Here is a 144,179-nt window from a genome sequence, read left to right as displayed (position 1 = left end):
TACATCGAACTTGGAGACTTCATTCAACTTTCAATAGTCGTTGCAGAATCTCCATTCACCATCGGGCTTTTGGACCAAGACAGTCGGGCTCGACCAACCGCTCTTGGATTCTTCAATGACACCAAGTTTCAGCATACGAGCCACTTCTTTGGAGATCACCTCTCGTCGGGCCTCAGGTATGCAATAGGGCTTCACGTTCACCTGCACATGTGTTCTATGACCCTTGAAATCCCTGTTCTTGTGCATTAACTCCCGACACTGCTGCTTTTGGACCTTCGTGAGCGTTTTCCTCTATTGCGACTCCTCCAACATCACCTTCTGGCTTGCTCAGCAAGCACGGAGCTTCCACAGCCTCTCTGTCTTGCCACAGCTTGATGAGGTTGACATGGTAGATCTGGTACGGCTTACGTCGTCCCGGTTGTTGAATCTTGTAGTACATCTCACCAACTTTTTCCACCACCTCATACGGCCCTTGCCATTTTGCCAAGAACTTACTCTCCACCCTAGGTATTAGTATGAGCACTCGGTCTCCTGGATTGAATTGCCTCACCCTGGCTGACTGGTTGTAAACCCTGGCCTGAGCTTCTTGTGCCTGGAGGAGATATTCCTTTATGATGGGAATAACCTTCGCAATCCTCTCCTGTATCAGAGCGACGTGCTCGATGACGCTCTTGTGGGGCGTGACCTCGGCTTCCCAGATTTCCTTGGATATATCCAGGAGACCTCGCAGATGTCGGTCATAGAGCAGTTCGAATGGTGAGAACCCCATAGATGACTGTGGAACCTCTCGGATGGAGAACAACAGATACGGTAGGAGACAGTCCCAGTCTCTACCATCCTGTTCTATGGCCTTCCTCAGCATACTCTTCAATGTTTTATTAAATCCCTCCACCAGGCCATCTGTCTGAGGATGGTACACTGAAGTTCTCAGTTGGGAGATTTGCAGGACCTTGCATAACTCCCTCATCACCTTACTCATAAAAGGTGTTCCCTGGTCGGTCATGTCTCCTTTGGTAAACCTGTCCGGGAGAAAACATGGATCAATTTGCGGGCTATGCGGATGAGTTTCTCAGGGGAATTGCTTCTGGATAACGTGTGGCATAGTCCAGGATGACCAAGATATATTGATGCTTACGAGCAGATTTAACCAGGGAAATGACCAAATCCATGGCAATTCTCTCGAACGGCACTTCCATAATGGGCAATGGCACGAGGGGACTTCGAAAGTGAGAGGTGGGGGCGGTTAGCTGACATGTAGGGCAGGACCTGCACTACTTTAGTATTTCCCGGTGACACCCAGGCCAGTAGAACCTTTGCATAATCCGTTCCTGCGATTTTTTTTTTTTTTCCACCCCTAGTTGTCCCCCCCAAGATATGCGACTGGGCCATGTCCAACACCTTCCGTCTATAGGGGGCCTGGCACTATTAACTGCTCAACACGCTCCTCCCCCACTTTCATGACGCGGTACAATAACTCCCCACTCATCATAAAATGGGGAAACCTTGTGTCAGCCCCCGGCTCCTGAGCAACCCCATTTATGACAGTGACATTATTAACAGTTAGGTCCCTATGTTGTGCAGAAACAAAATTTTCGCTGGTCACCCCTAACTCTGGAATGTCAGGCTCAGGGGACACTACCTCATCATCCCCCACAAGAACACAAAAAGGAAACCCGTCTGACTCTGGGTGTGGTGTTACCTATTCAGGGTTGCTTGGCTTCTCAATTGCGCCAGGAAACCCTGAACCCTTCCCCCACAGATCCCAAAAATAAACAAAAGTCTCGGCCTATAATGATAGGTTGCAACAAGTCCTGAATGACACCGACCTCGTGGGGCTCGGTTCCATGTACTGTTTGAATATCCACTCTAGCCATCGGATAGTCCTTTGCATCGCCATGAATGCACCGTACGCCGACTTTTTACCCCGGGATCAGTTGGAGGGGAAGAGTGGCCCTCACAACGGTCACCAGACTCCCGGAGTCTAGCAGTGCTGTTACCTGCTGCCTGTTCACTTTTGCAGGACAAGCTTGTGGGCCCTCGCTGGGTGGACAGTTCACACTGCAGGCTGGATATGCATAATAAGAACAACGGCGTCCTATGCTGTAGTCCATCAGCTCAGGGGTCAGGGGAGAACAGGCAGCTATATGGCCTGATCCATGGCACCTCCAACAAACAACATCACCCGTAGGGACCTTGGGCACCACCTCCCCCGCCCCTTTGGACCTTGGACGCCACACCCCCTTTTGGGCCTCTACCCCCTGCTGGGACCCACAGTATGGAGTGGGCTGCCTTCCCAAAGAACCTTCGAAGAACCCCCTGGTATCTCTCGACCAGTCCGACCAGTTCATTCACATTCCGGGGATCACCCTGGCAACCCAAGTCTGTATGGGCCTCGGTAGAGTGCACAAACCAGTCCATCACCACCCGCTCTACCATCTGCGCAGGTGTGGAGGACTCTGGCTGCAGATACTTCTGGACCAGGTGCAACACGTCAAACATTTGGGAGCGAGGTGGTTTGTCCCAGTGATACGCCCAGTTGTGAACCCGCTGCGCCCTGATAGTCATTGTCACCCCCAGACTCAACTTTAGCTAGCCATACTCTTTGGCGTCCTGCAAAGTTAAGTCATAGTACACCTTCTGGGGCTCTCCCGTCAAGTATGACGTCAGTACCTCTGCCCACTGGTCTGGTGGAAGTTCCTCCCTCTCGGTGACCCTTTCAAACACGGTCAGGAAGGCCTCAACATCATCCCCCGGGGTCATTTTCTGCAGAGCCCGTCTTACCACCTTCCGGACATGGGCGTCATCAGTCGGACTTGGGGTTGGGGTGCTCGTCCTGCCATGGATGGCGGTTGTTAGAAGCTGCATCTGCTGCCGTTGTTCCTGCTGGTGCTGCTGGATTTGCTGTAACAGCCTGTTGGTCTCCTGCTGCTGCTGCGATTAGACCAAGTGTTTCAGCAGGTTCTCCATTTTGTCTCGCGATGCTTGCTGGCTTGCGACAGACTTGACCCAGTACATGCAGTCCTTCCTGTAGCAGTCACACGTCTCTGCTGGGAACGCTGCCCGCACGTCTAACACCAATTGTAGGGATCGTACTCACTTGGGTGCGATGGGAGGAAAACAGGAGGAATGTGTCCATAGCAGTTTATTAGCTTCATAAACCGATTAAAAGCAAAAATACAAACAAACAGCCTTTAGTGCAGGCAAGAACAAAGATAACAGTCCGTATAGCAAAACTCTGGTTAATCGGACCTCTGGTCACACACAGGTTGGTACGTATCCAGCACACAGCTCAGTCTGGAGACGACATACAGGAGGCCTTCTCCCTCTCGAAACACAGACCATGTGCCAAACAAACAGCCTCCATTTTATAGGCTGTTAACCACACCCAGAGGTGAGGTATGTGGGTTGCTGGACCCTCCCATCTCTCCTAGAAACCCGTACCCCGGCTCCCAGGTGCACCAATTAATCCTCTTAGAGCATGTGTGCACTAGAGAAAATGCACCGGGTTACATCCCTGAGACCAGCCATCTCTGGGATACATACCTCCCATCGATTACAAGACCATTAGCCACCTTACAATACTCAATGTCAGGATTCTGCTCTGTTTCACTCAAGTAGCGGTCGTCATATAACTTCTCATATGTGATTTAGAGACTTGCGGTCGCATGTTGAAAACTTTCCCTTATGCTTCTCTAAATGCTCCTTTTGAGAGAAGCAGAAGAGAAAGCACATGTTAACATGGCAACGGGTATATGCGACTCATGGGAGCCAAGAATACCCACAACTTAGTAAACTCCCCCCCGCCCCCTTTTATTTATTAAATAAACACGCCACACCAGTATGTTGGATTAAGTTGGCCACTGCAGCCTTTTATTAACAGATAAAATACAAACATTATAACTTCCTCCTCGAGGGGTGGTCCTTGAAGCCCCAGAATTTAACCAAAGCAGCAATTTGTGTTTTTTTGCCTGAGCCTAGATTGCATACTACCTCCAGCCACTAAGCACCAGCTCGGAGGCACCAATTCAAGCAACCTGGCCAATGAACTAAGCCCCCAAACCATGGGCCCTCCAATCCCTTTCCTTGGGATCAACTACTCATGGCCATTGAATACCACGTAGGGGGGTCCAGAACTTCCTGAGGTTCCCCCTCCCCTACCAATCCACCATTAACCACCTCCACCAACTTCGAGGACCCACCCCATGCCATAAGCACAAATATTCTGCCATCTCAAATATTTGTGTCCCTCCACACATTTAAGCCCTTCTCAATGCCTTCTTGGATTGCCAGGCACCACATGTCGGTACCAACCGCATTTAGGTGAACCCCATCTTTCCGCCAAAATTCACCTTCACCCGACTCTAACTCGATGTGGTGTATAGCCATCGCCCCATTTCTTACCATAAACCAAGTTATCGCCCTGTTTACCTTCACCCTGGCTCTACTTGTTCCTTCATTTGACCGAGCCCTCTGCCAGAATTGACAGGGAACTATATCTGACCAGATAGTCAATACTCTGGGAAACATTGCCCATAGACTTAACATATCAAATTTGATGTCTTTTATGAGTTTCCTACATGGTCTCTTACCTAGATTGTTACCCCTCAAATTCAGAACCAGCATGTCGGGGGTCCAATCAAGCCTTACAAAATGATGAAATTCGGCAAAGAACTGATGCAACACCATTCCCCGTTTCCCAAGCCACCTCAGGGTAGCTTTGTCACTCGAGAATCCTAACTGGCGCCAAGCTGGCCAAACTGCTGCCCGTTTTGCAGCCCAGAAGACAAAAGAATGGCCCATGATCCACACGAGCTGCCGGGTCTCATCTGTAAAATAAAACACAATACCAACTAAGACCTGATAACAACCAACCAAACTTAACATCCCGACTACAACCCTGCCGGGCATATATAAGATCTAAACCTTATGGATTCCCACCTGCCGATTCTCTTGACCAGCTCGTCACCCAGCCCCCTCCTAGCTGCCTCCGTGGAGGCACCAATCCTAAAGGAATGGCCGCTATAATTTTTTGATGAAGTGCCGCTAGCTTCCAGACACTGTTTAAAAACAGCTAGGAACTGATAGTGGGATAAAAAGGAGCCATCCTCATGCCTCAACAAAGGTGAGTTGTGCCTGCCTAATCCCGTCCCGAAATCACTCATGCAATGCACCGGACACAAAACCGAACCGACCACTGAGAACAGCACTATTTTACATCCCTTTTTAAATTGATCTGTTTTTGAAAACCGAACGAACACTTCGATCCTATCTGCGTATAAGTCTACATCCTCTTTCAAAATACCCCCGACTACCCGTCTGGATGGGCTGACCAACTCACCCAAACGCAAAGCCCCAAAAAGGCCAAGGAAAAGGCTAGCCTGAATAATTTAATCTCCCAAGGGGACTTACATATTAACAAAAGGAACTGTCCCAGTGTTAACAATAGCTCGTATGATACGGGGTGTCTCCAATCCTTTACCTTCCAACCTTTATGCCACTGTTTTAACGCCTGCCGAACCAAGAATGTTTTTATGTCCGGGAGACCCCTTACTTTAAAGCCGAAGGCTAAACCGGCTGTGAAATTGTTCTTCTTTGAAACTGACCATCCTTCCTTTCAACAATGTCCCAACAATAATAGTAACAAATTGTTGCTCTCTAAAGGATGACTCCATGCCAGTTTCCAATCTTCCCATAACTGCCAAGCAATCTCATATGATGACCATGTTTTCGCGGTTAAAGATTGTGAAATAAAATTCCTTACAGATCGAATGGAAGCTTCCATAACTCTGGGGGACAAACCAAACCTGTCGCTACCGCCTGAGGTGCCCACTCCCGAAATCGATCCCACTGCGAATGAGAAATAGCATTGACGATAGGATTTGTAACATCCATTTTGAACTCACCCACAATCCACATATTAAACGATAAACTGATTAGCACTAGTCTTTGCAGGACCTTAACCACAACCGGTGATGAGGCTGACTATGAATTGATAGCCGACACCACACTTTAATTTCTGCAAGGAAAACACATTTTTTTGTTCTGAAAGTGCTCCCCCCAAACCCCCAATGAAACCACAACAGGGAAAAGATTAATCAGGGTGAGATTTTCTACCCAGTTTTGCTCCTGCCACGTCGATGGCCACTTATCCTCCAACCAATTACCTCGGAAGAAGACTGAAAAACCTTGCTGCCTAGTTACATCAATGAACAGTTCCAGCTCGTTGGTGTGAACCATGGGTGCAATCCAGACAGACCTCCCATTATACGTTTCCAAAAATTGGGCCCACACTCCCAAATCATTCCGAAATTCTTTCCGCAACCTGATAAAATGGTGTGGAGATCTCACACCCGCTGTTGCTAGAGATAAACGCCTACAAAGAGCCCTACAAAATGTCTTGCCCATTGGCATAATGCGGCACACAAAATTCAACTTGCCGAGTAAAGATTGTAATTCACGCAATGTTATTTTGCTAGTTCCGGACCTGGTCACCTCTCCCAAAAGATCCACGACTTTTTTCGGTAGGAAGTCTGCATTGCATATCCATTGTATCAGTCTGAATCCCTAGAAAGCTCAGTGATGTTACCGGACCAACTGTGTTTTCAGCTGCCAACGGCACTCCAAACTTTTTGGCTATACTCTCCATCGTGTGCAATAACACAGAGCAAACAGATGAATCCGCCGGGCCTACATATAAAAAATCATCTGGATAATGAATACAAGAATTGAGTCTGGAAACATCCTTGACCACCCACTCGAGAAAGGTGCTAAATGTTTCAAAATACGCACAAGACAGCGAGCAGCCCATTGGAAGATAGCGGTCAACAAAAAACCCGCCGTTCCAAAAACAACCCAATAGGTGCATGCTGTCTGGGTGCACTGGTAACAGTCTGAATGCCGCTTCGATATCTGTTTTCGCTAATAGTGCCTCTTTACCGAAAAACTGAACCCAATTAACAGCCGCATCAAATGAGGTATAACTCCCAGAACAGAAATCCGGGTCGATACCAGCATTCACCGAAGTCCACTTGGGAAAGGATAGATGGTGAATCAACCTAAACTTGTTGGGCTCTTATTTTGGAACTATGCAGATATTTTATAGGTGCTGAGACAAAAGGCCCTGCCATCATTCCCAAGTCCACTTCTTTTGCCAATTTTTCAGAGGCCACATCCGGAAACTGTAATGTCAACTTAACGTTTTTTGTATTCAACCGAACTTCCTTAACAACAAACGGTATCATAAAACCGTCTCTAAAACCTTCCTTCAACAACAGCGCAGCAGCCCTGTCTGGGTATCTACTTAGGAAGGGCTCCATCTCTGCCAACCGCACCGGTGTCACCCCTCTTTTCACCTCCCTCACCACATTAACCCTGTCATGTTGGCCTCCCTCTTAAGCTGTGGGCCCAGTACGGCCTTTCTTGTTAAGGGGAAAAAGAGGTGGGCATGTTGTTTTCGCAGGAAACAAGCCACCAGAAGTTCCTTGCAGCAAATTACTCTCCTCTTCGACCTTAAGAACACGTTCATGCTCCTCTGAGATTAGCGTGCATTAGTAGTCATAAGAAATATCTGTTGAGCCTAGAGTAAATTCCGGTAAAGTTTAAGACCGTGTAGTGACATGGGAATGGTAAAGCCATTTCTAGGAGGAATAACATAGGAATGGCAGATGCTCCTGAACTGTTATTTCGTAAAGTAGGCAAAAATTTCATATAACGGGTATGTCAGGAGAAAAGACCAGTCTTTTTTTTAAAGATGGAAATCCCAGTCAAAGGTTGCGATTCAGATAATAGACTTTTATACAGGAACTAGCCGATGCATTTGTGTTTCGCAATTCTGTCCCATGATCTAATGTTTTGTAATTCATAAGTAGAGAATAAATTAACCTGTTGGAAGACAAATATAGATTATGATCAAATCTTGGAAATTTGGAAATATATTGTGGTATTCCCTGTCTATGTTTAATGGGGATTTCCAGGTTTACTATATTAAAGCCTTATCCAAAGAAAGATCATCAATATCAGATCTGCAGAGGTTCAACACCCGACACTCCCACCGATCAGCACAGATCCATTCACCATACAGTGGCCTTTCTTGGTTACTGCAGCTAAGTTCTTACTGAAGTGAATAGGAGTTAAGCTTTTTTACCTGTGAATGGCCACTACACAGTGTACAAAGCCATGCTGAACAGCTCTGTTGTTTACATCCGATCACCGCTGAATTTAAAAACTATTGATTAGTAGGGATGCCGGGTGTTGGATCACCACTGATCTCATATTGATAGGTCATCAATACCTTAATGGGGTTATACAATTAAAACAAGTTATTATCTATCATAGTATAATAATCAGTAAGTTATCACCTATCCTAAGTTATCACGTATCGTGTAGATACAACGCCTTGAAAAAGTATTCATACCCCATGGATTTTACCACACTTTTTCACGTTGCACCCACAAATGTAAATTTATTTTATTGGGATTTTATGTGATATACCAACACAAAGTAGCAAGTATTTGTGAAGTGCAAAGGAAATGATGCATGGTTTTCTAAATATTTAAAAATATAAATCTGAAAATTGTGAAGTGCATATGTATTCTCCCCCCCCCCCCCCAAGTCAATACTTTGCAGGACCACCTTTTGCTGTAATTACTGCTGCAAGTTTTATGGGGGACGTCTCCTCCAGCTTTGCACGTCTAGAGGCTGAAATTTTTGCCCCTTCTTCTTTGTAAACTAGCCCTAGTGTCAGGGCCATTCACACATATGAATATGCTTTGCTCTAAACCATCCATTGTAGCTCTGGTAGTATGTTTAGGGTTGTTGTCCTGCTGATAGGTGAACCTATGACCCAGTCTCAAGTCTTTTGCAACCTCTTACACCCTTCCTTTCAGGATTGCCCTGTATTTAGCTCCATTCATCTTTCCATCAACTCTGACCACTTTATCTGTCCATGCTAAAAAAAAAAAAAAAAAAAAAAAAAAAGCTTTCCCACACCATGATTATGCCACCACCATGTTTGACTATGGGGATGTTGTTTTCAGAGTGATGTGCAGTGTTCGTTTTCTACCACACATAGCCTTTTGCATTTTGCCCAAAAAGTTCGTATTTGATCTCAACTGACCAGGGCACCTTCTTCTACATACTCGCTGTGTCTCCTACATGACTTTTGCAAACTGCAAACAGGACATCTTATGGCTTACTTTCAAAAATGACTTTATTCTTGTCACTCTTCCATAACGACCAGATTTGTAGAGCATAAAACCAATAGTTGTCCTGTGGTCAGATTCTCCTACCTGAGCTGTGGATCTCTGCAGCTCCTCCAGTGTGACCATGTGCCTGTTAGCTGCTTCTCTAATTAGTGCTCTCCTTGCTTGGGATGTCAGTTTAGGTGGATGGCCATGTTTTGGAAGGTTTCCAGTTGTGTCATACTCCTTCAACTTTTGCACGATGGATTTAACAGTGCTCTGTGAGATGTTCAGACTTTGAGCTATTTTTTAATACCCTAACTCTGCTTTACTATAATCCACAACTTCATACCTGACCTGTTGTCATGCTCCTGGGATTGGACCCTTGAGCTTGTGTCTTTTGGCCGGCTTCTCTTTGCGCCGAGTAACTGCAGACCCAACAGTTTCTCCAGGTGTTTAGGTTCTGCTATTCTGCCTGCAGTCTGTTTAGCATAACACAGGTGTTTTCATTCATCTGCCCTATCACCTTTCGGGTGCAGCTTTATATTTTTTATCCCTGTAGGCATTCGCTGCTGGTGATAGTCTAATTTGGATGTTCAGACATTCTGTTGTTTGTTTAAAGCCAGTCAGTGAAATTTCCGCCAAGGGTTTATCTCTTTTCTGTTTCTGTTCTTTTCTCTGCACCTATCTTCTGTTTATTTTTTGGAAGTAGGTGGCATATTCTCTAACAGTACGTACTTTATACTTTATTTGTATTTTGTGGTTTATTCTACTCACTGGGAGCTTTTCTTATTTCAGCTTCACTCTGCTATGCCCTCCGATTCTTTGGGAGGAACGTGGAGAGCGCGACAGCCTGTCAGGTAGCATTGGTCCGAGTTGCCATCTTCTAGTCTGCGGTTAGAGATATCTCTGCTAATGAAGTTACCACTAGGGACTGCGGGGTCAGGATCTCTAGTATGTACAGGAACTGGAAGGGTCAGGTGCAGTTTTTAATGTGTTTACCTATTTCCCCCAGTGAGAAATACACTGCCATAACACCTATCTGGTGTGTTCCTTGATTTTCATGATACTGTTTGATGCCTAATGTTCTCAAACAAACCTCTGAGGCCTTCAGAGAACAGCTGTAGTTATACTGCGAATAAATTATACACAGGTGGACTCAATTTACTAATTATGTGACATCTGGATACAATTGGTCACTCTGGAGACAATTGATCACTCAGGATTTTATTTAGGGGCATCAGACTACAGGGGGCTCAATATAAATGCATGTCACAATTTCCAAATTTATATTTTTAAAATAATTAGAAAATCACATATGATTTCCTTTACACTTAACAAATACTTGCTACAACACACAAAATCCCAATAAAATGCATTTACAATTGTGGGTGTAATGTGGAAAAGTTCATGTGACGCGCCCCCTGGGCCATATTCTTTAGGGGGAATATCCGGAGCCGGATCAGATGGGAGTTGTAGTCTTCCGAGTGGCTGTGACCCGGTCCGTGCCCAGGGTGTCAAACTGAGTTGTATGTGGCAGTCCTACAGATGTTGCTAAGTTCTTAATGTCGACTACGCCACCCGTTGTGTTGCGGTCACTGTGGCCGCCGCTGCAGCAGGGTCCGCTGAGGCTGATGGTGTAGGTGCAGCTTTGATGATATAACCCCCAACGGGTGGGGTATAGCCTCAGGGGGATCAGGTGCAGAGGATGGGGGTTGTGGTGATGCAGTGTAGACGGCAATCAGAGACAGTCGGGTTATGCAGTTTAGGATGTTTACTCACTGCTGATGTTCTGGTCACTCCAGCTACGAGTGACCTCCCGAGCCGTGCTGCGTCCACCAGGTTCTGGATCCAGCCAACCCCCAAATAAGTCCGGAGCGTGACCCTGAGCTCTCCTTCTGTCCGTTCTCTGGCCGTCCCCACTATTGATCCACCCAGGTCCAGCTCCCTCGGGCCTTCTGTTGGGAGACCCTTGGCCTCGGGTTCCCTGACCCTCCACGTGGTATGCCTTCGTGGTGGATGTGGTGGGTGACCGTGACAAACGCTGCCCACGGTCTCCGGTCTCTGGCTGGGGTGTGTTTTTGCCCCCACCAGCTTGGGTTCCGGTACCCTGATGCCGACTCTTCACCCGTGGATTTAATTTGGGGTCTTAGAGTCCTTTTCTTCTGTTTCCCCCTCTGGGTCTCTCTCTCTCCTCTCTCACTCTGGGTCTCTCTTCTCCTCTGCTCGCTGACTTCCTCTCTGCAACTGACCCTGTTCTTAGTTGGTGCCCACCTTATATACACCCTCTATGTGTGAGCTCAGGTGACCAGCACCCAATGAGCTCCTATCTTTACCCAGGCTGCTCCCCCTATCTGCCCCTACACTACTTGGGATGTACCACCCCCCTCCCACTCCAGCCAGGAACAGACTCGGTCGTACCTGCACATTTCTAAGTGGGAGTACCGTCGGTCTGCTCCTCGGAAATGGGATGTATGTAGTGCATGCAGCCTACCGAGCTCAGTTCCACACTCCTTCCCTACTCGGGAGTGGAATATCACACCTCTGGGTTGAGGTGCAATACCCCTGTAGCAGCCGAATCCTCAGGGTGCTACATTCCCCCCTGGTAAATCACAGCACGTCCTCGGGCTGTAAGACATAACACCAAAAACATACAAAATTTTTCATAAACATATAAAATATATAAAACATTATATATATAAAACTTTCTCGTCGCCTCTGGCTCCTCCTCCGGTCACTGTGCAACGTGTGACCGGGTACAGTGCGACAGTCTTTCTAGAAAACATGGTTTTCCTATAAAACCGGTAGGGGGCGCTTTAGGAAGCGCAACTATGTACAAGGGTATGGCCGCTCTCAGTCCTCGGCCAGTTAAGGAGGGAAAGGGAATGGCTGCTCACAGTCCTCAGCCTGTGGAATTAAGGGTAAACGGGTAAACAGTTCACTCAGCTGGTCCCAACGGGGACTATATTTGCAGTAACAGTTCCTTTATACCCCGATCGGGTAACTATTTACAGCACCTGCTCCGCTGTACCCAACAACGTCTTCCTCCTGCTCCTTCTTTGGGGATCTCAGCTTCAGACCCGTCCGGATCCTCTTGCTCTTCCTCCTCACATCGCAGCTCCTCCTCTGTCAGGCGATGCACATGGAGGGCGTAAGGTCCTTTGGCACACTTGTGCCGGGTAAAGGTGACCTCGTCCCCGATGTAAAGGTCACGACCTCTGTGCCCCTCCGGCCGATGGGACTCCACGTCTCTGCGCGTGACAAAGACGTCGCCGGGGGTGTTGTTGTCTCTGATGAAGCCCCACCCATGCTGCAGGTTAAACTTTATTACAGTCCCGGTGGTACGGGGACTGTGCGCTGCACGGGGGTCCCTCCTGGTTCGGCTCTTCTGCTCGGCGCTCCTTATTTGGGCCTGTTGTTCCCGGACCCGCCTCTCTCTCCGCTCCCTCGCAAACTCCTCGAGCTGCTGTCGGCAACACTCAGCACGCTCCGCTGCAGCTGCCCTGGTTTCCTGAGTGAACCCCATTAGGTCTTCTCCGGTGGGGTCCCACTCAAATTGGGCCTCTTCAAGCGGGGGCGAGATCCTTATCACGGGCTTCGGAGCCGGAATCAGGGGTGCACACATGGCCCCAACTCTCCTCTGGTGCTCCAGTTCATAATACCTCTGGGGCCAGATGAAAGGCTGCCCGTCTGGCCACGTGTGCTGGGCAAACAAGTCCTCTCCCAGACGCGGCACCCTTGGTTTTACGGGTGCGGGCGCGGTGGTGGTGGCGCCCGGGTTGCCCAGGCCTTGCGGCCAGGCCTGGGGCACCTGGAAGGTGAAGGGCACCGTTAGGACGGCGGCGCCCTGGGCTACCTGGCCTTGCGGCCAGGCCGGAGGCTCCGCGGAGGTAGGGGGCGCTGTTGGTGATGCGACGCCCGGGAATTCTAGGCCCTGCGACCAGGCTGGTGTTACTTCCTGTTTTGCCACGCTCGGGGTCGGTGCGCATGACGTCACAGGGGTCGCGGCGGCGGCTTCCGGTTGGGGCCTAGTCTGCGTCGGTGACATGGCGTTTTCGGGCACAGCAGGGGGACTTTCGGGCTCTGCGACGGGGAGCTGGGGCAGGCAAGCGGTGTCCTGATTTGGGGTATAGACGTCCCCTTTACCTGCCTCCATGCGTTCGGCTCCCTTCTCGGCGCCGTCTCCGGCCTTGGGTCCTCCCGCGCCGTCCTCCGAGGCGGTTTGTCTCCTCATCTTGGCTGGCGTGCTCCGGGTCTTGGTTTGCTGGGCCATCTCTCGGCTCCACTCCGCCAATGTCTCTCGCTGTACCCGGGCCATCCTCCGTGCGAGGCCCTCCAGGGCAGTCTGTGCACACTCCCGGTCTCGGGGGAGCTGTGCAAGGACCTCCACTAGGCCTAGTGGGGTCGTGGTTTCTAGCAGGCTCCTGACCAACGGGTCGGTGCTGCTCTGCTCTTCTTCCAGCAGGCTCCTGGCCAGCGGGCCGGTGCTGCTCTGCTCTCTCGCCATCTCCGGGTGAGCTCCTCTGCTACTCCTTTCCAGGCTTCCTGCCTCCGGGTGCGCTCGCTCCAGACTGCTCCAGGCGGCACCCATCTTCGTTCTTTTCTTTCGTCTCCTCCCACTTCGAGGGCGGTCCCGGGGCCACTGGGTGACTGTCAGCTCCAGGGGCGGTTCTTTCACGCTGACAGACACCTCTAGCATCACAGTCTCTGTTGGTGGGGGCGGTTTCCACTTTTGGCGCCATTTTCGGTCCTGGCCCACGATGGGAGGTGGCCTCTCGCCACCCTCTGGCACGCCCATAATGGCGTCCGCTCTTCCAAGGCGGGAAACCTTTGGAAATGGCGGGAATCGCTTCCCAGTGGCGGGAAACTCTGCAGATGGCGGGAAAAAGTTGTTAATGGCGGACACCCGGCGGGAATCGACTGGTGAAGGGGTCCGATGGCGGGGACCCTCCGGAACCGGCAGGAGACTTCTTTTTGAGGTAAACTCGTTCTTTCTTTCAGGCACGCAGTACCCGGTTGTTGTGGGCACGTAATCCTGCCGACTACGCCAAAGTTGACGCGCCCCCTGGGCCATATTCTTTAGGGGGAATATCCGGAGCCGGATCAGATGGGAGTTGTAGTCTTCCGAGTGGCTGTGACCCGGTCCGTGCCCAGGGTGTCAAACTGAGTTGTATGTGGCAGTCCTACAGATGTTGCTAAGTTCTTAATGTCGACTACGCCACCCGTTGTGTTGCGGTCACTGTGGCCGCCGCTGCAGCAGGGTCCGCTGAGGCTGATGGTGTAGGTGCAGCTTTGATGATATAACCCCCAACGGGTGGGGTATAGCCTCAGGGGGATCAGGTGCAGAGGATGGGGGTTGTGGTGATGCAGTGTAGACGGCAATCAGAGACAGAGTCGGGTTATGCAGTTTAGGATGTTTACTCACTGCTGATGTTCTGGTCACTCCAGCTACGAGTGACCTCCCGAGCCGTGCTGCGTCCACCAGGTTCTGGATCCAGCCAACCCCCAAATAAGTCCGGAGCGTGACCCTGAGCTCTCCTTCTGTCCGTTCTCTGGCCGTCCCCACTATTGATCCACCCAGGTCCAGCTCCCTCGGGCCTTCTGTTGGGAGACCCTTGGCCTCGGGTTCCCTGACCCTCCACGTGGTATGCCTTCGTGGTGGATGTGGTGGGTGACCGTGACAAACGCTGCCCACGGTCTCCGGTCTCTGGCTGGGGTGTGTTTTTGCCCCCACCAGCTTGGGTTCCGGTACCCTGATGCCGACTCTTCACCCGTGGATTTAATTTGGGGTCTTAGAGTCCTTTTCTTCTGTTTCCCCCTCTGGGTCTCTCTCTCTCCTCTCTCACTCTGGGTCTCTCTTCTCCTCTGCTCGCTGACTTCCTCTCTGCAACTGACCCTGTTCTTAGTTGGTGCCCACCTTATATACACCCTCTATGTGTGAGCTCAGGTGACCAGCACCCAATGAGCTCCTATCTTTACCCAGGCTGCTCCCCCTATTTGCCCCTACACTACTTGGGATGTACCACCCCCCTCCCACTCCAGCCAGGAACAGACTCGGTCGTACCTGCACATTTCTAAGTGGGAGTACCGTCGGTCTGCTCCTCGGAAATGGGATGTATGTAGTGCATGCAGCCTACCGAGCTCAGTTCCACACTCCTTCCCTACTCGGGAGTGGAATATCACACCTCTGGGTTGAGGTGCAATACCCCTGTAGCAGCCGAATCCTCAGGGTGCTACACATGGGGTATGAATACTTTTTCAAGGCATTGTAGGTGATAACTTGTTTTCACTGGACAATCCATTTAGCCTGGAAAACCCCTTTAACACCCTGCCATTTTTTTTATTATTGCCTTCCTGGATTCCCAGTTCCATAGATTGAGGTGGTGCGGCTCAACAGCCCAAAAGAGTTTTAGTTTTCTTATACAACACCTACACTATGTGCACAATTATTAGGCCATTTGTATTTTTGATGATTCATTTTATTATTTTACATCTCCAGTGCTGTCAGTCAATCTAAAAGATAATAATCCTGAAACCCTCAATATTTAAGAAAGGGTTTTATCATTCATAGGAGAATATCTTTGTGTGCAAAATTATTGGGCGACTAAATGAAAAACAGTCCTTAAAAATCATGTTCATTTTATGTTAGGCCAAACTGGTGAACAAGGGATTACAGGTTATACAGTTGAAATCAGAAGTTTCCATACACTATATAAATAGACACATCTGCATGTTTTTCTCAATATCTGACATGAAATCAGAATAAACCTTTCCCGTTTTAGGTCAATTAGGATTACCATCATATTTAATTTTTACCAAATGCCAGAATAATGAGAGAGAGAGAATGTTTTAAGGCATTACTTACTGCAAAGTCAAAAGTTTACATACATTTCATTAGCATTTGGTACCATTGCCCTTAAACTGAATGACTTGGGTCAAACATTTGGAATATCCTTCCACAAGCTTCTCACAATAGTTGGTTGGAATTTGGGCCCATTCCTCCTGACACAACTGGTGTAACTGATCCAGGTTTGTAGGTCATCTTGCTCGCACCTGCCTTTTCAGCTTTGCCCATAAATTTTCAATAGGATTGAGATCTGCGCTTTGTGAGGGCCACTCCAAAACATTGACTTTGTTATCCTTAAGCCACTTTGTTACTATTTTGGCAGTATGCTTCGGGTCATTGTCCATTTGGAAGACCCAGTTCCACCCATGCTTTAACTTCCTGGCTGATGTCTTGAGATGTTGCTTCAGTATTGCCACATAATCTTCTTTTCTCATGATGCCATCTGTTTTGTGAAGTGCACCAGTACAACCTGCAGCAAAACAACCCCACAACATGATATATGTACCCCCAATCCAGGTGTATACATGGGGCCCCCTCATCCCCATCCAGGTGTATACATGGGCCCCCTCATCCTCATCCAGGTGTATACATGGGCCCCCTCATCCCCATCCAGGTGTATACATGGGCCCCCTCATCCCCATCCAGGTGTATACATGGGCCCCCTCATCCCCATCCAGGTGTATACATGGGCCCCCTCATCCCCATCCAGGTGTATACATGGGCCCCCTCATCCCCATCCAGGTGTATACATGGGCCCCCTCATCCCCATCCAGGTGTATACATGGGCCCCCTCATCCCCATCCAGGTGTATACATGGGCCCCCTCATCCCCATCCAGGTGTATACATGGGCCCCCTCATCCCCATCCAGGTGTATACATGGGCCCACTCATCCCCATCCAGGTGTATACATGGGCCCCCTCATCCCCATCCAGGTGTATATATGGGCCCCCTCATTCCCATCATCCCCATCCAGGTGTATACATGGGCCCCCTCATTCCCATCCAGGTGTATACATGGGCCCCCTCATTCCCATCCAGGTGTATACATGAGCCCCCTCATTCCCCTCCCGGTGTATACATGGGTCATCTCATCCTCCTCCAGGTGTATACATGGGTCCTCTGATCCTCCTCCAGGTGTATACATGGGTCCCCCTCATCCCCCTCCAGGTGTATACATGGGTCCCCTCACCCCCCTCCAGGTGTATACATGGGTCCCCTCACCCCCCTCCAGGTGTATGCATGGGTCCCCTCACCCCCCTCCAGGTGTATACATGGGTCCCCTCACCCCCTCTCCAGGTGTATACATGGGTCCCCCTCACCCCCCTCCAGGTGTATACATGGGTCCCCCTCACCCCCCTCCAGGTGTATACATGGGTCCCCTCATCCCCTCTCCAGGTGTATACATGGGTCCCCTCATCCCCTCTCCAGGTGTATACATGGGTCCCCTCATCCCCTCTCCAGGTGTATACATGGGTCCCCTCATCCCCCTCCAGGTGTATACATGGGTCCCCTCATCCCCCTCCAGGTGTATACATGGGTCCCCTCATCCCCCTCCAGGTGTATACATGGGTCCCCCTCATCCCCTCTCCAGGTGTATACATGGGCCTCCTCATCCCCCTCCAGGTGTATACATGGGTCCCCTCATCCCCCTCCAGGTGTATACATGGGTCCCCTCATCCCCCTCCAGGTGTATACATGGGCCCCCTCATCCCCATCCAGGTGTATACATGGGCCCCCTCATTCCCATCATCCCCATCCAGGTGTATACATGGGCCCCCTCATTCCCATCCAGGTGTATACATGGGCCCCCTCATTCCCATCCAGGTGTATACATGAGCCCCCTCATTCCCCTCATCCCCCTCCAGATGTATACATGGGCCCCCTCATCCCCCTCCAAGTGTATACATGGGTCCTCTCATCCTCCTCCAGGTGTATACATGGGTCCCCTCATCCCCCTCCAGGTGTATACATGGGTCCCCTCACCCCCGTCCAGGTGTATACATGGGTCCCCTCACCCCCCTCCAGGTGTATACATGGGTCCCCCTCACCCCCCTCCAGGTGTATACATGGGTCCCCCTCACCCCCCTCCAGGTGTATACAGTCATGGCCAAAAGTATTGAGAATAAGACAAATTGTAATTTTTCCAAAGTTTACTGCTTCATTTTTTGTAATGGCAATTTGCATATACTCCTGAATGTCAAAGAGTGATCAGCTTAACAGCAATTACTGTACTTGCAAAGTCAATATTTGCCCAGAAAATGAACTTTAACCCCAAAACACATTTCAACATCATTGCAGTCCTGCCTTAAAAGGAGCAGCTAACATCGTTTTAGTGATTGATCCATTAACACAGGTGTGGGTGTTGATAAGGACAGGGCTGGCGATCAATCAGTCATGATTAAGTAAGAATGACATCACTGGACACTTTAAAAGGAGGCTGGTTCTTGGTATCATTGTTTCTCTTCAGTTAACCATGGTTATCTCTAAAGAAACACGTGCAGCCATCATTGCACTGCACAAAAATGGCCTAACAGGGAAGAGTATCGCAGCTACAAAGATTGCACCTCAGTCAACAATCTATCGCATCATCAAGAACTTCAAGGAGAGAGCTTCCATTGTTGTCAAAAAGGCTCCAGGGCGCCCAAGAAAGACCAGCAAGCGCCAGGACCGTATCTTAAAACTGTTTCAGCTGCGGGATCGGACTACCAGCAGTGCCGAGCTAGCTCAGGAATGGCAGCAGGCTGGTGTGAGTGCTTCTGCACGCACTGTGAGGCGGAGACTCTTTGAGCAAGGGCTGGTTTCAAGGAGGGCAGCAAAGAAGCCACTTCTCTCCAGAAAAAACATCAGGGACCGACTGATATTCTGCAAAAGGTACAGGGAGTGGACTGCTGAGGACTGGGGCAAAGTCATTTTCTCTGATGAATCCCCTTTTCGATTGTTTGGGACATCTGGAAAACAGCTTATTCGGAGAAGAAGAGGTGAGCGCTACCACCAGTCTTGTCTCATGACAACTGTAAAGCATCCTGAAACCATTCATGTGTGGGGTTGCTTCTCAGCCAAGGGAATCGGCTCACTCACAGTCTTGCCTAAAAACACAGCCATGAATAAAGAATGGTACCAGAATGTCCTCCAAGAGCAACTTCTCCCAACCGTCCAAGAGCAGTTTGGCGCCCAACAATGCCTTTTCCAGCATGATGGAGAACCTTGCCATAAAGCAAAGGTGATAACTAAATGGCTCATGGAACAAAACTTAGAGATTTTGGGTCCATGGCCTGGAAACTCCCCAGATCTTAATCCCAGTGAGAACTTGTGGTCAATCATCAAGAGACGGGTGGACAAACAAAAACCAACAAATTCTGGCAAAATGCAAGCATTGATTATGCAAGAATGGACTGCTATCAGTCAGGATTTGGTCCAAAAGTTGATTGAGAGCATGCCAGGGAGATTTACAGAGGTCTTGAAGAAGAAGGGGCAACACTGCAAATATTGACTTGCTGCATTAACTCATTCTAACTGTCAATATAACCTATTGGTACTCATAATATGATTGCAATTATATTTCTGTATGTGATATAAACATCAGACATACACTAATAAAAACCAGAGGCCAGCAGATCATGTGAAAATATAATTTTGGTGTCATTCTCAAAACTTTTGGCCATGACTGTACATGGGTCCCCTCATCCCCTCTCCAGGTGTATACATGGGTCCCCTCATCCCCCTCCAGCTGTATACATGGGTCCCCTCATCCCCCTCCAGGTGTATACATGGGTCCCCTCATCCCCCTCCAGCTGTATAAATGGGTCCCCTCATCCCCCTCCAGCTGTATACATGGGTCCCCTCATCCCCCTCCAGGTGTATACATGGGTCCCCTCATCCCCCTCCAGCTGTATAAATGGGTCCCCTCATCCCCCTCCAGCTGTATACATGGGTCCCCTCATCCCCATCCTTGTGTATACATGGCGACCCAACAAGCTGCACACATAAAAAAAAAATAAAAGATTCTACTCACCTTCCTTGCCTCTGCTCCAACGCTCCGTAGTGTTCTGCTGCCAGCAGCTGATCTCACCGTGTAAGCAGTGCATGACGTCACTGCGTGCACCCTCACACGCTGAGGACAGCTTCCGGAATATTCACTGCTTTCCACGCCGGGACTATGGGCGTGGGGATCAGTGAATATTCATTCCCATTAATACCAGGCATGGTGTTAGCCGCAGTCGCTGGCTGCTGCAGCTGCTGGGTGATCACGTGTGACCGCTGTTAAAGAAAATGAATATTCACTGCTCCGCATGCCCATAGGAGTGGAGAGTAGTAAATATTGATTATCTTTAATAGCTGGCACATGTGATCGCCCAGCAGCTGCAGTAGCGACGGCTGCGGCTAACACTGTGTCAGCTATTAAGGAAAATGAATATTCCCTTCTCCCCATGCCCATGGGAGTGGGGAGCAGTGAATATTCATTTTCCTTAACAGCGGGCATAGGGTTAGCCGCGGCAGCCAGCTACTGCCTCCTGTGACTTGCTCCTCCTTCCACCCCCATCCACAGCCACAGCAGGTATATCCGAACTATAAGACGCACTCCCCACTTTCCTCCAAAATTTTGGAGGTAAAAAGTACATCTTATAGTCCGAAACATATGGTAATCACATAACAATTAACTTCTTGAATCTTGCCCCAACGTCGTCTTGAGGGGGACAGAGCTACTGTCCACCCTCTCACACAGTCTTGATGTTTTATCTTCTGTGTCTTGCTCAGTGATGGTCGGGTTTCAGCCCTCCTTACCTCGGCCATGTCTCTGAGCAGTGAACACCTTGTACTTCTGGGCACTTCAGGAAGGCTGCAATTCTTGAACATGACAGCACTGGAGGATAATGGCTTCATGTTTGAATCTTCTCACATCTTTGGCAGTAAATGTGCATCTTTTTTTTCTCATCCTGTTGACTATTTGCAACAAAACATTTGTTGGTTCTATGATCACACCTCAATATCTTAGGAATTTCCAGAGTGTGATCATGGCTTAGGGACACACGTTTTCTTCTAACCATATTTTTTCTGTGTTCTTGATTCCAGCATTGACCTTGCCGCTTCCCACCAGGACTATGTAGTTGCACATCTTAAAGAGCCCATTCCGCTCTGGAATCGCATCATCTGGGCTGACACCATTGTGTATGGCAGAAATGTCACTACCGGTAATTAGTCAAAGGGACCTCAAGACCTACCAAATAGTGAAGACCAGCACAGAATATGTCTGTAAATCCAACTACCCAACCGCTGGCTCCTCTGTCTTCATAAAACTCTTGGCTTTGAACGAACGAAATCATAGGTAAGCCTGGCTCACAGGAGACTACTGATCTAGTTTCTGACTTGCCATAACAAAAGTAGAGATATGTCTACCCGTGAAAAAAACAATGTGCATGCTAGCAAAGCCCTTAACAAGCTGCAATCCACTGGGTGGCCACATACAGACACATATAGCAGAAACATCACCCGACAGTATGGAATTTATTTATTTTACTCATATAGCGCCATTAATTCCACAGCACTTTAGATATCATCATCATCACTGTCCCCATTGGGGCTCACAATCTAGATTCCCTATCAATATGCCTTTGGAGTGTGGAAGGAAACCGGAGAACCTGGAGGGAACCTATGCGAACACGGGGAGAACATACTATGGTATCGTAAAGTTGGTTAACTCAAACCACTACTCTTGAGATATGTTGAGTCAAAAGCAAAGTTAGAGTTAGAGATATTACATCACTTAAAGGGGGTTTCTTATCTTCTTTAATGAGCAAAATTGCAAAGCGCTTGTAAAAAACAAGCAAATTTGCAATTGGCCTATCAAAAATGTTCTCTCTTGTCAAAAATGGGGGGATTTTTTTAAGTCTATAGTTTACTGCTGTCAGTCTAGGTTACTGGCCACTTGTATAGTCAGGAGTAGCCGGTCTCCTAGACAAGGAGTGTAGCTCTTGGAAGCTCTTTGCTATCGAACTTGTAAGTGCTGCTCTGAAGCTGGCAGGATAAGTCAACCTGTGCTCCTCAGATGCTGGAGAGGCAAGCTGCCTCTGCTTGCAACATGGAAGACTGCACAGTTGGGGGCAGCAGTGCAACCATGCCGCTACTCCAAATTGTCAATCATCAGGTGTGAACGATCACCAACAGGAAGCCGGGAGGGAGGCAGAGGAGTGGCGCATCCCTGAAGACAGCACATGGAGCAACCTCTTTAATGATCGCTGAGGGTCCAACCTTTGGGGTCCTCATTGATCCTAAAAATGGAGGGACATCAGCACTGAAATACCGATGCTCTCGAACACACAGCAGTGTAGAAAGCTGCAGCTGACCCCATTCACTTTAAAAGACCAGGGGAGGGAAAACATTTAAAGGCTGTCAGGACTGCAAACCCTTCATTCTTAGAATCGGTGTGGGTCCCACAGTTCGGACCGCCAGTGATCATTATTGATTGCATATCCTAGTGGTATCCCATCACTTACCGCTATGAAAATTCCCCTTCACGGAAGAACACCTCTGTAGATGCTTATAAAATGTAGTATTCAGCCATGAAAATTGTACCTATCCTTGTCTGGGCAGCAAAAATTAAAGTTTTAAAATTAATTATAATAAAAAGTTTAAAAAAATTAATCTTAGATTCCCCATGTCCCTCAAACTGCCCCCATGTCTTTATTCTAGTGTTTATAAAGATTCAGACAAGGCTTCTTGCTTAGTAAATTTTCCTAAAATTGTTTTATAAGTTGGCTAGTGATATGCTAATTATTTGGGTGACTAGTCGTGGGGGTGTGGTGTTTCCCTGGACTAGTCATCTCACTAATCATGGTATCACCCTACTGTGGGTGTGAGTGACATGATTCGCAAAGGTGGCATCTCCGACAGCTCTTTGCAAATTTCTGCATCCCTGACATTGTGCAGTAAGCCGGTTGAAAAGGGCCGGCAGTTATGCTGCCGTTACTCACACCCATAGGGGCATAACTACATAATTAGTAGGACTATTAGTTCTGGGGGGACACGACGCCCCCATGACTAGTTAATCACTAATTAGAAAATCACCGGCCAAGTTCTAAGAAATTTATTAAATAAGAAGCCATGGAAAGGGCCTTGTTTGAATCTATATAAAGAGGAGAAAAAAGACATGGGGGTGTTTTAGGGGACATGGGCTAGCTGTCAGGTTCCCTTTAAAGTATAAGTTCACCTTTTGGAGCTGCATATACGCTAAATTTCAAAATACTTCTTTTATTGGAATAATTTGTGATATCAGAGGTGCCTATCACACCACAGTTATCTTCAGTTATAAGGTTGGCCATCTTTTTGATTACGTTTTTGAACTTTTAGGGACCATCAAGCAATTCTCAGTGATGTGGAATACGTCAGCAGAAGAAGATCTGAAAGACTTCTAGAAATTGTTGGCATATTTCGGACTCTGAATACGGTTGGAATTGTGACAGAATGGATGCCGAATGGGTCACTGCATGCTCTTCTGTACCAGGTTGGAGAAGTACCTTGGCGATTGACTTGGAAGGGAACTTGTCTGTTCCCCTGACTGTGCCCAACCATTATTATTTCAGTATGGTTGTAATTTACTTTTTGTTCTAATAATAAGTTTGATGTAACTTACTAATGCTTAAATGTTTGACGGATGTCGTTTTATCCCATTCTTGGAACTGACACAAGACTAGTGTAGTGGGCTTCTCTTCCCCCGGACTAGTCCTGTGTCGGATCTTCTAATCACAACTTGTGGAGCGTTAATGACAGCCTGCGTAATGGTCCTACCATAAAATGCTGGATGCAGGCTTCCAATCACACCTAGGGATGGAGGATTAGACAATCTGTGGTAGGACTAGTCCTGGAGGAGAGAAGCCTTGCCAGACTAGTCCGGTCTGTTTTGTATATGTGATGCTGCCTCAATAAAACTAGATTCTTCAAACATTGTAGCACGAGTAAGTTACACCAAATGTCTTGTTAGAATTAAGAAATGCACCCATACCACTATAATAGCAATTTGGGACAGTCAGGAAACCTGACAGGCACCCCTTAAAGAGAATGTATCATCAAATTATGAATATATTTTTAAAAATGGTGATTATTCACAGTTTTCCAGGAGGAATACTGAAATGCTTTGCTGTATAGACTTGGGCCTAATAAGCAGGGTCATCTCATCATTAGAAAACAGGAGATTTAATAACAGTTAGCCCTAATAATAATAATATAATAATCTTTATTTCATTAGATCATTAGAAAAATCTCTTTACTGTCCCCTTATATATTTGCAAAATATGATAAGATCGCCCCTAAACCTTCATTTTTCCAAATAGACAATTAATCAGTGTTGCTGTTGAAATCAAAAAATATATTATTAAAACAGTTAAAAAATATTATAAAAACAATTAAAATATTATTAAAACTATTAAAAATATATTTTTTTTTCTTGCTTGCAGCAGGATCTGTACCCTACTCTTCCACTGAGTATTATCATCAGAATCCTTGCAGATGTTGCGGCAGGGATGTCTTTTTTGCACAGCCAAAATCCTCCCATAATGATCCAGCGACTGAAACCTTGCAACATATTGTTGGATGCCCAATATCGAGCAAAGGTATAAAAGACAAATTTTGCAAGTTATTTATAACAGAGAAAAGTAGAAAAATGTATAGATAGTTTTAAACTATTGATTTATTGTCCATTATTTCAGCTCTCAGATTTCTGGCAATCAGACCTCCAGAAAGTAAGTTTTTCCACGGATCAGCAGGAAAATATTTCTGTAGAATATCTTTCCCCACAAAGGCTGCAAAAACATGAACCAACCACAGAAGACGATGTATACAGGTTGGTAAACATAGCTTTAAATTGTTTGTCCTAAAGGGTATCCCAACCAAAATTTTATGGTCATTAATTTGCAGAGTTCAAAACTTGGGAAAGATGAATGATACCCTTGAAATTTTAATAAGGTTATGTTCACATTTTGTGGATTTTTCTGTAGTGAAATCCACACTTGTTTCATGCAGATTTGATTCAGATTTCACACTTTCCATTGCTGGACTGAAAGTCACACTGATTCTGATATGTTGCAAAATTTAAAATTGGCATCAATGGTAGATTTTGTGCAATTTCCAGCAACGTGTAGATGAGATTTGTTGACCTCTCATCTTCTTAGTTGGTGCGGTATTGTGCTGCAGGTTTTCTCTAAGAAAATCCACATTGAAAATCTGCACCAAATGTCAATTCTTTGTGAGAAATTGCTATGGAATGGGTAAAATCCGCTGTAAAATCCACATGTAACATGCATGGATTTTTCTGTAGATATGCTGCAAAAAAAATCTACACCAAATACACACTGTATGAATTTGCCATGAAGGCTATTTCCACCATTAAAGGGAATCTGTCAGCAGATTTGTGTTATGTTATCTGAGAGCAGCATGAGCCTGATTCCAGTGATGTCACTTAGTGGGCTGGATTTTGCTGTTTCAATACAATTAGTGTTTTATCAGCAGGAGATTATCACTACAGGACTAGGTGTCTCATTCCTCCTAGTCCAGCCACGCCCTGACTACTGATTGGCTGCTTTCTGTGTACACTGTGCTAATCAGTGGTGTGGGCGGGGCATTCTTAGAGCTGCAGCAGGAAAAACTGCTGCACCCAGTAAACTAAGTGATACATCACTGGAATCAGGTTCTCTGCACCTACATCATGCTGCTCTCAGATGAGATAGCAAAAACCTGGTGACAAATTCCCTTTACACTTTATATGTGACTATAATCTACATAAAAAGTTGAACAAAGTTGTGAATACAGGATCTTTGTAGACATTGCCTGAGGAAATAATGCAGAGAGTTTTCAGCTCTGGAGCAGAATTGTAAATGCTGCTTTGGAATATCATAAAGGCTGTAACCAAGGATCCGGACCACTTTTTCCATTTTGGGTAGCTAATAACTAGAGGTTCATATATCCCAGATGTCTAAGTTTCACACAAAATTGACGGTGCAATGGACATCTGATAATACCCCTACTAATATTGTGTTCTGTGTTCTTTATCGTAATTATAATTTTTCTTTGCAGTTTGGGGATTATTTTACATGAAGCTCTTAGCCGGAAACAACCATTTCTAAGTAAGTTCTTGATCCAAACCCCTTCCAACATCTGTAACAAAAGTACCATCCCACCAAAGACATTGGTGATTGATATCTTGGGGTTCTGACACTTCTTCCCCTTAATTTGACTGAACTTTAAAGGGGTTGCCAAGGCTAGGGGTAAAAGTCTACAGTCATTGTATGTGACTGCAGACTTGTAAATCCTCATGGCACGTGTCCAAATTCTCCAGTGCTGGTGCCGGGAGCAGCCGAGTGACCACAGATATGCAACTTACATATATGCGGTCACATGCCGACTAGAAGTGCCTTGCTCAACACAAGTGACTTGAGAGAGGCCGGACATGTCTAGTTGGCATGTGGCCGGAAGTATGTAAATCGCATACTTGCAGTCATATGAACGTTCACTCCCAGCTCCAGAGAATCTTGACTGTGAGCTGTTAGGATTCACAAGTCTGTAGTCACATAGAGTAATTGCAGACTTGAGCCCCTTTAAGTTCCAGACCCCCAATAATCGCGAATTAAACACAGGCTCTAAGATATAACAAAAAAAAAATATTCAAAAGTTTACTTATGAATTAAACGGGAAGGTCCGATGGAACCAAGTCCTTTTCTCATACAAGCCAATCTGTTGAAATTTGTAAATAATTTGGTTACAGAAAATAATCCATTGAAGCTGGTGACCGAAATCACAAGAGGGATCAGACCACAACCAAACATAGAAGATGTAATAAAAGAGGGCAGTCTCCAACACGGTCAATGTGTAAACCTGAGTCAACTCATGAACCTGTGCTGGCACCAGAATCCAATGATGAGGCCGACGGCAGCCGGTAAGTTGGATATTTACCCTTCAATTGTATCAGATTAGGCACTCCGACCTCTGGGCTAATGGTCATGTAAAGTGTTGAATAATTCAAACTTTAAAATGGCATTTAAATTGGGGCTGTTGGGTAGTGTTAGGATCATTCAGCTATGGAGGGTCCTTGTTGGAGTCGGGGTATCCCCGTAACAAGAAATACACAGACACGTAGTGTATAATCAAGTACTGGGAAGCCCCTGAGCGCGTCTGCCTCTATAGGTGCAGTCCCTTTATTTATATTAATAATCATTTCATTCATTTTTTTTTTTTTTTTTTTTGTCAGACATGCGCAGTAAAATGCCTTTGTTTCACAGGCAGCGAAATGATGATTCATAACAGTGGAATGTTGATAAGAAAGTTTCATAAACAAAAAGTGATAATTAGTAGAAGGTTTCTGAGACAGCTAAAAACAAGTTACAATCTAGTTTCTGGGCGTCAGTCCAAATGTCCAGATAAGGGAAGAATAACTTCATCTGTGTCTTACATCGTAGTCTTGCGTGAAGTACAACTCCCATCATCCTCTCAGTCCCCCCTTTGATTCTTCCTTATGGACTTTTGGTAGAAGACCTGGTCCGGGAGTTCTTTTCTTTCATATTCTTGAGTCCATATTACAAAGCTTATTTATGCATATTAAAATAATTTTTAATCCTATTTTAAACACTACATATATGACTACTATAATTAGCACAATCTGTAATATACCTTGCAGAATTCCAGCCACCCAACCTCCAATACCCTTAAACCAGTTCTTTGGGTTGAGAAAGGAGAAGGTGTCTGACCACCAGCTATCTTTATTTTGATCATTGTGTCTGTCATATTCGTCCCACATCTGCATCAACATTGGATACACAAAGAAAGTGCTGAATATTTTATTAGGAATTCCCATTTGGACCACATGTGGCCTACCTGAAGGTCTAGGCGAGTTGTCGGCTGCTCTTTTGTATAGTGTGTGTTTAGGTACTGCTTGCATATCTACCTGCTGATTCTGAACTATAAATGTGGCCGGTGTTAAGCGTCCTAGAGTACATGCACCTTTTATTCCTACTGGGAGCCATTTGTATGCTCCATTTCCACAAATCCAGAAGGTTCCTTCAGGCAGATCCCATATTGCAGAGTGTTGGAGCACCAACCTATGTACCAAATCTAAAAATTTAGATACATTCTGAAGTATACACCAAGGGGGTTTTTGACCTAATGGACTACAGTATCCTGCATCTGGATTTTCACAAGTCGGTGTACCTGGGTCATATGCACTTGACTCATTACATAATATATTACCTGGTATCTTTGAACATGTATCATTGTTTCCATTGGGGAATAATTGTGAATATTTCCAACCATTATTGTGTATGTATTTTTCTACTATATCAGGTTTAAAAGGTTGAGAAGAAGATACTGTGCTACTAAAACTGAGTTGTATATTTTCTGTAGGAATTAACCCTAAGTCTGTTAGTCCCGTCTTATTTCTAGGAACCCATACACCTCCTTTAAACGCTAAATATTGTAAGTTGTTTATTTTTCCGGTCATATTACCTTGCCACCAGGGAAATCCCACCCACCCCACAACTGGGATGGCAACAGTGGTGTTCCATAATCTAGAATTAACGGTTTGGTTATTTGCTAATTTGTCTGAGCAATTAGTCCATGTAAACACTTCCTCAGGGGTCATGGGTACGGCCAGGAAGGGTATGCTCGTGGCTGATATTGGAGAATGCGTACAAATCCAACAGTCTGCTATTTTCTGTCCGCCATCGAGCAGCCCGTTTACCAATGTCTCATGATGTTTTATAAATTTATTATCTGTAGGTTTTGGGGAACTTAGTTTATCCCACAGGTCTCCCTGATCTATCGTTATAGCTAACACAAGTACAATCACCACTATTTCTTTTTGCAATGGCTTGCATGTACCCATGCTGATTTTCCTTCCAATTTTACTGCAGTTGGAGTTGTCAATAACACCTGATATGGACCCTCAAATCTGGGTTCTAGCGTTCTTCTGTTATGTCTTTTTACGTAGACTTCGTCTCCTGGTTGCAGCTTGTGCGTTCCCTCAATGGAATCTGGATCTGGAATGGAAGAGAACACTAAAGAGTGTATTTTAGACACATGCTTACATAAATTTTGTACATAAGCAGTTAAGCTTTCAGTTTCTAACATTAAAGTCTGTGGGAAATACAATCCTGTATTGGCAACTCTACCAAACAATATTTCATGGGGGGTGAGTTTGCTCTTTCCCTGGGGGGTGTTTCTGACTGAATACAATGCTATTGGGAGACACTCAGTCCATGGTTTCTGTGTTTCTGCCATGGCTTTCTGTATTTTTAACTTAAGTGTTCCATTCATTCTCTCAACCTTACCAGAACTCTGTGGGTGGTAAGGGGTGTGTAGTTCACTTTTTATACACAACATTTTCATTACATTCTGAAAGATCTCTCCAGTAAAATGTGTACCTCTATCTGACTCGATCACTTCTGGGATACCATAACGGGGTACCAGTTCATGTGCTATTTTTACTGCAGTGACTTTAGCCGTGGCTGTATGAACTGGATAAGCCTCTGGCCACCCCGAAAACATGTCCACACATACCAGTACATACTCATAGTGTCCATGCTTAGGCATCTGGATGTAATCGATCTGAAGTCTCTGGAACGGATATAGTGGTCTTACATGGTGCTTCTGGGGGGTCTTAACAGTCTGTCCTGGATTGTGGGCTAAACAGATTTCACAAGAACCACATTTTGCTCGAGCTACCTGGCCGAACCCTGGGGCTAACCACTTCTGTCTGACCCTCTGTATCATACCGTTTGCAGACACATGTGTAGGTCCGTGGGCTTCACTGACCACAACAGGGTACCACGCTCGGGGGAGACAAAGCTCATCTCCTTTTTTCCATAGTCCTTCTTTTTCTTCTGCCCCCTGTTTCTGCCACTCTTCTTTTTCTTCTCTACTCACCTGTTGGTGGGCTTCTTTGAGCCGTGTAATTAAGTCAAATTCTGATACTGCACTAATAGTGTGGTCAGTTGTCAGAGGTTTTACTGCAGCTCGCTTAGCAGCCTTGTCGGCTCGGTCATTACCCCTAGCTATCTCGGTGTCGAGTCTTACATGTGCAGGTACTTTTATTACTGCTACTTGTTTGGTTGAGGCAGCTGATTCTAGGATTTGTCTAATCATTTGTCCATGTTTTACTGGTTGACCTGAAGCTGTCATGTAACCTCTAGCTCTCCATATACATCCAAAATCATGTACAATACCATATGCATATCAGTAAAAATATTAGCGGTTTTTTCTTTTGCTAACTGTAATGCTCGTATTAGAGCTAATAGTTCAGCTTCCTGGGCTGAACAGCTGGCCTGCATTGGCTCAGCTTCAATAACATCATGATCTGATACAATGGCATAACCTGTGTGAAAGTTACCAGTTTCATCTGCATACCTACTACCATCTATATACATATGTAGGTCTGGATTGTCAAGAGGGGTGTCCTGTACATTAGGTAGCCCTTGTGTTTCTTGTTCTATACACTGTAAGCAATCATGTATTATATTGTCTTGTTCGTGGTATTGTAAAAAATTTTCATCTTCGTCTTCCTGACCTCCTTCCACTCCCCCCTTTGTCTCTAGTGGTAACAGAGTGGCTAAATTTAGAGACAATATGCGGCGAAAAGTGAGGTTTGGTGGCATTAGTAAGGAGCATTGTAATCTAAGATGTCTAGCCATTGAAATGTGTTTTGGCAATACCTGATTCAGTATGCCATGTACATCATGTGTAGTTTGTACTATTAGGGCATGGTCTAGTACTATTTCTGAGGCTTTTTCTACCAAAAGAGAGACAGCTGCTACTACTCTGACACATGATGGTGCAGCTTTGGTAACATTATCTAATTGAGCAGAATAGTATGCGACAGGTCTTTGTTTATTTTCATGTTTCTGTGTTAGTACTCCTGTAGCATGATTAGACATTTCCGCAGCCATTAATTGGAATGGTTTGGCGTAGTCTGGGATTCCCAAGGCCGGGGCTGACATGAGACCTTTCTTGAGGTCTTGAAAGGCTATGAGCGCTGATTCAGTTAACTGGAAAGGTTCGATTTTTAAACAATCATATAGAGGTTGCATAAGCTGACTAGCATGTATAACCCATTGTCTGCAGTGTGATACTATTCCCAAAAATGCTCTTAATGTTTTGTAGTTCTTGGGAGGAACAAGATCTCTAATGATTTTTAGTCTGTCGGCGGTGAGGTGCCGAATACCTTGTGAAATGCAGTGTCCTAGAAATACTACCGTAGTCATACAAAGTTGTACTTTTTTCTTGTTAACTTTACAGCCCATGTCTGCTAGAAATATTAACAACCTTATTGTGTTGCTGTTTGCGGACTCTTGAGCAGGGGCACATAACAATAGGTCATCAACATATTGGAGAATTACAACCTCATCCGTAGGTTTGAAATTTTGAAGAACTGATCTCATAGCTTCTGAGTACAAGGTAGGTGAATGTATCATACCCTGTGGTAATCTTGTCCATGCTAATTGTCTATTCTTAAATGTAAATGCAAACAGTTTGTAACAGTCTGGGTGTAATGGTACTGAAAAAAATGCATTTGATAAGTCTATGACAGAAAATACTCGTGCTGTTGCTGGGATCTGTGATAGCAACGTGTGTGGATTTGGCACAACAGGAGTAATAGGTTCCAAAATTTTATTTATCTCTCTTAGATCATGTACCATCCGGTACCTAGCAGCTGACCCCTCAGTAGATTTCTTTTTTACGGGGTACAACGGTGTATTGGCTGGTGACTTTACTTCTATCAGTACTCCAGTTTTTAGATAATCTTTTATCTGTTCTCCTATGGCGTGTTCTTGTTGGGCACTAATAGGATACTGTCTCAATTGGGGTAGTGTCACACCTGGAACAGGAGTGACTTTTACTGGAGCTATTGGCATTAGTCCTACATCGGTGTCATGTTGTGCCCATAATTTTTCTGGTACCTCAGAAAGATCTAAAATAATTTGGGTAGGGGCAGGATCTTTCTCATCCTCTAAGGCTTGGACTTTTACAATGTTTTCTAGAGACTCTTGGTCATCAGGCACCAAAATTTGGACTCTACCATCCTTTGTCTCTTACCACTCCTGCTTTTCTAGCCCGAATGTCCTCCCATAGTTTCCTGTTAAACCTGTCATGCCTTGCTACCTGAAAAGTTTTGCAAACTTTCCCTAAATTCTTAGTTGCTTCTACACCACACCTTTCTTTCACGATTGTATAGACATCTTGTTCATCATTTGTGGTCTTAGTCTGTTTGTTGCCCATTTTTCCTGACTATTCTTACCTTAGGAGGCTTTTTGGGTTAGATAAAATATATTCTATATTTTACCTTTCCTCGTTACCTATTCTGTCCTAAGGAGCCATTGTTGCCCATTTTTCCTGACTATTCCTACCTTAGGAGGTTTTTTGGGTTAGATAAAATATATTCTATATTCTACCTTTCCTCGTTACCTATTCTGTCCTAAGGAGCCAGTATCTGAAACGGTTTCTCTGGACCGTTTTGTCTGAAGTGTAGAGTAATTCTAACACACATATATATGGCAACAAGGGCAAGACCAACAATACATAAAATGAACCATACAGTCTCCATTATATATCGTGTCCCTGGAGTATTATCATTACTTCCATGGGCTCATTCTGTCAATCTCTTATCCGTCAAAAAGGAGGACAAAGGTTCGGGAGTTAAGCGTGAGCGAAGGTTTCCCCGAAAGGACACAACCTTATGACTCAGTTAGGCAATCTCCGTAATACTTATGTCATCTACCTTAGTGCGGCTTATGAGGCTATTCCCGACATCCACATCTCTTTCATACCATCCGTTTCATAACCTTCTCTGACCTCTCCTTCGGCAGATCCTACAGTATATACATGAATGACCCGAGCTATAGGTATCCTTCTCTACTAGTTCCTCAATCCCAACACAAGATATGCATGAAATTTACGGACTATCGCAGAGCAGATGTAAGAGAACTAACAGTGTCTCTTACCTGGCCAGGTTTGTCATCTGCTGTTCCGATGTCCCAATCTCAGCGGTTACTCGTGCCGGTCGATGAACTTGAAGGAATACGCAGACCTCGGGTCCCTGTTTCGGGCGCCAGGAATTGTTAGGATCATTCAGCTATGGAGGGTCCTTGTTGGAGTCGGGGTATCCCCGTAACAAGAAATACACAGACACGTAGTGTATAATCAAGTACTGGGAAGCCCCTGAGCGCGTCTGCCTCTATAGGTGCAGTCCCTTTATTTATATTAATAATCATTTCATTCATTTTTTTTTTTTTTTTTTTTGTCAGACATGCGCAGTAAAATGCCTTTGTTTCACAGGCAGCGAAATGATGATTCATAACAGTGGAATGTTGATAAGAAAGTTTCATAAACAAAAAGTGATAATTAGTAGAAGGTTTCTGAGACAGCTAAAAACAAGTTACAATCTAGTTTCTGGGCGTCAGTCCAAATGTCCAGATAAGGGAAGAATAACTTCATCTGTGTCTTACATCGTAGTCTTGCGTGAAGTACAACTCCCATCATCCTCTCAGTAGGGTCCGGGACACCTTCTAAAGAGGATGCAGACATTTGTGGTTCTTGCTTGTTTTTTGGGGTCTTTTCGAACTGCACAAGCCTTTCCATTCACTTTGTAAATGTGGGACCTCATTTCTCCCAATTGGGAAGATGAGAAAACTTCCTTTTTGACAAATAATTTAGAACATTTGTCCATCTTATTCGCAGTGTGTGCGTCTCGCCTAAATAACGTCCTCCAGAACTTCTCAAAAGAAGAGATCCAGCATGGAATTGACACCCTGAACAAAAGTAAGGTGAGTGATTAGTTTCGTACTTCCAGATATAGAAAAGATACTAAATTTTACTAAATTGTGTTTTTTTTTTATTTTCTTATTAATCTGGAACAAAAAAATTGTCCTACCCTGTTTTAAAATCACAATATCTAAAGCAAAACCAAAAAATAATGTAATTTTGTCCAGCACTCCTTTTTACAATGGTTCACCCTGCTAACTTTAATTTGGTGAAAATTAGCAGTAATAGACTGACTGAGACGCAATTTCTTTTTTTTTTTTTTTGTATTGAAGCATCTAATAAGCGTGTGCAAAGGTCATTGTGAAGGGAGGGGGAACAGGGTCAGCTGTGATATCACTTATTTTGTGAACAAAGGTGTTAACTGTTGTAATTATTCCTCTAGTGATAAGGAGAGTGCTGAAAACTCTTCCTGAAAGAATTGCCCCAGTGGCCAGAGTGAAAATTGCAAGATGTGTTGTGTGTAGTTTTTTTATACACATCGTGATATGAAAAAAAAAATGCTTAAAATGTTTAAAAATACATGTAAAGCAAAAATCTGATCGGAACAATGTGTAATTTTATGATTATACATTCTCCATTCATACAGGAAGTCACACAAAATACACACCACATTGGTGCATCTGGTGCAGATCTTGCTCCAGATTTGCTGCTGCGGATTGTTCATGGACTAAAATACTCAGTTTAGCAATTTATTTAGTCGGTTCCTTGCCGACACTAACCTGGTCGGCCTGTTATTTTTTGTTTTTTTACCACTGTCAGTGATAGTTAAAGGTCTTGTCCAGGACTGACTCTGCTCCCGCCGGCGATTCAGCAGCTCCATGTCAACGGAAAAGCTGCTATGTCGACTGGTCGTGACTGCTGATGCCATACTGATCGACAGTTGACTTCCCGCAGTTAGGCAGTGGGGAGCCATCTGTCAATCAGCATGTCATGGGCAGTCACGCCCCATCAACAGAGCAGAGAGGAAGAGAAGCCACTACTCTGTCGACGCCACATCACCGGCAGGAGCGGTCTGTGACCACTCTGTGCAAGCGGAGATCGGCACCGTTCTTAGGCCCGTACTATAAAAATTCTAAAGTCCTGGATACCCCCTTTCAAATGACCGTAGATGCCTATGATTGGCTGTAAAGGTCAGGTGTTTACACGACACATCTATGCTGATGGCCAATAACTAGTAACCGGCTGTAGATCAGGAAAGTAATTGAAATTGTTATGGGCATTCTGTCAGTAGTTACCTTGGTTTATGACCGTAAAGTAGAGATGTCTGACAACAGGAACTAATAAACTCCACCCAACTACACAACACATATAGATAAAACCATCTGTAAACTTAATGATCATGGCCTTGGTCAAGTAGAGAAGTTAAATTGCTTGTTATTGATCACAGGAAGGTTGTTATCCTGGAATTTTCCATGCAAGTTAACAATTAAGCTACTGATGATGATGACAGCGCAGCTCCATATAGTATAACTTTGATCTGTCTGACTACTAACAATCTCAAATTATAATGGGTCATCAATGATTAACCCACTACATTGTGCATGGACCTGAAACGTCTACACTGATTACTTATGGTTCCCGTGAAATTTTCAGCTTTGGCAGTTTGTTGCAGTCTTCTGGCAATAGACCAATTAATGGTCTGGAAATTCCCCTTTTTATTTTTAAAAGCAATTAGCAATTGAGTGATTCCCCCCCCCCCCCCCCAATCATTCTGTTTCTAGTTTCCCAGCATATATAATTCAGCAACTATTCGCTTTTTAAGTTGTTCCTTTTTATCTGAAATTTCATGGATTCTTTCACTCTAGTTGGGTCATGTAAATATATGGTGACCACCTGAGAATTACATGGTTTTATGTCCTCAGAAAAGGGGTCACAGTGCATATATGTATACTGAAGTTCTCCACAGGGGGAAGACGGATATCATAAATAATGATGATGATTGTGCAGCTCCTGTCCGAATGTTAAAATGTTGGAGATAATAGTTACACTTCCGGAAAGTATACTTATAATATATAATTTAGGAGACTATGGAGAGGGAGGATCATCACCCTGTCCGGACTGCAGTCCGAGATGCACTGGCTATAGCTGCCCATGTGATGTTATCCGGCACATCATAGTATTATAGCAGAACATAGAGGAATAATATGAAGGGTGACATCTGGGGATTAAGATAATAAGGAAAAGAGGAGGCAGAAGTGCAGTAAAGTAAGTATACCATGTACAAAAAAAAAAGTGCAGGTTGGTGCTAATCAGGTGGGAGTGTTAGGATAGAAAAAATATCACAGGACTGCTTCTTTCAGCAACACTAATAAATCTGGTGGTCCAGAGTTAGAAGACCATAGCAGCGTTCTGATAAAAACAGCGCCACACCTATCCAAAGGTTGTATGTGGAATTGCAGCTAAGTTCTATGTACTTCAATGGAGAGGAGCTGCAATACCAGACACAATCTACACTAATTGTTGTCTGCGCAGTTATCTGCAACCTTCGCAGTCCTGAACAATAGACATGCATTGTGTAGATAGGATATAAAACAGAGTAGCAAACAAGTGGCCAAGTATATTAATTACAATGCCTCTATTTTCAGGAGAGGGCAGAACAGCAGTCCCAGGAGCAAGTCGTGGAATTTGACATCAAATTTTTAGATGTAAGTGTATATGTGAAGTTTTATGATATATAATTATTAGTATTTTTTTTATTCTTGTATTGATATTCATGCGGTTTTAGATTCATATAGAAGAACATGTTTTCATATAAAAATCTGTGTATTCTAAGCTTATTGTTAGTGTTGGTATTTGTGTTTTTTTTTATTTTGTGCAGATTCACTATGGATTTTTAGAGAAAAAAAAATTGCCATTATATTGTAATAGCAATTACGGTACGTTATGCCACGGTATGGTGCAAACTATGTGACATATGTTGTAGCCAAAGTCACTGTATGGCCCTGATTAGTGTGTATTACATGATTCCCCTTTCATTTGTCAGGCCTTGCTATCAATCAAACATGGATGGTTTAGTTTGGCAAGAAAAAGTATTTTTTAAAAGAGAACGTCTTATCTGAAATTGTTTTGTTCTTTTAGGGGTATTCCCATCTCCAAGATCCCATCCCAATATGTAGTAAGTAATAATATTAACAAATACCCCCAATAAGAAAGGTAGTATAGTTCTCCTGATAACCTATGTCGTTCACCTCATGTGCAGGACATTGCAGTAGCATAGGTATCCATGGTTACGACCACTCATACAATAACAGTTAGTTGCTAGTGGTCGTAACCATGGATACCTAAGCTACTGCAATGCCCTGCACATGAGGTAAGCAACATAGGTTGTCAGAAGAACTATACTACATTTCTAATTGGAGGTATTTGCTAATATTATTATACCTACTTCATAATAGGATAGGATCTTGGAGATGGGAATACCCCTTTATATCAGGTTTTTGTTAAGTGTATTTTTGGGGGGAAATTCTGGTTGTTGCTTTTTTGTTTTTTTTCATATAATTTTCTATATTTAAAAAAAAAATGTTGTTTTTACACTGATCTCTAAGCCAAATACTAGACTTATATTTCCTGTTAAGTACAGATGACTTTTCAGTAGTCAACTCATTACCATGACAGGCAGGATTACAGTAAATGGTATGTTTTGTAGAGGATAACAGAAAATCCACCTCTCAAAATAGGAGATGTCACAGCTCGCCTCCTCCTCCTTCTCCTGCTTGCAAAATGACATTTGCACAGATGAAAGCATACCTAAAAGTCAATGAATCAGAGCCAGTCCATGCAACTCCTGAAAAGGACAGGACGTAGGGGCCTAGTATTAGACTTAGTGGCCAATGTAAATAATTGGAATTGGCTTTTTTTTCTACATGGCGATATTGAAAAATTTAAAAAAATCATGATTTTTTTAACAAATATATTTGGCATAAAAACTTTATTTAATATTTTTGATGACACATTCTCTTTAAGCAGTTGCTATTTTTCTGGCATTTTGGCTATTTAAGAATAAGAATGAAATAAACTGGTTTGCACGATTTTCAGGTGGGTTGGTTGACAAGGAGCCATATGACCAGAACGAAGAGTCTCCCTCAAGAGATCACTGAAGAAGACCCTTCGATATGTCCCGGGACAAAGAAAGAGAAAAGAAGTGGTGAGAGCATTCATTACATAAACCAAACTTTTTATAAAGGGAACTTTTGGATTTTTGTTCAGAGTTGTTGTTTTTTTTTTTTTAACTTGAATTTTGATGCGGATCTTCTTTAAAATGAAAGATTATTTAAAGTGGATCTAAGTCAAAATCCGTAACTTGCGTCCTTCGTGAAATAACAATTCTGGATCGTCTTTGTATTTTTGCTTTGAGATATTACAGCATATAGTGAAAGGAATAAGAAAGTGAAAAAGTAAACCCAGGCGTGAGCACGCCGGCTCTGTTTGCTTAGCGACTCCTTGCATTGTCACTTTGGTTGCCAGTTGACCCATGAAAATAAAACCTCTTCTCTCAAGGCTTTTCTTTCTCTGACCTTCAGCATTATTGGAAAATTCTTGCTACTATAGAGAAGTCATTGTATTAAGATTGCTATGTATTTTATTATTTGCCCCCCCTGCCGTGCTGGTTTACGCAATGATACACATGGGTGGAAAGTTTCCCATGACACGCCTGTGTAGAGAGACGTCTGTTTTTGGCGTCCCTATATGCCGCTTAATGCACAATGAACCCATTGACCACCGTTCTACTGAAATGGAGGACACAAGACCCATAATTATCACGATGAGTGAAGTTCCCAGCAATCTTACGATGATCACCTATCCCATAGACAGGTTATAAGTTGTGACCCTGGGAACACCTCTTTTAATGTATTGCATAGGGTATAGTGTTTTATTTTTAAAGGGGTTGTCCGGCTTTGGGGTTCAAGTCTGAAGTCACTCTGTGACTGCAGACTTGTGAATCCTCACAGTGCGCGCAGTCAGGATTCTCCGGTGTTGGGAATGGGCAGTCGTGACCACAAGTATGTAATTTGTATACTTCCAGCCACATTCTGACTAGACGTGTCTGGCCTTGCTCAATACCTTTGCATTAAACGAGGCCACACACGTCTAGTCTGCACGTGACTGCATGTATGAAAATTGCATACCTGTGGTCACGTGCCCGCCGCTCTCGGCACTGGAGAATCTGCACTGTGAGCGCTGAGAGAATACACAAGTCTGCAGTCATGTAGAGTGACTACAGACTTGTACCCTAAGGTTGGACAACCTCTTTAATGTCTTCTTTATCTGTACAGTTGTGACTCTGAAATTGGAAAAATGACTTTCAGTGAAAATATGCTTATAAAATGAGATGCCGCAAATTTAAAGGGAACCAGGAGTGTCCAAAAAAATGCTATTTATTTGCAGATATTGGGTTAATCTGCAGGTAGATAGCGTTAAAATCATGTCTGGCTGTGTAACTGGAGCAGAAGCGACAGGGAGAAAATGAAGGTATATTTTCCCTGCAGATGCTAATTTTCAGTTATCGGGGTGGTGCAGGAGCGATTACTACATATTGAGCGCTTTAATCACTTCCCGACACATTGATAGACAGCTGACTCTGCACACATGCAGTACACTGCAGAGCCAGCTGTCAATCAAATGTGCTGAAGAGTGATTACAGCACTCACTATGTAGTGACCGGTAGACTGTAATTACTCCATGCACCGCCCTGATGACCGGAAGAGTGGGCAAAGGGAGGATATAAGTTCATTTTCTCCATGTAGCTGCTGGTTTTAACACTAGTCATCTGCAGATTAATCCTATATCTGAAGGTAAATACGTTTTTGGATTCGTCAGGTTCCCTTTAACATCTGCCTGACAGGTCATTTTCCATTTTTTGTCATGAAGTATGTGGATGACATTCGGATGATCTAGACATAAAATCCACAGCATATTTGCCATGTGTGAATACGTCCTAACATTTCTGTGGATTAGTAGAAATCTTTAATTTTTTTTGCAAAGTTGTTCAATGGATTCACAAGAAACCTTTTCCTTTCTGTCTTCTCAGCCAGTCTGCCAGATTCAACTAGCAAGACCAACGTTCCTATTCCTACCGCATGTCCTGATCAAAGAGCAGCAAGGAATTATGGGTTGCACAGGAAAGTAGCAGGTAGGAACATACCTTTTGTTTTGTGTTTGTCCTTTTTTAAAGGGGTTTTCCATCCCATTATATTTACACACGGCGAGAAAAAAATAGTGAATGGTATATACTATCCTTCTGATCCCCTGCTCACAGTGTCCCAGCCTTCTCTTCCGGCATAGTGGGCCCCTTTAACATTAAATCGGATTTTTCACTAGATTTCACAATACAAATGCATACATTGTTAAATGGATCTGTTAGACCTAATGAGGCCGCTGTACTAATTATGAAAATCCATTTAAGTAATGGCTATATAATCATTCTTGAAAGTTTAAGCCTAATCTCCACTTGTTTAGCCTGATTGACAGCTCCTCAGTGCCACTCCTCCCTGCTGAGATCTCACACTGCTTAGTACCAGCTGCATTTGTTGGGCTGGTGGAGACCGAATACACTTGATTACATGATCATTTTAATATCAGGCGTATACAGCCCTTCTGACATGAATTGTGACACTAACTACACTGGTATCATTAGATCTAAAACAAAAAGCATTACTTAGCATATGAAAAATTCTAGTTTCAGTTAGACTATATTTGAGGGTATTATAACCTAAAAGTGTAATTATGGGTTTGGGAATTTGGAAATGATTGCTATGGACCCCTTCCAAAAGCCCAGTGGTTCCTGGCTTCTGGCAAAATTGCATGGTTCTTAGAGCCTATAGGCTTTACTCTCTTAAAAAAAAATAATGAAAAAAACTCAGACTAACTTGTTCTATAGCGGATTTTGAAATGCCCCAAAATGTATTTTGAAAACCATTGTTAAAAAAACATCCTCCCCTTCAATGGCCCAATTCCTGCCCTTTGGACACCAGGCTTCGGTTGTCGAAGCATCCCAGCACCACACATGGGTAACTATCTGGAAGAGCTACTGTCCAGGAGGTTTCTGGAGGCCTTGGCCCAGGAGATTTTCTAGAAGTCTAGTATGTCTGTTCTTCATACTGGAGCCTCCAGGACATTCTTCGAGGATTGGCAAGTATGAATGAACTGGACTATAATAAAATGGTATTGAGGGGTTACAAACACAGGAAGGAATCTTTTATTTATTTTGCCATGACTCAAAATTATTTATAAGGTTTATTTATTCAGATTTTGGATGGCTTGAACTTTACAGCCTTTTTTTTGTTTTCAATTGCTCACTATATACCCATTGTTTGTACTTCAGATTGTGTTTCCAGTCCACGTCTGGTCTGCAGTAGAACCTACGTTGAGATCCTAAAAACGAACAGAGAGATGATTCTCAATAGAGTGACTGAAGGACATCTCAACAACCTCATAGATACCATGAGGACCAAACTTGTGCTCTCCCGAGATGATTATGAGTACATAGATGCAGAAAGGACGTTAAAGGCCAGAATACGGAAATGCTTAGATACCTGTTCTGAAAAGGGTGAAGAAGCATCGAAAATGTTTTTGAACAGTTTGTGCTCAAGAAATGTCATCTATATGCATCCACGAAATCCAGCGTGAATATGAGAAGCCACAGACCTGAAGGGACAGATGAACAAGTTTCTGGTTTTTGGATGGCTTTATTGGAAATACTGCTTGCTGGAATTTCTTTTATGGAACATACTGGACAATTGCAAAGATTCTAATTTATAAAAGAACTGGACAAAAAAATGTTCAAGAAGAAAAGTTCCATGACTTGTACCGAAGTTTTGGCTCTTATCTCCTGTAGAATTCCTAAAGACTGGTAGAGCTAGAGAAAAAACGATGACAACCTTTTTCTAAATGGAAATTAACCCACTTGTCATTTCATCGCTAAGACCCAGCTTCACTAACTCCCAACAATCAGATGATATATCTGGGGGAAGCCATGTTTGTCCAAGCATTTCCCTGATGTTAAGTTAACGTCTTCCTGTCAAGGCCAATTTTTCATTTTTGCCCCTTAGTATTCCTCCTCTTCCATTATTTTCTTTTCCCGTCGACAGAAGGCATTTTTTTTTACTGTACGAGTTTTAGTTTGGAATGACACCTTTCACTTTGCCCTACAATGTGCTGGAGAATGGGAAAAAAATTCCAAGTGCAGTAAAATCGCAAAAAGAAATGTTGCCATTTTTTGTGTGGTGTTCATTGTGCGGTAAAAATGATTTGAGAACATATTTTTTCCAGGCCTGTACGATTACAGCAGTATCAAACTTGTATCAGTTTGGTTTTTTTTTTTGGTAATGGAAAAAAATCATTAATTTTGTAAAAAAAAAAAAAAAAACAGCAACAACCTTTTTTTTTGAGACTCTTAAAGTTTTTATTATTTTGTCGATGGAGCTGTGCAAGGTTTTATTGGTGGTGCCTTGAGCTGAAAATTTTATTTATACCATTTTAAGTAATGTACTCTTTGATTACATTTTTTTTACTTTTTATATTTATTTTAAAAATGTATTTTTTACTATATTTTTAAGTTCCAAGAGGAAACTTTAAAATTAATATCTGGTGTCTGACAGGTGTGGTGTGTGCTCAGCTCCTTCTTTCTCATTGCTTTCTGCCAGCAGAAACTATAGGGAATAGTCTATACTTTGTCATATCATTAAAAGGCGTGTATCATCAGAAAATTACTTATTGTGTAAATTTTAAAATTTTTCATATAACTGTGTACAGTATATTAAAAAATATCAACTTTCACGCTGAGCACTAAAATCTGCTATTAGCCTCATGCTGTTTGTTCTGTACAGAAGACTTTTCATCAGTCTCATTATCATCACAGACAGGACAATGACAGGACAATGACAGCACCTCAATACATAGAAGATAACAACAAAGGACTTACCATTCACTGTAGGCAATGGACACAGCTCCTCTTATCCCTCTCCCTATACAATGTTAGAATATAAGATAAGTCATGTGTCTGTCATCTCCTCTGGTATTCCTGACTTCCATGCAACAGCCAGCTTGCTAGGTGTTGTCTACACCTACCTCTCATCATGCAAGCTACCAACTCCTCACAACTGTTTTCAATCTTTTTCACACCTGACCTCTGCAATAAAGGTAACACATATCTTCAAGTCAGTCTCCAGTTTGCTTATACTTTACTACTTTCCTGTGGTTAACCATTTCATTTTCTAAAAGTCCCAGTTTGAATACATCACTTCTATTAACCATTGTCCTGCTGCAAGATATCAGACAGCATTTCTGTGGTTAACTGTTTCCCTTCTGGAAGATACCAGTTTCCTATACAGTTACTGTTCTCATGTGTAGCCGCACACCTGCCTCTCCTATTTCTATGCTACCTGCTCCCCTTGTTTGTCTGCCGTCCTGCATACTCTGTTGTCCAGGTCATCCTTGAGCCACATGTCATCCAAGACCCACTCTGCTGAACCATCACTTCGGGTCTGTGTTGCTCACATAAAACCTACGGATTAGAGAATCCACCTCACGAGGTGAGGACTTAATATCAAGTCTGCCCATTAGTACTGTAATCAGATATGTGGCCATTTTTGATACAGATAATTTTTGTCAAACTTTTGATAGATTTGTGTAAACTGTTCTTAATATCAGTGTGGTAATTTTGGAGTAGAAGAACATCTACTAGATCAGCCATTTTGGAGCAATCCTATATATGTTTATTGCGGCAATGTTAGATTAGGGCAATGTATGGCTGATAATTTTGGAAATTTTTGAGTAGAACAACACATATTCATTAATTACTCCATTTTGGAGTAGAACAAAGTATATGTAGGGATTTTGAATATTTTGGGGTAGGACAATATATGCCTATTAATTCCGCCATTTTGGAATAAATCGAGACATGCTTGTTAATCCTGGTAGCACACTATATGCCTACTGAGTGTGGCCATTTTTGCCTAGCACAATAAATGCATACTAATGTGGCCATTTTGGCATAGCACAATAAATACGTGCTAATGTGGCCTATTTGGCATAGAACAATAGTGATCGTGGTCATTTTGGAATAGTATAAATCTATACTTATTGATATCAGCCATTTTAATGTAGAACAATGTATGTTCGGTAACTGCTGACTCTATTTTACTAACTGCTTCCGGATGGGATGGAGATAGGTAATCCAGATGTGAAAGGAAGCATTGTGTCCAACATGTTTGCTCTGTCATATTTTTGGATACAGAGTCCATCTTTGTCCACTGTTATGCAGATCAGGTCATTTAACTTTTCAGAACTGTCCAGTATATGAGGCACAAGCAATTGAACATTATTCCTTACCCCTGAGGAAGCCACCTCCTGTGGCGATACACTAAGGGTGCTCATTCCTTTACCTCCTCAATGTGCCAATTCACCCGGGTGACTATGTACATGGCTCTTTATTGCAGTGTCTCTTCTTTTATATTCCTGCCTTATCTATGTACTATTTGTGGGGTTTTTTCATCATTGAATACTATTGTCACTTTAGTGTCTCTTTATACCTATTGCAGATATCCATTATATTTACAAGGTTCTGTTGGTTATCATGCCGGTCATATGGGTTCTATCCCGGTGACACATTTTGGGTTAATAAACAGGTTCTGGCTAAATGTTCGCATTTATAAATGCTTTTTTTTGTTTGCTTTAGAATAAAGATTCATATTGTTAAAATTTGTGAAGTGTAACCAATCTTTTGAATGTCTTTTTATTGTATTTATTTTACTCTTATTTTGGTTAGCACTCTATCTAATATACAGTGGTGCCCACTCAACTTGGATTTCTTGATGTTTTAGGCATAATCCAGACATTCATGTTAGACGTATGTGTTCTATCCGTTTTTTTTCATCCATTATAATTTATGGTGCTGTGCACGTCCAATTTTTTCCCAATATCACTGTTGAAAAGTGCCAATACAAGTCTATGGGTCAATGAAAGACACACACAGCATATAGATGCTGAGCACATATCTGGTTGGACAATCAGATGGTGACCTGGCCAATTCAAGGCTGAGAGTTCTAAGGCAATGTTCACACTGGGTTTTTAAAAAATTTCTTCTTTGTGGATTCTCACCAAATATCTCTTTAAAAACTCTTGGAAAACTCTTCCAATTAATTTCTATGGGAAATTTACTTTGCTATTCATGTGGGGAGCTTTTTGAGGTTTCTGTTTCCTGGAAGGGTTTCGATAAATGCCTGGTGGAAAAAATAAAATGCATGTCACTTCTTTTAAGAGGATTCTATAGGAAATATTTCCAAACTAGACTCTGTCCAATCAAAAGACTGCAAAGAACTCTTCAGGGAAAAAAAACTCTTCCAAACGTTTCCAAACTCTTCAAAACCTCTTAGGGAAATGCTTCAAGAAAAGAGAAACTCCTCCAAAAACTCCTCCAAAACAGGAATGTTTCCTGAAACTGTTTAGGCTTGAAAAACTCATAGTTTTAACTCTTCATTAACTCATTGTGGATATCTGATCCAATTATTAGTTGTAGGTTACCTGCTTCTGTTTTGAGATTGTCTCTTCCTACTTAGTTCTGATCCAGTTTTCAACCTGACCTACTTCTGGATTATCCTCGTATCTACCTGTATACCTGTTGCTGACCTCAGGATTGTTTGACTTTATTTTGTCTGCCCTTCTATTGTACTGTTGCTGGATATTGACCTTGGCTTGCTTATGATTTGGTTCTGTCTCATCCCGCCTTGTTGACTGTCTACTTCACTTCTGTGTTTGACTTGGCTCCATATAGGATCTTGTCATGTTCATCAGCTTTAAACTATCAGGTGGCAACTTGTCATCTAGGGCTTTCTCCAGTTAATATCCCAGGGTAGGGTTTAAGGATGAATACCAGGGATTCCTTAGATAAGCTGACTGCTGAATTCTTTACCTTCCTGACAAACATGACTATAACACTTCAGTTTTGTCTCTAAAGCTCCGAGCACAGAAAGTTAACTCTTAACATGTAACACAACGAAAGCCATTGAATTTGTATTGGTTAGGTGTCGAGCTAGGCTACATTAAGGCTAGTCGACCTGCGGCATTAAAAAATTGCCGTTTGGCTATATACTGTAGAAGGCTGCTTATACAAGGCGATGCACTGCTGAAAATTATGATCTTTAAGGAAGTTTAAAAATCTTTTCACCCAACGAACAACACCGATGATTAGCACACTGCCCGATTTTATGGAGACACATTCCCAAGAATGCTTGTTGATGACAAGCGGCAACCCTTAAACTCTCCTGTGCCAGGATATCCTTCTGCAATTGTAATTTTAAGACTAGCTACTTCTGTATTTAGCCATTCCAGCATTTTCTCCAAAAGGAAAGCAAAGTCCTCTGCAGACAGCTGTTTCAGGGGTTCTTACCCCTCTTCAGTGCAGAGTAGTACACCGGTGTTGGCTGGGCGAGAAACCTATAATTGAAGTGACTTGTATATCCTTTACCCAAGGAGCACTGCCTAGCTTATAAGCCTCCCTATCCCAGCTTGGCAATTGCCAAAAGAAAACAACTGTGCCCCCTAGTGGAATACTTTATTTCGTTATTCCGCATGGACTTAACCTGTTACTTACAAAAATGCTATTTACCTGTAGATACAGTGGTAAATTGCAGTAAACAGCCTTTTAATCATGTTGGGCTAGTTTACTGGAAGAGCGGCTACATGGAGAAAATTTTAAGTTATATTCTCCCTGCGACTGCTCACTTCCAGTCACTGGGGTGGTAACAGTCACGGTTAACTACACAGTGAGCACGGTGTAACCACTCCCCTGAACTTTGACAGCCTGCTCCGCATATACACTGTATAGATAGACTGCAGAGCAGGTTGTCAATCAAAGTCCTGGGGAGTGATTACAGCGCGATCCCTGCTTAGTGAGCAGTTACTAACCATCCCCTGCACAGTTCTAATGACTGAAAGATAGCAGTCGCAGGGAGAATATAACTTAATTTTCTCCCTGTAGCCACTATTCCAGTTACACAGTCAAACATGATAAAAAAAGCTATATACCTCCAGATTACCATTATTATATCTGCGGGTTAATAACATTTTTGTAGGCGACAGGTTCCCTTTTATGAAGTACGATTGTGAATAAGACCTTGTTCGGGAAGGTAGTTATGGTAAAAGTAAGACATCAAATGCTAATTATGGAAAAACGATGACAATGAAGCTGAATGGTACTATAATACTTTATTTACAGTTTGGATTCTTTGCGTTATCTTTTTTTAACAAAATTCTTTAAGGAACATATAAAGTAAAAATGAATTTGCCAAATACAGCGATGAGTATTCATTACATTTTACTTTAGTGGTTACTTCTCAACAGGAAAATGCTCATTAAAGGGGGATATGCACATGTGGGCAATCGGACATAATAGATGGGAATCACCCGTTGGGACAGAACTTTGGTTCAGAAGCCGGAGGTGATAAGCTGATCACCAGGCTTGCATCATGTAGACGTTCGTGCAACATGGTCCGAGCACTGACTGGCCGCAGGACAACTCAACCTCAGCATGACCGTTTCATATAATTCTATGAGACTGTCACGTTTAGATTTTGTGCTCGGACCTTGTTGCACGGACATCTGCATGAGCCTCCACGTCAAAGTGAAAACCATTCTCAATAAACACAGTAAACTCATTGCAAATATTAGACAAAAATCAACTGCATTAATAACTCGTATTCATATTTTGTACATGCATATTAAGACCTCATGCACATGGCCACATTATAAATCCATGATATATGGTTCCTAGTTTGGGGTCCTCAAAGTGTGATGTTTCCTTCTGTGTGCTGCCGATTTTATGTTTTATGGAGGTATTTGTTCCCAGAAACTTTGCTTCTTGGAGGGACCATGCGGACCCATAATGCCCCAATAAAATGCAGAAATCAATGCAGTGAATTATGTAGTAGATAATTCTAACCATTAATAAAATATTTTGATGAGAGTCTGAACTTTGAAATATATCTTGGGAAGAAGAAGTATTTTCTTATGGGACCTATGAGTCGAGGGACCCAGTGACCGCAACAGCCCCTTCCCCACCAGGTATCACACTTTCAAGTGTATCTGCAGACTGGATGAGTGGGACACGGGGAGATGTGAGGTTGTTTTTTTTTTTAAATCACTGAGTACTTTTAGGGGGTCCATCATACTATTGGGAGGGATATGCGAGGGTTGTTATACGGTTTGGAGGGCTATGTGGAGGCCATTATACAGTGTGGAGGGTTGTGTGGGGGCAATCATACTATGTGAAGGGTTGTCGGGGCCACTAAACTGTATGGAGGGCCATTATACTGTAAGGAGAGCTGTGTGAGGTCAATCATATTGTGTGAAGGGCTGTGTCTGGGCCATCATACTGTGTTGGGGTCACTGTTGGTGTATCATACTTTGCGGGGGTGGTTACTATAGTGACGCACCCCTGGGCCTGTGTCGCGCAGCGTTGCGCACGCGGGAGCTTACCCGGAGCCGGATCTGTTGAGGGTTGTAGTCTCGTGGCGGTGACCCGGTCCGTGCCCAGGGAGTCAGACTAAGTGGCGCTGTATTAGCGGTAGATGTTGGACGACTACGCCACCCGTTGAATGCAGCGAAGGAGCTGCCGCTGCAGGGCAGACCGCTGAGGCCGGTGGTAGGATTGTGCAGCGTGATAGTATCACCCCCAACGGGAGAGGTATGGCCTCAGGGCAGCCGACGTGGATGATGGGGTAGCAGGAATCACTCAGAGACGATGCGGTGTAATTCAGGGTCTTTACTGGTGATAAAGATAGACCCTCCCGGAGTACTGGCTAGCGATCGGGGCCTGGTCAGTCCTTGAGCAGATGGGATCTCCCCTGGCCAGGCGGAGTTGTAGGCCTCCCAAACTGACTGTACTCTTCTGGCTACCTTGCTAGAGGCGGGTATAAGTAGCCCACGTCCCTGAGTGTACCGTGTGGTGCTCACCCGTATGGCCGGTGACTCGGGGCCTTCTAGTGGCGTCCGCTCCACGACGGCGGTGCTGGTCCCACGCGTGTGACCGTGCCTTCGGGTTCCTTGGCCAGAGGACCTGAAATCCCCTGCCGGGCGGTTTCTGCTGCTGGGTAAAGATTAGTCCCCACAGCCTCGGACTCCGGGTCCGGTGATAGCTTCTCAGTCAGGGCGAGCTCTGCAGCTGCCAGCCCCTGACTCCTTATAGCACTGCTCCCACAGAGCTCCTGATGTTCTTTTCCTATATCTGCTTCTCTTCTCTGTCTCTACTTCTTCTCTACTCACTAACCCTGCCTCAGCCCTAGGTTTATATAGGGGAAGTCCTTCCCCTCCCAGGACTGGGCAGGAGGTGTGGCATGCATAGGATTCCTGACCAAGAGACCTCCCACCTGCTCTCAGACATAACATTGCTGTTACTGTGGAAACCAGACCCCTGGGGTGCCACATTCCCCCCTAGTGAAATTTAGTACTCCGGGACTAAACATATTTTTAAACATAACAAGGTATAAACAATAATTGTACAATAAGAAAAACATTATAAAGATGGTCACGGCGTGTCCGCAACCGGGTGCAGTTTTTGAAGAAAAGCAAGGTGTCCATTTCACCAAAACAGGGAGACGTAACCAGGTAGGGGTCTGTCCTGCCCCGAGTCCTTAACAGTCTTTAGTCCATTCCTAGGTTACGCTCCAACCATGTACAAGGATTCCCGGTACTCCTATAAATAACTAGAAACACATAATTATACACAAGCAACAAGAAAAACAGGTAACCACAAATAAAACAATTTATACACTTCAAATCCTCCAACGTGCGGGTAACTGGCCTCTAGTGGCCCTAGTGGACCTACGGAGCTGACTGTCTAGCCCTGAACTACAGGGTGTAGGAGCTGTCAAGGGTAAACTGGGCAGCTGTCTACCGGCTCTTTGGCTCACAAGGGGTACGGCAGGCTCACTATAAGCAGAGGGTTGATCCTCCTGTTCTGCTTGTGTGGAGTCTTCTGCCTCCTGGACCGGCTGCTCTTCCAGCTCTACCTGTTGCTCCGTAGGCACTTGGGATGCTGGTTGGAGGAACGTGAGGACGGGTACCACAACTGCACCATTGACTTGAGTCCAGGACCGAGGGAAGTCTCCGAGCACAGTACTAACCATATCTTCCCTTTCCTCTACGGGTCGATGGTCTTCTTGTTCCTCTTCAGGGTTCCGTAGCTGTTCAGGACACTTCTTCAGGTGATCCCGGGATACAATGGCTATGGTCTCCCCTCCGTCTTTACTGATGGTTCAGACTTTCGGGTTCTCGTGGCTTGAGGGCAGTACGGTGTACGGGTCCTTCTCCCACTGGTCGTCCAACTTGTGGAGCCGTCTTTTCCTCTTCAAGACCTGCTCTCCGGGTACCAGGGGAATAGCGGGAGCATACTGGTTGTAAGTTTTCTCTTGTCTTTCCCTAGCCTGACAGAGACTTCGCTCCACGCTCTCCTGTACTTTCCGGTACTGCTGCTGCCTCTCTGTGTCCCAGTCTGCCTCTGGTGAAGTGTCCTCGGGTGTCAGGACTCCCATTTCCAGGTCAACAGGTAACTTACCAGGTCTCGCCCTCATTAGGTAAGCCGGGGTACAGTTGGTGGAACCTACCGGGATGTGGTTGTATAGGTCCACCAGATCGGGCAGCTTCTCAGGCCACAGACTGCGTTCTTCCAGGGGCAACGTTTTCAGGAGATCCATTACCACCTGGTTCATTTTCTCACAAAGTCCATTAGTTTGCGGATGATAGGGTGTCGTCCTTATCTTCCGGCAGCCATACAGATTGCAGAATTCCTGGAAGACCTCCGCTTCAAAGGCAGGTCCCTGGTCCGTCAGCACTTGGTCCGGGTACCCGTGTGGGCGGCAGAAGTGCTGCTGGAAGGCTCTAGCTGCTGTTTGAGCCGTTAAGTCCTTAACGGGGACGACAACCAAGAACCGGGAGTAATGATCCACAATGGTTAACGCGTAGACGTAGCCACTTCTGCTTGGGGTCAGTTTTACATGATCCAAGGCTACCAGTTCCAACGGCTGCCGGGTGACGATGGACTGCAGGGGAGTCTTCTGGCTGGCACGGTCCTTCCTTCTTAGGTTGCACGGGCCACAGTCTCTGCACCACCTCTCGATGGTTCCCCTCATGCCTACCCAGTGGAACCGCCCACGCAGCAGGAACTCCAGCTTCTTCCATCCGAAGTGTCCAGCCCCGTCGTGGTATGCTTCCATCACCATGGCTGCGTCTCTCCGTGGCACCACTACTTGCCAGATTAGTTCATGCGTCCGGGAGTTAACCATTCTGCGGCACAACTTCCCCTTGTAAAGGAACAGTCGACTCTTCTCAGCCCACAGTTGCTTGGCTTCCTCCAGAGCGTCTGGGTCAAGGCGAGCCTCTGGCCGAGTCAGCATCTCCTTCACCAGCCGGACGGCAGGGTCACTGTCTTGCGTTTCCTCCCAGTTGTAGTGAGGCAAGGGGTTAAACGTAGCGGCTTGCTTACTCCTTACCCGATGGGAATACTGGATAGTCCCATGACGGTGGAACGCGGGGAGTTCGACTTCTTCCAGTCCCTCTGGATCTTCTCCTACGTCCGGTAGGTTTGGCATCCTGGACAGGGCGTCCGCGTTGGTATTGGAGCGTCCTGCCCGGTATTTGATTGTGAACTCGTAGTTGGACAGACGGGCCATCCATCTCTGCTCTAGGGCACCGAGTCTTGCCGTGTCCAGGTGGGTCAACGGGTTGTTATCCGTATACACGGTGAACCGGGAAGAAGCGAGGTAGTGCTTAAAGCGTTCGGTGACTGCCCACACCACTGCCAGGAACTCTAGCTTAAATGAGCTGTAATTCTCAGGGTTTCTTTCGGTGGATCGCAGTTTTCGGCTAGCGTAAGCGATTACTCGTTCTTTCCCCTGCTGGATCTGGGACAGTACGGCTCCTAGCCCGATGTTACTTGCGTCGGTGTAGAGGATAAAGGGCTGGCTGTAATCAGGGTACGCCAGGATTTCATCCCCCGTGAGGGCCATCTTCAGCTGGCGGAAGGACTCTTCTTCTAACTTCTCCCATTTGAAGGGCGGCTTCTGGTTCTTGGCCTTCCGGGACTGGCCTATCAGGAGGTCCTGCATAGGAGCTGCCTTTTTGGTGAAACCGGGGATGAATCTGCGGTAATAGCCTACCAACCCGAGGAACTGCCGCACTTCCTTTACACTGGAGGGACTTGGCCATTCCTTAATTGCGGTGATCTTATCAGGGTCGGGAGCCACTCCGTCAGCGCTCACCACGTGTCCCAGGTACTGCACCTTTGGTTTCAAGAGGTGACACTTGGAGGGTTTTACCTTTAAGCCGTAGCTTGCCAGAGCTTCGAACACTTCCGCCAGGTGTTTCAGGTGGTCCTCATAAGTCTTGGAATATACGATGACATCGTCCAGGTACAACAGGACCGTCTCGAAGTTTCTGTGGCCCAGACAGCACTCCATTAATCGTTGGAAGGTTCCCGGTGCGTTGCAGAGTCCGAACGGCATACAGGTAAACTCGCTAAGTCCCATCGGGGTGGTGAATGCGGTCTTCTCCCGGTCCGCCTCTGCTACAGGAACCTGCCAGTACCCGCTAGTGAGATCCAAGGTAGAGAAGAAGTTAGCAGATCTTAAAGCAGCCAAAGACTCCTCTATCCTTGGTAAGGGGTACGCATCCTTGTGTGTGATACGGTTAATTTTCCGGTAATCTACACACATCCTCATGGTGTTGTCTTTCTTTTTGACTAAGACTAGTGGAGCTGCCCAGGGGCTACAGCTATCCCTGATCACCCCAGCCTCCTTCATGTCCCTAAGCATCCCCTTGGCATGTTGGTAGTGTGCAGGGGGTACGGGTCGATACCTCTCTTTTATAGGAAGATGGTCTCCCGTGGGGATGTGGTGTTCTACCCCCTTGACTCGCCCGAAGTCTAACGGGTGTTTACTAAACACTCTCTCGTACTCTTGAACCACCCGATAGACTCCCTGTTTCTGGTGTGAGGGAGTGGAGTCAGTACCCAAATGTAGTTGCTGACACCAGTCCTCCATTGTTTCCTTAGAGCCGTTACCTTCCTCCGGGGAAGATGGAGGCAAGGGTTCTACGGACTGTATGGAATTTTGATTGATGGTATACAATTTGGCTAGCGTGGCATACCGGGGCAGGTACACTTCCCTCTTCCCGATATTTATTATGCGAACGGGCACCCTCCCATGGCGTACATTGACCACCCCCCGTGCTGTCAAAATGGTGGGCCTACTGTCTGAGTAAACTGGTTCTACCATTGCCTGGTAATCTCTACCTCTCAGACCAATAGCTGCCCGGCACCAAATCATCATTTCACTTTTTGGGGGCATGGCAATAGGGAAAGGGTCACACATTCTTACGCTACCAATCTCACCACCGGAGAGTTCTATCTGTTGCCGTCGCATCAGTGCCCGGATCTCTTTCTGGAGCACTCGCTGCTGGCCAGAGCTGGCGTTCTTGGCAACCTGTTGTAAAAGGAAAATCACCTCTGCAAGACAATTTTCAATTACATTAGTTCCTAGAGTTATCTTTGGGTGACTCTCGTGTTTGTCAATGTCTACAATGATCAGTCCCTGTGCTGCCAGTTCGACTCTACCGATTTTAATGGTCACCTCTTTAAATCCAATCTGTGGCACGGGCTGACCATTGCTGGCGATGATACTCAAGTCGTCGTCAGGGTAGCGGGTGATATCCGAGTCATTCCAGTACTGCTTGAAGAGCACGTACGGGATAGTGGTAACCTGTGACCCGGTGTCCAGTAGGGCACTCATGGGGATGCCATCCAGTACCACGGGCAAGACTGGACGTCCTCCCACATATTTGTCGCGCCAGTTCGATGGGCCTGATGATCTTTTTCCTGGGGTTTGGCCCTCTACTCCAGGTTGTGCCAGTTTAAAGGACAGTACCTTGCCATATGTCCGGGTTGATTGCAGCGGCGGCAGATGGGTTGTCCGTCCTCGTTGTATCGGTCGCTGGGTCTTCCTCTGGCCGGTGGGGTCCTCCTTGGTTGATGCCACGGGATGTCCTCCGGTCCGGATGCCAGCTGGATCTTCCCTGGAGTGGAAACCTGTAAAGACTGCACAGTTCGGGTTAGCGCGGCAACGCTTTTAGCTAGCTCTTGGACCTGATGGTGCAGGTCTGGAGCCGGGTCATTGTTCAAAGCCTGCGCATCAGCTCCCACAGGCCCTGCCGACAAGGGTGCCGCCTCCTGGTGGTAAGTGGTAGTGGGGCGTCTGTGGGTCACAACGCCACCTGGTGCCGGTTCTCGGAGCACCCGGATGGCTCTGTCCTTGAACTGTGCAAATCCCAGATGAGGGTCCTGTAAGGCCATTGCCCGCAACTGGGTTCGGTGGGCATTGCAATATAAACCCTCTATAAATTGTTCAGTCAACAGCCTGTCCTCGTCTCCCACGCCGTCAGAGTCGGTCTGCTTAATGGCTCTCAGGGCCTCTTGTAGGTTCAGGGCATAGTCCCTTATACTCTCATGTGCCCGCTGTTTGCACCCGTAGAATCTAAGCTTGATCTCGGCTGAGGTGCGGGTATCAAAGGTGTCCCTCAGCCGGGTTAGTATCTCTGCGACAGTCCTCCTCCCAGGTGGCCAGGACTTTACCTCCCTTTGGGCTGCCCCGGTTAATTGGGCCACCAGGATGCTCACTTTTTGCTCCTCTGTGAGGGGATACACCTGGAAGAGGCTATCCAGCTTTTCTCTAAAGTCATGCAGGGTATGTGACTCCCCTGAGTACTGGGGTAGCCAGGCTGCCCCCGGGATATAGGGCATGGTGAAAGGCATGACCGCAACAGCGGTGGCGCTGGCGGGGGTTGAAGCGGTGAAGCTCTCCTCCGTATCCGACATCCTTCTCCCCCCTAGTGGACCATGGCCTACCTTGCGATGATCCTCTTCCGTAGGCCGCGGCTCCGCAGTGGATCGTCAGGGTTGAGGACCTTCCGTCGCGCTCCTGTGACGTCGGCGTCTGCTGGGCTCCTTCCAGGACCTTACGCAACGTCCGGACGTGAGGCGGGACTTCTGTTCTCGCGCGCTTTCGGAGTCCACGCCCCTCTTCTTCCCGCGCGGCGTCTTCAAGATGGCGTCCAATGGCGGGAAAACTCCACGGATGGCGGGAAGAAGGCAGAAGATGGCGCCGGATGGCGGGAAAACTTCGCGGATGGCGGGAAGAAGACAGAAGATGGCGCCGGATGGCGGGAATCTTCACCACTGGTAAGTTTGAACAGTCTTTTTCAGGCACGAAGTACCCGGTGGTTGTGGGCACGAGATCCTGCCGACTACGCCAAAAGTTGACGCACCCCTGGGCCTGTGTCGCGCAGCGTTGCGCACGCGGGAGCTTACCCGGAGCCGGATCTGTTGAGGGTTGTAGTCTCGTGGCGGTGACCCGGTCCGTGCCCAGGGAGTCAGACTAAGTGGTGCTGTATTAGCGGTAGATGTTGGACGACTACGCCACCCGTTGAATGCAGCGAAGGAGCTGCCGCTGCAGGGCAGACCGCTGAGGCCGGTGGTAGGATTGTGCAGCGTGATAGTATCACCCCCAACGGGAGGGGTATGGCCTCAGGGCAGCCGACGTGGATGATGGGGTAGCAGGAATCACTCAGAGACGATGCGGTGTAATTCAGGGTCTTTACTGGTGATAAAGATAGACCCTCCCGGAGTACTGGCTAGCGATCGGGGCCTGGTCAGTCCTTGAGCAGATGGGATCTCCCCTGGCCAGGCGGAGTTGTAGGCCTCCCAAACTGACTGTACTCTTCTGGCTACCTTGCTAGAGGCGGGTATAAGTAGCCCACGTCCCTGAGTGTACCGTGTGGTGCTCACCCGTATGGCCGGTGACTCGGGGCCTTCTAGTGGCATCCGCTCCACGACGGCGGTGCTGGTCCCACGCGTGTGACCGTGCCTTCGGGTTCCTTGGCCAGAGGACCTGAAATCCCCTGTCGGGCGGTTTCTGCTGCTGGGTAAAGATTAGTCCCCACAGCCTCGGACTCCGGGTCCGGTGATAGCTTCTCAGTCAGGGCGAGCTCTGCAGCTGCCAGCCCCTGACTCCTTATAGCACTGCTCCCACAGAGCTCCTGATGTTCCTTTCCTATATCTGCTTCTCTTCTCTGTCTCTACTTCTTCTCTACACACTAACCCTGCCTCAGCCCTAGGTTTATATAGGGGAAGTCCTTCCCCTCCCAGGACTGGGCAGGAGGTGTGGCATGCATAGGATTCCTGACCAAGAGACCTCCCACCTGCTCTCAGACATAACATTGCTGTTACTGTGGAAACCAGACCCCTGGGGTGCCACAATAGGGTCGTCATACTGTGCGTATGGAGGAATTCACTGTAGGGTATCTTACTTTGTTTGGGGGGCATATTTGTTGGTATCATTCTTTATGGGGACCATGAAAGGGATATATTAGTGCAAGGGAAGGTGAAAGGGCAAAATTACTTTGTAAAGGCTGCAAAGTTGTAGGATATGTTCTTCTGTGACCTCGCTGAATCTTTTTATTTGGGAATGGGGGAGCCCAATTAGGATTTCTGATATGCGGCCCAATCATTTCTGTGTGTGTGTGTAAGGAGATGGACATATTGCCCTACTCCCACTTGAAGACATCAGTGCTGTGTATAATGTGATGTGCAATCTGAATAATGTCCTGCGTCTTATGTAATAGCATATGAGTCATGTAAAGTGTTACGTACTGATTGAACATGAGGAGGAAGTCCAGGCTGCAGCTGATCCCTGACTTCCTCTTCATGTTTAATCTGTACGTAGGTAGAGACAGTGACACCAGTACTGACTGGGCGCCGGGGTCACGTGTCATTTCACCGCACCAAAGCTCCAGGACCGCGAGTGCTGACACCACTGGAACGGCGCTGGAATGGAAGGTGAGTATAGGCTTTTTTATTTTATCATGGCTAAACAATTAGTTCAGGAAGTGGTTGTCATAGTATTGAATAACCCCTTTATTAATAGAACTAGCCCAGTGGGTGGGCACTAGTGGTGATAAAAAGGGGGGCACTTCCTGATAGTGGTTGGTTAGTGAGGAGTTAGCAAAGTGCATAGTGAAGGCCAAGTTCAGGTGCAGTTGGTTGCTAGCATGTGTCGCTTGTTCCAGGCAGTGGGAGGCATTACTGGGGTCCCTAGCGGTCGCTCCTGTCTCGTCCGGAGCCTAAGGTATGGTATAGGGGCTGCCAGACACATCGTGTCCTCTAATATACAAAACTACCGCTCTCCTGGTGTAGGTCGGTGCACAAGTAGGGTCCAAAACCAATAGTGTATAGTATAAACTTGGCACTCGTATGACTCAATGATTACTTTTTGTAAATTTTAATAAGGGAAAATGCGGTACAGAAAACAAACGTTTCGGTCACAATTGACCTTCATCAGTGTAAAGTAATGCATAGCCAGTAAGCTTGTGGTGGACAGATGTCCAAAAAGGTGCGGTAGCTCAGGTGTAAGTAGAGTAAAGAGAGGAAGTCCTGAACGTGGGAAAACAGTATCCACCCTTTGTTCCATGTTTGTTCCATGTGGAGTTACCACGTTCAGGACTTCCTCTTTACTCTACTTACACCTGAGCTACCGCACCTTTGATGGACAGGGACCCGAAGAGACGGAAGGTGATGGCCGGTCCTTGGTGCAATGCCAAGATGGACAGGAAATCCCTGAGGCTCACAGAGTTAGCGGGCTTGGGGAGTAGTCCAGTATGAACTAGTGACAGGACTGAAGAGGAATTATACCTCCTGCTGTATTTGAACTGGTCAGTAAATGTTTGCCTGTTGTAAAGAACTTGGTGTCCCCTGAATTGTGCACGGCAGATCCTGAGGACAGAAACCTGGAGACGGTGAAAACCTGCGGCCTACAAGTGAGTGTGAAGCACCCCACACCCTACAGCACACAGGAACTGTAAAGTGCCGGAACGCACAGTACAGACCAAAAGTTTGGACACACCTTCTCGTTTAAAGATTTTTCTGTATTTTCATGACTATGAAAATTGTAAATTCACACTGAAGGCATCAAAACTATGAATTAACACATGTGGAATTATATACTTAACAAAAAAGTGTGAAACAACTGAAAATATGTCTTATATTCTAGGTTCTTCAAAGTAGCCACCTTTTGCTTTGATGACTGCTTTGCACACTCTTGGCATTCTCTTGATGAGCTTCAAGAGGTAGTCACTGGAAATGGTCTTCCAACAATCTTGAAGGAGTTCCCAGAGATGCTTAGCACTTGTTGGCCCTTTTGCCTTCACTCTGCGGTCCAGCTCACCCCAAACCATCTCGATTGGGTTCAGGTCTGGTGACTGTGGAGGCCAGGTCATCTGGCGTAGCACCCCATCACTCTCCTTCTTGGTCAAATAGCCCTTACACAGCCTGGAGGTGTGTTTGGGGTCATTGTCCTGTTGAAAAATAAATGATGGTCCAACTAAACGCAAACCGGATGGAATAGCATGCTGCTGCAAGATGTTGTGGTAGACATACTGGTTCAGTATGCCTTCAATTTTGAATAAATCCCCAACAGTGTCACCAGCAAAGCACCCCCACACCATCACACCTCCTCCTCCATGCTTCACGGTGGGAACCAGGCATGTAGAGTCCATCCGTTCACCTTTTCTGTGTCGCACAAAGACACGGTGGTTGGAACCAAAGATCTCAAATTTGGACTCATCAGACCAAAGCACAGATTTCCACTGGTCTAATGTCCATTCCTTGCGTTCTTTAGCCCAAACAAGTCTCTTCTGCTTGTTGCCTGTCCTTAGCAGTGGTTTCCTAGCAGCTATTTTACCATGAAGGTCTGCTGCACAAAGTCTCCTCTTAACAGTTGTTGAAGAGATGTGTCTGCTGCTAGAACTCTGTGTGGCATTGACCTGGTCTCTAATCTGAGCTGCTGTTAACCTGCGATTTTTGAGGCTGGTGACTTGGATAAACTTATCCTCAGAAGCAGAGGTGACTCTTGGTCTTACTTTTCTGGGGCGGTCCTCGTGTGAGCCAGTTTCTTTGTAGCGCTTGATGGTTTTTGCAACTGCACTTGGAGACACTTTCAAAGTTTTCCCAATTTTTCGGACTGACTGACCTTCATTTCTTAAAGTAACAATGGCCACTCGTTTTTCTTTACTTAGCTGCTTTTTTCTTGCCATAATACAAATTCTAACAGTCTATTCAGTAGGACTATCAGCTGTGTATCCACCAGACTTCTGCACAACACAACTGATGTTCCCAACCCCATTTATAAGGCAAGAAATCCCACTTATTAAACCTGACAGGGCACACCTGTGAAGTGAAAACTATTTCCGGTGACTACCTCTTGAAGCTCATCAAGAGAATGCCAAGAGTGTGCAAAGCAGTCATCAAAGCAAAAGGTGGCTACTTTGAAGAACCTAGAATATAAGACATATTTTCAGTTGTTTCACACTTTTTTGTTAAGTATATAATTCCACATGTGTTAATTCATAGTTTTGATGCCTTCAGTGTGAATGTACAATTTTCATAGTCATGAAAATACATAAAAATCTTTAAATGAGAAGGTGTGTCCAAACTTTTGGTCTGTACTGTATGTGTGTGTGTATATATTAGATAGCTAAGGGAGACTGGTGGGGCAAGTAGTTTTTGGTGAATTTTTTACACTGCGTATTTTTGAAAAAATGCAAGTAACCTATTTTACTTAATAGGTGCAGAAAATCAACAACATCAAAAACTCACCAAACACTCATGGTGGGTGGGAATGTAGCCTCAGGATCTTAGTGCCAACAAGCTGCTCTGCTTTGGTCTGAGAATATAGCTATATAGCTGAGGCAAAGAACTGAATCATTGTGTATGTCTATATATATCCCAATTTATCATTTCATTATAAAAAGGACAGGTAATATGACTATATTTCCTGGCAGAGGTCTATTATCTGATATGTCTATCCTTATCTCTCATGTACATTTCAGAAAGACAGACAAGGTTAGGTTCATTAAATCGATATATACTGACTGACTCTGACATAATCTTGCGATTTAAAACCTCAAGGACTTGGCGTAATTCCATGTCCTGGGATTACTTTGACGGGGATTGCAGATTCATACTGTTTACATTTTGTTAATTGATTGCTAAATGAGGTCCATACAAAAATTTGTCCTATGTAACCACAGCTGTCCGTCCTCAGTGATGAAAAATCAACCAAAACGAAGACCATTATTCCTGGTGATAATAGTATGCCCAATACATCATAAAGGAAAATAACTGTATGCAGCATCATAAGCAAATGCAATAGACAACAAAACATAATTCATTGAAATGGCAATACAAAAACATCATGAAAAATTTGGTAACAGTTCCCATAAAATGCTCTGCTAAATAGTGTCATGCCCCTATATTGTGTTCTATTAAATCAGCTAAGAAGACTAGTCCATTTTTAAAGTGTAGCCTCATAATTATCTTATTAAGGGTTAATGCTACCTGCATTTACTCACCTGTAATATGGCCACAATTCACACCTCGATTGTGCGTTTCGAGACCCCAGCATGGTTCAGGTCACAAGACTGCGGTCAGACTGGGAATTGTAGGCATAATACAGACGTGAAAATACACCAGCAAAATTGTTGTGTGACCCTTCTTTTAGAGCTGATATTTTTCCTTGTGAAAATTTTTTTCGATCAGTGTGAATGTGGTAGCGAAAACCCAATTCACATGTATGGTACTGTATATGGATTCAACAGATTTTATGTAGATTTAGGCACATGAGACTTTATTGTATGTAAATTAACTCTGCAAAAATTCTGACCACTCTAATGGAATATTAAAGGGGTTTTCCATTATCAAGAAAGTGGACCCTAAAGGCTCAAAAATGCCTAAAATAACAAACAACATATTTACTCATCTTCGCAGGCTGTCCAAAACTGCTTGGGTTTTGGTTGCAGCGGTAACATCATGTCGGCACTGCGCATCACCGCTGCAGCCAGACAGTGACTATGTAGATGGCATAAGCCTCTGAGCTTAGTGAATGGCTACCATGGTGCTGTCAACATAACATTACCACTACAGAAGTGGCAGGGAACCAGCGCTGAACCAAGGGAGGGTAAGTATATGCTCCGGTTGGACTCCAAACTCTCAAAAATACCTACAACAACACTTTCCCGAAAGTGGAAAACTTCCTTAAAGTTAACCTGTCACCAGGTTTACCCAATATAAAGTACGGCCACCACCTTTAAGACCTCTATTACAGCATGCTAGTGAGCTGTATGTATTTCCCCACTCCCCATTGCATAGCACAAAAAAAATATTTTATTATACTTTCATACGGTGCAGTCCAATCCGATGGGCGTTTCTGGTCTTGATCCGGCGCCTCCTATCTTCTTATGACCACGGTCCTCCTTCCCTGCTTCATGTGGATGACGCTTCCTACATTATCCAATTAGTGTCACGATCCTGCCTGAAGGCAGAGAAAAGTACTGTAGTGCACATGCGCCGGCTTTACATCCAGGTCATCCGTGCTCTTAGGCCTTTCCTGGCGCATGAACATTACAGTACTTGCTCTGCCCCCCCACATGACAGAGAGAAGTGCGCTTGCACAGGAGCAAGATTGGGGAACACTGTACTGTATGGATGACGTAGGACACGTCATCCACACAAAGCAGAGAAGGAGGACGGCGATTGTTGGAAGAGAGGAGGCACCTGGTCAAGACCAGAGATGCTCATCGGACCGGACCACACTGTATATTTTTTTGTGGTATGCGGAGGGGATTGGGGACTTGCATACAGCTTACTAAAATGCTGTAAAAGAAGCCTTAAAGACGTTGGCCCTACTTTATATTGGGAAAACCTGGTGACAGGTTCCTCTTAAGGAAATAAGGAGTTTTCCACTCAAAAAATGTTAAGCTCTCTAACAAATATTCACTATTCTACTGGCTTGGATAGGGTCACTCCGGTAATCCTCTGGGCCATTCTACAGTTTAACCAATAGTCTATTCTCTACTTCGAGTTGGACGTAAGGGACAGGTCTGATTAATCCCTTTCCCCCCGAACATAGCCCAAAAACGTTCCTCTTTCCAATCCAGACAAGCCAGAAGGGGGCAATATTTTGGTCACATAACCAAGCTTCCGACCATTGGATCTGTATCCATTATTGCAATCAATTGGGGAAACAGTAATACGGAGGTTTACAGGTTTTACCTGCGATAAGCCTGTAGACCGGACAGATGCGTCACTGGTTGTGTGGTCAAAGATCACTCTGTGCCGATGCTACATGGCACCATAATGCAGGGAAGGGGATTGCAGCAGCCACAATAAAGTAGTCAAAAAATCCAACTTGTTTTTTTACTTTTTTCAATCTATTTGTTGTAGTCGTGTTACCCTAGGGGTCACAATACAACCCCATTCTACTGCATGTATTAGCTGCACAGAGCAATTTTTGGCCGCGCGATCTGTGTTACGGCCAATGTCACTGTCTAGCCCCAGCCTTAATCAGCACAGAATTCTGTACTGAACATGAAAAGCTCAATGTTCACTTTAAGTATAAAGGCTTATAAAAATATAATTACAAAAAAATAATGTTTTGCCGACATCTTCAGGTGCAAATCAACTGATTAAATATCTTTTTGTGGACATATCCCTTTATTTTCAAGACCAGTAAGGTTTATAATGCTTTTTCAACTACAATCCAAACCAGTATTAGAGCAATGACAATTGGTAACAGGCTATGTTGTATCATGCATGCTAAACCTCGAAGGGTTTCTTTATTTGTTTCTCCAGTATCCATGGCCCCCATGCTATTTGCTTGCTGATTCCTGGAATTGCACAGGTCATGCAAGTTGCCCTGGTACTGAATTTTCCTCGACTCCTTTCTTAGAGATTCCCAAATGGCAGCTGTATCCTCAGGACAGTTGATCAGGACGCTGCTTGCACACTTGTGAAAATCATCCCAAGACCTACATAAAAAAATGAAAATATTAATCTTATATTGTAAACTGAACTTACTTGGTAGCTTTATTTAAATTTATCTTCATTTTCATATATTTATAACTTACAGTATTCAAAAATAATAACTCTTTGCAATTTTTCTCTGGTATCCAAGGGGTAACATTTCTCCTTGCGGAGAGTGACATCTTAAGCATGTCACAGTGAGGAGACTTTTAAAGTGGCAATGCTCCTCAGGGAAATATGCAAATTGTCTCTTAAGAGAGGAAGATGACTAGAACTCTGGTGCACCTACAGGAAGTAGCAATCCTAAAAGTCAATAGTGACCCTTTAACGAGCCTTGCAATATGACTTAGGATATAAGCCAGAACCAGAAACTCAATTTGCAGGCACTGTGTTTCGGGGTACTGCCCCTCATCAGTGCAAAGTGTGAGTTCTGGTTTGGCTGGGTGAGAGGCGTCAGGCAATTTGCCTCTGAAAGACGAGACTCACAGCCCTTTTCTATGCTAATACGTCTAAGGGTATGTACAAACATCACATTTTTAGTTGCGGTTTTACCAAGCAGTTTTGCCACAAAACCTGAAGGATCCTAGTGTCAGATAAGAGAATGAGATTGCTGAAGTCTCATGCATACGCTGCTTATTTTTAAATCTGCAGCATGGCAAGTCTTTCAGCATTTTTGCTGCAGATCTCACCCATACTAAAGAGTGGGGAAAATATGCAACAAAAATTCATGTAAAAAACACATGTATTTTATCCTGCATTTTCCCTGCCAAAACATCAGGATTTCCAGCAGAATTTTCTGAATGTGTGCACATTCCCTAATTCACAAGTCTATTTTTCGTAAATTTTTCATCCATTTGCGATCCACTTGTTTTTTTTTTTTTGTGTGCAAGAAAAAAACTGAATGGAAATTTCTCAAGTGTCTCCTAGCAATCCGTTCAGGAAATATGGCACAGATTATTTTTTGCAGATCCATTTACTTAAATGGTTGAGTTCTGTCTGCAAAGTAAGACAGGTCTCTGTTTCTTTTTTTTTTGCCGACTAGTGATTATTTGGAAACTCTTAGGGTCCTTTCATACAGTGTTTTTGTTCACGTTCGTTGGTCCCATTGGGGCATGCATCCGAAACCGCCCCACCCCCGCAAAACAGGATTTAGGTTTATGTGCCGACCAGGCCATAGACAATAATGGTGATGAGTCGCTGACAAATTCAACGTGTGCTCTGTTGTGCATCATTTTCAGACATATATGCCTACTGGAGGTGACTACTCAGATACAGTCTACTACATCTGGGTGCCCACCTCCAGCAGGCGTATACTGCCAAAAATCATGCAATGCAGAGCACACGTTGACCATTATAGTCTATGGCCCCGTCAGCGCATACATCTGAATCCTGACTGGACCAACGAATGTGGACAAAACCGCTGTGTGAATGGGACTACGTAAACCTCCTCCTCAGTTTTTTTATTTGCATACGAGAAAATTGAATAACACATGGAGTAAAAAAAAAATGACCAAAAATTGGGTAAAAAAAAAACAGACCATCATAATTCATTTTCATTCATGTTCTTGTTTTCCATTGTACTTTTTATTATATTGTCTTTGCTATGTGGCTACCCTTGTTACACAATTATCTTGGTTCTCCGGAACGTTTCTCATAATGTCTGTCATAAATTGCATAAAAAAAAATAATATATTACAAAAAAAGAATATAAAGAAAGAAAAAGTGTTTAATTGTAAGATTCTAGTATACTTGTGTATTATATATTTTTTTTTAATTGTATTTCATCTCTTTACTCGAAGCGTTGCCTTTACGTTTGCTTTTCGTGCATGTGTTCTTAACTAATTAGTTCGAGTCAATTTATAGTGAACTTGAACAGTCACAGGAGAAAATTAATTTACAGTGCAAATGTCTGGCCAGATGGGCTGGTCAGATGGAGCCTGATTTAGCTGGATATAGTTTGTTTCTGATTAAATTAATATAATCTGTGAATAAGGTGGCCGGCCCATTATCTGTTAGGCTATTGCATGAAGAAATCAATTGGGAAAACATATAGGTGGCTTGTAATGTTAGAAATGGTGAGCAAGGGCAGTTTTCTAGGGATTTCTTCCTACACAATTTAACTAGCCTAGGGGTGTGGATTATTTGTGTGGGTTTGTCCACACTGGTGCCATGGATTCCGTTTATAAGGGAACCATGACCACTGTATTAGCTCCATTTTCAAATAGATCCTGAGGGCTCATTCACACGTCCGATAATTCTGATCAGAGTTGGATCAGTGTTTGATTCGAATGTGCGCCATGAGTGTCATGCAATATTTTTGTAAGTCATATATGACAAAATCTTGCCTGCTGAGTGGTTTTACTTGGCCCGCGACACCAGAACCACCACCACTATATGTGGGGCCATTATTCTGTATGGAGGACTATGTGGGGCTATTATTCTGTATGGAGGACTATGTGGGTCCACTATTCTGTATGGAGGACTATGTGTGGAAATTATTCTGTATGGAGGACTATGTGGGGTCATTATACTGTATGGAGGACTATGTGGGGCCCATTATACTGTATGGAGGACTATGTGGGGCCATTATTCTGTATGGAGGACTATGTGTGGCCATTATTCTGTATGGAGGACTATGTGGGGCCATTATTCTGCATGGAGGACTATGTGTGGCCATTATTCTGTGTGGAGGATTATGTAAGGCCCATTATTCTGTATGGAGCACTATGCGGGGCCATTATTCTGTATGGAGGACTATGTGGGGCCATTATTCTGCATGGAGGACTATGTGTGGCCATTATTCTGTATGGAGGACTACGTTGGGTCCATTATTCTGCATGGAGGACTATGTGTGGCCATTATTCTGTGTGGAGGACTACGTTGGGTCCATTATTCTGTATGGAGGACTATGTGGGGCCATTATACTGTATGGAGGACTATGTGTGGCCATTATTCTGTGTGGAGGATTATGTAAGGCCCATTATTCTGTATGGAGGACTATGCGGGGCCATTATTCTGTATGGAGGACTATGTGGGGCCATTATTCTGCATGGAGGACTATGTGTGGCCATTATTCTGTATGGAGGACTATGTGTGGCCATTATTCTGTGTGGAGGACTACGTTGGGTCCATTATTCTGTATGGAGGACTATGTGGGGCCATTATACTGTATGGAGGACTATGTGTGGCCATTATTCTGTGTGGAGGATTATGTAAGGCCCATTATTCTGTATGGAGGACTATGCGGGGCCATTATTCTGTATGGAGGACTATGTGGGGCCATTATTTTGTATGGAGGACTATGTGGGGCCATTATTCTGTATGGAGGACTATGTGTGGCCATTATTCTGTGTGGAGGACTACATTGGGTCCATTATTCTGTATGGAGGATTATGTGGGGCCATTATTCTGTGTGGAGGACTACATTGGGTCCATTATTCTGAATGGAGGACTATGTGGGGCCATTATTCTGTATGGAGGACTATGTGGGGCCATTATTCTGTATGGAGGACTATGTTGGGCCCATTATTCTGCATGGAGGACTATGTGGGGCCCATTATACTGTATACTGGTTGGCCCACGACTTTGTCCAAGTTTTTCATTTTGACCCTCTGTGTGTTTTGAGTTTGACATCCCAGTTAATATAAGTGGAGAATTAAAAAAAAGAAAAATTCTCCATCTTTTCCATTCTGACAGTCCATGAAAATTGGTCTGCACTCAGATGCCATCCATGAAAAACATGGATATCACTTGTAAGCTAAAATCGTATGTCTGAATAAGCTCTTATAAGAACCTACTGGCTTTATTGGGATCCATTTGGATAACATTGCATTCTCCGATGCAGACGTTTGCTTCTTTTTAAAAATTCAAGAACGCCCAACATTAACTAAATGTGAAATGATTTGCACTGATATGAATGTATTAAAATGATTTCTATATTTTAGAATTGTGGTCTAAGGGATAACATTTCTCTTTGTGGAGAGTGACAAGCCAAGCTTGGCATGTCAGAGTGAGGAGACTTATAAGCCATGCATGCTCCACTTGAAAATTAAATATGCAAATTGTCTCTTCAGAGAGGAAGAGGACTAGAACTCTAGTGCCACCTATTAGAAGCAGCGATCCTAAAAGTCAATACCGACTCTTTAACGAGCCTTGCAATATGACAGAATTGTAAAATAGCAATATGTTAAAATGAGTGAGTGAAGGAAAAGTAGATTAAACTGAGTTGTCTGATTTTCTTTCTTTATGAGAGCATTACTCCTCAGCCACCAGGCTTTCTGCTATTGGGGGAAGCCACAGTGCTCCTGAAGATTGACAGTTCAAAGCAATGTCATTGGTTGCAGCATTGTTCTGAACTGTGTGTTCTCCCATGCTGCAAGCAGAGGCATCAGCGAAGGAGCACTGAAGGTAGCCAGATCCAGCGATCAAGACTAGATTCAGAGCTGTGCTTGGAAGCACACACTCCTTGCCTAGGAGACCGACCGCATCCTAATAAGTGGTGGCCGGGCTAGTTTACTACTCACTGCCTTTCAAATTAAGAATCCCTCCATTCTCGAGAATAGACCAGGTAAATTGCAAAATTGGTTGGTTTTTTTACAAGCACTTTGCAATTTTTTGTGTTTAAGGACCTGAAACAACCCTCTTTTAAATCATAGTTTGCATTAACCATTCAACAACAAGCCCAAAAGATGAAATAAAACATGAGTGGCCATGTCGCCTAGAAGGTCTCTTGGTTTCCAAAATGTAAAAAAAAAATGTAATGGATCTGTGAAAACACAGAAGGAGAAGGATGGAAACACTAGATGGGGTCATGTAAAAAGTGCCCTATTCAACAGCTTATCCCATATGTAGGCAAAGAATGAAGTCACATCATGTTTTACCAAATCAACCACCTTTTGCATGTCTTCTACAGCATCAAGAGTAAAGTCCAAGGGCAATTTGAAACTCGGAGGAAAACACTTACAGAAACACACAGAGCAAAGATTACAGCAATACTATAACAAACTACGGACCCTTCTGATTCATAACAAGGAAAAGAAGCTACACAGGCTTCGCCTAAATTCAGGACGCTATACAGTTACAAAACAAAGCCAAAACCTGACATTTTGGACAACCACTCCATTCCAGACATAGAAGCATCTAACTGTGTCATCAATCTCTCAGATTATACACCCAACAAAGCGGAGATGGCCGTTCTTCCTAGGGGACTCTCATTTTGTCCTACTAAGGCCCTAGATAAAACTGAACTCTGCAGTGATATGGAAAATTATTTCAGGAGACTGCGCCTGAGTGAATACTTCAATGCTACAGAAGATTCAGAACCCACCCCAACTGAAGGAAAAGGGATCTTGACAACCAAGAAGAGGTCAGATTGGACACCTCCACCTGGACGCAACCGTCATTTGGATACATATATAGACTCCTTCTGATAAAATCCACCATCCTAGACACAAACAGGAGACAAGCATCTAACATCAGTGCTCAGGACAGAAATGCCATACAATCTTTGAAAGCCAACAAAGAAATCATCATTAAACCTGCTGACAAGGGTGGTGCAATAGTGATGATGAACACATCAGACTACATGAAGGAAGCAAACAGACAACTGATGGACACACGCTACTACAAAAAACTGGAGTCTGATCCTACACAGGACTATTACAAGGAACTAAACAAGTTGGTATCTTGTCTGCCTGACTAATCCATAAGAGCCGATGACCTGATACCAGAGAGTCCAAGAATTGGGACATTCTATATGCTCCCCAAAATCCACAAATCTGGTAATTAAGGAAGACCAATTATTTCATGTGTGGGCACCCTTATTGAGCAAGTTCATGGATGGGTAGAGAGCGTTCTTAAACCACTGGTAAAGATTATACCCAGCTACATTCAGGACACGACAGACCTACTGAATAAACTAGCAGCAATAGGTCCTCTACCAGAAGGAACCATCCTGGCCACCATGGATGTGGAATCTTTGTATTCTAATAACCCACACCAGGATGGATTAAATGCCTGCAAAATCTTCATGGAAAATACAGGAATTGTTGCTGATTCTGTGGTAAAACTTACAAAATTCATCCTCACCCACAATTACTTTGAATTTGATAACAACATATAGCTACAGGAAACTGGTACAGCGATGGGAAGTAAAATGGCTCCACAGTTCGCAAATCTTTTCATGGCCAATCTTGAAAGTGACTTTTTGTCCTCATGTCCCATTAGGCCTCTGGCTTACTATCATTTCATTGACAATATTTTAATCATCTGGACGAGGTCTGAGCAACAGCTGAAGACGTTCCATGAACACTTTAATCGATTTAATCCCACCATCAACCTAACACTCAACTACTCCGGGAATGAAATTAACACCATCATCAAGCTACAGAACAAAGAAATAGAGACATCCTTGTACCGGAAACCAATCGATTGTCCTACATACCTTAAATGGGACAGTTTCCATCCAAAACACATAAAAAAAACTCTATTGTCTACAGCCAAGCCATCAGATACAATCGGATATGTTCCAACCCTATAGATAGAGACAAACACCTTGATGGCCTCAGAAAGACCTTTTTGAATCAGGGCTACCATCCAAGAACAATTGAGAACCACATTACAAGAGCCACCTGAAATATCAAGGAATCATTTCGGACATTACAAAACCAAACAAGAAAACAACCGGGTGCCTCTAGTAGTCACCTACAATCCAAATCTGGAGGCGCTAAGGAGAGCTGCACGGAAACTACAACCCTTACTATAAAAAGATTCCCGATTACAATCCATATTTCCAGACCCCCACTTCTGTGTTTCAGGCAGCCCCCAAATCTAAGAAGCATCATTGTCAGAAGCTCCCAGTCATCTCGCCCGGTTACAGATATCTTTCCTTGCAACCAGAAAAAATGTAAAACCTGTCCATTTATAATGACCACAGACAAGATAAAGATCCACAATTCACATCAGGACTACAAGATCCCAGGTACTTTCCGCTGTATCACATCTAATGTAGTGTACTTAATTATATGTACCAAATGTCCAGCTGGGGGTCTTTATGTAGGGGAGACAGGGCAAAAACTTAGGACAAAGAAAAATCTTCATCGCCACACAATAAAAGAAAAAAGAATAGCTCTACCTGTAGCCAAGCATTTTTGTTCCCCTGATGACCGCATAAAAGACATGAAATTACTGGTATTAAAAGGTAACTTCAAATCTCAAAGAGAAAGAAGAATCTCGGAATATAAACTGATGGTGACCTTTGACACTTTCAGAGCAGGAATGAATGTGTCGCATGGATTTATGTCATTCTTCATCAACTAAGGAATGTACCCATCAGACTTGTGAGGTCATCGTAACACTGGACCTAGTCACAAGACAATAAAACCTTCATACTCCTTATCTATTAACTGATAAAATATTTATAGCCAGAACTGTTTATCTCGTACATAATAACTCTGCTTCCATCACCTGTCTCATCTATTGCATTATTTCTGTGTCTTATTGTGTATAAATATGTGACTCTTGAGATTTTGCGTTATACTAGCCTGATGAAGAGACCTGCGTAGTCTTGAAAGCTTGTAACTTGTTACCATCTTTTCAGTTAGCCATTAAAAGGTATCAACCACTGAGGACTCTCAAATCTAAATATTTTTCTATCTACTGGCTCCTTTGTTGGGTGAAGAGAATGGGGCATCAAAATGCACTGCTCGACAGTCAGAATAATGTAATAATAGGACTTGAACATGCGATCATTTGATTATACACTGCTCAAAAAAATAAAGGGAAAACTTAAACAACAGAATATAACTCCAAGTAAATCAAACTTCTGTGAAATCAAACTGTCCACTTAGGAAGCAACACTGATTGACAATCAATTTCACATGCTGTTGTGCAAATGCAATAGACAATAAATGGAAATTATTGGCAATTATCAAGACACACTCAATAAAGGAGTGGTTCTGCAGGTGGGGACCACAGACCCCATCTCAGTACCAATGCTTTCTGGCTGATGTTTTGGTCACTTTTGAATGTTGGTTGTGCTTTAACACTTGTGGTAGCATGAGACAGACTCTACAACCCTCAGAAGTTGCTCAAGTAGTGCAGCTCATCCAGGATGGCACATCAATGCGAGCCGTGGCAAGAAGGTTTGCTGTGTCTGTCAGCATAGTGTCCAGAGGCTGGAGGCGCTACCAGGAGACAGGCCAGTACACCAAGAGACGTGGAGGGGGCCGTAGGACAGCAACAATCCAGCAGCAGGACCGCTACCTCCGCCTTTGTGCAAGAAGGAACAGGAGGAGCACTGCCAGAGCCCTGCAAAATGACCTTCAGCAGGCAACAAATGTGCATGTGTCTGCACAAATGGTTAGAAACCGACTCCATGAGGTTGGTATGAGGGCCCGACGTCCACAGATGGGGGCTGTGCTCACAACCCAACACCGTGCAGGACGCATTGCATTTGCCACAGAACACTAGGATTGGCAAAGTCGTCACTGGCGCCCTGTGCTCTTCACAGATGAAAGCAGGTTCACACTGAGCACATGTGACAGACGTGACAGAGTCTGGAGACGCTGTGGAGAGCGATCTGCTGCCTGCAACATTCTTCAGCATGACCGGTTTGGCAGTGGGTCAGTAATGGTGTGGGGTGGCATTTCTTTGGAGGGCCACACAGCCCTTCATGTGCTCGCCAGAGGTAGCCTGACTGCCATTAGGTACCGAGATGAGATCGTCAGACCCTTTGTGAGACCATATGCCGGGGCGGTTGGCCCTGGGTTCCTCCTAATGCAGGACAATGCCAGACCTCATGTGGCTGGTGTGTTCCTGCAAGATGAAGGCATTAAAGCTATGGACTGTTCCCCAGACCTGAATCCGATTGAGCACATCTGGGACATCATGTCTCCCTCCATTCAGCAACGTCTCGTTGCACCACAGACTGTCCAGGAGTTGGCGGATGCTTTAGTCTAGGTATGGGAGGAGATCCCACAGGAGACCATCCGCAATCTCATCAGGAGCATGCCCAGGCGTTGTAGGGAAGTCATACAGGCACGTGGAGGCCACACACAATACTGAACCTCATTTTGACTTGTTTTAAGGACATTACTAGTGTTGAGCGAGCACTAAAATGCTCAGGTGCTCGAAGCTCGGGCCGAGCTCGCCGTGATACTCGGGTGCTCGACCCGAGCAACAAGCCCAATGTTAGTCTATGGGAGACCCGAGCATTTTTGCCGGGGCACCCCTGGCAGTCTTTTAAAAGCCTAACAAGTGCCCAAAACGATAGTGACAGTGCTCAAATGACATGGGGACAGCATGGGGATCGCCCCAGGAAGCATTTCTGACCCCCAGGTCACGGCTGTCAACAACGTGGTCAGAGGTATTAAGCCACTTTTAAGGGCTCACAATAAAGCGTTCAAAAACGAAACTGAAACTGCTTTCCTGTGAAATATGTTAAGGAAGTTCCTTTCCAGGGTAAAGTCTTGTGTATAAGGTAAAATAAATAACCCCAAAAAAAAATACTCCTCCACACCTTGGGCTATGTTCACAAGTAGCATTTTTTATGCGTTTTTGCACTTTTGTATTGCTTTCAACCGTGACAAATGCATTCACCGGGAAATGTCATTTTAACATTTTACATGCATACAGTGCTGAAAAGACATGGGAACAGCATGGGGAAGACCCCTGGAAGCATCTCTGACACCCAGGTCCCTGCCTAAAAGTGTGCCCATCAGAAATTATCCTTGCCGCATCAGAAGATGCAGACTTGCAACAATCCCCGTGCAAGTTATTGTCCCAGGGCAGTGTTCAATTGTACCTCCCCCATTCCTTGCAATGCAAGCACAAATATGCAGTCAACCACCCACCCACCCCCAGGCTGCAATACCATACTGCTTGCTTGCACTTGAAATTGGGCCTTTTAGGCATGTGGAGGAGGAATCTGGCCACCACGTCATGGCTGCGTTGGCGGCCTGGAATCCATACTCAGTCCCCAGCCGCCCGGCAGCCGGGTGTCCACACTCGGTCCCCAGCCGCCAGGGGGCAGCCGGGTGTCCATACTCGGTCCCCAGCCGCCCCGCGGCCGGGTGTCCACACACGGTCCCCAGCCGCCTGGGGGCAGCCGGGTGTCCATAAACGGTCCCCAGCCGCCCCTATTTCTCCTGTCAACTTCCCCCCACACACTTTTCTTAGCCCGGCCTGCTTTAGGGCAGCATTGGACGAGCCCACCAGAGAACCAGACTCCTCCGGTGGGCCCTTGCTTCTCCATCAGGGGAGTTGGGAGTGCCAAGGTGAGGACCATGATGATGATCATAGAAGTTAGCATCTGCTTTGTTTTCTTGAAATGCAAGCGTAAGTGTGCAGCCTGCCACCCACCTACCCCCAGGCTGCAATGCCATACTGCTAGCTTGCACTTGAAATGGGGCCTTTTAGTTTGGAGGAGGCCGAAGCTGGCCACTACCTCATGGCTGCTTCGGCAGCGAGGTATCCATACTCAGTCCCCAGCCGCCCCTATTTGTCCTGGTGTGCCTTATATATAAGATTAAGCGCGCATACCAAAACATTACCTGTGCCCTCCCCAGTGCATTTAGTGGGAAGGACACCCTATTCCGCTGTAGTGTGTGCATGCCAAACCCCTGTTCATGGTACATGCAAAGATGCCTCCCACCCTACACCTGTCGTTGCAGACTTGCAACTATCCCCGTTCAAGTGCTTGTCCCAGGGCAGTGTTCAATTGTACCTCTCCCATTCCTTGCCATGCAAGCGCAAGTATGCAGCCTACCACCCACCCACCCACCCCCAGGCTGCAATACCATACTGCTTGCTTGCACTTGAAATTGGGCCTTTTAGGCATGTGGAGGCGGCATCTGGCCACCACGTCATGGCTGCGTTGGCGGCCTGGTATCCATACTCTGTCCCCAGCCGCCCGGCGGCCAGGTGTCCACACTCGGTCCCCAGCCGCCAGGGGGCGGCCGGGTGTCCATACTCGGTCCCCAGCCGCCCCGCGGCCGGGTGTCCACACACGGTCCCCAGCCGCCTGGGGGCAGCCGGGTGTCCATAAATGGCCCTCAGCCGCCCCTATTTCTCCTGTCAACTTCCCCACACACACTTTTCTTAGCCCGGCCTGCTTTAGGGCAGCATTGGACGAGCCCACCAGAGAACCAGACTCCTCCGGTGGGCCCTGGCTTCTCCATCAGGGGAGTTGAGAGTGCCAAGGTGAGGAGCATGATGATGATGATAGAAGTTAGCATCTGCTTTGTTTTCTTGGAATGCAAGTGTAAGTGTGCAACCTGCCACCCACCCACCCCCAGGCTGCAATACCATACTGCTAGCTTGCTTGCACTTGAAATGGGGCCTTTTAGTTTGGAGGAGGCCGAAGCTGGCCACTACCTAATGGCTGCTTCGGCAGCGAGGTATCCATACTCAGTCCCCAGCTGCCCGGTGGCCGGGTGTCCACGCTTGGTCCCCAGCTGCCAGGGGGCGGCCGGGTGTCCATAAACGGTCCCCAGCCGCCCCTATTTCTCCTTGGAACATCCCCCCACACTTTTCTTAGCCCGGCCTGCTTTAGGGCAGCACTGAACGAGCCCACCAGAGAACCAGACTCCACCAGTGGGCCCTGGCTTCTCCATCAGGGGAGTTGAGAGTGCCAAGGTGAGGAGCATGATGATGATGATAGAAGTTAGCATCTGCTTTGCTTTCTTGGAATGCAAGCGCATGTATGTAGTAGCGGCTAGGCCTGAGGTGGTCAGCATTTTGGCGCATATCCTACCTCCTCCGAGGATTGCTGGATGTTTTCCTGCTACTATCCCAGTTCTATGACTCCCGTTAAAACAAAGCTTCAGGTGATAAATGATGGATGAGGTTGTGGCAAAGGAGAAAGAGCAGGAGGAACAGGGACCATTCACATCAATATCAGGCCAGTCAACCACACATGTCTTGTAGGATATGTTTCTGTAACAAAAGGAGCGGTTCGGCTACAAAGTTATAGGGCATACAGTGAGTGCAATGCCTACCAAAAATTTTGAGGCACTCCAATGCCCCTTGGAAATGACATGGAGGTCAGAGGGCCTTAACTAAATTGTTTTTTCCATTTATAGCAACTGGGTCTCCTGTACACTGTTGGCCTAAGCAGTGAATGGAAGGCTTTCCAAAAATTATGAGGAACTGCAATGCCCCTTGTAACAGACGTGGATTACAGCGTATTAAAAACCTTCTACCCATTATTGGGGAGTGGGTCTCCCTTAGTTTTCGCCTTTGCATTGAAAAGCAAAAGCTGACTAAAATTAGGAGGAAATGCAATGCCCGTTGGAAGAGTCGTGGAGATTAGAGGTAATTAAAAACAACATTTCAATGCCCCTTGGAAGAGCTGTGGAGTTCAGAGTGGCTTAAGAAGACGCTTTTAATGCCCCTTTGAAGAAACGTGAAGGTCACAGTAGCTTAACAAGACTGTTTTAATGCATCTCGGAAAAGACGTGGAGGTCCCAGTTGCTTAACAAGACGGTTTTAATGCCCCTCGGAAAAGTGGTGGAGGTCACAGTAGCTTAACAAGACGGTTTTAATGCCCCTTACAAGAGCCATACAGTACAGCATCTTAAAAACATTATTCCCATTATTGGGGAGTGTGTCTCCCATAGTCTTTGCTTATGCCTTCCAAGCAAAAGCTGCCAAAAATTAGGACGGAGGAACTTGCAATGCCCCTTACAAGAGCCATGCAGTACAGCATATTACAAACATTATTCCCATTATTGGGGAGTGTGTCTCCCATAGTCTTTGCTTATGCCTTCCAAGCAAAAGCTGCCAAAAATTAGGAAGGAGGAACTTGCAATGCCCCTTACAAGAGCCATGCAGTACAGCATATTACAAACATTATTCCCATTATTGGGGAGTGGGTCTCCCATAGTATTTTCTTATGCCTTCCAAGCAAAAGCTGCCAAAAATTAGGACGGAGGAACTTGAAATGCCCCTTACAAGAGCCATGCAGTACAGCATATTACAAACATTATTCCCATTATAGGGGAGTGTGTCTCCCATAGTCTTTGCTTATGCCTTCCAAGCAAAAGCTGCCAAAAATTAGGAGGAAATGCAATGCCCGTTCGAAGAGTCGTGGAGGTTATAGTTAATTAAAAACAACATTTCAATGCCCCTTGGAAGAGCTGTGGAGTTCAGAGTGGTTTAACAAGACGCTTTTAATGCCCCTTGGAAAAGTGGTGGAGGTCGCAGTAGCTTAACAAGACGGTTTGAATGCCCCTCGGAAAAGTGGTGGAGGTCGCAGTAGCTTAACAAGACGCTTTTAATGCCCTTTCCAAGAGCCATACAGTACAGCATCTTAAAAATATTATTTCCATTATTGGGGAGTGGGTCTCCCACAGTCTTTGCTTATGCCTTCCAAGCAAAAGCTGACAAAAATAAGGACGGAGGAAGTTTCAATAATGGCAACATGGACCACGGTCACCCTGGTGGTATAGTGGTGGTGGAGGCTGAGGATAAGGAGAAGAACATAAAACAGCCGAAATGAGGAAGCGTATACCCATGTGTGGGTGTGAAGCGGTGCATCTGAATACACCTCCCGAAATAACACAGTGGATTTGACTTTATGTTACTCTGCTGCCATTTGGTGGTGATGAGAAGTCTGGCCCAATCCAGCCCTTGTTCATTTTGATAAGGGTCAGCTTGTCAGCATTGTCAGTTGACAGGCGAGTGCGCTTATCAGTTATAATTACCCCAGTGGCACTAAAAACACGCTCTGATAACACGCTAGCGGCAGGGCAGGCCAGGACCTCCAAGGCGTACAGAGCGAGTTCATTCCAAGTGTCCAGCTTGGATACCTAATAATTAAAAGGCACAGAGGAATCACGGAGGACGCTGGTATGGTCGGCAAGGTACTCCCTCACCATCTTTTGAAACTTTCCACTCCTTGTGAGAGTACCCCGCGCCTCAGGGTCTGTCCGAAGGGAGGGTCTGAGAAAACTGTCCCAGAACGTTGACAGTGTTCCCCTGCCTCTGCTGGATTGGAGTTGCCTCTCTCTCGCTTGTACGCCTTGGTTGGTCAACGAACTATGACCTCTGCCGCTAGCGTGTTCAGATGGGAATTTTTTTAACAGTTCTGCAGCAAGGGCCTTCTGGTACTGCCCCATTTTTGTAGACCTCTCCACCTCAGGAATAAGAGAGTGAAAGTTCTCCTTGTAGCGGGGGTCTAAAAGTGTCACCAACCAGTAATGACTGTCACCCAACATTTTGACAACACGAGGGTCACGGTTAAGGCAGCGTAACATAAAGTCAGCCATGCGTGCCAGACAGGTAACGGGCAAGACTTCCTTGTCCTCACCAAGATGACGACTGACCATGCTCTCCTCCTCCTCCTCCTCCCCCCCCCCTGTCCTCAGGCCACCCACGCTGAACCGACGGTATGACAGTTGTACAGGTACTACCGTCTATAGCGCATGATACAAGCTCCTGTTCTTCTTCCTCCTCCTCCTCTTCTCCCTCATTGTCCCCCAATGCACGTTGGGATGAGATGAGGCTGGGCTGTGTGTAATCGAGCGCTACGACTTCTTCATCCATCTCATCATACTCTGGCTGCAATGCCTCCTCTTTAATTCTCTGCAGAGAGCGTTGCAAAAGACAGACAAGTGGAATGCTGACGCTAATGATGGCGTCATCGCCACTCACCATCTTGGTGGACTCCTCAAAGTTTGTCAAGATGGTACATATGTCAGACATCCAGGTGCACTCCTGAGGTCTTATGTGTGCAGTCAGACCTGAATATCGACGGCCTTGTTGCAGCTGGTACTCCACGACTGCTCTCTTCCGCTCACAAATCCTTTGCAAGATGTGGAGGGTAGAGTTCCAACATGTGGGGACATTACACACCAGTCGGTGTGACGGAAGCTGCAAACGCTGCTGCAACACAGCAAGGGCGGCGGAAGCTGTAGCTGACTTGCGAAAATGAGCTGACAGGCGGCGTACTTTGATGAGCAGATCTGGCAACTTGGGGTACGATTTAAGAAACCGCTGAACCACGAGGTTAAGCACATGAGCCAGGCATGGTACGTGTGTGATCTCGCCTCGTCTCAGATCCGCCACCAGGTTACGGCCATTGTCACACACGACCATGCCTGGATGTAGGTTCAGCGGTGTCAGCCACAGATCTGCCTGCTCTTTCACAGCTGTCCACAACTCACAAGCAGTGTGAAGTTTCTCACCTAAGCTTATGAGTTTCAGCACAGCCTGTTGCCGCTTGGCGGAGGCAGTACTGCAGTGCTTCCAGCTTGTAACTGATGTGGTGATATCTGAGATGGAGGCTGAACATGAGGAGGAGGAGGAGGATCTGCAGGAGCTGTACACTGTGGGGGCAACTCTGACTGACATAGGGCCCGCAATCCTCGGTGTGGGGAGGATGTGTTCCGTCCCAAGGTCCGACTGGGTCCCGGCTTCCACTATGTTTACCCAGTGTGACGTCAGGGAGATGTACCGTCCCTGGCCACAAGCACTTGTCCACGTGTCCGTTGTCAGGTGGACTCTCCCAGTAACTGCGTTGTTGAGGGCATGGCAGATGTTTTGGGACACGTGCTTGTGTAGTGCGGGGATGGCACACCGGGCAAAATAGTGTCGGCTGGGGACCGAGTACCGAGGGACGGCCACCGTCATAAGGTTGCGGAAGGATTCCGTCTCCACCAGCCTAAAAGGCAGCATTTCCAACGCAAGCAGTCGTGAAATGTGCGAATTTAGGACTGTGGCCTGTGGGGCGTTAGCTGCGAATTTTCGCTTTCGTTCAAAGGTCTGGGATATGGACAATTGAACGCTGCGGCGGGACGTGGACGTGGACGTTGATGCTGTTTCGTGAGAAACTGCCATAACAAGTGAAGACTGAGAGGAGAGGTATCTTTGCATGCAGTATGGACAGGGGATTGCCTTGCACACACAACAGGTGGTTCTGTTACATGCACAACAGTGGAAGAAGTAGTGGTGACACCCGCTGACACTGGTCGTGGACCCTGGGGTTCGCCCCACAAAGTCGGGTGCTTTGCTGCCATGTGCCTGATCATGCTGGTGGTGGTCAGGCTTGTAGTTTTGTCACCCCTGCTGATGCTGGCATGGCAGGTGGTACAAATGGCCTTTTTGGAGTTATCAGAAGAGTCTTTAAAAAAATTCCAGACTCTGGAAGACCTACAGGTTGCACTGGCAACGTCCCTCGTGTTGGTGTTACGGGGAACTGTTGCCCGCCTTCTGTGTGCGGCCACCACACTGCTTTTTTCTGCCTCTTGGGGTACTCTGCCTCCCTCACCCTGTGTGCTGCTGCTGGCCTCGCTCTGCATGTCCTCCTGCCACGTTGGGTCAGTTACTAGATCATCTACCACCTCCTCCTCTTCCACTTCCGCACCACAATCCTCCTCCTCACTTCCTGGCAATTGTGTCTCGTCATCGTCCACCTCTTGTGACAAATTGCCAGCGTCGACTTCCTGTGGCCGTGGCTGTTCAAATATTTGGGCATCGCTACATGGGATCTCCTCTTCCACCACTTCAAGCGGAGCACGCGAGGGGCACAAATCTGGAAATGGACCAGTGAACAGCTCTTCAGAGTGTCCAAGTGTGGGATCAGTTGCTGTCTGACGACACTCGGCATGGTGGGAGGAAGGAGCATCAGGGTGAGGAGGAGTATGCGGTCGAGACTCACGGCTACTAAGAGTTGACAATGTGGAAGACAGACCGGAGGTGGTGGTGCCCAGGTAACTGGAAGTATTATCTGCTATCCAATTAATAACCTGTTCACACTGATCAGTTCGCAATACTGGTGTTGTTCTGTGCTTCCCTAGTAATTCGGTCAAGAAGTGGGAGCGAGAAGATGTGGCCGTTGGTTGTGGCACATTTTCACCTTGGCCACGGCCCCGTCCTCTGCACGCACCATCACCAGAACATCCACTTCCACGTCCCTTGCCACGCGCCTTGCCCATTGTAAAGGAAGTAAAATAGCTTACACTCGCACTATCAATGGAAAAAGGGTAATAAAAAGTAGATTAGAACCGTGGAAGAGGAAAACCACAGTTCTATTTCTCTGGCCTACACCCGACTCTTTTAAACAATCTGAACAATCAGGGAGAAACTATTACTATTTTTCTTTACGGAAAAAATACCAAAAGCTGAATAATAGAGAATGGCAAAACCACAGTTATTGTTTACTGGGGTATACCAGAAAATTTTAAATAGATATATTTGCGGCTGAACAGTGAGCGACACACTCAAACTGTTTTTTTTAGGTAAAAATGGCCCAAAAGTGGATAATACAGAGATTTAACCCGTGGAACTGCAAAACCACACTTGTATTTCTCGGGCCTACACCAGACTATTTTCAACAGATATATTTGTGTCTGAAAAATCAGGGAGACACTATTAGTTTTTTTTTTACGGCAAAAAATGCCAAAAGCAGGATAATAGAGATATTTTACCGTGGAACAGCAAAACCACAGTTATAATTTACTGGTGTATACCAGACTATTTTCAACAGATATATTTGTGTCTGAACAATCAGGAGACACTATTATTTCTTTTTTATGGCAAAAAATGCCAAAAGCAGGATAATAGAGATTTTTTACCGTGGAACAGCAAAACCACAGTTATAATTTACTGGTGTATACCAGACTATTTTCAACAGATATATTTGTGTCTGAGCAATCAGGAGACACTACTACTGTTTTTCTTTATGGCAAAAAATGGCAAAAGCAGGATAATACAGAGATTTGACACGTGGAACTGCAAAACCACACTTCTATTTCTCGGGCCTACACCAGACTATTTTCAACAGATATATTTGTGTCTGAAAAATCAGGGAGACTCTATTAGTTTTTTTTTTACGGCAAAAAATGCCAAAAGCAGGATAATAGAGATTTTTTACCGTGGAACAGCAAAACCACAGTTATAATTTACTGGTGTATACCAGACTTTTTTAAATATATATATTTGTGGCTGAACAGTGAGTGACACACTCAAACTGTTTTTTTTAGATAAATATGGCCAAAAACTGGATAATACAGAGGTTTGAACTGTGGAACTGCAAAACCACACTTCTATTTCTTTAGCCTACACCAGACTATTTTCAACAGATATATTTCTGTCTGAAAAATCAGAGACACACTTTATTTTTGGGGGGGGGGACACCAAAAGGTTAATAAGACGGGTATTTGTACAGTGTGAAAGAGGAAAAAAAAAGAGGATTTAGATGAAAAAAAAGGATTTTTCCTGGACCCCGAAACCTGGAGCTAAGTCCAGTAATTTCCGCAACAGGAGCACACAGGACTGTAATGCAGCGTTTGCTCGTATAACCACTGCGTCTCCTATACAGCCCACCTGCCTGCCTGATATCTGGCATGGATATTAGTCCTGAGAAGGACTGTTTGTTTGATCTGGCAGCCTTTACAGACTCTACACTAACTATTTTGCAGGGTATATCGTTCCCTAAATCAGCAGCGCTGTCCCTACACTGTCTGATCCGGAGCGACTGTGTCCAAGATGGCTGCGCCCGGTTTTAAATACTCGAGGTGACGCTGTGCGGCCAGCCAATCACTGTAATGCCCACAAACAACATGGCTGCGGCATTACAGTGACTGGCTGGCAATCCCCGCATGTTCATTGGCTCTGTAAAGAGCGCCAAACATGCAGGGCGGAGACCCGAGCTCCCGCCCGAGTAACCCGGAAATGCTCGGTGCTCGCCGAACATCCCGAGTAGTGTGATGCTCGGGCGAGTACCGAGCAGTGTCGAGCATGCTCGCTCAACACTAGACATTACATAAAAGTTGGATCAGCCTGTAGTGTGTTTTTCCACTTTAATTTTGGGGGTGACTCCAAATCCAGGCCTCCATTGGTTAATAAATTTGATTTCCATTGACGATTTTTGTGTGATTTTGTTGTCAGCACATTCAACTTTGTACAGAACAAAGTTTTCAATGAGAATATTTCATTCATTCAGATCTAGGATGTGTTATTTGAGTGTTCCCTTTTTTTTTTGAGCAGTGTATAATACACTGCACTACATATGCAATCAAAAGTAGAGTGTGGAACTGAATGTAGCAGAGATGTCTGTTTCATGTTGCAAAATCGCATCACATAGCAGAGCCTGTCAGCAGAGGGTGACAATGGACAGAGATAAGCAGAGGAGATGTAAACTGCAAGTGCACTGATATTCAAGGGTGCACTTGCAGCAAAATTTGAATAAAGAGAAAGCACAGATTTCTCAACAATGACGCAACAGATCCAGACAACCAGAGAGGCATCACTGGAATTGTGGCACCTAACCTATACAGCTGTAACTTTTGTTTGGCAAGGAAAAATGAAGCCAACAGGTTATTTAAAGGGAGTCTTTTAGCACAGAATTACAGTTCAAACCAAGTAAATGACTGTACCATGGCATGGCCAAACAGTTCAGTGCACTTTCCAACCTGCTTATTTTCCTTCTATCTCCATCCCTCTCGTCTTTGATTGACAGCAATGGCTTTATAGAGCCAGACAAGGGTGGAGATAGCTGGAAAACAAGTAGGGGAGAAGGTGCATTTAAATGTTTTCCTGCGCCAAGGTTACAAAGAGCACCTGTACTTGGTTTGAATGGTCATTTTGTGCTGACAGAGTCTCTTTAAGGAAATCTATGAACACATACTACATAATGTATTTTCTGATTTTGTTCAGTGTATTAAACTTACTTGCATATGGAGTCGAGCTCTTCTGCGTCATCGAGGTCTTCATTGACTTTGAACTGCTGGACATTTTGAGCCATACTATCTCCCAAGCTGATTAGACAGTCAGCAAATCCTTTATAAATTGTGTCACATTTTCTGCTTGTTGCTCTCACTGGAATATGTAGAAGAGCTGAAACAAAGAGAGAAACATATTGATAATTACATCAATTTTCTGTGTGTATTTACTTTCTATTTTATTATAAAGTGCTGCATTATTGCTGTGTGTGAAGACCCGAGGTTTTCCATGGGCATAAAACTACTCAGACAACACAGGGTGACGGTAAAACAATGTGGCAATATTTTATTGAACCACCAAACAGCCATTAAACATATAGAACCTTCCCAGCAAATACCCAAGATGGTACAAAATTACACAGTCTCACCCTTCCGCAGGCCCGCCGGAAATAGAACAGCTGTGACTTTGGGACTTCCAGGGCCAGCTACCTAAACTAGTGGCACCCCGCTTTGGGTGGACATCCACAGAATGGAGGTAGCGGCAAGCTTAGGAAGCTGACACTCCATTGCGGTACGTGGCCAGGAGACCCCAGGGTCCCACCCTGGCTTCTTCAAATGTATCCATTGGTTCCAGGGGACCGAATGGTCCCAACCTGGTGTCTCAGAACAAATCCATGGGACCAGGTGACTGGAGGGTCCTGGCTTTCTCAAACATCTCTATAGGGTCAGTGATGGTCAATGGAGCAGATGTGTATCCCTCTGGATGGAGCCATGCTGTCCTGTAGAGCTGTCACTTAGAGTGTTCCTGTCTGTGGTTTTGTAAAATAAAACTCCTGATACAGAGGCATATCCCCTTTTATAGTTCACAACTGTCCTTCAAGACATTATCTACAGGTCAGAGGGGAGGTGAGATGAATTTAACTCTCCATTGTTTGAGAACTTAATCGATCTGCATAACTTATACTCCTCTGCTCTGCGAGTCAACAAGCCACAGTGCCCACACAATGGTTAATCAACATATTTAACAAACATTCATTGTTCACAGACCCTGTGCAAAGATAACAGTACAATTAACTGTAGGAGCCAATATAAGATGTAAACAACAGCTATTCATCAATTAACAGTTCTCAACTCAACCTACAAGAGAAGTCAACATTCAGACTTATGACAAAGGTCCATGTTTTTTGTTCCACCAGAAGAAAGAAACACATGAATTCAACAGTGAACATAAAATAATAGTGTATTTCTCCTGGCCTACTTAATTAATTGGATAATTAAGATTAAAAGCTGTGTCGTCACACTGTGAAATACAAATAAAGCAAAAACACCCTTACATTTTAAGTCTATTATTGAAAATGCACAAAAATAAACTTCCCATGGCACAATTTCTCCAGACGTACCTAATTTTAGGCTAAAAGAAATTGAGCATCTGTTAGGAGTCTGTTGGGAGAAATACTTCATTTTCTGAAACAATTTGAAGAGTTGCAATTACACATGTTTTGTTATAAAATTGTTGACACCTTTCCAAAATTGTGGGTAAACAACTTTGTTTCAAGCATGTGATGCTCATTCAAACTCACCTGTGGCAAGTAACATGTGTGGGCGATATGAAAATTACACCTGAAACCAGATAAAAAGGGGAGAAGCTGACTCAATCTTTGCATTGTGTGTCTGTGTGTGCCACACTAAGCATGGAGAACAGAAAGAAAAGAAGAGAACTGTCTGAGGACTTGAGTACCAAAATTGGTGAACAATATCAACAATCTCAAGGTTACAAGTACATCTCCAGAGATCTTGATGTTTCTTTGTCCACACGGCGCAACATAATCAAGAAGTTTACAACCAATGGTACTGTAGCTATTCTCCCCGGACGTGGATGGCAGAGAAACATTGATGAAAGGATGCAACACAGGATAGTCCGGATGGTGGATAAGCAGCCCCAATCAAGTTACAAAGAAATTCAAGCTGTCCTGCAGGCTCAGGGTGCATCAGTGCAGCGCCAAATATCTGCCGAGATTAAATGAAATGAAACACTATGGCAAGAGACCCAGGAGGATCCCACTGCTAACACAGACATAAAAAAGCTAAACTGCCAAAATGTAAGTGAGTAAGCCAAAATCCTTCTGGGAAAGCATCTTGTGGACAGATGAGACCAAAATAATGTTTTTGGTAAAGCAAATCATTCCACTGTTTACCGAAAATGGAAAGAGGCCTACAAAGAAAAGAACACAGTACCTGCAGTGAAATATGGTGGAGGTTCAAATATGTTTTGGGGTTGCTTTGCTGCCTCTGGCAATGGGTGCATTGACTGTGTGCAAGGCATCATGAAATCTGAAGATTACCAATGGATTTTGGGTCGCAATATAGTGGCCAGTGTCAGAAAGCTGGGTTTGCGTCTTAGGTCATGGGTCCAGAAACACAATGACCCCAAACATACTTCAAGAAGCGCCAAGAATGGATAGAAACAAAGCACTGTGAAGTTCTGAAATGGCCAGCAATGAATCCGGATCTAAATTGCATTGAACACTTGTAGAGTGATCTTAAAATTGCTGTTGGGAAAAGGCAGCCTTCAAATATGAGAGACCTGGAGCAGTTTGCAAAAGAAGAGTGGTCCCAAATTCCAGTTGAGAGATGTAATAAGCTTGTTGATGGTTATAGGAAGCGATTGAATCCAGTTATTTATTCCAAAGGGTGTGCAATTAAGTTGAAGGTGTCAACAATTTTGTCCGGCCCATTTTTGAGGTTTGTGTGAAATTATGAACAATTTGCCTCTATTTTTTCCTCCTCTTTTTTTTTTTATTGTTCCAATACAGACAAAGGAAATAAACATGTTTTGAACAAAATGTATAACTGCAATCATAGAATCATAGAATCATAGAATGGTAGAGTTGGAAGGGACCTCCTGGGTCATCTGGTCCAACCCCCTGCTCAAAGCAGGATTCACTAAATCATCTCAGACAGATGTCTGTCCAGCCTCTGTTTGAAGACGTCCATTGAAGGGGAACTCACCACCTCTCGTGGCAGCCTGTTCCACTCATTAATCACCCTAACTGTCAAAAAGTTTTTTCTAATATCTAATCTGTGTCTCCTCCCATTTAGTTTCATCCCATTGCTTCTAGTCTTTCCTTGTGCAAATGAGAATAAAGATGATCCTTCTACAATGTGACAGCCCTTGACATATTTGTAGACAGCTATTAAGTCTCCTCTCAGTCTTCTTTTTTGCAAGCTAAACATTCCCAAATCCTGCAACCGTTCCTCATAGGACATGGTTTGCAGACCAGTCACCATTCTGGTCGCTCTTCTCTGAACTTGCTCCAGTTTGTCTATGTCTTTTTTAAAATGTGGTGCCCAAAACTGTACACAGTATTCCAGATGAGGTCTGACCAAAGAGGAGTAAAGACCGATAATGACTTCACGTGATCTAGACTGTATGCTTCTGTTAATACATCCCAGAATTGTATTTGCCTTTTTTGCTGCTGCATCACACTGTTGACTCATGTTCAGTCTATGATCTATTAGTATACCTAAGTCTTTTTCACATGTACTGTTGCTTAGCTCTATTCCTCCCATTCTGTATATGCTTTTTTCATTTTTATTGCCCAGATGTAGTACTTTGCATTTTTCCCTGTTAAAAACCATTCTGTTGGTTGCTGCCCACTGCTCCAGTTTATTTAGGTCTTTTTGAATCCTCTCTCTCTCTTCTCTAGTATTAGCTATCCCTCCTAGCTTTGTGTCATCAGCAAATTTAATCAGCTTACCCTCAATTCCTTCATCTAAATCATTGATAAAGATGTTGAACAATACAGGTCCCAGGACGGAGCCCTGTGGTACCCCACTTGAGACATTCATCCAGCTGGATGTGAAGCCATTTACAACCACCCTTTGAGTCCGATCACTAAGCCAGTTATGAATCCACCTAACAGTTGCCTGGTCCATTGCATACTTGGTCATTTTTTCAATAAGGATGGTGTGAGATACTTTGTCAAATGCTTTGCTGAAGTCAAGATATACTATATCTACAGCATTTCCCTGATCCACCCAGTCAGTGATTCTGTCATAGAAGGAAATTAAGTTAGTCTGACATGACTTGTTAGTTACAAACCCATGCTGACTCTGGTTAATCACTTCATTCTCAATACTTTTCTAGGAGAAATACGTAAGTTTCTGGAACAATTTCAATAGTGCCAACACTTTCAGCCATGATATATACATGACATTTTTGTTTTATCCCTTTTGAGGATGCAGTTATTATGGGTCTTCAGGATGATGAGTAGTGATGAGTGTAGTGCCGGCGTCCCTGCCCTCTGCTAGGCAGGGACGCTGCTCCCCTCACCGCTCTGCTCCGTGCCCGGCATCCTCCCCCCGCTCTGCTGTCAGCGCGCGCTCCGTCCCGGCGTCCTCTTCCTGCTCTGCTCTCAGCGCGCGCTCCTTCCCGGCCCCTGTGCTTAGGGCGCGCGCGCGCGCGCTCCCCTCCTCTTAAAGGGGCCGCGCGCGCCGCCCTAAAGAGTCCCCGGCCAATGGCCGGAGGACTTCATCATATATAAGGCACCTCCTCCAAAATGGAGGTGCCCGAGCAATGTTGTTTGCACCTGTGTCTCACCTGTGCTTCAGCCCTCAGGTCCCGTTGCCAGTTACCTGCCAGTTTCCTGCCAGTTACCTGCCAGTTACCTGCCTGATTCCTGCCTGAATACTTGTTACCTGTCTGCCAGTCTGAGGTCCGACGGTCTGCCTTACTACTCCTGTCAGTCTGTCTAAAGGACCAGCCTGCCCGCTCACCTGGGAGCGCATATCAGCTACCTGCCTGCTTGCCTGAGGTCCGACGGTCTGCCTTACTACTCCGGTCAGTCTGTCTATGGACCAGCTTGCCCGCTCACCTGGGAGCGCTTCTCCGTTATCTGCCTGCTTGCCAGCCCGGAGGCTCCGTTGTCACGTGCTGTGACCACCAGCTATCTCAGAGACTCTTGCCCGCTCACCTGGGAGCGCATCTCCGTTACCTGCCTGCTTGCCAGCCCGGAGGTCCCGTTGTCACGTGCGGTGACCACCAGCTATTCCAGAGACTCTTGCCCGCTCACCTGGGAGCGCTTCTCCGTTACCTACCTGCCTGCCAGCCCGGAGGTTCCGCCGTCACGTGCCGTGACCACCTGCTATTCCAGAGACTCTCGCTTGCTCACCTGGGAGCACACATCTACCATCTGCCTGCTAGCCTACCCGGAGGCTCTGCCATCACAGGTCGTACCTACCCCTTACCCAGAGACTGCCCTGATCACTTGCCGTAACTCCCTGTCCGTTCACCCAGAGACTGCCACCCGCTCCCTTACAAGGGCCGCCCCCTTGTATAGTAGCTCAGAGGTTCCGCCTCCCGGACCCGTTACAGTTTGCTCGGGCCATGGAACCCGGTGGCACCCAAGCTCCCTCGCTCACGGACCTGTGTCATGAACTGTCCCGTCAAAGGTCCCAACAGGAGTCCATCCTGGGTCACCTGCGGAATGTCAATACTCGCCTGGACACTCTGACTGCACCACCTGCAGCCACTGCCAGTACCATGACTCGCAACCCGGCAGCTCCGCTACCCACTAATACCATGGTAACCTATCCCGGTCCCCGGCTGTCTGCACCTCCTCGCTTCGGAGGCGACTCCGTCCAGGCTCGGGGCTTCATAAATCAGTGCACCCTGCACTTTGAACTTTTGTCCCATCAGTTTAATTCCGACCTGGCCAAAATTGCCTTTATCATGTCCCATCTCACCGGGGAGGCCCTGGCCTGGCTAAATCCTCTATGGGAGAGAGGAGACCCCCTGGTGTCCAACTTGCCTGCTTTTCTCTCGGCTTTCCGGAAAGTCTTCGACGAACCCGGACGGAAGACCTCATCCGCATCATCATTGCTACGCCTCCGTCAGGAAAGCCTCACCGTGGGCCAATATGCCATACGGTTCCGTACCCTTGCCTCGGAGCTGGCCTGGGATAACGACGCTCTGGTTTCCGTCTTCTGGGAGGGTCTGTCCGGCCGTATTAAAGATGAACTTGCCGGTCGGGACATTCCTACCTCTCTCGATGATCTAATAACCCTTGCCACCCGGATTGACCTACGGTTCCAGGAGCGTGCCAAAGAGGTCACCCGTGAGAGAAGGATTCCACGTTTAGCTCCTACTTTCCAGAAACCCGTCATTCCCTCCATCTCTCCCCAGGTACACTCTCCTGAGCCTATGCAGGTCGACCAGACCAAGATGGTCAAAACCCGTCAGGACTCACGCCGTGCCGAGGGGAGCTGCTTCTACTGTGGCAGTAAGGAGCACCGGATCCGTGCCTGCCCGGAGAGGTCGGGAAACGCCTGTGTCTAGGTTCGCTCAGAGAGGTCCACCTAGACAAGAATAAATCCTCTCCATCCCTGCTGTTGTCAGTTTCGATCATCTACGGGGAGAACCGTTATTTCGAACTAGCCCAACTTGACTCTGGAGCAGCCGGGAACCTTATTTCACAGTCCCTGGTTGAGAAATACCGCATCCCCACCAAACCTCTGGCTGTACCCTTGTCTGTCGCTGCCGTGGATGGGGGCCTCTTACCTCGCCCCATTCAACTCATCACCGAATCCATTACCCTGCAGGTGGGAATGCTGCATTCTGAAAGTATCTCCTTTCATGTTCTGCCTGGACTCTCTCACGCCCTCTTGCTAGGTCTGCCCTGGCTCCAGAGACATGCACCCGTGCTAGACTGGCAAACCGGAGAGGTCCTTCGCTGGGGACAAGACTGTCATAAAACCTGCCTGGTTCCCGTCCATCCCGTCCGTCCCTCTCCTACCCCAGCTAATTTAACTGGACTTCCGATTCCTTATTGGTCTTATGCAGATGTCTTTAATAAAAAGGAGGCAGAGACATTACCACCACATAGACCATACGACTGTCCCATCGATCTGCTACCCGGTACTACTCCTCCCCGTGGGCGTATCTATCCTTTATCCGCTGCTGAGACCCGGTCAATGTCCGAATATATTGAGGAGAATCTGGCCAGAGGATTCATCCGGAAATCTACCTCCCCGGCGGGAGCAGGCTTCTTTTTCGTCAAATAGAAGGACGGCTCTCTCCGTCCCTGTATAGACTATAGAGGCCTAAACCTGATCACGGTGAAGAATAAGTACCCCCTTCCGCTCATTCCAGAATTATTTGATCGTCTGAGGGGGGCTAGGATCTTCACCAAACTGGACCTTCGTGGGGCGTACAACCTGGTTCGTATTCGTCAGGGGGATGAATGGAAGACGGCATTCAACACCCGGGACGGCCACTATGAATACCTGGTAATGCCCTTTGGTCTCTGTAACGCTCCTGCCGTCTTTCAAGAGTTGGTCAATGACATCTTCCGGGACCTTCTCTACTCCTGCGTAGTGGTGTACCTGGACGACATCTTGGTCTTCTCTCCGGATCTCCAGACTCACCGGAGGGACGTTCGTCAGGTCCTGCTCAGGCTAAGGCAGAACCATCTCTACGCTAAATTTGAGAAGTGCCTCTTTGAGCAGACCTCGCTTCCGTTTCTGGGCTACATTATCTCTCAGACCGGCCTACAAATGGATCCTGAGAAACTGTCTGCCATCGAGAAATGGCCCCGACCGGAGGGGTTGAAGGCCATTCAGCGATTCCTGGGCTTCGCCAACTACTACCGCCTCTTCATACCACACTTCTCTTCCCGGACGGCCCCAATTTCTGCGCTCACCCGTAAAGGTACTAATCCCAAAGAGTGGCCACCCGAAGCAGAGGAGGCCTTTCTTTCCCTTAAACAGGCCTTCTCTTCCGCCCCGGTGCTGCATCGCCCAGATGGCAACAAGCAGTTCTTCCTGGAAGTTGACTCCTCCTCCTCTGGAGCCGGAGCGGTACTTACTCAAAAATCATCTTCCGGGAGGATGGTAACTTGTGGCTTCTTCTCTAAACTCTTCTCCTCCTCTGAGCGCAACTATTCCATAGGAGACCGAGAGTTATTGGCCATCAAACTGGCATTGGAGGAGTGGCGTTACCTGCTCGAGGGGGCTCTTCACCCGGTAATAATTTACACTGACCACAAGAACTTGGCTTACCTCCAGCATGCCCAGAGACTTAACCCGCGCCAAGCCCGGTGGTCCTTGTTTTTTGCTCGTTTTGATTTTGTCCTTCATTTTCGCCCGGCTGACAAAAACGTCAAGGCGGACGCCTTGTCTCGATCCTTTCTGGTGTCTGATCTCGAGGAGGATCCGAAACATATCATCGATCCCGCCAGAGTAATGCAGGTGGCTCCCGTGAGTCTAAATCGTCTTCCTCCTGGTAAGACGTTCGTACCAGTACCTGATCGGGAGAAGATCCTACACTGGGGTCATTCGTCTAAACTAGCTGGCCACGCCGGTCAGAAAAAGACCCTCCAGCTTATTACCCGGCACTACTGGTGGCCTAACCTGCACAAGGATGTAATAGACTTTGTTTCTGCCTGTGTGTCCTGCGCCCGCAACAAAGTTCCGAGACACCTGCCGGCCGGCCGCCTCCTACCTCTGCCAGTACCTGCTGCCCCCTGGCAGCATATAGCGATGGACTTCATTACTGATCTGCCCGTCTCTGCCGGTTGTACGGTCATTTGGGTGGTCGCTGACCGCTTCTCCAAGATGGCTCACTTCATTCCACTGCCAGGTCTTCCGTCTGCACCCGAGCTGGCTAAAGACTTTATCCGCCACATCTTCCGTCTTCATGGCCTGCCCCGTCACATCGTGTCGGATCGTGGGGTACAGTTCACTTCCCGTTTCTGGAGAGCCACTTGTAAATTGCTGGACGTCACCCTGGACTTCTCCTCCGCTTACCACCCACAGTCTAATGGTCAAGTGGAGCGGATCAATCAGAACCTGACCAGTTACCTTCGGCACTTCGTTAATGCCCACCATTCTGACTGGGTGGATCTCCTGCCATGGGCCGAATTCTCGTACAACAATCACGAGAGCGAGTCTTCCTCCAAATCCCCGTTTTTTGTAGTCTACGGTCAGCATCCTCGGATCCCGTTTCCCGTCTCCACCTCGGCGGACAATCCGGCTGCGGAATCTCTTGTTAACAAATTTTCCTCCATATGGGAGAGTACCCGGTCCGCACTCCTTCTGTCATCCGAGCGTATGAAAAGACACGCTGACAAAAAACGTCTGGACCCTCCTCAATTCCGCCCTGGGGATAAAGTCTGGCTCTCGTCCAAATATGTCCGGCTCAAGATCCCTTCCTATAAGTTAGGGCCTCGGTTCATCGGCCCACTGGAGGTCATCAGTCAGATCAACCCGGTGGCCTATAAATTGAAACTCCCGGCCAACTTACGGATCCCTAACTCCTTCCATGTGTCTCTCCTCAAACCTGTGGTGCTTAACTCTTTTTCCAAGTCTACAGGTACACCTCCTGCTCCGGTTTCTGCTGAGGACGAGTTTGAGGTAGAGAACATTCTTGCCACCAAAAGGGTAAGAGGAAAGACCTTTTTCCTGGTAGATTGGAAGGGGTTTGGTCCTGAGGAGAGAACGTGGGAGCCCCGGGAGAACATCCATGCCCCTCTCATCCTAGCTAAATTTCTGTCTGGCCTAAAAAAGGGGGGGCCTAAAGGGGGGGGTACTGTAGTGCCGGCGTCCCTGCCCTCTGCTAGGCAGGGACGCTGCTCCCCTCACCGCTCTGCTCCGTGCCCGGCATCCTCCCCCCGCTCTGCTGTCAGCGCGCGCTCCGTCCCGGCGTCCTCTTCCTGCTCTGCTCTCAGCGCGCGCTCCTTCCCGGCCCCTGTGCTTAGGGCGCGCGCGCGCGCGCTCCCCTCCTCTTAAAGGGGCCGCGCGCGCCGCCCTAAAGAGTCCCCGGCCAATGGCCGGAGGACTTCATCATATATAAGGCACCTCCTCCAAAATGGAGGTGCCCGAGCAATGTTGTTTGCACCTGTGTCTCACCTGTGCTTCAGCCCTCAGGTCCCGTTGCCAGTTACTGGCCAGTTTCCTGCCAGTTACCTGCCAGTTACCTGCCTGATTCCTGCCTGAATACTTGTTACCTGTCTGCCAGTCTGAGGTCCGACAGTCTGCCTTACTACTCCTGTCAGTCTGTCTAAAGGACCAGCCTGCCCGCTCACCTGGGAGCGCATATCAGCTACCTGCCTGCTTGCCTGAGGTCCGACGGTCTGCCTTACTACTCCGGTCAGTCTGTCTATGGACCAGCTTGCCCGCTCACCTGGGAGCGCTTCTCCGTTATCTGCCTGCTTGCCAGCCCGGAGGCTCCGTTGTCACGTGCTGTGACCACCAGCTATCTCAGAGACTCTTGCCCGCTCACCTGGGAGCGCATCTCCGTTACCTGCCTGCTTGCCAGCCCGGAGGTCCCGTTGTCACGTGCGGTGACCACCAGCTATTCCAGAGACTCTTGCCCGCTCACCTGGGAGCGCTTCTCCGTTACCTACCTGCCTGCCAGCCCGGAGGTTCCGCCGTCACGTGCCGTGACCACCTGCTATTCCAGAGACTTTCGCTTGCTCACCTGGGAGCACACATCTACCATCTGCCTGCTAGCCTACCCGGAGGCTCTGCCATCACAGGTCGTACCTACCCCTTACCCAGAGACTGCCCTGATCACTTGCCGTAACTCCCTGTCCGTTCACCCAGAGACTGCCACCCGCTCCCTTACAAGGGCCGCCCCCTTGTATAGTAGCTCAGAGGTTCCGCCTCCCGGACCCGTTACAATGAGCAAACGTGCTCGCCACTGCTCGATACTCGCACGAGCATCACTGTGCTCGACGAGCTCGGCGAGTATTTCGGGTTGCTCGGGCGGGAACTCGGGTCCCCTCCCTGCATGTTTGGCGCTCTTTAGAGAGCCAATGAACATACAGGTATTGCCTGCCATGCACTGTAATGCCGTAGCCATGTTGGTTGTGGGCATTACAGTGATTGGCTGGCCGCACAGCATCATCAGGTATATACACTGCTCAAAAAAATAAAGGGAACACTCAAATAACACATCCTAGATCTGAATGAATGAAATATTCTCATTGAATACTTTGTTCTGTACAAAGTTGAATGTGCTGACAACAAAATCACACAAAAATCATCAATTGAAATCAAATTTATTAACCAATGGAGGCCTGGATTTGGAGTCTCCCCCAAAATTAAAGTGGAAAAGCACACTACAGGCTGATCCAACTTTGATGTAATGTCCTTAAAACAAGTCAAAATGAGGCTCAGTATTGTGTGTGGCCTCCACGTACCTGTATGACCTCTCCCTACAATGCCTGGGCATGCTTCTGATGAGGTTGTAGATGGTCTCCTGTGGGATCTCCTCCCAGACCTGGACTAAAGCATCTGCCAACTCCTGGACAGTCTGTGATGCAACGTGACGTTGGTGGATGGAGCGAGACATGATGTCCCAGATGTGCTCAATCGGATTCAGGTCTGGGGAACGGGCGGGTCAGTCCATAGCATCAATGCCTTCATCTTGCAGGAACTGCTGACACACACCAGCCACATGAGGTCTGGCATTGTCCTGCATTAGGAGGAACCCAGGGCCAACCGCCCCGGCATATGGTCTCACAAAGGGTCTGAGGATCTCATCTCGGTACCTAATGGCAGTCAGGCTACCTCTGCCGAGCACATGGAGGGCTGTGCGGCCCTCCAAAGAAATGCCACCCCACACCATTACTGACCCACTGCCAAACCGGTCATGCTGAAGGATGTTGCAGGCAGCCGATCGCTCTCCACGGCATCTCCAGGCTCTGTCACTTCTGTCACATGTGCTCAGTGTGAACCTGCTTTCATCTGTGAAGAGCACAAGGCGCCAGTGGCAACTTTGCCAATCCTGGTGTTTTGGGGCAAATGCCAAGCGCCCTGTACGGTGTTGGACTGTGAGCACAACCCCCATCTATGGACGTCGGGCCCTCATACCACCCTGATGGAGTCGGTTTCTAACCGTTTGTGCAGACACATGCACATTTGTGGCCTGCTGGAGGTCATTTTGCAGGGCTCTGGCAGTGCTCCTCCTGTTCCTCCTTGCACAAAGGCGGAGGTAGCGGTCCTGCTGCTGGGTTGTTGCCCTCCTACGGCCCCCTCCACATTTCCTGGTGTACTGGCCTGTCTCCTGGTAGCGCATCCAGCCTCTGGACACTATGCTGACAGACACAGCAAACCTTCTTGCCACAGCTCGCATTGATGTGCCATCCTGGATGAGCCGCACTACCTGAGCAACTTCTGTGGGTTGTAGAGTCCGTCTCATGCTACCACGAGTGTGAAAGCACAACCAACATTCAAAAGTGACCAAAACATCAGCCAGAAAGCATTGGTACTGAGATGTGGTCTGTAGTCCCCACCTGCAGAACCACTCCTTTACTGAGGTTGTCTTGATAATTGCCAATAATTTCCATCTATTGTCTATTCCATTTGCACAACAGCATGTGAAATTGATTGTCAATCAGTGTTGCTTCCTAGGTGGACAGTTTGATTTCACAGAAGTTTGAGCCACTTGGAGTTATATTCTGTTGTTTAAGTGTTCCCTTTATTTTTTTGAGCAGTGTATATCCATCTCAACTAACAGTCCTTCTGAGAACTAATCCAGCTGCATATATTCAGTGGTGATAGCAGGAATTGGGCAGGCAGGCAGTGTATGTGGCAGACTGCAGTGCATACAGTTCAAGATGGTCCATTGAACGTACCTGATGCTGCTGTTCTTACAGATATTTGTCGACATAGCCCCAGAAATCAGGGGCCAAAGAATTTTTTTTTTATCTTAAACTTGGTTATTTGCTTAAAAAGGAATCCAGAGCACACCATATTTCTGTTCCATTTGCTTGTTCTCACTGTAGAATAAAGTCAGATCTGTTCCATACTTCAGCGATAAAAATCCAGAATCTTAAACTGAACGGGGAAAATATTGGCCTCCTTTTCCATTCTGTTGCAGTGTGTCGGTTGAGAAATTCACACTAGGTGTCTGTGAAGGATAGTATTAGCAAATAACAGGCCCGCTATTTAAAACCGTGGTTCTCTGTCAGACATAACACCTATAAGAGTGTTCCAAAATCAGACATTTCTTGAATTTTTATTCCGTTGCAGGGTGTCAGTCAAGCTATTCATACTAGGTGTCTGTGAAGGATAGAATTAGCAAATTACAGGCCTGCTATTTAAAATTGTGGTTCTCTGTCAGACGTATCACATATAACTGCGTTCTAAAATCAGCCATTTCTAGTGAACATGGAAAATATTGTCCTCCATTGAAAATGGGCAAGGTGCATGGCAAGGGACGGGGAAGTGGACGTAATCGTGCATGCAGAGGCCGAGGACTTGGCCGTGGGCAAGCTGAAATTGTGCCACAACAAACACCCACATCTTGTCGCTCAACCTTCCTGTCCCAATTACTAGGGGACCACAGAACACCACTATTGAACACAGAGCAGTGTCAAAAGGTTATTGGTTTGATAGCAGATAATGCTTCCAGTCACTTAGCCACCACCACCCTGTCTTCCACACGGTCAAGTCTCAGTAGTCATGAGTCGGGGCCGCATATTCCTCACCCTGATCCTCCTTCCTCCCACCATGCTGAGTGCCCAGAGACAACTGATCCCACACTTGGACACTCAGAAGAGCTGTTCACTTTTCCATTTGTAGATTCGGGCCTCTCGCCCGGCAAGCTTCAAGTGAGTCAAGAGGAGAACGCGTGTAGCAATGCCCAAATATTGGAGCAGCCACGGTCACACGAAGGCGACGGTGGGAAAGTCCAATTACTGTAGCAAGATGTGAATGATGATGATGATGATGAGACACAATTGCCAGAAAGTCAGGAGGAGGACCAGGATGAGGAAGTGGAAGACGAGGTGGTGGATGATATAGTAACTGACCCAACCTGGCAGGGGGACATACAGAGCGAGGACAGCAGCACACAGAGGGAGAGAGGCATAGCACCACAACAGGCAGGAAGAAGCAGCGTGGTGGCCGCAGACACAAGGCGGGAAAGCGTTCCTCATAATGCCAACACAACGGAAGTTGCCAGTAAAACTGTTAAGTCTTGCCGAGTCTGGTTATTTTTTAAAGACTCTGCACATAACCTCAATAAGGCCATTTGCACCAGATGCAAGGCCAGCATCATGAGGGGTAGCAAAACTAGCAGCTTGACCACCACGAGCATGATCAGGCACATGGCAGCAAAGCACCTGACTAAGTGGGCCGAACCCCAGGGTCCAGCAACAGTGTCTGCGGGTGACACCACTGCCTGTTCCGCTGTTGTGCGTGCAGGCCAATCCCCTGTCCATGGCGCATGCCAAGATGCCTCCAGCCCTGCACCTGTCATTGCACACTCTCAACTAGCACCATTAGCAAGCACGTCCACTTTCTTGTCCCAGCGCAGCGTTCAGTTGTCCCTACCCCAGTCCTTGGAACGCAAGCGCAAATACGCAGCCAACGCCCCACAGGCTACACTACTAAATTCACACATTTCGCAAATGCTTGCGCTCCAAATGTTGCCTTTTAGGCTCGTGGAGACGGAAGCTTTCCGCAACCTGATGGCGGCGGCTGTCCCTCGGTACTCTGTCCCCAGCCGCCACTATTTCTTCTGGTGTGCTGTCCCCACATTACACGAGCACGTGTCCCACAATATTAGATGTGCCCTCAACAACGCAGTTACTTGGAAAGTCCACCTAACCATGGACACGTGGACAAGTGCTTGTGGGCAGGGATGGTACATCTTGCTGATGGCACACTGGGTTAATATAGTGGAAGCCTGGACCCAGTCGGACCTTGGGATGGAACACGTTCTCCAGACGCCGAGGATTGTGGGATCTTGGTGAATCAGGGCTGCCCCCACATTCTACAGCTCCTGCACTTCCTCCTCCTCTTCAGCCTCCATCTCCAAAATGACCACATCAGTTGCAAGCTGGAAGCACTGCAGCATTGCCTCGGCCAAGCGGCAACAGGCTGTGCTGAAGATAATATGCTTAAGTGACAAACCGCACAACACTGAAGAGTTGTGGACAGCTCTGAAAGAGCAGGCAGATCTGGGGCTGACACCGCTGAACCTACAGCCAGGCATAGTCGTGTGTGACAATGGCCAGAACCTGGTGGTGGTTCTGAAGTGAGGCGTGCTCACACACGTACCATGCCTGGCCCATGTGCTTAACCTTGTGGTTCAGCGGTTTCTCAAAACCTACCCAGATCTGTTGGATCTGCTTGTCAAAGTACGAAGCCTGTGTGCCCATTTTAGAAAGTCAGCTACAGCTTCCGCCGTCCTTGCCGTGCTTCAGCAGCGTTTGCAGCTTCCAGCTCACCGACTGATCTGCAATGTCCACACGGGTTGGAACTCTACATTGCAGATGTTGGGAAGGATTTGTGAGCAGAAGAGGGCAGTTGTTGACAACCAGCATCAACAAGGCCGTTGTTATTCAGGTCAGACTCCACACATAAGACCTCAGGAGTGCACATGGATGTCAGACATATGTCCCATCCTCCAAAACTTTGAGGACTCCACCAAGGTGGTGAGCAGTGATGATGCCATAATTAGCGTCACCATCCCGTTTCTCTGTCTTCTGAAATGCTCTCTGCTCACAATTAAAGAGGATGCATTGCAGGCGAAGCACGATGAGATGGAGCTAGGAGCCATACAGGGTGATTCCACACAGCACAGCCTCATCTCATCCCAACGTGGATTGGGTGACAATGAGGTAGAAGAGGAGGAGGAGGAAGAACAGGAGCTAGTTTCCTGCGCTATAGACGGTACTACCTGCACAACTGTCATACCGTCTGTTCAGCGTGGATGGCCTGAGGACAGGGAGGAGGAGGAAGAGGAGGAGGATGAGGAGGAGAGCATGGTCAGTCGTCCTTTTGGTGTGGACATGGAAGTCTAGCCTCTTTGCAGTCTGGCACAAATGGCTGAGTTTATGTTACGCTGCCTTTCCAGTGACCCTCGCGTTGTCCAAATTTTGGGTGACAGTTAATATTGATTGGTGACACTTCTAGACCCACGCTACAAGGAGAACTTTCTGTCTCTTATTCCCTTGCAGGACAGACCTAATAAAATGGTGCAGTACGAGAAGACCCTTGTTGCAGAATTATTTAAAAAATTCCCATCTGAAAATGCTGGTGGCAGAGGTCACAGTTAATTGGACAACCAAGGAGTACAGGCAAGAGAGACACAAATGCAATTGAGCAGAGGCAGAGAACTCTGTCAAAAATCTGGGACAGTTTTCGCAGAACCTCCCATTGCACAAGCCCTGATGCGTGGGGTACTCTCCCAAGGAGAGAAAAGTTGTGGAAGATGCTGAGGGAGTACCTTGCCGTCTGTACCAGCGTCCTCCGTGATTCCTCTGTGCCTTATAATTATTGGGTATCCAAGCTGGACATGTGGCATGAACTGGCTCTCTACGCCTTGAAGGTCCTGGCCTGCCCTGCCGCTAGCGTTTTGTCAGAGTGGGTTTTTAGTGCCGCCAGCGGAATTATAACCAATAGGCGCATCCGCCTGTCAACTGAAAATGCTGACAGGCTGACTCTTATAAAAATGAACAAGGGCTGGATTGGGCCAGACTTCACAACACCACCGAATGATAGTAGCATCACATAAACTCAAATACAGTGTCTTTTTTTTCGGGAGGTCTAACTCTATTCCCATGCACCTCTGTCTTCACACCCAGACATGGGTATACGCTTCCTGATTTTGTCTATTTGCTCTTGTCCTCCTCCTTCTCCGCATCCTCATCCTCCACCACCATATCACCACCATATGTACCATATCAACATATCTACATGTCTTGCAAGGGACATTGGAGTTCCTCCAAATTTTTGCCAGCCATTGCTTCACTGCATAGGCAAACAGTATGGGAGACCCACTTCCTAATAATAGGAACATTGTTTTCAGGAGGCCCTCCGACCTCTACATCTCTTGCAAGGGGCATTGGAGTTCCTCCAAATTTTTGGCAGCTGTTGCAGTCACTGAATACGCAATAACAGTATGGGAGACCCACTCATTAATAATGGGAACAACAAAGCATAGCGGACTGCTGGCCCTTTAAGAATAGTAAGGGCTGCCTGATGGCCCTATAAAAACAGTCTTTGTGACTTTCAGAGTCCCTCCATCATAAATGAAACAAGATGTGTCTGATGATGTGTCACACACCACATGGCCAGATAAGGTAGTAAAAGTTAAAATGACATTTACTGGTAAATGTTTTTTTCACCGTTGAAAGCAATGCAAAAGTGCAAAAAGGCATCAAAAACGCTACGTGTGAACATAGCCCAAGGTGTGGAGGAGCATTTTTGTTTTTGGTTATTTATTTTGCCTTATATACACGTCATTACCATGGAAAGGATGTTTCTTGACATATTTCCCTGGAAAATCCATTTTGGTTTTGTTTTTATATGTTTTATTGTGAGTCCGTAAAAGTGGAGTAATACCTCTGACAACGTTGTTGACCGCAGTGACCTGGGAGTCAGAAATGCTTCCAGCGGTCTTCCCCATGCTGTTCCCTTGTCATTTGAGCACTGTTCCCATTGATTTGGGAAATTTTTTAGTCCCTCTGCAGACCGCCAGGGGGAGCTGCCGGAAAAATGCTTGTTTCCTATAAACTTACATTGGTCTCGTTACTCGGTCCGAACACTCAAACATTCCAATTTGCTTGACTCGAACAACGAGTACCCGAGCACTTTAGTGCTTGCTCATCACTAATAATCAGGGCCGGCTACAGGTTTTTGTGGGCCCTGGGCGAAAGGGTCTCAGTGGGCCCTTTAACGCATACCACGATTCATTATGCACAGAGACCGCAGAGAAATATATATATAATACAATGCCAAAGATTTCACTTCTTACATTACATGAGCGATATCTATTGTAAGTTCTACAATAGCTCAGAAACCAGCGAATTGCTCCATACAGAATACTGGCCACCGTAAAATGCTCCATAAAGGATACTGGCTCCCATATAACGCTCCGTACAGAATACTGGCCCCTTATAACGCTCCATACAGGATACTGGCCCCCATATAACGCTCCATACAGGATACCTGTCCCCATATAATGCTCCATGCAGGTTGTGCCCCCACATAATGCTCCATGAAGGCTGTTCCCCCCAAATAATGCCCCATGCAGGCTGTTCCCCCCACATAATGCCCTATGCAGACTGTTCCCCCCTTATAATGCCCCATGCAGGCTGTTCACCCCCATATAATGCCCCATGCAGGATGTCACCCCCCCTTTTAATGCCCCATGCAGGATGTCACCCCCCTTATAATGCTCCATGCAGGATGTCACCCTCCCTTATAATGCCCCATGCAGGATGTCACCCACCCCCCTTATAATGCCCCATGCACAATGTCACTTCCGCCCCATATAATTCCCCACGCAGGATGTCACCCCATCCTTATAATGCCCCATGCAATATGTCACCCCCCTTATACAGTAATTCCCCATGCAGGATGTCACCCCCCTTATAATGCCTCATGCAGGATGTCACCCCCCTTATAATGCCCCATGCAGGATGTCACCCCCCCTTATAATGCCCCATTCAAGATGTCACCCCCCCTTATAATGCCCCATGCAGGATGTCACCCACCCCCCCTTATAATGCCCCATGCAGGATGTCACTTACCCCCGATATAATGTCCCATGCAGGATGTCACTTCCCCCCTTTTAATGCCCCATGCAGGATGTCACTTCCCCTCCCATATAATGCCCCATGCAGGATGTCACTTCCCCTCCTTATAATGCCCCATGCAGGTTGTCACTTCCCTCCCCACCCCTTATAATGCCTCATGTAGGTTGTCACTTCACCCCTACCCCTTATAATGCCCCATGCAGGATGTAACCCCCCCAATAATGCCCCATGCAGGATGTCACCCCCCCCAATAAAGCCCCATGCAGGATGTCACCCCCCTCCCCTTATAAGGCCCCATGCCTCCATACATTAAAAAAAAATCAGATACTCACCTCACTTCTCCTCACCTGCAGCAGCAGCCACTGCTCAGCTCTGGACTCCGGCGTCGCCGGCGTCTTCCCGCTCTGCGCTGTGCCTGCTCAGGAGAGGGCGTGGTGGAAAGACCTGAGACAGCAGCAGGAAGACACCGGAGCTGCTGCGGAGGCTCGGGGAGAGGTAAGTATTGTGCTGGCTGCCGGGGTCCTGAGCAAGGGGAGGGGGGACGCGGGTGCTGGCACCGCTCTCCTCCGCTCATGGGTCCCATAGCGCGGTGGGGTGCTTGACGGTGAGTGGGCCCCCCAGCCTGCTCAGGGCCCCAGCACTTGCCTGGGTGCACCGGGTGCTGGCGCCAGGCCTGCTAATGATGAGTCTTTTTCTGCAACATCAGTTCTTTAAATGTGCCATTTTGGAATAAATATAATGTATTAAAAACTTTTTTTTTCTTCAGGCAGAATAAAAAAAATTGTTCCAGAATTGTTTTCTGGGGTGTTATTTTTACAACGTTCCCTTTACTATATAAATCACCTTTTACCTCTACTTTATGGGTCAGCACAATAATGACATCAAATCTCTGTAGTTTTATGTTATGCCTAATGAAAACACTTTTTTTTTCTAAAAAAAATATTTTGTATTTGAGACCTAATTTTTTTTTCCATCTTTTGTGCGTTATTTTTGTCAGTGTAAAACTGACAAGCAGCCTACAAGATCCTGTCTCTGACAGAGCCTAATCGGCATACCTGGGGACTCTGACTAGGCTTGGACACCCATTGGCACCCTGCAATAATGTTGTGGTAGCACCAATAGTATGTCAGAGCGAACTTGTTTTCTGATGCCATGGTCACTATTGACTGCAGCATCTGAGTGGTGTGGGGCAGTGAGGAGGACCATATGTATCCTCCAGGATATGTATGTATCCTCCAGGATGTGCATAGTAGGTTATTGAACCTGCTGGAGTGCATTGCAATGCACAGACACAGCTGTGGTTGCAGTGAAAAATGAAAGTAAGTTTGGACTGGTTCAAGCTATTTGACCAGGTCAGATTAAGAAATCCCGACATGGGCCTTTATTTTTGGAGTGATCTACAGGATGGTAGTGGGGCGGATCACTCCCTCCAGCTCGGGTCTTACAAGTGGCTCACAGCCACAGTTTTCATTTAAAACCTGCTGCAAAGGTTTGGGTGTGTCAGTGGTTTGTTTGCTAGCTGCAGAGCAGGAGCCTCTGTGCACTGCAAGCCTGTGTGAAGACATAACACAGGCCTGTGAAGGCAACGTAACTGGCGCACCTCAGAGCAAAATGGCGCTACACTTGCCTACGGCAACAAGTTTACAAGGACTGTTTGGACCACCTGGCTGCGATCCGGAGGACATTGTTGGAATTTAAGTTGTGAGTTTTTGCAAATAAAGACATTTAAGTTGAACTTTGCTGGGGTCACTGCCTCATAACCGCAAGGTGTGAACACTACGTATGGTGGAGGAGCTACTAAAGCAGTTGGTACTCACCTAGCAGCAACAGCTGCAGTTTCAGAGGCAACAGCAGGAGCATCGCAAGAATCTCCAGTGGCAACAGCAGGAGCAGCACCAGCAGCTTCAGTGGCAACAGAAGGAGCAGCATCAATTGCAGCAGCAGCAACAGCAGCACAATCATCATCAGCAGCAGCTACTATAGCAGCAGCAGAAGACTAACGATCTTATTCTGCAACAGATTGTGGCTCTGCGGGAGACACCCCCACCACCAACTCCAGTTCATCATTAGGCCCGGGACAAAGTAAGGACAGCATTGAAGAAGATGAGTCCTGAGGACGACATGGAAGCCTTCCTCACAGTTTTCGAACACACAGCGGAGCAGGAGTGCCTGCCAACTGATTAGTGGGCTGAAATAGTGGCTCAGTTTCTGATGGGAGACGCTCAGAAGGCCTACTTTGACCTCAGTCGGGAGAATGCCCAGGACTATGGGAAGCTGAAAGGTGAGATCCTAGCTCGACTGGGGGTTAATACATATGTGCAAGCCCAACGTGTGTTTCAATGGACCTTTGTGGAGGCCAAACCTTGACTCCATCCCAGATGGTAGATGGTGGTTTTCGACCAGCTTGTGAGTACTCGGCCAGCCGCTATACAGCGTTGGGTGGGACAAGGGGACGAGCGTTATACAGCCACCCAGGACTCCGTAAGGGATTCTGCCCCTATGCGAATAGTATGCCGGCTCCTGCACTCCCAGGAGCCTGGGAAAGGGTCACATCCCTCTGCTGGGGACAGTCAAAACTGAGCCCATACTGAGGGGGTATCCCGGAGAGAGGGTGGCAGGAGACCAGTTTCCCATAAATCGGTCTCGAGGACTAGCGGTGCCGGCGATATCAGGTGCTGGCGATGCCAAGGGCCAGGACATGTGGCTGCCAACTGCCTCCTGACTGCTGAACCTATGGACTGCGGGTTTACTCGCCGATTGTCGATGTACGCTTGGTCCGTCTACACCGCAGACCCCATCGGTCCAACGGGCGAACCCCATCTGTGCCAGGTGCGCGTCAATGGACATCGCGCGGAGGGTCTCTTGGACTCAGGGAGCCTAGGGACACTAGTCCATGGGTCACTGATCTCTGGGTTAGAATTCACTGGGGGGAAAGTCGGGGTCATATGTATACATGGCGAACTTCGCGAGTATCCTACAGCGGAGGTTACCTTTTCCACTCCATGCAGAGAGGTTAAACATGTGGTAGGAGGGGTACAGACTCTTCTTTATGGGACTGTGCTGGGAAGAGACTTACCCCTGTTTTAGTCCTTGTGGGAGAGTAAGATTAAACTTCCCAGGATAAAGATGGGTACGGAACACAAAGATCCCGAGTCAGGGATATCTGCCGTAGGGGTCGCCAACCTAGGGACAGAGTGTAAACCCGATAGATTTCCCCTAGAGGTGTTGGCAGGAGAGGTCTAGGAGACCCCAGCGATCCCGGAGCTGGAAGTATCCCGGGGAACATTTGGGACAGCTCAGGTCCAGGATCCTACACTGACCCGGGGAACGGGAAAGGGTGATAGAGATAAATGGGGTAGCTCAGCAACCAGGGGCAGAGGCATTTTTCCACGAATGTCGATCAACCAGGAGTTGTTGTATTGGGTTGACAAAATCGGGGACGAGGTAGTGGAACAGCTGGTAGTGCCCCAAGCCTACAGTCGGGCGGTGCTCGAGATGGATCACACGCACATACTGGGTGGGCACCTAGGGACTAAAAAGACACAAGAACGTATCTTACAACAGTTCTTTTCGCCCGGGATTTATGCTGAGGTGCAGAGGTATTGTGAGTCTTGCCCGGAATGCCAGCTGACCACACCTATTGCAAGCTTCCGTAGTCCCTTGGTACCTTTGCCTATTAGAGGTACCTTTTGAACGAATTGCGATGGATCTTGTGGGGCCCATTGTAAAGTCAGCTCTGGGCCACCAACACATACTTGTGGTCGTAGACTACGCTACTCGTTACCCGGAGGCCATTCCGCCTCGCCACACCTCCGATAAACTTATTGCCTGGGAGCTGTTTGCCATGTTCTGTCGCCTTGTGCTACCTAAGGAGATCCTTACAGATGAGGGGACTCCCTTTATTTGAAAGGGGCCAAAAGAACTGTGCAAGCTGCTTAAAATAAAACAGTTGCGCACGTCGGTGTACTACCCACAGACCGACGGATTAGTCGAACGGTTTAATAAAACCCTCAAATCCATGCTGAAAAAAGTGGTTTCAAAGGATGGGAGAGATTGGGACATGTTACTGCCCTATTTAATGTTTGTCGCCCGTGAGGTACCACAGACTTCCACGGAGTTCTCACCCTTTGAGCTATTGTACGGCAGGCATCCTAGGGGTCTGCTGGATGTAGCCAAAGAGATGTGGGAACAGGAGACTACTCCACATAAGAGTGTAATAGAACATGTGGCAAGCAGGCAGGACCGGATCACGGTGGTCATGCCTATAGTAAAGGAACACCTCCTGGATGCTCAGGCAGCGCAGCGCCGAGCATACAATATGAAGGCCCTAACTGTGGCCTTTCAAGAAGGGGAACGGGTGTTAGTATTAGTGCCCACAGCAGAAAGTAAGCTCATGGCCAAGTGGCAAGGGCCATATGAAGTCCGAAAAAAGGTTGGGGAGGTGAATTACAGAGTATACCAGCCCGGGAAGAGAAAACCAGAACAAATATATCACGTCAATCTGCTTAAAGCCTAGGAAGACTAGGAATGTATGACTATGGATGCGACTCCAGTCGTATATTCTGGGGACCCTCCGATGATGGCCCCGGAGGAGGCCTGGGAAGGGGTAAAGATAGGCGATGCTCTCACTAAACAGCAATAGCGGGAGGCTTGGAAACAAAATACAGATGTATTCTCAGAACTGCCGGCCGTACATCTGTGATCCGACATGACATTGTTACCGACCCTCGGTTAAGGGTACGAATGAAACCGTACCATGTGCCAGAGACCTGGAGGCAAGCCATCTCGACTGAGGTGAAACAAATGCTCCAGCTAGGAGTAATTGAGGAATCCAGGAGTGAGTGGGCTAGCCCCATTGTGCTGATTCCGAAGCCGGATGGATCGTTACAATTTTGTAACGACTTCCAAAAATTGAATGAGGTGTTAAAGATTGACCATTATCCAGGCCCCGGGTAGATGAGTTGATTGAGAGACTGGGACAGGCCCAGTACTTCACCACGCTCGATCTGACCAAGGGTTACTGGCAGGTGCCTCTGACAGAGTCAGCAAAAGAAAAGACCGCCTTTATAACGCCGGAGGGTCTCTATCACTATGTCGTCTTGCCTTTTGGATTACATGGCGCCCCAGACACATTCCAGAGGATGATGGACATAGTTTTAGAGCACCATCAGAAGTATTTGGATGATATTATCATCTTTAGTACCGATTGGCATACCCACTTGTCCCAGGTACAAGCGGTGGTGGATTCGCTCAGAGCCGCGGGCTTGACAGCGAACCCAAAAACATGTGCGATATGTCTCGAGAAGCCCGGTACTTGGGGTGAGTGATTGGCCGCAGGGTTATCAAACCCCAAATAAACAAGATCGATGCCATTCAAAACTGGCCCCAGCCTTTGACCACTAAACAGGTAAGAGGGTTCCTTGGCATTATTGGGTATTACCGACGGTTTATACATAATTTTGCTGGGAGATCGGCACCCCTGACCAATCTCTTAAAGGGAAAGAAATCAGTCATGAATTCGGTGGAACCTCAGGCGGAGGAAGCGTTCCAATCCATAAAGATGGCATTGTGCGGACAGCCAGGCCTCACCAGCCCCAACTTCAAGAAAGGCTTTATAGTACAAACGGATGCCTCTGAGGCATTAGGAGCGGTTCTGTCACAAGAGGTGAACGGAAAAGAACATCCGGTCATCTACTTGAGCAGGAAACTTACCCCGGCAGAGAAAAATTATAGCGCAGTGGAGAAGGAGTGCTTGGCCATTAAGTGGGCCTTGGAGTCCCTACACTAATATTTGCTCAGGCGACAGTTTCGTTTGGTAATGGACCATTCACCCCTGGTCTGGATGAGAAATGCCAAGGAGAGGAATGCTCAAGTCACTTGAATGCTCAAGTCACAAATACAAATACAAAAAATATTTTTCAAGAAAAATAATATGAAATTTCTTATTACCTCACTTCACACCTAATGAAAAAAAAAGAAGTTTAAAAAAAATGTAAAAGCTCTATCAATAGATAAAATGAATTAACTCAATTATTAAACTGGATAGAGAGAAATAATTGAGCCACCAGAATTGCGTTTTTTCGGTTATTACAACACTGCATAAAAAAAATGCATTGAGAAGCGATCAAAACACTGTATGCACCCCAAAATGGTATACATAAAAATATCAACACTCCATGCAAAGTACAGGCCCCCACACAGATCCATCACAATTTTTTATTATTTTTTTTGCAAATTTCTCATTTTTTACAAAAATAAATACAAGTTTGGTTTCACCATATTTGTAGTAATATCTCATATACACTCTACAGGACAAATGATGTACAATAAATAAAAATATATTGTGGTACCATGTTAGCCAGAAAAATCTATGTAAATACTTTTAAGCCCAAGAAAGACAAAGGTATTGTAGGAGTGATTAGCCAATACAGGTATCACTCCTACAATATTTTTGTTTTTGGGGCATAAAAGTATTTACATATACTCTAAATGAGAGAGAGTTGATCATAAGAGCTTACATTATATAGAAGTAAGAAGGCCCACGGAGATGGAATGCGGTGGCTATCTCCCGAGTAAAGATGGAAACGGAAGCAGAAGAACAGCAAACTGCAGTGCAACCCAGAGTAGCGGTACGGGAGGAGCCCACCACGAGAGCCCTCACTCCCTCAGGTCTGGGAGTACACATGGAGGACGTGGCCAGGGAGACAGTCTCACGTCCCCACTGTCTTGATGAAACATCAGGAGCCATGGTTGAAGTGCCTTTAGGATTGCCAGTAGCAATAGCAAACCAAGCTGCTCACTCAGTGGTATACGTGCGAGAATCAGGGCCAAGAAAGACCTGGGTCTAAGCGAGACCAGAAGAAAACAAGAAAAAAAGGGAGTCGGAAGCTGGAACTCAAATGGCCAGAGCAGTTTAAAGTTCAAGGAGAGCAGATATCCAGCAGATCTATGATCATGTGTCTGGTACTCCACCACATTGTTAGCCATGGATGACTGAAGTTGCATTTGCCCCTTGTTTCGTTGCTCTTGTTGAATTTTTCCCTGCTGGATTGAGAGATATTGAAGCAACTGGCGGGTCTTACACCATCAGTTAAGGACTGAGCCCAATCCAGGATGGATGTTGCCCCTAACAGATTGTGTCCCTGTCCTAAGGACTGGTTACGGGATGATGAACTGTGCCCTTGCCATGTGAGTTCCCTGCAAAGAGAGAGACTTTGCCATTGTTGTTCAAGGGCCCTTGCCAGGAAGGGCCAAACCAACCCAATGGATTGCTGCCCGGTTAAAAGGACTTGGATGGTTGCGGTTCCCAACCGAGTAGGACTGGGTCGGTGTTCATTTATGAGAAGAGGACTCCGTATCGTTAAGCATACGTTCGTGTGTGACAAAGTGTCTGGTGTCTTTCACATTCCGGATGCCTGAGGATGGCCATCATTAAAGGAGGGGGAAATGTAAGGAGATGGACATATTGTCCATGTTCACCCTTGAATACACGCGTATTGTAATTGTAATGTGTATTGTGACATGCGTTTTCAGTGACTGTGTTTTGTATTTTGCCCGACAGCATGGAAAGTTAGGGTTAATGATTAGGACTAGCTCAGCGTGGTAGGGCTAAAGTGAAGGGACAGAGACAGTTTCCTGTCAGGAAATCAGATAGGGCCCGGTCTGTAACAAAAGCCGACCTATGGTTTGACAAGAGAGCAGAGTCGCATGTGTGACGCCCTGCAGGCTGTCACAGAACTCCTGGGTGTTGCACAGATGGGATTCTCCCCAGTGGCCTCAATACATGCAGACACCTCCACCCAAGTCCACTAGATGGAGCCCTGTCAGGTATATAGATACTGGGGGGGTGGAGTTCAGGAAGTCAGTCAGTGGGAAGCAGTGAGTGTAACATGATGCTGCAGCACCAGACAAGCTGAAGTCTGTGTGGCTGAAAGCCAGGCTAGGCTCAAGCTGCGGGCTAGTCTGGCCAGTGAGAGCCTACAGTGGGCTAGAAGGCAAGGAGAAGAAAAGAGCCATGAGGGACAGAGGAACCACAGAGAGTTCGTCCCCTGATGCAAGCCGGGCACCGGGCCCGAGCCTATTGGGATCTCTATGCCCAGTAGGGAATCCGGCAAACTGAGGAGGATTTCATATCCCTCAGTCCACCCGTGAATATCGCATATTTAGAGGACTAGGTACCACGAAGGCCCCAGCGTCCAGGGATCGTGGTAACCAGTGGGAAAGCCCTCGAAGCCAAGCAAGACGGGTGAGAGAAACATCAAGGGAGCTAGACCCTGTTCCAGGCAGGTCAGAAGCTCCAGGGAGAGAGACAGGAAGACACAGGAAGGAGGCCTTACACCCGCTCACTGGGGAGCAAGACCAGAAGTGCACACCACCTACAAGTGCCCCGGACCGTACCTGACTACCATCTGCAGTAAAGGTACTGAAACTAGCCCCGGTGTGCGTGTCTGTTCTTCCTTTGACCCGGCTGGGTCCCATCTCTCCTGCATCCCTTCACACCATCCCCACGCTGCCCTGGAGCTCTACCTGTGGAGAGCCACACCATCCCTGCTGCCAAAACACCAGCTCCAGAGGACTGCTCCGCAGTGGCGACACCCCTTAGCCGTATTCCACAGGTGGCGTCACGAACACTTTAAATCCCTTATAAATATTCCCCCTTTTTACTGACCGCCCTGGGTCACGGACCGGGCCGGCTACCGTGATATCCCCCAGCAACCAGGGGCCCGGCTGCCGAGTACCCCACGGCCTGGGGGCGCGTCAGCTTTTGGCGTCATGAACAGGATTCCGTGCCCGTTGGCACCGGGTACTGTGCGCCTTAAGAGACGGTAATACTCACTGTGGTGAAGGTTTACCGCTATTCCTGAGATTTCCCGCCATTGTCCGCTATTTTTCCTGTCGCCGCGAGGGAAGAAGAGGGGCGTAACCGTGGGAATCGGAGAGGCGTAACCGCTGGAAGCACGCGAAGCCCAGGACACGCCCCGCCCCTAATGTCGAACAAGGAAGCGTCAGGTCCTGGAAGGAGTCCAGAGGACGCTCTGACGTCAGACGCGAGCGACGCAAGGTCCTGGAAGAAGACCGTCGCCCGCGGAGCTGCGGCCTACCTGATAAGAAGTGAAGAAGGTAGGCTACGTTTCACTAGGGGGGCGCAACAATGGCCGACGACCAGCAAGCCGCCGGAGCACCGGTTAACGCTCCAGATGCCCAGCCTGCGCCCGGCGCTGCACAGGCCGGAGCGGCCGCTCCACCGGCAGGGGTTGTGACCCCGTTGATACCCATGGCTCTGCCGTATGCCCTATATGTTCAGAGGGTGACGAAACTTCTACAGGAGGACACTCTGACTGAACGGGAGGATGACCAGGATGGGTCACCTACCTCCCATCCCCAGGTGCATCCCAGGAGGGGGCGCCCTTGAGCTACTAGTTCCCCGGTAGCTCTCATGTTAAGTATAAGTTAACCTGAACTTGGAGTCCGTGAACTTTGAACGACCCGCATTGTACAGTGCCCCCTGGTGGTTTTCACAAGACCACCACCACTAAAACCTGTTTGGCGTGGCCAAACCAGTGGTCCTACACCAGTCTTGCAGCAAGCCCTGGACCTTTGTTGGGGGTTTGGAGCAGGTCCCCCACAAGCCAGCTTACCCGGATGAGAGGGACACACCCGAGGAGGGATCTCATCAAGACTGGTTGCTACAGTAAAGCATAAATAATGTTTATTAAACCTGTTATTGCAACGTTCAAGCTACGTGCCTCCCATAAAGGGAAGAAAATTGTAATGTTTAAAAATATGTTATCCCTGTGTTACCTGTTATACAAAAATTTGTTTCAGTCCGGGAGTACTGACTTTTACTAGGGGGGAATGTGACGCCCTGCGGCTGCAGGCTGTCGCAGAACTCCTGGGTGTTGCACAGATGGGATTCTCCCCAGTGGCCTCAATACATGCAGACACCTCCACCCAAGACCACTAGATGGAGCCCTGTCAGGTATATAGATAATGGGGGGGGGGGGGGAGTTCAGGAAGTCAGTCAGTGGGAAGCAGTGAGTGTAACATGATGCTGCAGCACCCGACAAGCTGAAGTCTGTGTGGCTGAAAGTCAGGCTAGGCCCAAGCTGCGGGCTAGTCTGGCCAGTAGAGCCTAGAGTGGGCTAGAAGGCAAGGAGAAGAGAAGAGCCATGAGGGACAGAGGAACCACAGAGAGTTCGTCCCCTGATGCAAGCCGGGCACCGGGCCTGAGCCTATTGGGATCTCTATGCAGAGTAGGGAATCCGGCATACTGAGGAGGATTTTATATCCCTCAGTCCACCCGTGAATATCACATATTTAGATGACTAGGTACCACGAAGGCCCCAGCGTCCAGGGATCGTGGTAACCAGTGGGAAAGCCCTCGCAGCCAAGCAAGACGGGTGAGAGAAACATCAAGGGAGCTAGACCCTGTTCCAGGCAGGTCAGAAGCTCCAGGGAGAGAGACAGGAAGATACAGGAAGGAGGCCTTACACCCGCTCACTGGGGAGTAAGACCAGAAGTGCACACCACCTACAACTGCCCTGGACCGTACCTGACTACCATCTGCAGTAAAGGTACTGAAACTAGCCCCGGTGTGTGTGTCTGTTCTTCCTTTGACCCGGCTGGGTCCCATCTCTCCTGCATCCCTTCACACCATCCCCACGCTGCCCTGGAGCTAGCTCTACCTGTGGAGAGCCACACCATCCCTGCTGCCGTAACACCAGCTCCAGAGGACTGTTCTGCAGCGGCGGCACCCCTTAGCCGCGTTCCAGAGGTGGCGTCACAAACACTTTAAATCCCTTATAAATATTCCCCCTTTTTACTGACCGCCCTGGGTCACGGACCGGGCCGGCTACCGTGATATCCCCCAGCAACCAGGGGCCCGGCTGCCGAGTACCCACGGCCTGCGGGGCGCGTCACATGATGTGCGTTTCCATGACCAAGGCTACAGATAGCGTGATCCTGAGCACAGAAAAGAAAAGTAACAAAAGGACAGAGTAATGCACTGAGACAGGTCCTGGGATGGGACACCTAGCAGTATTGCAAGACAGAAAAGTAACGGGCCAGGACGAAACAGGGAACATGAAATGAAGAGAGTGCCCTGTGCTGTAGTTCCAAGGCGTCAGCAAGCAGAGAAGCTAAGTAACGGCCATAGTGGCAGAAGTAATTCCCCTAAGGGGGAAAGGACGCGGAACCGCAGGTTGAAGTATAGGACTCTCACTTACTGGTCTGTGGTACTCTTAGTGGAGACTAGGGAAGCTCCCGAAATACAGTGCTGGGCTGTGATGAAGGCAGAGGAACTAGTTGAGGCAGAAACAAGCGAGCCTAGAGAAGAAAAGAGAATGTGTGTGAAGATGCTCCATGTACTAAAGGAAACGTTCGTGAAGTTATGTGGCCTGCAAGGGCATTGTCCCTCCATTGATGAAGCCAACACACCCAGCGAGACCCACCACCTTCATGTAGCGTGCTGGGGCGTTAAAAATGAGTAACTCGCCCATGGCTACTGCCACGTGCCAAATTACAAGAGAACGAGAGGACCTAACTGACCATAAGAGCTTATACTCTACAGGAGAGAGAGAGGACCCCGCTGACCATAAGAACTTACACTCTACAGGAGAGTGCGAGAAAAGGGTCCCCGCTGACCATAACAGCTTACACTCTACAAGAGAGAAAGGACCCACCTGATCATAAGAGCTTATGACTCGCCCCCAGGGGCCGGTGGCAGATCACTGGGGATATCACGGTGGCTGGCCCAGGGCGGTCAGTGCACAAAGGGGTATCACTTATTAGTAAAAAGTTCAGAGTTTGTGACGCCACCTGTGGTGTCTGGTGAGGATCACCAGTGCTGCAACAGTCCTCTGAGGCAGATGTCAGGGCAGTTAAAGATGGTACGGCTCCCCACAGGTGGAGCGGGCCTCAGGGCAGTGTGAAAATAGATGTTTGGTGCACTGGGTGTTGTAGTGCGGTGAAGATTAATGGCGCCGGTGAAGAAAGAGACAGAGGCTGTTCGATGCAGTCGTCCAAGGTTTTACTTACAGTTCTGAGGCAATTCACAAGTGCACTTTACAGGTGAAGGCCTCCCTCGTCGCGCTGCGTTCACCGGGCAGGGGTTCAGTCCTTCTTCAAGCAGCTTAGGAATGCCTGGCGGAACTCCACTTTCTCGTGTTCCTAATTTGACCGTCTTCACACTTGGTCCTTCTCACTGCTGCCCTACGCTGCCCACTCTCAATCCCGCTCGGGTATGCTGAAGTCCTTTCTGTACGTCGGATCCGGGACCAACCTGACCCCCTGGGGATTAGAATGAAGCAAACTATCCCCCCTGACACCAGGCAGGAGCGGGGCGTATGGGTGCCGTCCTGCACGCGCTGTACCCCCTGGGATACTTTCGTAGAATGGAGCCTACTCCCTGCTCCCCTCCGGGGCCTCTATCCTGGGCCCTAACTTGTGGAGCAGAGCTCTGACTGAGCCTCTGCTCCCAAACTGTTCTCCAACTACAGTCTGCCACCCTAAGATGGTTTCCCTATTTTATATCTACTGTATAAGTGCTTCCTGTAACTGCTTCCTCCACCCACACCCACTATTGGTTCCCCCTACCTTTGGGTTCCCCCCACTCCAGCCAGGGTCAGGGCTCAGCAGCTGCGCTCTGCATGTTGCCCCTCCAGCCGGCCTGGAGCAGTGTAGTGATGGATGCAGGTGTTTGGGGTTCCGTGCAGCACTCCCATCTTACCTGAGGGAAGGGAGACACCACACCTCAAGTGAGGTGCAGTATCTCTGTGGCGACTGAACTCTCAGGGGCGCCACACTTACACTCTACAGGAGGGAGAGAGGACATTACTGACCATAGGAGCTTACAGTCTACAGGAGAGAGAGCAAGAGGACCCCTTTAACCATAAGAGCTTACACTCTGTAGGAGAGAGAGATTCACCCATTCATTCTGGAGATGGGAAACAACTCTGCCATACAAACTGAGCTCCACTGGGAACCGCTTATCTGTAATGGCCCCGGTACTGACCACCACAGTACAAGGTGTGATAATCCGTAAGATGTCATAATTGCCGGGCATTATGTGGAGGCCCAAGCGGCCACGCAAAATGATGTTTGCCTTCTTTCTAATGCATCAGCAGTGTGGGACATGGTGCTTGGCAAGTTTTTTTTGCTAGTCACGAACTGAATCTCAAAATGTTGAAATTCACACGAAACCATGAATTTCAGGAAAGTCAACTTGAACTCGATCTCTGTGGATTGATTCGCTCAGCTCAAATGGTGACTTAAAAAAACATTCAAGCAAAATTGATGCTTCCTCCTTTCTGAACCTTGCCGGGTGTCCAACTGTAATAAGTTGCAGGGGTACCTTTTTTTTTCTTTATTACTTGTTTGAGCTAAAATTACATATTATTGGAAATAACTTGAATTTTTATTTTCATGGCCCAATAAATGAAATTCTTTAAGACATCCATAGGTTAATTTCTGGAGGGGTATAGCTTACGAAATTGAGTAATTTTTGGGAGATTTGCACTGAACTTGTACCTACAGCTACATTTTGCAGTCTGCCATGTGCCTAAACAGTAGTCCAGAATCACATATGGGGTATTGCTGTTCTCAGGAGAAATTGGACAACAAAAGTGGGTTTGCTTTTTTTCTTATCCATTGTGAAAATGTAATTTAATTAATTTTTTTAAATAATCTTTTACTATAGGTCAGATCTCACCTCTAACGTGGTGCCGAGGCTCCCCTAGTTATACAGAGTAGGAGAGCTGTAACCTGACGGCTCCTCTCTCTCTTGCGCCAAACAAGTAGCACTTCCCACTGCTGCCTCCGGCCGAACTGGGGGAAATTACGGAGTCCAGATGTTGACTGGTAGCTCACAGCAACTTCCTGTTAATAAGGACAGCTTTTGTATGGGTAGATTTGTGGTCTGTGTTCCCATTTGTGTGCCAGTTTTTTATAAATTATCCGTAATGTACTGGAGACTGCTAAAAGCCTTACTAGATCAATAGAAGATAAACATGACCCCCTTCTCATTAACTGAGCGCTTATAGGTTAAATACAACATTAAGAGGGTTATCTGAGATTATTTTATTTTTTTCTCATGGGTTAAGAATATATAGGCAGGCAGTTGCTAACTAGCTGCCTGCACTGATCTATCTTTGCCGGTACTGATCTTTGCCGGCACAGAGTGATCTTAGACCGCTTCTGCCGGCGATTTTGCGGCTTCATTTGACCTCATGTCATCCCAACAGCTCAACCTCTTCCGGGCTGCTCTGTTGACAGGGAATCACAGCCGACACCATGCTGATTGACAGCCGCACTTAGGTAGCGGGGACCCGGCTATCAATCAGCAAAACATCGGAACTTACACCCCATCAACATATCAGAGTAGAAGAGAAGCAGCTGTTCTGTCTACATGATGTCATCGGAAGCCGCTGAATCACCATTGGGAGCGGTCTGTGACCATTCTGAGCCAGCAGAGATCGGAAGGGTGTTAACAACTCCTGTCTGTTACTTTTTAGGTCCATAAGAAAAAAAAAATAGTCCCAGACAACCCCTTTAATCAGGACTTCACATGGCTCACACTACACACTAGGATGTTTTACATCAGCAATGGAGCCAGAGAAGATGCAAGAGCCTTTCATGGAGACCACCAGATGGACATGGCAAGCCACCTTCTTATAGAGTGTCTGGTGTCACCAGGTCAAAAGTGGCCATTTCTTGCTCTATTATTCCTTCTCTTCCCCTAAGTATTCAATTTTTTTTTTAAATCTGCCATATGATTCCAGAGAAATTGGTCATTTAGGCTGATCTGAAAAATTGCCTTGTGACTCACATCCCTTTAGTAAAGAGCAAAAAAAAATTTCACTAAATAAAAGGAACCATAGCCCCGACTCATCTAGACAGGCGTTTTTCTTGAAGAAGGGAAGTCTTGGATTGAGATGCTCCGGGTTCTTTAGGAGGCTCACACCTATTACTGAATTAGGAGCGTCGGACAAGTGGCGTGTGCCTCCTTGCATCTCGCCACAAATCTTACTCCAGAAATATTTTTGGAGTAAGGAACACCACAGCTCATCATGAATTAGAAGAGCTGTGGCGTCTCACCCCCGTCCCACCTAAGCTACGCCAAAATGGTGTGAAAATGCAAAAGTCACAAAGTTTTTGTACAACTCGAATACAATTGCAAATGTTCAAAGTTTTTTACGTCGGTTTTCTGATGTAAATTTTTGATGAAGTAGGTAAAAAGAAAAGGTAATAAAGTAAAAGAGAGAATAAAATAAGGGCAGAAAGTGCCCACTTTTGACGTGGTGACAGATCTATTCTAGACGCATGTATTTTTGACTCAACAACATTTAGCAATTTAGTTTTTTTGGAACGTGACTTTGGACTGTTTGACTTCTACAGCCTCTGTGTATCACTATACATGGCAAACAGTAGAATGAGTTGGCAGTGAATCCATCAGAGAGCTTGCCTGACTCCAGAGTTTGTAACTTCTACAGTGGGGTCTTTGGTTAGTTGAGTTCAGTAACCAATGTGATAGATTTTAGAGATGAAGGGAAGATTGAAGACCGGTCTGTACTTAGCAGTGCAGTTCTGGTCCAGGGATGGCTTTTTAAGTAAAGGGGTTGTGATAGCATGTTTAAATGAGGAGGGAAAGATACCTGAAGAAAGAGAGAGGTTAAATATTTTAGTAAGGTGAGTGGTGACCACCAGTGGGAGAGACTGCAGGAGATGTGAAGGAATGGGGTCACTATTGCAGGTTGTAGGTCGAGAAGAAATGAGGAGCTGGGTAACTTCTTCTTCTGTAACAGGCTCAAAGATGGCTAGTGAGCTTGAAGTGCGGCAGGGACGGGGATCCAGGCACTGAGGAGATTGGGCTGAGGTGTCCTGATGGATGTGGCTGATTTTGTATAGGAAGTAAGTGGCCAGATCCTCCCCGTTGAAGTTGGTGATGGGGGCCTGTGCTTTAGGTTTCAGGAGGGAGTTTAAGGTTTCAAAAAGTCGTTTTGGATTGTTGGACAGTGAAGTGATGAGGGTGGTGAAGTAGGATTGTTTGGCCAGATGAAGGGCAGAGTTATAGGTTTTGAGCATGAATTTATAGTGGATGAAGTCCTCTGCTAAAAGAGATTTTCTCCACTGACGCTCAGCACACCTTGAGCAACGCTGAAGAAAGTGTGTTTGCGTTGTGTACCAGGGCTGCCGTTGTCTGTGTCGGGTCTTTCTACGTGTAGAAGGTGCTGCTTCATCTAGGGCACTCTTCAGTGTATTATTGTAGTGTGACAATGCTAAGTCTGGACAGGAGAGGGAGGAGATGGGGGCTAAAGATGTGTGGAGATTGCCCATAAGCTGCTGGGTATTAATGGTACGTGTATTCCTATAAGTGTGGTAAGTGGGGGTGTCCCGGGTGAGGAGACAGTTCTTGACAGAGAAGGAAAGGAAAGAAGGTTGTGGTCTGAGAGCAGGAGAGGGGAGTTAGTAAAGTCATGCAGCGAGCAGAGAAGGGAGAAGACCAGGTTCTCCCTCTATCTTAAACTAAATCTCTCTAAGGGTATGTGCACACGATGCAGAAATGCTCAGGATTTTTTCCTGAGCGTTTCTGCATCTCCCTGGCAGGAAAAAACGCATGCGGATTGTACATGCATTTTCCTGCCAGGGACATGCGGATGTGAAGCGGTCTTCACTTTCATTTCCGCATGCGGGTTGACAAGCGCTTCCCAAGCGATTTTAGCATCACTTGGAAAGTGCTTGTCAACTTCACACTATATAAATCCATGCAACCGGCATGGATTTATATAGTGTGTGAATGTCAAAAAATAAAAAAATAAATATATACTACCCTCCGATGGCCCCCGGTGTCCTGCTTCCCTCCGTCCCGGCTGCCGGCAGTGTAAGACTGAAGGACCTGCCGACGTCAGCGTCATGTGACCCGTCACATGACTCTGACGTCAGCGTAGGTCCTTCATTCAACCGCGAAGTGCCCGGGAAGCCAGGAGGACGCAGCGCGGGACAACGGAAGGTGAGTATATATATATATTTTTTATTTTATTCTTTTTTTTTTAATGGTACCTCGGTCTGGATGAGAGTCCTCTCATCCACACCCGGGTACCATCTGCACATTAGAACGCATGGAATGCGCATCTACATATACAGTGATGCGGATTCCATGCGTTCTAATGCAAGTCAATGGTGGCGAAAAAGCAGCGTTTCCGCAAAATTAATGGACATGCTGCAGATTTTTGATCGCAGCGTTTACGCTGCGGAAAAATCCGCATCATGGGCACAGTACATGCGGATTTCCATTGGGGAACATTGCTGCCCTTCTACCATGCATTTTTAATGCGTTTCCGCAGCTGCAGAAACGCCGCGGAAACGCATTAAAAACGCATCGTGTGCACACAGCCTAAAACTGAACTTCTTGTGTTTCTCCCCTCTACTAACCCAACTCTACCTAACATCGAAATGAACTCCCAAGCAGCACGCCCGCTGCCTTGGGGTCATATTCGACACTAACGTTTCCTTTACTCCCTATATCCGATCACTCACTCGCTCTTGTCACCTGCATCTTAAAAACATCTCCAGAATCCGCCCTTTTCTCACCTTTGAAACTGCTAAAACTCTGACTGTCACTCTTATTCACTCTCATCTGGACTACTGCAACTCTCTACTGATCGGTCTCCATCTTACCAAACGTCCTCCTCTCCAATGCGTCCTGAATGCGGCAGCCAGGGTCGTATTTCTGTCCAGCCGCTTCACCGATGCCTCCATCTTGTGCCAGTCTTTACACTGGTTGCCCATTCGCTACAGGGTTCAATATAAACTCAACGCTCTCACCCACAAAGCTCTCCACAGTTCTGCACCACATTATATCTCCTCTCTCATCTCTGCCTATCTCCCTACACGTGCCCTCCATTCTACAAATGACCTAAGACTAACATCCCCCGTAATCCGAACCTCGCACCTCCGTCCCCAAGACTTCTCTCGTGCTGCGCCATTACTCTGGAATGCACTACCCCAGGCGATCCGACCGATGCCTAGCCCTTATGTCTTCAAGCGCGCTTTAAAAGCCCATCTCTTTAAACAAGCTTACCACCTCAACTACTCAGTAAACTAACTTTCCCCTGTTCCCTCCTTCTAAATATCATTCAGAATCTGTTCCCTCCTATTCATCTGTCTCCACATCCTCCATGCACAAGATAACGGCACTCGGTACTTGAGTATTGCACTTAAACATACTGGCTGATGACCGGATCATACAGCTTTATATGAAAATCCCTATTTATTATAATTGCCTGACCTGAAATAACAAGCACTTTTCACCTATTGTGTCCCCCCATTTCCTTGTAGAATGAAAGCTTGCGAGCAGGGACCTCACTCCTAATGTAACTGTTAAACTTTCTTACCTTGTATTGAATTTATTGTATGTACATGTCCCCGCTTAATTGTAAAGTGCTGCGGAATATGTTGGCGCTATATAAATAAAATCATGATTTATTATTATAGATTAATCTTCAACATTCCCATGCTCTGCATTTCTATATGTAACCCATAATAGGCTTCCTTACTGTGACTCAGAATCTGAATAAATTAATCTTCTGCTTAGTACAGGAAGGTTCAAGTCCAAGGATTAAGGGTTATGTCATGATCCTGCTGAAGCCTCAACTGCAAAGTTAAAAATGCTGCATGATCTTGAAATGACCATCTGGCTCCCGTACGGTTTTTATTTTTCTGGAAGTTGATATGAAAGTCAGAATTCTACTTATCTGAGATAAAAACCGTAAGATACAATTACAAAAAAAGTAAAAAAAAAAAGGGTCTATGGAGCACATTAATAGACCCAAAGGACAACATGTGTATAGTGGAATCAAACAAATAAAATGTACATGACCTCAACTCGAAGACTTTGTACAACTTCATAAAAAAATGTTTCATTTTCTTCCTAAATGCAAAGTTAAGCAACTTTCTCTGTAGTCTTTATTAAAAATGTTCTACTATTTTGCTGCTGCAAATTTTCTGTAAATTATTTATCTAGCTGACAGCTGGCAAAACTGGCACAAATAAGAGCAGGATAGAAGTTGTACTGATATATGAGCTAATGAAGACTACAGTATCCTGAATATACTCAGAACTGACATCCAGCCTGAATTACTGGGAGAGACACTCCCACACGAGAAAAATCTGAAACTTGAATCAGACTGCAAACTGTATATCTGAGAGTCTGAAAACGGATAAAGGAAGGAAGATTTAGCACATTTTAACACATGAAAAAATATTTTTTTTCATCTTAAAGGTTCTAATAATGGGTGATTTTTCATTTTGTGCTTTCGCTTTTTCCTACCATTCTTCCAGGCGTCAAAACGTTTTTAAAATTTTTCCGTAAACATATCTATATGAGGGCTTGATTTTATACAGGACAAGTTGTAGCTTTGAGTGACACTGTTCACATTAACAGAGTACTGAAGAAAAAAATTCTGAGAGGGGTGAAAAAAAAATCACATTTCCGTCATTGTTTATTAGAATTCTGAGACTCGCAACTCAATTTTTTCTTGCTGTCTATGATATTTACCATATGGGTTAATGTTATATTTTCATGGATCGAACTTTCACAGTGACGCTTAATATGTCTTGACTTTTTTTTGTTTTTGAGAACTGCAGTGACTGAAAAAATGCAAATCTGGCATTTTGATTTTTGTTTTCAATGTTTAGCATATGTTTTAAATAATTGTATATTTTGATAGACATCTTTTATGGGCGTGGTTATACCAATTAGGATTAATATTTTTTTTTTATTATTTTATTTTAAAACTGGGAAACGGTTTTACATTTAAATATATATATTTTTTTACCTTATTTTGTAGGCCTTTTAGCTAAGCTTCAGAGGTGCCAAGTCGGTGGTGACAGGAAGTTTAAGCAGGTCCCCAGCTGCCATGATGCACCCATCTGTTTCCCGTGATCAAGTCGCAAAGGGACGATGGGTGCAGTGAGCATATGTATCAGCAATCGTGTGATTAAAATGCCACTGTCAGTGATTGATACCGATTACCGCTGTTTTGAGCAGATGCTGGCTATGTATTACAGCCGGCATCTGCCCTGTATGGAACAGGCTCAGCTCCTGAGCCCACTCCATACATGTGCACCCTTAATGTCTGCGCGGTTCAGTCTTGGAGTGGCCAAACATTTAAGTACTTTCCAATCTACTTTTCCCTCTATCCTATCTCTTCACCTCTTATCTGCTTTATAAAACCAGAGAAGGGCGGAGATAGATGGAAAACAAGTAGGTGGTAAGGTGCATTGAACATTTTGGCCTTGCCATGAAGCACTGAGTGCCTGTACTTGGTTAAAACAGTTCTTCTGTGCTGACAGAGCCCTTTAACCCTAGAACGCATACCTGGGGCCTCGCAGGCCTGCCAGGGTTACTTGTTTTCTATTTTCTGCAAGATTACTTTAGTTAGAATTTTGAAACTCTCGGTATTCCTCAGGTATATAGTTGTTAGTAATTTCTAGTTGTTCATATATTTTTATGTTATAGGCATTTCGGTAAAACAACTCTTTTTTGGGACTACCCCATATTCACATACCTGGGGCCTTTTAGGCCTGTACTTGGTTTACATGTGATCCTCAGTCTTTTTGTCTGTACTGTTACTTAGAAGGAAACCATATCGCTTCAGGAAGAAATAAAACATGGAAAAATATAACAAAAGAGGAACTATATGGTTATATTGCCCTTACTCTTCTAGCACGGTGTACAAAATCGTACGATGTTCCAATCAGAGAATTATTTCTGAACTCTTTTTCAGATCCACACTACAAAGCTACAATGTCAGTCAATAGATTTTAGAATATTCGGAGAAGCCTTCGTTTTGATAAGAGAACTCGTCCTGTGAGGTTGGAAACAGATAAATTAGCCCCTATTAGCTACATCTGGAATCTTTTCATCAAAAACTGTACAAAGCTTTACCATTCTAATGACAATGTGACAGTGTATGAGCAACTTCTTGCCTTTAGGGGACGTTGCAAATTCATTCAGTACATGCCCAGTAAACCTGCCAAGTATGGCATAAAAATTTTCTGGATGTGTGATTCTACAAGCTATTATGGCATGAATGGTCTGATTTACTGTGGCAAAGAAGCTGATGCTCCAGTCCAGAAAGACCTATCTTCTGACATAGTAAAAAAAACTTGCAGTATCAATTTTCAATTCTGGAAAAATATAACAATGGACAACTACTTTACCAATCTGGAACTGGGCAAATTTTTGCTTCAGAAAAAACTGACACTTGTTGGTACTATGAGGCCAAACCGCCGCGAAATTCCTCCAATCATGAAGCACAATCCCAAGCGACCACTTTATGAGAATGTCTTTGGTTTCTGCAATCAAGCGACAATGGTATCTTATAAAGCAAAGAAAGAAAAATCCGTGATATTACTGAGTACAATGCATCATGATGGAAGTATTGACACCGATGACAGGAAACAGAAACCTGAAATCATACTGTATTATAATAAAATAAAAGGAGGTGTGGACAAGATGGATGAAATGATTGGAGAGTATTCGTGCAAGAGGCAGACAAAACATTGGCCTGTAGTCATTTTTTATAATATCCTTGATGTGTCAGCCCTCAATAGCTATATTGTTTATAGTGAAACTCATCCAAAATTCCATGCCAACAGGAAGGACAAGAGACGTCTATTCTTGACGGAACTTTGCTATGAACTTTTGATGCCTACCATGATGGAGCGAAGCAACACGAAATGCTTGCCAAGGCAAATTACGGAAGCTATGATCCGATGTGGTATACATTTTCAGGAACATCCAGAGCCAAGAGAAAAAAAAAGAAAGCGCTCTAATATTTGTCCAGCAAAGAAGGAAAGGAAATCTGAGGGATTCTGTACTACTTGTGGACAAAATGTCTGCAAGGAACATTCTTCCAAAAAAATAATATGTGAAAATTGTTGGGGTAATCAGTAAAGTTGAAAAGGAAAGTTTTTGAAAAGAAATATTCCTGCACCATGTTTACTACAACTTTTATATAAAAAACTTTTAGACAAAAAAATCATTATATATATATAAAGAATTATATAGAATGCATATATTGGGCATTTTAAGCCGGTGTAATTACTTTTTTTTGTTTTATGCACATAATTATAATGTTTTGAAATATTCACATCTCAAATAAACTTTGAAAAGTATTTCTATTTGAGTTACTCCATGTTATTTGCACACAGGCCTAAAAGGCCCCAGGTATGTGAAAGTGTAGATTTCTATGGTTGCACGTTCTAGGGTTAAGGAACCACGTCATCGCTGCCATTGCTATTCATTATCGTTTGCTCCTCCAGCCCTTCTGCTCGTCGTCTATGGGGCAATACATTGATTTCTATTTTTGTAATCCATTATTGTGCCCCTCTCCTTCAATGGAGATGTAAAGAGTACCTATCACCAGTCTGGGGCGCCCATTTTATTTAAGAGTGGGCAGCCTTAGATTGGTACATTTTCTAAATAACTCAAAAAAGGTCCGTAATGTCCTTTATGTCACCCTAAAGGATCTGCCTTTCTAGCAAAAGTCAGATCCAAACTTCCGGGTTGTGGGTTTCCAGCATGCAAAGTGGGATACCTCAACCTTCCGTGGTTGTCCTCGTTGTGAAAGAGTGAGATATCGCTCTTTTCCTCAACCGAGTCCTTCTGTGTGCTTTATTAAGCTGTTACTGAATCATTCTAATAATCTAACTGCTCAGTGACAGCTTAGTAAAGTACGTGACAACGCTCGGTTGGTGCAAAGAGCAAGATCTCCGGAAGGACAGCCATGGAGGGTTGTGGTATCCAGCTCTTCATGCCAAGATTCCACAATCTGGAAGTTTGGGCCTGAAGTATGGTCCTTTAAGGTGACATTAGGGAGATTTGAGACCTCTGTTTTTCATAGATGACATTTTGAAATAGCCATCTGCGGCTGCCCACTCTTTTCTTAAATAAAAATGGCAGCCTCAGACGGGAGATTGGGGCACGATAAGTGACCACCTACTCCACCTTCTTTCAACGATCAAACATTCACAGACATAAAAGTTTAAATACCCCATCCACGACCACATTTTCCAATTCAAAAATAAGGAAATAAATTCTAAATAAACATATTTTGTATCAGAGCCTCCATTAAAGTTTGAATATTAAAATATAAAATTAATGAATCCATCTTGCCATGCAAATAACAAGTCCTTAACCCCTTTCTGACATTTGTGGTAATAGTATGTCCTTGTGCCCTGGGCATATTGGGCCAGGCACATACTATTACGCAGAATGTGATTGCGTCCGCACACAAGCGGTGCGGGGCGATCGCCGCCGGGTGTCAGCTGATTCTCACAGCTGACACCCGGTGCTATGTGCTAAGAGCGGTCCTGCACCGCTCCCGGAACATTAACCCCCGAAATGCTGTGATCGAAGTCGATCGCAGCATTCCGGTGGCAAGGGGAGGTAAGCGCTGCATACTTACCTCTTCTCCGGTGTCCCGCGTTTTCTGTGCTGAGTACTGGTGGTCGTCATGGCGACCCAATGTCGTCATGACAACATCCGGGTCCCCAGACAGCAGAAAGTAGAGTAGATCGTGCTCAGTGCACGGTCTAACTAACTTGTGTGTGCAGGGCTGCAGCCTGCATAGCATAGAGATGCTCCTGCACCATTTCTATGATATGCAAGCAATCTGGGTTAAAAAAAAGTCCCATAGTGGGACAAAGTATAAAAGTTAAAAAAAAAGATTCAGAAAGTGAAAAAAAAATTATAAAAATATGTAAAAAAAAAAGAAAAAATAATCCAAAAGAAATCAAAATATACTGTACCCATAAATAAATATTATTATGAAAAAACCCAAAACAATAAAAGTACACATATTTTTGGTATCGCCCCACTTTTCAGTTTTTAATTTGTTAAAAAGTTTAAAATATCCAATAAATTTCGTTCCACTTCACGATTGTGTCCCACTTGTTGATTCTTCCCAAAAAATTAGAATTTTATATCTTTATGTTTGAAGCCAGAAATGTGGCAAAAGGTAGAAAAGTTCAAGGGGGCCAAATACTTTCACAATGCACTGTAAATACGCCACTTCAATGTGTCTGGTAGAGGGTTACTCCCTTCTCCCCAATGGCCACATCAAGCGCGATTGTGTATCGAAGTATCGGGAGTTTGGTTGCCTGATCTCAGTCGAGTGGGAGTGTGACTCAAGCTATCAACCCCTTGGAGCAAATTTTTGTTTTTGCGATTTACTTTTTTCATCCTCTTCTTTGAAAAGCTATAACATTATTTATTTTTCATTTAGATAGCCATATGAGGGCTTTACTTTTGCAAGAGTTGTAGTTTTATATGACACCATTTATTCTTACGATACAATGTACAGGAAAATGGGAGAAAAAATTCCAAGTGCTGCGAAATGGTGAAAAAATGCAATTCTGCCTTTTGTTTTCTTAAGTTTATTGTGTGGTTGTTCTGAGACCCCCTAACTCGTATTTTTCCATCAACTGAGCTGTGCGGGGACTTGTTTTTTGCGGGTGAAGTTAACATTTTTATGTACATTATTTTGAGGTACATACCAAATTTTTATCACTTTATTTTGTCGAGATGCAGCGAACGAAAAAATGCAATACTGACATATCAATTTACCGTACAGATTAAATAAATTTCTATATTAACAAATTGGACTTTTATGGACATTGCAATACCAAGTATTTATTTTTCTGACAGTGATCAGAACTTGGCTCAGATTGCAGCCTTTAGTGTCAGATTTTGGCTGTGTAACACAGCCGGCATCTGTTGAGTATGGTGCGGGCTCAGCTCCTGAGCCCGATCCATAATCCTGCATCTAACATGTCCTGTATGTGTATGGTTGATGTTGTTAAAGGGTTTAAAGTGTATGGCCACTTTTAAGCTGGCCATACACATTGGATGTATCGCAGCCAAACCTGCCGATTTCTTTCATCTAACGTGTATGGGGCTTTGCCACTCTCCCTCAATGGAATAAATTAAGAAAAATCATCCTAGAATTTCTGTTTTTCATCTTTTCATACAAATTGCATGAGATGAATAAAAGTAAAATAGGAACCACATGACCTAAGTGAACAAAAAAGATAATGAAAATACCGGTAACAAGAACACCGCAACTGTTATGTAATAAAGAAGAAATATCACATAAAACGACTGGCAACGCGACTAATGTAATAAACAGTTACGGTTATAACAAGATGAAATGACAAAGAAAAGCCTTTGACATGATGGCACATACAGAAAGAGTAAAACAGCGCAGATTTTGACCTAAGTATTCCTATGCCTTTGCTAAGCCTTCACAAAACTGGGACACTGCATTTGGGAGCTTATTTTTTTTTTATCAGGGAATTATAATACATTTAGGCCCTCGAAGCAAAGCGTGCATTACAAAATGTTATCTTTCATGGAAATGAAATGATCTTTCTCATGACCTATGGTATAAATATACTGAAGAACATTTACTAGTGGACCATTATGAGATCAACATACGCCCGAAATATTTTGTTATTTCTGAAAACTAGCACAATAGTCAAAAAACGTACAATGTTGAAATAGTGTGAAATATAGGTTGCGTATGGTTCATAAAATGATGGATGGATAAATGAATGGATGGATAGAAGAATGGATGGATATGGAATGAATGAATATCGGATGGATGAATATGGGGTGGATGGATGAATATGGGGTGGATGGATGGATATGGGGTGGATGGATGGATATGGGATGGATGGATATGGGATGAATGGATTAATATAGATGGATGGATGGACATGGGGTGGATGGATGATATGGGGTGGATGGATGGATTAATATAGATGATGGATGGATATGGCATGGATGGATATGGGATGGATATGGGATGGATATGGGATAGATGGATAGATAGATATGGGATGGATAACTAGATATATAGATATGGGATGGATAGACAGATAAATATGAAATGGATATTTAGATAGATATGGGATAGATAGATCAATAATAGATTGGAGATGGAATAGATAGATAGATAGATAGATAGATAGATAGATAGATAGGGGATGGATAGATAGATATGGGGTGGATGGTAAATAGTTAGATAGATATGGGATAGATAACTAGATAGATATGGGATAGATAGATAGATAGATAAATAGATAGATAGATAGATAGATGATAGATATGGGATGGATGGTAAATAGATAGATAGATATGGGATAGATAACTATATAGATATGGAGTGGATAGACAGATAGACAGATAGATCGATAGATCGATATGGGATAGATAGATATATAGATAAATATGAGATAGATAGATAGATAAATATGAGATAGATAGATAGATAGATAAATGGATAGATACTGTAGATAGATAGATAGATAGATAGATAGATAGATAAATGGATAGATACTGTAGATAGATAGATAGATAGATAAATGGATAGATACTGTAGATAGATAGATAGATAGATAGATAGATAGATAGATAGATAGATAATAGATAGATAGATAGATAGATAGATAGATAGATAGATAGATAGCTATATGGCTAGATAAATAGATAATAAACAGATAGATAGATATGGGATGGATAGATACAAGGTAAGTTGAAACACAGATAAGACTTTGATAATAAATAGATCAATAACTAATTAAAGACTTTAAATTTTTAAACGTTTACGAAATTAATTTTTTTGGGAAAAGATTTAGTTCGTTCGATATCACATATATAAAATTCCACAAGGATAGATTTAATATTGTGAACAACATTGGACTATACAAAATAAAAAAAAAGCATTGAGTTATTTTTCTTTTCTTCTCATTTCTCCTCATCAACAATTTATTTATTACTCGTTACTTATGTAGCTCTCACATAATCCTTAGCACTGTACATTTGTTTTCCTAATTTTTAAACATAATAAGCTGTTAAAATAGCTAGAAAAAGTCAACCTTACAAAGTGCAATTGGAAAAAAAAAGCGTAAAACACAAAGGATCACTTTTATAAAAGTATAATATAAAATAAAAAAGCAAATTACAAACTAGACAGTGTAAATGTTGATCTTACCTAGTTGGAGAGTCAGGGGCACAATAACTAATTGGAATATCCACGATAAGCAGGTCATGTTAAAAAAAAATTGTAATAATTTAAGTCTTTTTTTCTCCTCCTTTAAGATATAGAAGAAATTTAAGAGCCCGATTCGTCTTCTCCAAAAACTTAGCAGCTTTCACGACTCTTGCTTATCTGTTTGTCGATTCTACGCGAAGAAAAACTGGACGGTTTTGAAACGTAATAGGGGAAAACAACACAACAGCTGCTAAATCTCAATGGAATAAACCATTCTCTCCTGCCGTTGCCCTCCAGCTTTAATAAGCAACGCAACCTAAAGCCGATTAACCCATTCATGCATGAGGACTTAGCAACACATCCCTAGGCACAACATGGCAAGTGTGTAAACCTGAAAACTAATGTCTACCTTTATGATGAATACAGTAAAAGAAATCAAAATATGCGTGAATTGTTCATTCCTAGTGAGAAGTTGTACTAACCGGGGGCAGAAAGATGTTCCTATCTCCTCCAATTCAATCAAGTATATAAGATACATGACTAATATGGCCTTTCATTAATTAGGGAATAAAAACATTTCAGTGACACCCTCTTAGAAAAGACTACAGATAAAAGTGTGAAGAGTAGGTAACAAGACGTTCATTTGCCACTGAGCCACATGAAGGTGGAAGCCACAAAGGTTTATTTGCTAACCAGCTAAAGCCACAAGTCACAAAGGTTTATTTGCCATCAAGCCACATGAATCCAGAAGCCACAAAGGTTCACCTGCTTCTGAGCCAATTGAAGCTGAAAGTCATAAAGGTGTATTTGCCACTGAGCCACATGAATCTGGAAGTTACAAAGATCAAAGTGTACTAAGCCAAAAGAAACCGGAAGTCACAAAGGTTTATTTGCCATGAGCCAAATGAATCCAGAAGCCACAAAGGTTTATTTGTCACAGAGACAAATTAATCTAGAAGCCACAAAGGTTCATTTGCTACAGAGTCACATAAAGCCAGAAGCCACAAAGGTTCATTTGCCACAGAGTCACATAAAGACGGAAGCAACAAAGGTTAATTTGCCACAGAGTCACACAAAGCAGGAAGCAACAAAGGTTCATTTGCCACAGAGTCACATAAAGCTAGAAGCCCCAAAGGGTCATTTGCCACAGAGTCACATAAAGCCAGATGTCACAAAGGTTGATTTGCCACTGAGCCCCATGTAGCCAGAAGTCTCAAGGATTCACGTGAACTGAGCCAAATGAAGTCGGAAGTCAAACAGGTTTCTTTGCCACTGAGCCAAATGAAGCCTGAAGCCAAAAAAGGTTTATCTTACACGAAGCCACATAATAATAATCTTCATTTATATAGCGCCAACATATTCTGCAGCGCTTTACAATTCAGAAGTTCATATACAACAGTCATAAGTAACATAGTTAAAGATAATACAATAATTAAAGCAAAAATGATGACAACTCTTCTCGTAAGAGCTCACAATCTACAATGAGGTGGGGGTGACATAAATCCAGAAGCCTCAAATGTTAATTTGCCACTGAGTCACATAAAGCCAGAAGCCAAAAAGCTTTACATGTCACCGAAACCCATGAAACTGGAAAAAAAAATGTTGATTTACAACAAAACCTTGTGAATTTGCAATAACGTTGAGATGTATAAACAATGGTGCAGGGAATAATTAGAGCAGTTGACCGTAGCAACTAATCAGGATGGTTGCCATAAGTACAAACTCCAATCTTTCTTTTAACTACTTTTGATACATCTCCAAATGTTATTGGAAAGTAATCTAATAATTACTCACATTCCTTCCAAGTGTCCGGTCATGGGAAGGTCCCATATAACGAACTTCACTCAAGGCTTATAAAAATGTTGCTTAATAGGGCTGTTTTTAGAGGCTGTCTGGGCAGATCAGGACATGGCATCATTACTGATTGATTTTTAATTTTTGCTCTTTTTTTTCCCTCCTTCCGAGAGCCATAACTTTTTTTTTTTAGTTTTCCATCGATATAGCTGCATGAGGGCTTGTTTTTTTTTTGTGGGCACCATTCACTTGCTGTGTACGGGCTCATGCAGACGTCCATGCAAATTGGTCCGAGCACGGACCGCTAATGCACGGACTTGCCGAGGGTCTCCCGACCGGATCATGTCAGCTTCATGTATTTCTATGAGACTGTCACGCTTGGAGAGCCGCAGCCAGTCCATGCACTGTTGTCCGTCATTGGACAAAAATCCATGGATGTCTGAACGAGTCCTAAAGGCTTGTTTTTTATGGCGAGCTGACGTTTCTGTTGATACTTTGGCTGGGCTTCACAGGAGTACCAAGATAGCGTTGAAGGGAAACTTTAGCAGGCCTTCATGGTGGCAACCCATCAGAACCTTGCAATCAAGTAGCATGGATCCCGATAGGCACCTGAAGCAGTCCACTTTCAGGATCATGTGCTTTAAAAACTGTCAGAGATTGACAGAGGTATCTGTGGGTGCTAGCTCCGGTCGCTGCTGTAGAGTCCTCACATTCATTGAGAGAAGCTCATAGAGCATAGTAAAAAAAACAAAACAAAGGGCATCTCTGAAGGGAAACTCTATAAGGAGCAAAGATTTCCAACTTTTGAAGGTCCACCAAAAAAACAAGTATGTGCAATATTTGACCAAACGTGAGTGGACAATTGACCACCACAATCATATCATCTTGTGTCCTGTATATGATACATGTATGTTGATATCAAGCATTTGCAGTTATAAGAGTGACCTCTTTTCTGGGAAGGCTTTCCACAAGATTTTTGATTGTTTCATAGGGAATTATTGTCATTTAGACAAGACAGCATTTGTGAGTTCAGGCGGTGAGGAGAAAGTCTGGTCTACAAGCAGACTTCCAATTCAAAGATGTTGGATGGACGGGTTGATCTCAGGCTTCTGTGCAGTCATGAGTTTCTCCATACCAACCTCATCAAACCATGTCTTTAGGACGTTCACGCTTTGTGCACAGGGGCACAGTCATTCTTTTAAACAAGATTGGACCTTCACCAAACTGTCGCCAAAAATCTGGATGTAAAATTTGTCTTTGCACACATTTAACCGTTCCCTTCAATGAAAATGAAGCACCAAACCCATTATCCTCATCCACCATTTTTACAATAGGCACTTCACTGGTTCTCCAAGAATGCTTAGTGGCATTGAGCTTCACCCAACTTCAGCAGCTTGGCATCGTGCATGGTTGAATATAGGCTTGTGTACAGCTGCTTGACCATGGAAACCCATAACATGAAGCTCCTGATGCTCAATTTTTGTGCTGATGTCACTTTCAGAGGCATTTATGAATTCTACAATGACCGATACAACAGATGATAGGGGACATTTTTTGCTACACACCCCTCAGCAAAAACAAATTGCTAAGTACATAGTGAGGAGAGGGATGGATCCATAGAACAGATGTAAATGGGTCTCTTCCGCTACTAGTTGACATCACCACATACATATAACCACTTTGGACAGTAAGATATTTTTGCCCTAATTTCCTTTCCATTAAAATCCTTGGATGATTGTGGCTGGTATGATGGCACAATGGCTAATACTCCTATAATATACTTGCCAACTCCTCTGGAATGTTCAGGAGGGTCTCCGAAAAAAGGAAAATCTCCAGGACTCCCAGAAGATTTGGCAAATCTCTTGGACAATGATGAAACCTCCAGGAAACAAGTGCTTCTGGAAGGTTTTCTTGCATATGATGTCAGAGTGCTCCATTATCAGATGGAGTCCTGGCACTTGATCACATATTTGGGCCAGGGAACAAGGTGTGGAGGCAGTGTTAGGATTCCTGTTCTCCTTCTACAGTTTGACCACTAGTGGCTGCTATTGTTCACCTTAATAATTGTGCTGCAATTCCCCTCTTTACCACATCACTGGAGGTTGCTGCTGTGTTCTGCAATTGCTCTTTACCAAGATGGCAGATTCTGAACCTGTGGAATTCATCTTTTTTCCTGTTTTGGCCTACTTAAAGCCGCATGGATCTTTTACTTATTGCTTGAGTATTTTGTCTAGCTGTTAGCCTAGTTTCCAGCTCCTGGACTGTCTTACCCAGACTGTTCTCACCTATTTACAGAATGTTTCCTACAACTTCTCTGCTAATTCCAAGAACTTCTACTACTGCTTGCTGTTCCTGCTTGTGCTCCTTCGGATTCCAGTTTGTGCTCCTGCTTGATTCCAGAAGCGCTACGCCAGTATTATAACAGGCAGTGGAGTAACATGGGTTGAAAGGGAGACAGTTGCCCCAGATGCCAAAGTCTAGGTCAAGGTCAAAATTTTACCCTCCCTCACTGTCAAGTGATTGGCAGCTGTAAGCGCCACTTCTTCTTGGAGTGGAGCACTGAGTGCTTATGCAGAGTGCAACAGATGATATGAATTTGTTATTGGCTGCTGTGCTCTGCATAGGCAGGGACTGAAATGACAAAGCCCAGCATAATGAAGTGAGCTTTGTCTTCCCGGTCACGGCATACTATACCTTTCTATTTTTTTTTTCATTTTTAGCAAAAAGCAGAAAAAAAACTTGGAGGTCAAAGTGTAAACTACTGTATAATGACATCAGTATATGTCACAAATTACCATACATATGCCCAGGGAATAAGAGGCTCAATACTAGACTGGTAGAAGGGAGTACTAACCGTTCACAGGCTAGGGGGAGCAAAATAGTTGCCTTGCTCCAGACATTGGCAACCCGCCACTCTGTGGAGGGAAGTCGTATTTAAAAAGGAGGCATGTTTATGGGCAAATAAATGTTGCTGACGCACTTCTGTAGGCAGCAGAACCTGAAGTAGCGGCTGCAAAGATTGCCCAGCATTATTATTATTTATTATTATAGCGCCATTTATTCCATGGCGCTTTACATGTGATAGGGATATACATAGCAAAAACATTTACATAATCTTAACAAAACGAGTCAGCGACTGGTACAGGAGGAGCGAGGACCCTGCCCGCGAGGGCTCACAGTCTACAAGGGATGGGTGAGGATACAGTAGGTGAGGGTAGAGGAGGTCATGCAGTAATGTGGTGGAGCGGTGGTTACTGCAGGTTGTAGGCTTGTCGGAAGAGGTAGGTCTTCAGGTTTCTTTTGAAGGCTTCCATGGTAGGCGAGAGTCTGATGTGTTGGGGTACAGAGTTCCAGAGTAGGGGCGATGCACGGGAGAAATCTTTTATGCGATTGTGGGAAGAGGAGATAAGAGGGGAGTAGAGAAGGAGATCTTGTGAGGATCGGAGGTTGAGTGCAGGTAAGTACCGGGAGACTAGGTCACAGATATATGGAGGAGACAGGTTGTGGATGGCTTTGTATGCCGTGGTTAGGGTTTTGAACTGGATTCTCTGGGCAATGGGGAGCCAGTGAAGGGATTGACAGAGGGGGGAGGCCGGGGAATAGCGGGGGGACAGGTGGATTAGTCGAGCAGCAGAGTTTAGGATAGATTGGAGGGGCGCAAGAGTGTTGGAAGGGAGGCCACAGAGCAGGAGGTTGCAGTAGTCGAGGCGGGAGATGATGAGGGCATGCACTAATGTTTTTGCAGAGTCTTTTCTGAGGAATGCACGGATCCGGGAGATATTTTTGAGGTGGAATCGGCAGGAAGTGGAAAGGGCTTGGATATGTGGTTTGAAGGAGAGATCAGAGTCCAGGGTTACCCCAAGGCAGCGAGCTTGTGGGACTGGGGAGAGTGAACAGCCATTGACGTTGATGGATAGGTCAGATGGGGGATATGAATGAGAGGGTGGAAAGATGATGAACTCTGTTTTATCCATGTTGAGTTTTAGAAATCTGGCAGAGAAGAAGGATGAGATGGCGGACAGACATTGTGGGATTTTGGTTAGTAGGGAGGAGATATCGGGTCCAGAGAGGTAGATCTGTGTGTCATCAGCATAGAGGTGATACTGAAAGCCATGAGACTCTATGAGCTGTCCCAAGACAAAGGTGTAGATGGCACTGTTATGGAGTCACTGTAGCTGATATTGTTATAGGGGCACTGTGACTGGTATTCTTATGGGAGTACTGTGGCTTGCACCTTTATTGGTGCTATTATGGGGCACGGTGGCTGGTACTGTTATGGGGTCACTGCAGCTGATACTATAGGGGTGTAGGAGCTGGCAATGTAAGGGTAATGTTGCTTGCACATTTTTGGCACTATTATGGGGGAACAGTGGCTGCCAGGTATGCAAGAGAATAAAAGTAGTTTCAGGGATAGATACCGCCAGAGCGGCTTCGAGTTTAGGTACTGCTGACGCGATTTCGGGTTCAGGTACTGCAAAGACAGGACGGGAACAGAAAAGCAGAACTGGACTGGTACAGGGACCTGATCATTAGCTAGCAGCTTGCAGACTGACTAACTAAAATGGTTGCTCAGGCACCTTCCAACAGGTGGAGGTGCATTAAGTATTAAATGCCTCCCAGCTACTTGCTGGGGACACAATAGGAGTGTGCACGCTGTCTCTTTATGAAAGGAAGCATGCACATGCCCCAAGCACTCTGCCAGAGAACCTGCATGGCGCGCGCAGACCCTGGGACATGGAAGGCGAAGCAGAAGACGAAGCAGGGCGACCTGGGCAGTAATTCAGCATCTCTGCCAGGTGGGAGGAACAGAGGCATGCAGGGGCACTGGAGTTACAGCCATGAGTAAGAATGAGATGTTACCCAACAAGTAGGGAAGCGCTGGTATGGTACACACATGTAAGGACGCTGTGGCATGTCACAAGTAAGGTTGCGCTGGTACGCTATGAGTAAGGACAATCTGTTATGGCACGGGTAAGAACGTCTATCATGTCAGGAACGTGTTGGTGTTATGTTGCTTCCTGCAGTTCTTTTTGTGACATACAGCATTGGGTTGTAATAAATCTTATGAGCTGAACCAATTCACCTTGACGATGGAATAAGACCCCCATACTCATTAGATAAAAGTTGGCCGACCCCACCAATTTCAGAGGGACAGAATGACCATCAAATGTGTATGGAGGCCAGATTACGTCAGAGTAACTACAATAGGTACAGGGGTTGCAATCGAACCCAGGCCCTAGAGCCTAAGGGACCCAAAAAGTCCCTTTGGCCCATATGAAAAGACCAATGCTATTAAAGACCATGCAATTATTGGGGGCCCTATTGGAGATTTTGCATCGGGGCCCATGAGCTTCAAGGTATGCCACTGGTCGGGGACCATGAGGATAGGGCTGCTGGACTTCAATCTCCTGATCCTTTTGTATGTTGAGGAAATCACTGGTAGAGAACATGGGCACGATCAGCCGAGCGTTCCTGTGTATGGGGGAGAGCGCTGCGGCCAAACCACCGTCTGCCTAATGTGTGGATGGCTGCAGAGTTTGTGCTGGACTGACTAAAATCCCTGGTCATCAATGATAGGGGAAATAGGAAGCAACACTCCAAACCTCAGGGTAGTCTGCAGAGCTGCGTATTTGTGGTTACAAGACATAAGCCTGCAGTGCTCCCCAGGAACAATGACTCCCTAATAAAACTTCTAAAAAAGCAGACAAGTTTGGCTCCCAGTGCGGACAGACAAGGGCGCACAGTCTGCAGCACAGCAGCTCCTGTCTCTGCCCCTCCACAGTCTGCAGCACAGCAGCTCCTGTCTCTGCCCCTCCACAGTCTGAAGCACAGCAGCTCCTGTCTCTGCCCCTCCACAGTCTGCAGCACAGCAGCTCCTGTCTCTGCCCCTCCTCAGTCTGCAGCAGGGCAGCTCCTGTCTCTGCCCCTCCACAGTCTGCAGCACAGCAGCTCCTGTCTCTGCCCCTCCACAGTCTGCAGCACAGCAGCTCCTGTCTATGCCCTTCCACAGTCTGCAGCACAGCAGTTCATGTCTCTGCCCCTCCACAGTCTGCAGCACAGCAGCTCCTGTCTCTGCCCCTCCACAGTCTGCAGCACAGCAGCTCCTGTCTCTGCCCCTCCACAGTCTGCAGCACAGCAGCTCCTGTCTCTGTCCCTCCAGTCTGCAGCACAGCAGCTCCTGTCTATGCCCTTCCACAGTCTGCAGCACAGCAGCTCCTGTCTCTGCCCCTCCAGTCTGCAGCACAGCAGCTCCTGTCTCTGTCCCTCCACAGTCTGCAGCACAGAAGCTCCTGTCTCTGCCTCTCCACAGTCTGCAGCAGGGCAGCTCCTGTCTCTGCCCCTCCACAGTCTGCAGCACAACAGCTCCTGTCTCTGCCCCTCCACAGTCTGCAGCAGGACAGCTCCTGTCTCTGCCCCTCCAGTCTGCAGCACAGCAGCTCCTGTCTCTGTCCCTCCACAGTCTGCAGCACAGAAGCTCCTGTCTCTGCCTCTCCACAGTCTGCAGCAGGGCAGCTCCTGTCTCTGTCCCTCCAGTCTGCAGCACAGCTGCTCCAGTCTCTGCCCCTCTACAGGCTGCAGCACTGCAGATCCTGTCTCTGCCCCTCCACAGTCTGCAGCACAGCAGCTTCTGTCTGTCCCTCCACAGTCTGCAGCACAGCAGCTCCAGTCTCTGACCCTACACAGTCTGCAGCACATCAGCTCCTGTCTCTGCCCCTCCACAGTCTGCAGCACAGCAGCTCCTGTCTGTCCCTCCACAGTCTGCAGCACAGCAGCTCCTGTCTCTGACCCTACACAGTCTGCAGAACATCAGCTCCTGTCTCTGCCCCTCCACAGTCTGCAGCACATCAGCTCCTGTCTCTGACCCTCCACAGTCTGCAGCACTGCAGATCCTGTCTCTGCCCTCCACAGTCTGCAGCACAGCAGCTCCTGTCTCTGTCCCTCACAGTCTGCAGCACAGAAGCTCCTGTCTCTGCCCCTCTACAGGCTGCAGCACTGCAAATCCTGTCTCTGGCCCTCCACAGTCTGCAGCACAGCAGCCCCTGCCTCTGTCCCTCCACAGTCTGCAGCACAGCAGCCCCTGCCACTGTCCCTCCACAGTCTGCAGCACAGAAGCTCCTGTCTCTGCCCCTCCACAGTCTGCAGCACAGCAGCTCCTGTCTCTGACCCTACACAGTCTGCAGCACAGCAGCTCCTGTCTCTGCCCCTCCAGTCTGCAGCACAGCAGCTCCTGTCTCTGTCCCTCCACAGTCTGCAGCACAGAAGCTCCTGTCTCTGCCTCTCCACAGTCTGCAGCAGGGCAGCTCCTGTCTCTGCCCCTCCACAGTCTGCAGCACAGCAGCTCCTGTCTCTGCCCCTCCACAGTCTGCAGCAGGGCAGCTCCTGTCTCTGCCCCTCCAGTCTGCAGCACAGCAGCTCCTGTCTCTGTCCCTCCACAGTCTGCAGCACAGAAGCTCCTGTCTCTGCCTCTCCACAGTCTGCAGCAGGGCAGCTCCTGTCTCTGCCCCTCCAGTCTGCAGCACAGCAGCTCCAGTCTCTGCCCCTCCACAGTCTGCAGCACAGCAGCTTCTGTCTGTCCCTCCACAGTCTGCAGCACAGCAGCTCCAGTCTCTGACCCTACACAGTCTGCAGCACATCAGCTCCTGTCTCTGCCCCTCCACAGTCTGCAGCACATCAGCTCCTGTCTCTGACCCTCCACAGTCTGCAGCACAGCAGCTCCTGTCTCTGTCCCTCCACAGTCTGCAGCACAGAAGCTCCTGTCTCTGCCTCTCCACAGTCTGCAGCAGGGCAGCTCCTGTCTCTGCCCCTCCACAGTCTGCAGCACAGCAGCTCCTGTCTCTGCCCCTCCACAGTCTGCAGCAGGGCAGCTCCTGTCTCTGCCCCTCCAGTCTGCAGCACAGCAGCTCCTGTCTCTGTCCCTCCACAGTCTGCAGCACAGAAGCTCCTGTCTCTGCCTCTCCACAGTCTGCAGCAGGGCAGCTCCTGTCTCTGCCCCTCCAGTCTGCAGCACAGCAGCTCCAGTCTCTGCCCCTCTACAGGCTGCAGCACTGCAGATCCTGTCTCTGCCCCTCCACAGTCTGCAGCACAGCAGCTTCTGTCTGTCCCTCCACAGTCTGCAGCACAGCAGCTCCTGTCTCTGACCCTACACAGTCTGCAGCACATCAGCTCCTGTCTCTGCCCCTCCACAGTCTGCAGCACAGCAACTCCTGTCTGTCCCTCCACAGTCTGCAGCACAGCAGCTCCTGTCTCTGACCCTACACAGTCTGCAGAACATCAGCTCCTGTCCCTGCCCCTCCACAGTCTGCAGCACATCAGCTCCTGTCTGTGACCCTCCACAGTCTGCAGCACTGCAGATCCTGTCTCTGCCCTCCACAGTCTGCAGCACAGCAGCTCCTGTCTCTGTCCCTCACAGTCTGCAGCACAGAAGCTCCTGTCTCTGCCCCTCTACAGGCTGCAGCACTGCAAATCCTGTCTCTGGCCCTCCACAGTCTGCAGCACAGCAGCCCCTGCCTCTGTCCCTCCACAGTCTGCAGCACAGCAGCCCCTGCCTCTGTCCCTCCACAGTCTGCAGCACAGAAGCTCCTGTCTCTGCCCTTCCACAGTCTGCAGCACAGCAGCTCCTGTCTCTGACCCTACACAGTCTGCAGCACAGCAGCTCCTGTCTCTGCCCCTCCAGTCTGCAGCACAGCAGCTCCTGTCTCTGTCCCTCCACAGTCTGCAGCACAGAAGCTCCTGTCTCTGCCTCTCCACAGTCTGCAGCAGGGCAGCTCCTGTCTCTGCCCCTCCACAGTCTGCAGCACAGCAGCTCCTGTCTCTGCCCCTCCACAGTCTGCAGCAGGGCAGCTCCTGTCTCTGCCCCTCCAGTCTGCAGCACAGCAGCTCCTGTCTCTGTCCCTCCACAGTCTGCAGCACAGAAGCTCCTGTCTCTGCCTCTCCACAGGCTGCAGCACTGCAGATCCTGTCTCTGCCCCTCCACAGTCTGCAGCACAGCAGCTTCTGTCTCTGCCCCTCCAGTCTGCAGCACAGCAGCTCCTGTCTCTGCCTCTCCACAGTCTGCAGCACAGCAGCTCCAGTCTCTGCCCCTCTACAGGCTGCAGCACTGCAGATCCTGTCTCTGCCCCTCCACAGTCTGCAGCACAGCAGCTTCTGTCTGTCCCTCCACAGTCTGCAGCACAGCAGCTCCTGTCTCTGACCCTACACAGTCTGCAACACATCAGCTCCTGTCTCTGCCCCTCCACAGTCTGCAGCACAGCAGCTCCTGTCTGTCCCTCCACAGTCTGCAGCACAGCAGCTCCTGTCTCTGACCCTACACAGTCTGCAGCACATCAGCTCCTGTCTCTGCCCCTCCACAGTCTGCAGCACATCAGCTCCTGTCTCTGACCCTCCACAGTCTGCAGCACTGCAGATCCTGTCTCTGCCCCTCCACAGTCTGCAGCACAGCAGCTCCTGTCTCTGTCCCTCACAGTCTGCAGCACAGAAGCTCCTGTCTCTGCCCCTCTACAGTCTGCAGCACTGCAAATCCTGTGTCTGGCCCTCCACAGTCTGCAGCACAGCAGCCCCTGCCTCTGTCCCTCCACAGTCTGCAGCACAGCAGCCCCTGCCTCTGTCCCTCCACAGTCTGCAGCACAGAAGCTCCAGTCTCTGCCTCTCCACAGTCTGCAGCACAGCAGCTCTTATCTCTGCCCTTCCACAGCCTGCAGCACAGCAGCTCCTATCTCTGCCCCTCCACAGCCTGCAGCTCTGGTCTCTGTCCCTCCACAGTCTGCAGAACAGCAGCTCCAGTCTCTGCCCCTCCACCACAGTCTGCAGCACAGCAGCTTCTGTCTCTGCCCCTCCACCTCCACCACAGTCGGCAGCACAGAAGCTCCTGTCTCTGCCCCTCCACAGTCTGCAGCACAGAAGCTCCTGTCTCTGTCCATCCACAGTCTGCAGCACAGCATCGCCTGTCTCTGCCCCTCCACCACAGTCTGCAGCCTAGCAGCTCCTGTCTCTGCCCCTCCACAATCTGAAGCACAGTAGCTCCTGTCTCTGCCCCTCCACAGTCTGAAGCACAGCAGCCCCTCCACAGTCTGAAGCACAGCAGCCCCTCTTTAGGCCCTCCACAGTCTGAAGCACAGCAGCTCCTGTCTCTGCCCCTCCACAGTCTGAAGCACAGCAGCTCCTGTCTCTGCCCCTCCACAGTCTGAAGCACAGCAGCTCCTCTTTCGGCCCTCCACAGTCTGAAGCACAGCAGCTCCTGTCTCTGCCCTTCCACAGTCTGAAGCACAGCAGCTCCTGTCTCTGCCCCTCCAGTCTGCAGCACAGCAGCTCCTGTCCCTGCCCCTCCACAGTCTGAAGCACAGCAGCTCCTGTCTGTCCCTCCACAGTCTGCAGCACAGAAGCTCCAGTCTCTGCGCCTCCACAGTCTGCAGCACAGAAGCTTCTGTCTCTGTCCATCCACAGTCTGCAGCACAGCAGCTCCTGTCTCTGCCCCTCCACAATCTGAAGCACAGCAGCTCCTCTCTCTGCCCCTCCACCATAGTCTGCAGCACAGCAGCTCCTGTCTCTGCCCCTCCACAGTCTGAAGCACAGCAGCTCCTGTCTCTGCCCCTCCACAGTCTGCAGCAGGGCAGCTCCTGTCTCTGCCCCTCCACAGTCTGCAGCACAGCAGCTCCTGTCTCTGTCCCTCCACAGTCTGCAGCACAGCAGCTCCTGTCTCTGCCCCTCCACAGTCTGCAGCAGGGCAGCTCCTGTCTCTGTCCCTCCACAGTCTGCAGCACAGCAGCTCCTGTCTCTGCCCCTCCACAGTCTGCAGCAGGGCAGCTCCTGTCTGTGCCCCTCCACAGTCTGCAGCACAGCAGCTCCTGTCTCTGCCCCTCCACAGTCTGCAGCAGGGCAGCTCCTGTCTCTGCCCCTCCACAGTCTGAAGCACAGCAGCTCCTGTCTGTCCCTCCACAGTCTGCAGCACAGCAGCTCCTGTCTCTGCCCCTCCAGTCTGCAGCACAGCAGCTCCTGTCTCTGTCCCTCCACAGTCTGAAGCACAGAAGCTCCTGTCTCTGCCCCTCTACAGGCTGCAGCACTGCAGATCCTGTCTCTGCCCCTCCACAGTCTGCAGCACAGCAGCTCCTGTCTCTGTCCCTCCACAGTCTGCAGCACAGCAGCTCCTGTCTCTGCCCCTCCACAGTCTGCAGCAGGGCAGCTCCTGTCTCTGCCCCTCCACAGTCTGCAGCACAGCAGCTCCTGTCTCTGCCCCTCCAGTCAGCAGCCCAGCAGCTTCTGTCTCTGTCCCTCCACAGTCTGCAGCACAGAAGCTCCTGTCTCTGCCCCTCTACAGGCTGCAGCACTGCAGATCCTGTCTCTGCCCCTCCACAGTCTGCAGCACAGCAGCCCCTGCCTCTGTCCCTCCACAGTCTGCAGCACAGCAGCCCCTGCCTCTGTCCCTCCACAGTCTGCAGCACAGAAGCTCCTGTCTCTGCCCTTCCACAGCCTGCAGCACAGCAGCTCCTATCTCTGCCCCTCCACAGCCTGCAGCTCTGGTCTCTGTCCCTCCACAGTCTGCAGCACAGAAGCTCCTGTCTCTGCCCCTCCACAGTCTGCAGCACAGAAGCTTCTGTCTCTGTCCATCCACAGTCTGCAGCACAGCAGCTCCTGTCTCTGCCCCTCCACAATCTGAAGCACAGCAGCTCCTCTCTCTGCCCCTCCACCACAGTCTGCAGCACAGCAGCTCCTGTCTCTGCCCCTCCACAGTCTGAAGCACAGCAGCTCCTGTCTCTGCCCCTCCACAGTCTGCAGCACAGCAGCTCCTGTCTCTGCCCCTCCAGTCTGCAGCACAGCAGCTCCTGTCTCTGCCCCTCCACAGTCTGCAGCACAGAAGCTCCTGTCTCTGCCCCTCTACAGGCTGCAGCACTGCAGATCCTGTCTCTGCCCCTCCACAGTCTGCAGCACAGCAGCTCCTGTCTCTGTCCCTCCACAGTCTGCAGCACAGCAGCTCCTGTCTCTGCCCCTCCACAGTCTGCAGCAGGGCAGCTCCTGTCTCTGCCCCTCCACAGTCTGCAGCACAGCAGCTCCTGTCTCTGCCCCTCCAGTCTGCAGCACAGCAGCTCCTGTCTCTGTCCCTCCACAGTCTGCAGCACAGAAGCTCCTGTCTCTGCCCCTCTACAGGCTGCAGCACTGGAGATCCTGTCTCTGCCCCTCCACAGTCTGCAGCACAGCAGCTCCTGTCTCTGCCCCTCCACAGTCTGCAGCAGGGCAGCTCCTGTCTCTGCCCCTCCACAGTCTGCAGCACAGCAGCTCCTGTCTCTGCCCCTCCAGTCTGCAGCACAGCAGCTCCTGTCTCTGTCCCTCCACAGTCTGCAGCACAGAAGCTCCTGTCTCTGCCCCTCTACAGGCTGCAGCACTGGAGATCCTGTCTCTGCCCCTCCACAGTCTGCAGCACAGCAGCGCCTGCCTCTGTCCCTCCACAGTCTGCAGCACAGCAGCCCCTGCCTCTGTCCCTCCACAGTCTGCAGCACAGAAGCTCCTGTCTCTGCCTCTCCACAGTCTGCAGCACAGCAGCTCTTATCTCTGCCCTTCCACAGCCTGCAGCACAGCAGCTCCTATCTCTGCCCCTCCACAGCCTGCAGCTCTGGTCTCTGTCCCTCCACAGTCTGCAGAACAGCAGCTCCAGTCTCTGCCCCTCCACAGTCTGCAGCACAGCAGCGCCTGTCTCTGCCTCTCCACAGTCTGCAGCACAGCAGCTCCAGTCTCTTCCCCTCCACAGTCTGCAGCACAGCAGCTCCAGTCTCTGCCCCTCCACCACAGTCTGCAGCACAGCAGCTTCTGTCTCTGCCCCTCCACCTCCACCACAGTCTGCAGCACAGCAGCTCCTGTCTCTGCCCCTCCACAGTCTGAAGCACAGCAGCTCCTGTCTCTGCCCCTCCACAGTCTGCAGCACAGCAGCTCCTGTCTCTGACCCTCCACAGTCTGCAGCACAGTAGCTCCTGTCTCTGACCCTCCACAGTCTGCAGCACAGCAGCTCCTGTCTCTGACCCTACACAGTCTGCAGCACAGCAGCTCCTCTCTCTGCCCCTCCACCACAGTCTGCAGCACAGCAGCTCCTGTCTGTCCTTCCACAGTCTGCAGCACAGAAGCTCCAGTCTCTGCCCCTCCACAGTCTGCAGCACAGAAGCTCCTGTCTCTGTCCATCCACAGTCTGCAGCACAGCAGCTCCTGTCTCTGCCCCTCCACAGTCTGCAGCACAGCAGCCCCTGCCTCTGTCCCTCCACAGTCTGCAGCACAGCAGCCCCTGCCTCTGTCCCTCCACAGTCTGCAGCACAGAAGCTCCTGTCTCTGCCTCTCCACAGTCTGCAGCACAGCAGCTCTTATCTCTGCCCTTCCACAGCCTGCAGCACAGCAGCTCCTATCTCTGCCCCTCCACAGCCTGCAGCTCTGGTCTCTGTCCCTCCACAGTCTGCAGAACAGCAGCTCCAGTCTCTGCCCCTCCACAGTCTGCAGCACAGCAGCGCCTGTCTCTGCCTCTCCACAGTCTGCAGCACAGCAGCTCCAGTCTCTGCCCCTCCACAGTCTGCAGCACAGCAGCTCCAGTCTCTGCCCCTCCACCACAGTCTGCAGCACAGCAGCTCCTGTCTCTGCCCCTCCACAGTCTGAAGCACAGCAGCTCCTGTCTCTGCCCCTCCACAGTCTGAAGCACAGCAGCTCCTGTCTCTGCCCCTCCACAGTCTGCAGCACAGCAGCTCCTGTCTCTGACCCTCCACAGTCTGTAGCACAGTAGCTCCTGTCTCTGACCCTCCACAGTCTGCAGCACAGCAGCTCCTGTCTCTGACCCTACACAGTCTGCAGCACAGCAGCTCCTCTCTCTGCCCCTCCACCACAGTCTGCAGCACAGCAGCTCCTGTCTGTCCCTCCACAGTCTGCAGCACAGAAGCTCCAGTCTCTGCCCCTCCACAGTCTGCAGCACAGAAGCTCCTGTCTCTATCCATCCACAGTCTGCAGCACAGCAGCTCCTGTCTGTCCCTCCACAGTCTGCAGCACAGCAGCTCCTGTCTCTGACCCTACACAGTCTGCAGCACATCAGCTCCTGTCTCTGACCCTCCACAGTCTGCAGCACATCAGCTCCTGTCTCTGACCCTCCACAGTCTGCAGCACAGCAGCTCCTGTCTCTGACCCTACACAGTCTGCAGCACATCAGCTCCTGTCTCTGTCCCTCCACAGTCTGCAGCACAGCAGCTCCTCTCTCTGCCCCTCCACAGTCTGCAGCATATCAGCTCCTGTCTCTGACCCTCCACAGTCTGCAGCACAGCAGCTCCTGTCTCTGACCCTACACAGTCTGCAGCTCAGCAGCTCCTGTCTCTGTCCCTCCACAGTCTGCAGCACATCAGCTCCTGTCTCTGCCCCTCCACAGTCTGCAGCACAGCAGCTCCTG

The 144,179-nt window shown here is 46.7% G+C and overlaps 2 protein-coding genes across 4 annotated transcripts in view; one reads left to right on the top strand and one right to left on the bottom strand.

The window, feature by feature from the left end:
* LOC141174466 (receptor-interacting serine/threonine-protein kinase 2-like) overlaps positions 1-44,531 on the top strand; it is a 54,350-nt gene extending 9,819 nt beyond the window's left edge. Inside the window, exons 2-12 of one of the 3 annotated variants that reach the window (XM_073659398.1) lie at positions 21,097-21,349; positions 23,371-23,524; positions 24,477-24,629; positions 24,726-24,859; positions 26,089-26,138; positions 26,777-26,947; positions 33,736-33,821; positions 36,405-36,464; positions 37,855-37,963; positions 39,848-39,949; positions 41,141-44,531. In XM_073659398.1, the coding sequence (XP_073515499.1) occupies positions 21,195-21,349; positions 23,371-23,524; positions 24,477-24,629; positions 24,726-24,859; positions 26,089-26,138; positions 26,777-26,947; positions 33,736-33,821; positions 36,405-36,464; positions 37,855-37,963; positions 39,848-39,949; positions 41,141-41,445 (1,479 nt within the window). In that variant the 5' untranslated portion in view covers positions 21,097-21,194 and the 3' untranslated portion in view covers positions 41,446-44,531. Of the gene's footprint in view, positions 1-21,096; positions 21,350-23,370; positions 23,525-24,473; positions 24,630-24,725; positions 24,860-26,088; positions 26,139-26,776; positions 26,948-33,735; positions 33,822-36,404; positions 36,465-37,854; positions 37,964-39,847; positions 39,950-41,140 lie in introns of all 3 variants that reach the window. The other 2 variants (XM_073659397.1, XM_073659399.1) reach the window with 2 other exon arrangements.
* Positions 44,532-61,661: 17,130 nt separating this feature from the next.
* NRN1L (neuritin 1 like) lies at positions 61,662-128,436 on the bottom strand. The gene is made up of 3 exons (XM_073659609.1): positions 127,988-128,436; positions 82,387-82,552; positions 61,662-62,721 (listed from the first exon to the last, which is right to left on the bottom strand). The coding sequence occupies exons 1-3, from the start codon at positions 128,043-128,045 to the stop codon at positions 62,430-62,432; spliced, it is 516 nt and encodes a 171-aa protein (XP_073515710.1). The 5' UTR covers positions 128,046-128,436; the 3' UTR covers positions 61,662-62,429.
* Positions 128,437-144,179: the final 15,743 nt, after the last annotated feature.

The sequence above is a fragment of the Phyllobates terribilis genome, unplaced genomic scaffold, assembly GCF_046119375.1.
Source record: "Phyllobates terribilis strain yellow unplaced genomic scaffold, ASM4611937v1 Scaffold_13__5_contigs__length_258822181, whole genome shotgun sequence".
Taxonomy (NCBI): Eukaryota; Metazoa; Chordata; class Amphibia; order Anura; family Dendrobatidae; genus Phyllobates; species Phyllobates terribilis.
The sequence above is the reverse complement of the archived record's forward strand: the minus strand, read 5'-3'. Positions and strand labels throughout refer to the sequence as shown.

Coding starts and splice junctions, on each gene's coding strand:
- NRN1L (XM_073659609.1), bottom strand. CDS start 128,045: ATGACCTGCTTATCGTGGATATTCCAATTAGTTATTGTGCCCCTGACT. Junction 82,553..127,987: donor GCCCCTGACTCTCCAACTAG/GTAAGATCAACA, acceptor TCTTTGTTTCAG/CTCTTCTACATATTCCAGTG. Junction 62,722..82,386: donor GAGCTCGACTCCATATGCAA/GTAAGTTTAATA, acceptor TTTTTTATGTAG/GTCTTGGGATGATTTTCACA.